The 134,483-nt window shown below is 40.0% G+C and overlaps 1 protein-coding gene and 1 pseudogene across 7 annotated transcripts; both read right to left on the minus strand.

Annotated features, from left to right (window-relative positions):
• Positions 1-28,074: 28,074 nt before the first annotated feature.
• Positions 28,075-119,334, minus strand: TAB3 (TGF-beta activated kinase 1 (MAP3K7) binding protein 3). Of its 7 annotated transcripts, none has more exons than XM_041741303.1 (12): positions 119,122-119,334; positions 85,378-85,480; positions 80,244-80,285; positions 78,830-78,906; positions 78,469-78,588; positions 57,684-57,875; positions 51,712-53,173; positions 50,696-50,856; positions 45,099-45,192; positions 42,201-42,284; positions 35,862-35,963; positions 28,075-32,292 (listed from the first exon to the last, which is right to left on the minus strand). In XM_041741303.1, the coding sequence occupies exons 6-12, from the start codon at positions 57,783-57,785 to the stop codon at positions 32,144-32,146; spliced, it is 2,154 nt and encodes a 717-aa protein (XP_041597237.1). In that variant the 5' UTR covers positions 57,786-57,875; positions 78,469-78,588; positions 78,830-78,906; positions 80,244-80,285; positions 85,378-85,480; positions 119,122-119,334; the 3' UTR covers positions 28,075-32,143. The 7 variants fall into 7 exon arrangements, with proteins under 7 accessions (XP_041597237.1, XP_041597240.1, XP_041597235.1 ...); XM_041741306.1 differs by lacking the exon at positions 119,122-119,334 and adding an exon at positions 118,734-119,103; XM_041741301.1 differs by lacking the exon at positions 80,244-80,285.
• Positions 81,140-81,736, minus strand: LOC121483079 (annotated as a pseudogene).
• Positions 119,335-134,483: the final 15,149 nt, after the last annotated feature.

Genomic DNA, 134,483 nt, shown 5'->3' on the forward strand with positions numbered 1-134,483 from the left:
TGGGTAGATAGTAGCAGAATTGAGTTGAATTGTAAGATACCTGGTTATTTTTTGTGTAGAATTGGATTGATGCTATAAAAAGCATGCGTGTAAACACACACACACACACACACACACACACACACACACACTGGTCTATTTTTGTAGAGTTTTTTTTTCTTGATCTTATGTTTCCTTACAGTGTGGGTTTATTTTCAAATGAAGAGTCCTATCAAAACTCTCCTTTAGGGTCACCTGGGTGACTCAGTTCCTTAAGTGTCCAATTCTTGGTTTTGGCTCAGGTTATGATCTCAGGGTCCTGGGATCAGGCCCAGCAGGGGGCTCTGCGTTCAGTGGGGAGTCTGCTAGAGATTTGTTCTCCCTTTCCCTCTGCCCCTCACCCTGCTTGCATGCACTGTCTCTCTCTCTCAAATAAATTAATTAATTAAAACTCTTCCTTTAGCTTTGCATTATAGAATATCAGTAAAATCCCTGGTATGGCAATATGGTAGGGATTCTGGAGTAGATTGGAATAGCATGGAGAATAAAAATTATCTGTTAAGTCACCAAAAAAAAAAAAAAACCTCATATATTACCACAAACAGAAGCCAATGGTGGATCTTTTTTTTTCCCCCCATAAACTTGAACTCAGTTATAGAACTGAGGAAGAGGTATAAAGTGACTCCTGTGGGATAGTTAGGGAGCTCTATCAGACCCACATGGTCTTGAGAATCCTCAAGACCCTTCACAAGTGTCCACAGTGGTGGCAGAGAAGGCTGTCATGGCTAGAGAAGCGGAGATTCCACTGCTGAACATCCACAAGAGCTTGCATCTTCATGCCCATTTCTGATAACTTAAAAATTTATCCTGCCATTAATCCTCCAGAAAAAAGAGGCATTGGACACTCTATCCCTCTGTGTTTTTCTCAATAAAAGAGTGATCCTATACAAAAGTGCTGGCACCTGAAAAATAATGCAGTTAGCTTAGTTCTCAGGGCATAACATACCTCCTTTGGTGGCTTGGGCCAGGACTGCCCTGGCACTGCTGTAGAGTTCTATTACGACAGTTATGTTACTCTCATCGGGGTCAGAACCATCACTTCCTTTCAACCCTCGCCTGCATCTGGCTTGGTGTACCAAGCTTCTATTTCCCTTAGGACAGAATCTCTCTCAGTGGTCTTGATGCTCATTCATAAAATAGAATTATTGTTGGTTCCCTGTCCCCACTCCCATTAACACTCATTAACCCAAGTATAGTAGACATTCATTCGATCAAGTCTTGATTAAGTATCTTATATTTTCCAGGTAATGAGCATCGTGCAGATGTGTTATAAAACACCTCTGGGGACACTGGTTGAGTTTTTCACTAGTCCGACATTGCCCCTTGTGCAGTGTATAATTCAGGGGATAAAATTAAGGAGTAGAGATATGTGCTTAGGGGGGAACCTGGGGAGTGCAGTGGGTGGGGTGTCCGACTATTGGTTCCGGCTCAGACCCTGATCTCAGGGTCATCAGATTATACTCCACCTTGGGCTCTTGCTCAGCACAGTCTGCTTAAGACTCTCTTTGCCCCCCTCCCCCACTCCTGAGTTCATTCTTCCTCTCAATAAATCTTAAAAAAAAAAAATTGATTTACTCCACCTACCAGAAGAAGACTGAAGTCCCAGCTCCAAGTTAGCCAAAACACTGAGTTATATTTTCTTATAAGAAAGGGAAAACCTCAAATATTCCACTTGGGAAGCTGGTTCATTGCCCAAAGGTAATGTGTTTATAGCAGTCCCAATCACTGGTGAGCAAAAAATAAGGCAGGATTCTGAAGCTAAAACTTAAAAGTGTGTGTGTGTGTGTCTATCTGTGTGTGTACATGAGACAAGGGGGAGAAAGAGGGAGCACTCTTCGACTTTTTCTGGTGCCAAAAACAGCACAAAATTTGTCAGAGTTGGAAAAGAAAGTTAATAATTCAAGGGTACTTCAAGCCAAATATATATATATATATATATATATATATATATATATATATATATTTTTTTTTTTTAAGATTTTATTTATTTTATTCATGAGAGACACACAGAGGCAGAGACACAGGCAGAGGGAGAAGCAGGCTCCATGCAGGAAGCCTGATAGGGGACTCGATCCTGGGACACCAGGATCACACCCTGGGCCGAAGGCAGGCACTAAACCACTGAGCCACCCAGGCTGCCAAGCCAAATATATTTTGATGAGCATGTGATTCAAATGGATCTAAGACTCCTTTCCAATGAAGATACACTTAAAAGTCTCATAACGAATAAGCCCCACTTCCAAAAAACTGGCAAAGCCAAATTATCAAGACAGTTGCTTCATGCACACGGGATCTCGGGTACTTCTCTGGATCGCAGGTGTTAAATAGGTGATGTGTCCACGAGGACAAAATCCTGGTACTTGGACATTTCACAGTAAACAGACTAGCCTAGTCTAGGGTTCTCATCCTTGGCCGGAAATGAGAACATCCTTGGTCGTTAAAATGCTGACTCCTGGGTCCCACCATCCATAAATTCGGATTCATATAGACCACAGAGATCCTGTAGAACAAGTAGTGTGCCTTAGAAGATGGGGGAATAAATCTCTGTTGTCCGCATTACTTTAAAAAGATAATAAAAGGAATAAAACAACAATCCGTTCATCAACTGAAATTCTGTAATTCAGGCAATATTAAGGGACCTGATCATTAGGTATCACGCTCCAGTCAAACATCCTTATGGACCACATTAAGGGCAAAGGTCATCTGTTCAAAGCAGATGGGGCAAAAAAATCTCATCAGGTTTCTAGAAGATAATTGAGCAAGTCCCATCCCATTGCTGGGGGCAGATATGGGGGTCCCTCAGAGGAGACTTTGAGATCAGAAATGAAATCTGTAGGTACTTTTGTCAAAATACCCCCGTGTGAGAGTTAGATCGAACTTAGGAACATGAAAAAGCAGTCCATTGAGTAGTCCTCTAACTTCACACAGTTGTGAAGTCATCTCCTGCCAAACCTTCCCAAATCCTCCTCTTGTGAACAATTATAATCATTTTTAGCCTGGTTTTAAAACCATAGACTTCAGCCATGGTTTAGAATTCTAAACTTTCTTGGGGTGGTAAAACGATTCAAAAGACCCTAAAAATTAGAGACATTTTAAATGAGGCTAGCATTTGATATCCACACATCTATATGCTTGGCATCTGTCATGTGCATTGCTTCATTCATTTGACTTCACTTCCCTGGGAGGGGAGTATATGAAGGAATTAGTTTCCAGTTGGGAAAGTCAGGCACGATCTGTAAGAAATTTTATCAAGGCACACACATTGATCCTGGAAAACAGATAACTAAGCAGACATAGTCCATCTTTCTTGTGTCCTATATTTCTCTATGAATGAACAAATATTTGTGTCTTCATAAGCACAAATACATATAATTTTTATTGAGGTATGATTGATATACATTATATTTTAGGTATATAATTTGATGTTTGTATACATTGTGAAATAATCTCTATAAGTCATTAACATTTGTCACCATTCATAATTATAGAACTTTTTTTTTTTCCTGTGAGGACAATTAAGATCTACTCTTAGCAATTTCAAATATGCAATACAGTGTTAACTACAGTTGCCATTCTGTACATTATATCCTCATGACTGACTTTATAAGTGGAAGTTTGTACCTTTTTACTGTCCTCACCCATTTGCTCCCCTCCCCTGTGACAACCACCAATCTGTTCTCTGTATGAGGTTTTTTTTTATTTAATGATTTATTTATTTATTTATATATATTATAATTATTATTTAATGATTCCACATGAAAGTGAGATCATGTAGTATTTGTCTTTCTCTGACTTCTTTTAGCATAATGACTTCAAGGTTCATACATGCTGTTACAAATGGGAAGATTTCCTTCTTTTTTTATGGCTTAATGTTTCATTGTGTGTGTATATATATATATATATATATATATATATATATATATATATCGCATTTTCCTTATGGATGCTAAGATTATTTCCATGTTTTGCCTCTTGTAAATAATGCTGTAATGAACATGCAGGTGTAGATAGCTCTTAAAATTAGTGTTTTCATTTTCTTTGCATAAATATCCAGAAGTAGAATTGCATAAATATCCAGAAGTAGAATTGGTAGTTCTTTTTTTTTTTTTTAATTTTTGAGGAAGCTCCATACGTTGTCCATAGTAGTTATATCCATTTTACATTTCTACCAGCAGCACACTAGGGTTGCCTTTTCTCCACATCCTCACCAACACTTAGTATTTCTTGTCTTTTTTATCTTAGCCATTCTGACAGGTGTCAGGTGATGTCTCATTGTGGTTTTGATTTGCATTTCCCTGATAACAAGTGATGGTGAGCATCTTTTCATGCACTGTGGTCATTTGTTTTCTTCAGAACTTCTGCCCATTTTTAGGTTGGATTATTTATTTGCTATTGAGTTGTAGTTCTTTATTTTGGTCTATGATTTGCAAATATTTTCTTCCATTCAGTAGATTGCCTTTTCGTTTTGTTGAAAAGGCAGGGGGAGAGGGAGAGAGAATCTTAAGCAGACTTCATGCCCAGTGTGGGGTCCAACATGGGGCTCCATCTCACAAAACTGAGATCATGACCTGAGCCAAAATCAAAGTTAGATGTTTGACTGAGCCACCCAGGTGCCCCAATGATTCCCCCTTTTTTTCTTTTTTAAAGATTTTATTGATTTATTCATGAGAGACCTAGAGAGCGAGAGGCAGAGACACAGGCAGAGGCAGAAGCAGGCTCCATGCAGGGGGCCCGAGGTGGGACTTGATCCTGAGTCTCCAGGACCACACCCTGGGCTGAAGGCGGCGCCAAACTGCTGAGCCACCTGGGCTGCCCTTTTTTTTGTTTGATGTAGTCCCACTTGTTTTGTTTTGTGTTGTTGCCTATGCTTTTGATGTCAGATCCAAAAAATTCATCACCAAGACCAGTGTCCAGGAGCTTACTCCCTATTTTCATCTACTAGTTTTATGGTTAAGGATTTTACATTCATGTCTTGAATTGATCATGAATTAATATCTGTGGTGTAAGATAGTGGTCCAGTTTCATTTTTGGCATGTAGCTGTCCAGTTATCCCAGCACTATTTATTAAAGAGGCTCTCCTTTTCCCATTGTTTATTATTGGCTCCCCTGTCATGTGTTAACCCATATATGCATGGGTTTATTTCTGGGTGTTCCATTCTGTTGCATTAATCTGTGTGTCTGTATTTATGTCAATACCATACCATTTATGTCAATACCAATCACTTGTGATTACTACAGGCTTTATAATATAGTTTGAAATTAGGATGTGACAGGGGTGCCTGGGTGGCTTAGTCAGTTAAGTGTCTGCCTTCATTCAGCTCAGGTCATGGTCTCAGGGTCCCTCAGGATCGCATCCTGCATCAAGCTCCCTGCTCTGTGGGGAGCCTGCTTCTCCCTCTCCCTCTGCCTGCCAATCCCCCTGCTTGTGCTCTCTGTCAAATAAATAAAATCTAGAAGGAAAAATAGGATGTGACAAAGATTCGTATCCCCAGGAGCGCAAATATATGCAAATATTAATGCTGTAATTTAAGAAGTAAACTGTTTCTAAATTATTTTTTTAATTGTATATATTTGAAATATGAAATTCTAAATTGAAGGCATACGACATGTTACTTTGATACATTTGTATATGGTAATATGATTGCTCTTGTAGTGACAATTAACACCTCTATCATGTTACATAATGATCCTTTTTAGTGGTTGGATTGGCACTGTAGTTTTCAAAAACTCTCAGGACTGACAAAAGACTAATGAAATAGTACTTTTGGTATGTTGCTGAGGAAATTTCCATAATTAGGTTTAAGAGTTGGAGTGAAAATTTCTATGATTCCACTTTATTAGCATGATGTTCACTTGGGTCTAACTCAGATTTTTGAAAGTCAGCATTGTGGACCATTCTTTTCAAACTGAGTGTTTGTAGCCACATTGTGCAAACTAGAAGACCTAGTCTGCCGGCAGCATTCAGTGAATCACTTTGGCTTCAGGGGGCAGGGTTATGGTTTGGGGAACCAAGATAAACTGATGTCTTTACAAACCTCTGGGACCTTGTTTGTTTGTTTCCTTGGAAAAAGAGCATGGGCAAGGGGACAAGGGAGAAGCAGGCTCCCTGCTGAGTTGGGAGCCCTACGTGGGGCTCCATCTAGGAGCCCAAGATCATGACCTGAGCCGAAGGCAGACACTTTACCAACTGAGCCACCACCAGGCACCCCAGGACCATTTTTTGAAACATTTTTATTTTGGACTAACTGTAGAGTCACAGGAAGTAGCAAACAGTAGTACATAGAGTCCCATGCAATCTTGTAGAGTCCCTTCGCCCAACTTTTCCCTACAATGAGGACATCTTCTAGAACTATAGTTTAATGCCACGGTAACATGTTATGTTGATAATGGTGTTGAGTTCAGTCATGATGTGCAGTAGAGCAAACTGGTCAAATAATTTCATCTCTAAGACAATGTCTCGTTCTATGGAAGAAGATTGGGTAGAACAAGAGTCTTGAACTGCTCTTTTAAGACAAATTTCAATCATACACACGGTGGTGATTCTTTTGTGCAAGGGAACCCTTCCATAGTTAGAACAGGTCTTGCTAAAGCTTCATCAGCTTTAAATTTAACCAAGAGCATAATTATCAGTTGACCGACCTTTGATCCTTTCTAAATTCATATATCCTCAAAATTTTAGTTGAATGAGTTCTACATTCAGTTGCCTATAATTAATGTGACAATCCTTAAGGCACTGCCTAAGACATTGAGTTCTGTAGAATAAATTGTGCTATTCTAAGAGATGATGTGGCAGTTTAAAACCTAATGATAATCCTACAGATTAATATCTCAATACAAATAATCATTACACTCACTATTTGATATCTGCTGAATCGAAGTATATATAAATATTTTGGCAAAGCAGCCCATCCACATGGATGGATGAGAAGAGCTAAGATTCCCAGTATCTCACTTTAAGTTCAAAATCTATTCTGTAGACCTCTTAAATTTGCCTTCCAGGCTTGCTGAGACCTCAATGACAGGGACCAGCAAAGTCAAAGAGGAGCTGAGAACCACCAAGACCAAGAGCACTAATTTGATTACACACCTGATCCTAGGGAAGCATATTTACATTTTTTTTTGCATAGTTACATTTTTAAAGAGAATCTTTTCTGTGACTGAATCTTGAAACGTGTTGGTGTGATCTGTGCATTTATTTTTCAAGAGGAGGAAGAAAAACCTAGTAATTCACAGAAAAGAGTTTCCCAACTTAGAACCCATCATTTGCCTTACCTTTTTATTAACAGACCAGGTTAGATGTAATTCCACCGTGGGTTTTGTTTTTTTTTCCAGTAGGCTCCATGTCCAATGTGGGGCTTGAACTCAAATCCCTGAGGTTGAGAGTCTCACTTCTGACCCCCTGGGCCAGCCAGGTGTCCCCCAACCATATTTTAAAGCACTATGCTTTACAATGGGGATTTTCACTGAGCTGATCTCAGCATTTTATGGATGGTGATATGCCAACTCATCTGGCTGAGACTTGGGACATTGGATCAAGACAAAAATGGTTTTTAAAGGGCAGAGGAAATCTTTTTGTGTTGTAAATAAATCATGATGTCAATTTATTTTGGGCTATAGCAAAGCTTGATTATACATATATTTTGCTTTTCTTAGCATTTTTTTAAAGATTTTATTTATTCATGAGACACACACACACACACACACACACACACGCAGAGACACAGGCAGAGGGAGAAGCAGGCTCCACACAGGGAGCCCGATGGTGGGACTCGATCCCGGGACTCCAGGATCACGCCCTGGGCCAAAGGCAGGCGCTACACCGCTGAGCCACCCAGGCGTCCTTTCTTAGCATTTTGAAATGTATCACCTGAAGTAGTTTTTGTTGGACATCATAACCTGAATTTGCCAGGAAAGAAAGAAATGCTGGATAATCAAAGTTGAAATCATCTGAAATGGGTGTTTCAGAAATAGTACCAGTGCAACCAAAAATGGGAACCACCGTAGTTAAGCCAACAACAAGTTATTTTGTATAGATAATTAGATGCTCACACGATCATTGGAAGGGCCGCAGGAGTAGAAGTCTGGGGAGGCTGCCATAATCTTCCAGATCAACTGAGATCCAGAAATTATAGGGAAGTACAGGACACTCCAAATAAGCATCTAGATTTCATATCTTTCTCCCCACACAGGCGGTATATAAATGGTGATGTGTGGAATCTGGCCCCTGCAGGAATTCATAAAGTTAGAAACTATCAGACGCCCCTGCTGCAAGATTTTTCTCTTCTCAGTCGTCCAAATCTCCCATGAAATGATTGAAATTGAATCACGTTCAGTACTTTAATGGAAGGCTGTTAAATAAAAATTTCAAGTTCTTGTAATAGAAGAAGGCATAGAGGAGGGACTGAAGAGATGCCAAGTGCAGTTTGACGATATCTGGGACAGAAGTAATCTATATGCACTTGGAAATCCCATATGTGTGTATGTTACGTGGTTCAGCATGGTTCAAAGGGTAATTCATGGAACACTGATTCTGCAGGTACCAATCTGGAGGAAATAGGACTCAGGCTCAAAAGGGTTTAGAGATCCCTGCCTCCCTGCGTTTTGGAAAGTCTTGCTGCAAATTAGCACATTAAAGACTCTAAGAAGCCTTGCAGCAGAGCAGTCTCCTTTTCTGGAGAGGGCACTTTATACTGCACCGGTGGTTTCTGGGAAGAGGCAAAGGGCCTCAAAAGACTGTTAATTGCCACCTTCTTCTCTTTTGAACAAATAGAATTCAATAAGACATTAAGAAAGGATTATCTTTTATAAAAATAAAGTTTGTTTTCCCTTTTTTTTTTTTTAAAGGTTCAAATGAGCAGTTTAGGTTTGAGAGCTGAAGATGTGAACCCCAAGGAGGAAGGGGCCCACGTGTTATGTGCAACAGGGGAACAAGACCAGTGTTTCTCAGGGGGAGATCTTTGGGCTCCCTGTATCAGAATCATTTGAGGGAAGAGTGGCTTATGAAAATGAAAATTGTGGGCCCCCCTTGAGATCTACTCAATCAGAATCCTTGAGGGTGAGACATGGTTATTTGCATTTTTAAAACGATGTCCCATAATTGGAATTTTTTTGTTTTCTTGTGATAAAATAGAATAAAATTTGCCTTGTTAACCGTTTTTTTTTTTTTTTTTTTTTGGATTGTTAACCGTTTTTAAGTGTACAATTAAGTGGCCTTCATTACATCGACAGTGCTGGGCAATAATCACCACTGTTCCCCAAAATTTTCATCACTTCACACACACATTCTGGCTGGCTTCTTAGTAGAGCCGTGACTCCTGATCTCAGGGTCGTGAATTCAAGCCCCACTTTGGGCATGGAGCCTACCTAAAATAATAAGAAACCAGAAACTCTGTAACCGATAAGGAGTCATTCCCATTTCCCCCTTTTCCCCAGCCCCGTGTAACTTGCCATCAACATTGTCTCTACTTATTTGCCTATTCCAGATATTGTATGTAAGTGGGACCATACCATATTTGACCTTTGGTTAATTTCAATTAGCCAAATGGTTTCAAGGTTCATCAATGTTGTAGCAGGTATCAGAACTTGATGCCTTTAAAAAAAAATGTTGAGGTGTCCATTGTATGTATATATCACATTTTATTTATCCATTCCTTTGCTGCTGGACACTTGTGTTGTTTCCATCTTTTGGCTATTGTGAATAATGCTGCAGTGAGCATTGGTGTGCAAGTAACTGAGTCTCTTCAATTCTTTTTTTTAAAAGAAGATTTTATTGAGAGAGAGCACATGCATGAGCAGGAAGGGGAGCAGAGAGAAAATCTTCAAGCAGACTCCCCACTAAGCACAGAGCCCCACACAGGGCTCCATCGCAGGACCCTGAGATCATGATGGAAGCTGAAGTTGGAGGCTTAATTGAGCCACCCAGGTGCCCCTCTTTTCAATTATTTTGAGTATATACCCAGGACTAGAATTGGTGGGTCAAATGGTAATTTTATGTTTGGCTTTGAGGAACAACCAAACTATCCTCCAGAGCAGCTGCATCAGTTTACATTCCCACCAGCAAAGCACAAGTATTCCAATTATTCTGTATTCTTGCCAGTACTTGTTTTTTCCATTTGTTTTTTTTTTTTCTTTAAATAGCCATCTTGATAGATTTGAAGGTTGTATCTGCACTGTGGTTTAATTTGCATTTCCCTGATGATCAGTGATGTTGAATGTCTTTTCATGTGCTTATTGGCCATTTGTATATATATTTTTTAAAGATTTTATTTATTTAAGAGAGAGAAAAACACAAGCGGGGTGGAAGGGAGAGAAGGGCAGAGGGAAAAGCAGACTCCCCGCTGAGCCGCCCCCACAGATGCTGGGGCCTTGATCCCAGACTCATGACTCAGAGCCCAAGGCAGACAGACACCCAACTGGCTGAGCCACGCAGGTGTCCCCCATTTTGAGTTTTTAAATATGGTGTAGGGTGAGGGTCTAAATGCATTCTTTTACCTGTGTAAATCCAATCATCCCAGCACCAAATGGTGAAGAGACCATTCTTTTCCCCATGTAATAGACACAGCACCATGGTTAAAAATCAATTAGCTACCGATGCACAGGTTTATTTCTGGATTCTCCATTCTTTTGCATTGGTCTACTTGGTTGTCCTTATGCAGATACCAGGGTGTTTTGATTACTGTAGTTTTGTACCAAGTTTTAAAATCGGGAAGTTGAGTCTTCCAACTTTGTTTATCAAGATTGCTGTTCAGCCTTCTTGAAATGCAATACGAATTTTAAGATCTTCTTTTCTATTTCTTTAAAAAAAAAAAAGCTGTTTGAATTTTAGCAGGAATTGCGATAAATCCGTAGATGATTTTGGGTTGTGTTGACATGAGTTTCAAGATCAGCTTTTCCATTTCTGTGAAAAAAGCTGTTGGAAATTTGACAGGGTCTCCGTTGAATCTGGATCACCTTGGGTAATATTAACAAGATTGCTTCTCCCAGAACACAAGACGTCTTCCCATTTATTTATATAATCTTTAATTTCTTTCAGCAGTGTTGTGTAATTTTTAGTGTATAAATCTTTCGCTTCCTTGGTTTAATTTATTCATAGGTATATTATTCTTTTAGATGCTATTGTAAATGGAATTGCTTTCTTAATTTCCTTTCTTTAAAATTTTTTTTTAAGATTTATTTTTTTAAAGATTTATTTGAGAGTGAGCAAGTTGGGAGGAGGGGCAAAGGGAGAGAATCTGCAAGCATTAAATTAAAAGATTTCACTTTTTTTTTTAAGATTTTATTTATTTATTCATGAGACACACACAGAGAGAGAGGCAGAGGGAGAAGCAGGCTCCATGCAGGGAGCCCGATGCGGGACTCAATCCTGGGTCCCCAGGATCACTCACTCCCTGGACTGAAGGCGATGCTAAACTGCTGAGCCACCTGGGCTGCCCAAGATTTCACTTTTAAGTAATTTCTAGAACTTGGCGCTCGAACTCAACCCTAAGGTCACGAGTCACATGTTCTACCAATTGAGCCAGCTAGGCCCCCTGCTTACTTTCCTTTTTAGATTGTTCATGGCTGGGGTATAGAGACACAACTGATTTCTGTGTGCTGTTCTTGTACTCAGCAATTTTTCTAAATGTGTTTACTAGCTTTAGTAGCTGTCATGTGAATTCTTTCTATATTTTTGCAAAGGCTTGAAAAGGATTGGTGTTAATTCTTTAAATACTTGATAGAATTCACCAGTGAAGCCATCTGGTCCTGGACTTTTCTTTTTTGGGACATTTTTGCTAACAGACCTAAACAAGCAAAGACATTGATTTAGTAAATATTTTCTATTTCTTCTGGAAACAAGTAATTTGTATGTTTCTACAAATTTGCTCATTTGATTTATGTTATTTTTTAAAATTATTTTATTTATTTATTCATTAGAGAGAGAGAGGCAGAGACATAGGCAGAGGGAGAAGCAAGCTCCATGCAGGGAGCCCGATGTGGGACCCGATCCCAGGACTCCAGGAATCACGCCCTGAGCCAAAGGCAGACACTTAACTGCTGAGCCACCCGGGCGCCCCCTGATTTACGTTATCTAATTTGTTGACATGTAGTCATTCATAGTACTGTATTTCTAGAACATCAGTAATGTCTCCTCTTTCGTTTTTATTTTAGGTGGGTTTTTGTTTTTTGGGGGGGTTCTTTGGAGGGTTCCTTTTACTATATACTGCCTTCCATCTTTATAAAATATTATTTTCACTATGCAATACTAAGTTTTTTTAATTGAAATCTAACAGTGTTATATTAGTATCAGGTGTACAATTCTCTACGTTACTCAGTGCTCATCACTGTAAGTGTATACTTTTTTTTTTAAGATTTTATTTATTCACAAGAAAGAGAGAGAGAGAGAGAGAGGCAGAGATATAGGCAGAGGGAGAAGCAGGCTCCATTCAGGGAGCCTGATGTGGGACTCGATCCCGGGTCTCTAGGATCACGCCCTGGGCTGAAGGCGGCGCTAAACCCCTGAGCCACCCAGGGATCCCTGTAAGTATACTCTTAATCTGCTTTATTTCCCTCAATTTCTCAACCACCTCCCCTCTGGCAACCAGCAGTTTCTTACCTGTATTTTATAGTCTGGTTTTTTTTTTTTTTTTGTCTCCTTTTTTTTTTTTGTTTCTTTAATTCTACATAAGAGTGAAATCATAAGGTACTTGCCTTTCTCTGACATCTCTCAGCGTTGTACATCTAGGTCCATCCATGTTGTAGCAGATGTCAAGCTCTCTTTCTTATGGCTAAGTGATGTTCTAGAGTGTGTGTGTGTAGGTATGTATTGTGTATGTGTGTGTGTATACACATACCACATCTTTATCCATTCATCTGTCAATGGACATTTGGGTACTTCCATACCTTGACTACAGTAAATAACAATGAACTAAACATAGGTATGCATGTATCTTTTCAAATTAGTGGTTTCATTTTCTTCAACAAATACTAATAGTGGAATAACTGGATCATTTGCTAATACTACTTTTAATTTTTTTGAGGAATATCCATACTGTTTTCTATAGTCCATGGACACATAAACATTCCCACCAACAGTGAATGAAGGGTTTGGTTTTTTTTTATTCAACAACACGTGTTATTTTTTGTATTGTGGATTTTAGCCATTCTGACAGGTGTGAGGTGATACCTCATTGTGATTTTGATTTGCATTTCCCTGATGATGAGTGATGTTGACCATCTTTTCATGTGTCTGTTGGCCATCTGTATATCTTCCTTGGAAAAATATCTGTTCACTTTCTCTGACCATTTTTTACCTGATTATTTGCTTTTTTTGTTGTTGTTGAGTTGTATGAGTTCTTTATATATTTTGTATATTAACCCCTTATCAGATAAATCATAGGCAAATGTCTTCTCTCCCTTCAGTAAGTTGCCTTTTCATTTTGTTGATGGTTTCCACCACTGTGCAAAAGATTTTTATTTTGGTGTAGACCCAATAGATTTTGTTTTTGTTTCCCTTTCCTGAGGAGATATATCTAGAAAAATGTTTCTTCAGTGTCAAAGAAATTACTGCCTAGGGTTTCTTCTCAGAGCTTTATGGTTTCAAGTGTCACGTTTAGGTCTTAAACTCAGAATGGACTAATTATTGTGTATGTGTAAGAAAGTGGTCCGTTTCCATTGTTTTGTGTGTAGCTGTCTGCTTTTCCCAACATCATTTATTAAAAAGTCTCCTTTCCCCATTGTATATTCTTGCCTCCCTTGCTGATGAATAATTGATCATATAAGCATGGATTTATTTCTGGCCTTTCTATTCTATTCCATTGATCTATATGTCCTTTTGTGCCAGTACGACATACTGTTCTGATGACTGCAGCTTTGTAGTATATTATGAAATCAGGGATTGTAAGGCTTCCAGCTTTGTTCTTTCTCAAGATTGCTTTGACTACTCAGGATCCTGTGTGGTCCCAGACAAATTTTAGGATTATTTCTTCTAGTTCTTTGAAAAATGTTGGTATTTTGATAGGGATTGCATCGAATGTGTAGTATGGACATTTTTTAAAAAGAGTTTATTTATTTATTTAAGAGAGAGTGAGCACAAGCAGGAGGGAAGGGCAGAGGGAGAGAGAGAAGCAGGCTCCCCACTGAGCAGGGAGCCTGACTTGGGGCTCGAACCCAGGGCCCTGGGACCATGACCTGAGCCAAAGGCAGACACTTAACCGAGCCACTCAGGCACCCCTAGTATGGACATTTTAATGATATTAATTCTTCTTTTTTTTTTAATTAATTTATTTGTGATAGTCACAGAGAGAGAGAGAGAGAGAGAGAGGCAGAGACACAGGCAGAGGGAGAAGCAGGCTCCATGCAAGGAGCCCAACATGGGACTTGATCTTGGGACTCCGGGATCACACCCTGGGCCGAAGGCAGGCGCTAAACCACTGAGCCACCCAGGGATCCCCTGCTCTTCTTTTTCTAGTTCCTCAAAGTGTAAGTTTAGGTTATTGATTGGAGATCCTTTGTGGGGTTTTTTTTAACACAGGAATTTATAGCTATAACTTTGCCCCTAAGCACCGCCCTCACTATGTCCCAAAAGCCTTGGTAGTTGTATTTTCTTTTTTGACTCATTCTAAATATTTTCTATTTTCCTTTGCAATTTCTTCTTTAATGGACTGGTTGTTTACGAATGTGTCGTTTCATTTCCACATACTTGTAAAATTTCCAGTTTTCCATTTTTTATGAAGTGATTTGTAACTTTATTCCCTTATGGTAGGAGAAGATACTTTGTACAATTTCAGCCCTTTAAAACTTACTCACAGGCAGCCCCGGTGGCTCAGTGGTTTAGTGCTGCCTTCAGCCCAAGGCGTGATCCTGGAGACCTGGGATCGAGTCCCACGTCGGGCTCCCTGCATGGAGCCTGCTTCTCTCTCTGTCTGTGTCTCTGCCTCCCTCTCTGTGCCTCTCATGAATAAATAAATAAAATCTTTAAAAATAAAAAATAAAACTTACTGAGTCTTCTTGTTTGGCCTAACATGATCTCTCCTGGAGAAGAAGGCTCCATGTGTACTTGTGAAGACTGATTTCTGGCGTTGTTGGATGGAGTCTTCTTTGTGTCTGCTAAGTATAGATGGTTTATAGTGTTGTTCCAGTTCTGGTTCTTTATTGATTTTCTGTCTAGATGTTTTATCCATAACTTAACGTGTCCTATTGAAGTCTTTAACTGTTTGCAGAACTATTTCTCCCTACAGTTCTGAAAGTTTGCTTCCTTTGTTTTGTAATATTAATTTAAAAAAATAGCTAACAGTTTTTGGGTATTTAGAGTATACTAAGAACCATTCTCTGCGCCTCAAATATAATAAATCATTTAATCTTCACAACAACCCAATGAGGTAGAGTGCTATTGTTGTTCACATTTCACAAATTAGGTGATTGAGTTTGAATGAAATAAAGCCGTTTGTAGACGATCACACAGCAAATAGATAGTCCACCTCCACAGACAGAACCCTTAACCATTAATACTCCAGGCACTTCTTCCTACTAAAACACAGAACACGGTCATAACAATTTGTGTGGCACTATACATACATGTGCACACACACACACACAGTGTGTGTGCTTATAATTAGAAGAATATTATTATTTTAGAGAATGAACACAAAAGGAGGAGTTAATGTAGTGCTTCAATCATTGTGGGTCTTCAGAAGTTAAACTTGTATTCTTTGTACTTAAACATTAATCCTAAGACTAATTCCTATTTTCTCTTGGAAACTAGCATATTGATGGGATAGGAAGACAGATTTGTTCATTTATTAAATGCTTACTCCTTAAAAAAAAATGTTTTTACGGCTTCGTGCAAATTCTCCTTCTAAAATGGAAATGTTCCTTGATACAACATCAAAGACTCTAACTTTCTGGTCCCCACATAACTTCTTTATCATGTTTTTAAAAAATGAATAAAATCGACAAAACTTGGTAAGTAAGAAAGGTACAATTTTCTTGATTCTCTGTGTAGATTGTGTCTCACACATTTGAAGTCCAGATATTTCCCATCCCACATCACCTCTTTATTCTTCCTTAGACTTCTTGATGGTTGTAGATTATGAAATTATTACATGCCTATTATAAATTACAGTTCCAATATGGACTTCATCATATTTAAGTCATGTTCTCTCTAAACCCATTTTCGTGAGAGTTTTTGTCATGAATACATGTATTTCATCAAATGCTTTTTCTGCATCTATTGAAATGATTATATGGTATCTAGCCTTCCTCTTGTTAAGGTGATCTATCACATTCATTGGTTGATGAATTTTGAACCACTTTCATATCCCTGGAATCAACCCCACCTGATCTCGGTGATGATTTTGTAATGTACTGTTGAATTAAGTTTGCTAATACCTCATTGAGGATTTTTCCATCTAACTGGTCTGCAGTTTTCCTTTTTGTCACATTTCTGGTTTTAGTATCAGAGTAATGGTGGCCTCGTAGAATGAATTTGGAAGTTTCCCTTCCTCTTTTATTTTTTGGAATAGTTTGAGAAGAATAGGTTTTTGTTGTTGTTGTTTACGTGTTTTCTAGACTTCACCTGTGAAGCCATCTGGTCCTCAACTTTTGTTTGTTGGGGGAGTTGTTGGATTACTGATTCAATTTCATTACTAGTAATTGGTCTGTTCAGTTTTTCTATTTCTCCCTGATTCACTTTTGGGTTTTGTTTTGTTTGTAAAGATTTTGTTTGTGAGTATGAGAGAGAGCATGAACAGGGGGCAGACGGAGAAGCAGGGGGTCCAATATGGGGCTCAATACCAGGACCCCGAAATCATGATCTGAGCTGAAGGCAGATGCTTCACCGACTGAGCCACCCAGGTGCCCTTCACCTGCTAATAATTTAAAGTGTTATCCAAATTTGAAATCTACACATAGTATTTTTTAAAGATTTTATTTATTTATTCATGAGAGACACACACAGAGAGAGAGAGAGAGGCAGAGACACAGGAGGAGGGAGAAGCAGGCTTCATGCAGGGAACCCCATGTGGGACTCAATCCCAGGTCTCCAGGGTCACGCTCTGGGCTGAAGGCAGGCGCTAAACTGCCGCTGAGTCACTCAGGGATTCCCCCTACACCCAGTATTTTGAAGTAAAATATGTAAGATTACAATTAAAAATCCAGAAGTCGTCATTTATTTTGGCAGTTTCCCTTTCACTGTACATAATTCTGTCATTTTTTTCTGCTGGTATAAAGGCATATTTTTCTATTTTTATTTTATTTTTTAAAATATTTTTTAAGATTTTGTTTATTCATGAGAGATACAGAGAGAGAGAGAGAGAGAGAGGCAGAGACACAGGCAGAGGGAGAAGCAGGCTCCATGAAGGGAGCCCAACGTGGGACTCGATCCTGGGACTCCAGGATCACACCCTGAGCTGATGGCAGGTGCTCAACCACAGAGGCACCCAGGCATCCCAAAAGCAAATTTTTCTTAAAAATGCCAAGTTATGTAGCATTATTTACAATAGCCAATGTATGGAAGCAAATCAAGTGTCCATTGACAGATGAATGGATAAAGACATGGCGTATACATAATGGAGTATTAGACATAAAAATATGAAGTCTTGCCATTTGCACCTAATTCACTTTTGAAAGGTTGTATAATCTGGGAATTTATGCATTTCTTCTAGGTTGTCTATTTTGTTGGCACATATTTTTCATTGCATTCTCTTACAATCCTTTGTATTTCTTGATGTCCATTGTTATTTTTTTCACCTTTATTTCTTTTTCCAGGCCTCTCTCTCTTTTTTTTTTCTTGATGAGCCTGGCTAAAGGTTTATCAATTGTTGATCCATTCAGAGTTGCAGCTCTTGGCTTCATTGGTCTTTTCTATTGTTTTAGTCTGTGTTGCATTTACTTCCACTCAGTCATTTTTATTTCCTTCCTTAGAATAGTTCTGGGCTTTATAAGTTCTTTTTCTAGGTCCTTTAGGTGTAAGGTTAGGTTATTGGAGATTTTTCTTGTTACTTAAGGTAGACCTGTTTTGCTCTAAAGTTCCATCTTAGAACAGCTTTTGCTACATCCCACAGATTTTGGACAGTTGTGGGTTGTTTGTTTGTTTTTAAGATTTTATTTATTCATAAGAGACACAGAGAGAGAGAGAGAGGCAGAGACACAGGCAGAGGGAGAAGCAGGCTCCATGCAGGGAACCCGACGTGGGACTCGATCCCAGGTCTCCAGGATCACGCCCTGGGCCAAAGGCAGACACTCAACCGCTGAGCCACCCAGGAGTCTCTGGATAGTTGTGTTTTTATTATCATTTGTCTTCATGTATTTTTTAAATTTCCTTTTTGATTTACGTTTGGCCCATTTGTTGTTTAGTGCCTGTTGTTCAGCCTGCATGTATTTATGTTTTCCCCAGATTTGGTTTCTAGTTTCATGCTGTAGAAATTGATTTTTTTCCCCCCATAGTTGATTTCTAGTTTAAGACTGTTGTGGTTGCTGGGTCGCCTGGGTGGCTCAGCAGTTGAGTGTCTGCCTTGGGCTCAGGTCCTGATTCCAGGATCTGGGATCCAGTCCCGCATCTTACTCCTTGTGGGGAGCCTGCTCCTTCCTCTGCCTCTGTCTCTGGGGAGCCTACTCCTTCCTCTGCCTCTGTCTCTGCCTCTCTCTGTCTCTGTCTCTCATGAATAAATAAATAAAATCTTAAAAAAAAAAAAAAGACTGTTGTGGTTGCAAACGATGCCTGATATAATTGCAGGCTTCTTAAATTTATTGAGCCTTGTTTTGTGTCCTAACATACGATCTGTCCTGGAGAATGTTCTTTGTGCATTTGAATGTGTTTTCTGCTGTTTTCGATGGAATATACATCTGTTAAATTCATCTGGTCTAATGTGTCATTCAATGCCACTGTTTCCTTGATGTTCTGTTGGGATGATCTACTCATTGACGTAAGTGGGGTATTAGTCTCCTGCTGTTCTTCTACTACTTTCACTCTCTCCTTTTATGTCTGTTAAAAGTTACTTTATGTATTTAGATGCTCTTTGGGTATATGGATTAATATTTCTGTCATTACATAATGGCCGCCTTTTTCTTTTACTAGCCTTTTATTTTTTTCAAAAGATTATTTATTTGAGGGACACCTGGGGGGCTCAGTAGTTTAAGCTTCTGCCTTCAGCCCAGGGCGTGATCTTGGAATCCAGGGATCGAGTCCTGCATCAGGCTCCCTGCATGGAGTCTCCTTCTCCCTCTGCCTGTGTCTCTGCCTCTCTCTGTGTCTCTCATGAATTGATGAATAGTATCTTAAAAAAAAAAAAAAAAAGATTATTTGAGAATGTGTGAGTAGGGGGAGGGGCAGAAGGAGAGAAAGGATTCTGAAGCAGACTCCCTGCTGAGCATAGAGCCCATCGTGGGGCTCAGTATCAAGACCCTGAGATCATGACCTGAACTGAAATCAAGAGTCTGCTGCTTAACTGACTGAACCACCTTGACTTGTTTTGTTTTAAAGCCTTTTTTTCCCCCAAGTAAGCATTGTTACCCCTACTTTTTTTTTTCATTTCCATTTCTGTGGTATATGTTTTTCCAACCTTGTACTACCAGTCTGTGTGTCTTTAGGTATGTAGTGAGTCTCTTGTAGCCAGCATATACATGGGTTTTGTTGTTTATTACCTATTCAGTTTTTTGATTGGAGTATTTAGTCCCTTTACATTTAAAGTAATTATTGCGGGGCTTGGGTGGTTCAGTCAAGTTAAGCCTCTGAATCTTGATTTCGACTCAGATCATGATCTCAGGGTTGTGACATTGAGCCCTGCATCAGGAGTGGAGTCTGCTTAAGAGTGTTTCTCTACAGGGCACCTGGCTGGCTCAGTGGTTGGGCATCCGCCTTCAGGTCATGTCCTGATCCTGGAGTCCTGAGATTGGTTCCTGGGATCAAGTTCCACGTCGGCCTCCCTGCATGGAACCTGCTTCTCCCTCTGCCTGTGTCTCTGCCTCTCTCTCTGTGTCTCTCATGAATAAATAAAATCTTTAAAAAACAAAACAAAAAAAGTCTGTCTCTCCCTCTGTGCCTCTCCTCCCTCTGGCTTGCTTGCTTTCTCTGTGTGTCTCAATAAATAGTAGACTTGTTAAAATATATTTTTATTTTAAAAAATATTTATTTATTCATGGGAGACACAGAGAGGCAGAGGGAGAAGCAGCCTCCATGTTGGAAGCCTGATGTGGGACTTGATCCCAGGACTCTGGGATCACGTCCTGAGCCAAAAGTAGGTGCTCAACTGCTGACCCACCCAGGTGTCCCTAAAAAGTAATCATTTTTTTAAAGATTTTATTTATTCATGAGAGACACAGAGGCAGAGACATAGGCAGAGGGAGAAACAGGCTCCCTGCAGGGAGCCCAGGGCGGGACCCCATTGCAGGTCCCTGGGATCACACCTTGAGCCAAAGGCATTACATTTTTTTTTAATTACCCAAAAAAGTAATTATTGATAGGTTTCATTTGCTGCTGTTTCATACATTTTTTCTGGTGCATGTGAATGAGTTCTATACCCAGTGTGGGGCTTTGAACTCATGGCCCCCTAGATCCAGAGTCATATACTCTACAAACTGAGCCCGCCAGGTGCATCTTTCTGGTTGTTTTTGTAGTTCTTTTCTGTTTCTTTTTTCCTCTCTTGGTCTCTTCCCTTGTAGTTTGATGGCTTTTATTAGTCTTACATTTTGATTCCTTTCTCTTTTTTTTTTTTCCTTTTTTTTTTTTTTTTCCTTTCTCTTTTTTTGTATGTATTAAAGGTTTTTGATTGTGGTTGCCATTAGGTTCACATATAACATCTTAAATGTATAGCAACCTGTACTAAGTTGATGGTTGCTTACGTTTGAACATGTTCTAAAAACACTACATTTTGGGAGCACCGGTCTTCTGCTCAGATCATGATCCTGGAGATGCCCCGGGGGGCTCAGAGGTTTAGCCCCTGCCTTCGGCCCAGGGCGTGACCCTGGAGTCCTGGGATCAAGTCCCACATCGGGCTCCCTGCATGGAGCCTGCTTCTCCCTCTGCCTGTGTCTCTGCCTCTCTCTCTCTCTCTCTGTGTCTCTCATAAATAAATAAATAAATAAATAAATAAATAAATAAATAAATAAAATCTTAAAAAAAAAAATCATGATCCTGGGTTTCTGGGATGGAGCCCTGCATCAGTCTCCCTGCTCAGCGGGGAGCCTGCTTCTCCCTCTCCATCTCTCTCTGCCCCTGTTGGTGCTCTCTCTCTTGCTCACTCTCCAATAAATAAATCTTAACAAACAATAAATAAAAACACTACGTTTTTTACTCTCCTCTCCACATTTTATGTAGATGATGTCATATTTTATATCTTTTTCTTTTGTGTATTCCTTGACTACATTTTCTAGATACAACTGATTTTGCTACCTTTGTGTTTTATCCTCCATATTAGCTTTATACGTGATTAGTCTACTACGTTTACTGTATATTTGCTTTTACCTGTGAATTTTTTTTTCCCTTTTGCTATTTTCTTTTTTACAGACTTTACACTTAAAGAATTTCCTTTCCTATTTCTTGTAAGGCTGGCTTAGTGGTGATAAACTACTTCAACTTTTGTTTGGGGAAACTTTTTTTTTAAGATTTTTATTTATGTGAGAGAGAGAGAGAGAGAGAGAGAGAGAGAGAGAGAGAGAGGAGTGGGAGCAGGAGCCGGGGGGGGGGGGCAGGAGAAGTAGATTCCCCCACCCCCACCCCCCAGCAGGGAGCCCAATGCAAGGCTTCATCCCAGGCCCCTGGGATTGTGATCTGAGCCACTCAGGTGCCCTTTATCTCTCCTTCAATTGGGAATGACCACCTTGCTGGGAAGAGTATTCTTGGTTATAGGGATTTTCCTTGCAGCACTCTGAGTATATCCGGTGACTCCCTTCTGGCCTGCAAAGTTTGTGCTGAAAAATCAGCTTATACAGCCTTATGGGATTTCCCTTAGATGTAACTGAGTTTTCCTTTTCTCTTGCTATTTGTAAAGTTCTCTCTTTATCATTTCTTTTTGCCGGTTTAAGTATTATGTGTCTTGGCATGAACCACCTTGGATTGATGTTGTTGAGGGCTCTCCCTGCCTCTTGGATCTGGTTGTGCTTTTTTCCTTCCTCAGTGGTTAGGAAAGTTTTCAGCTATTTTTTTTTCCCAAATAAGTTTTCTGCCCTCTTCTCTTTTCTTTCTTTGACTTCTGTATTGCAAATGTTATATACTTGATGATGTTGCTGAGTTCATTCAGCCTGTTCCCATTTTTTAAATTTTTTTCCCATGTACTCTTTAGCTTGGTGGTTTTCCATTATGCTGTCTTCGAGATTGTTGATCTGTTTTTCTGCATCCTCTAATTTGCTATTAATTCCTTTCAGTGTATTTATTTCATTTATTGAATTCTTCATCTCTGAAGGTTTTTTTAAAAAAAGATTTTATTTATTTATTTGACAGAGCGCAAGCAGGAAGAGTAGCAGAGAAAGAGGGAGAAGCAGACTCCCCACTGAGCAGGTAGCCCGATGTGGGGTTCGATCTCAGGACCTTGATTATCTTTATGACTATTAATCTGAATTTTTTTGAGCATATTTTTTATCTCCATTTCATATGGTTCTTCTCTGATTTTGTCTTCCACAGATAACCACCTATTTATGGTTTTCTCCTGTATGTTTCCTTAATTGTGTTTGATAGGAAAACAAGACACAGCAAATGCTTGTTCACAGGTATGACACATGTTAGACTTTGCTCCAGTGTTCCTATGACCAGGATGGGTCAGTATGCTGACTTTCTGCTCCATGTCCCTGCATGAATTTAGAGATTACCAGAAGTTGTAAATGCTAAATCACCTACATCGCATTGATAGTGTTTTTCTCCCCAGAATACTTGTGATTATGGGTGATTATGCAATTTTGAATGAAGACTTGATCACATAATTCACTTTTGTATGGCTTCTCACCTGTATGACTCATTACATAACTTCTCAGCTGGTTACAAGGGTGAATATCTTTCCACTTATGTGGCCGCCATAGAGTCTGACAAACCTTCTCAAGCTCTTGGTTTGATAAACACTGTTCCATATATATTACACATCAGCCTGGCCTTGGAATACGGGTATCTCTGGCCTTTCTAAAGTTTGGGATAGAACACTTCACTTTTATGAAAGACCTACATTCATACGTGTTTTTGCTAACCGAAAGAAATCAGAAGAGGACTTTCACTTTTACCAAAAAGGCAGGGAGTGAAAGGTGTTGAGCAGCATGCAACCCAAGTGGGGAGAGTGGCCCCACCAAGCTCCCTCCCTGGGACCTACACTGAGCATCTCAGCATTAAGCTGCCATTGCTTTAAACTCACTTTGTGAGCATCCGTGCTTGATCCTGATTTGTGTGTGTGTGTGCATTTATTAGCAAGATGTGTCCTAAGGTAACAGGAAAACCATTAAAGAGGGTTTTTTTGCGGGGAGGGGAATCTATGAGTGTTCAAATGTTTTATATAAATTAATGGTAACTGCTTCTTTATGCCATTTCTGCTTACAGAACTTTTTATGGGAATGCTTTACTTCTGGATAGCTGGGAAACCTGTGTCTCTGGTCCAGCTTTTCCCTGGAGCTCACCATGTCATCAGGATTCTGACACTGGCCATATTCCATACAGCAGGTTCTTTCAGAGTATAGTCGAGCTGCGATTTTCCACATTTCTCTTTCATTGTTTGAGTTGGCACAAAGACATCTTGTACTAGAAATGTATTTCTTTGAGTTCTGACTTCCCATTTCTTTGTGCAACTTGTTCTTTTACAGGTGTAGACAATTTATTTGCATGTAGAGATTTTTCAACAGATGCATTCTCTAAAACACAGATACTGTACTGTTTTATTCTGCCGTTTTCTGGGAGTTGAAAGCTGCCTTTTTAGTATCAGATAACATCTTTGCTAACGCCCCTTGTTAAGGATTTGCCCGAACTAAATCTGATTTTAGTCTTAATTCCAATTTTGAATCAGAGGTTATTTAGAAGGGTTTTTAGTTTCTGGGGGCTTGATTTTTTTAGATTTAATGTCCCTCAGAAAAATGTGGCCTGTATAATAATGTTTTCTTGATATATATATTTTTGTAAATGTTTGGTAAACATTTCAAAGAACATTTAGTTCACGTGAGATATCTAATGTTATTACGTGGAGACTCCGCTAAGCTGATTCTAATACTATTTATTTTGTCTGTTTTGCATTTCACAGAGTTCTGTTCAAGTTTGACAGAAATGCAGAATTCTGATGTCACTCTTATCTTTGTGCGTAGTATTTTTTTGAACATCTCCCCATGTCTCTCTTTGTTGCTTCTCCCCTATTTATGTTCATTCCTTCTTGTATTCCTAATTTTTGCTCCTCCTAGATCTAGATTTCACATTTGTTGTATCAGAAACTCAGGTTTCTTGAGTATCACTACTTGTATTTGTAGTTGAGGATTTTGTAAAACTTAGTTTTCATTTGAAGGAAACCATTTCTGATCTAATGCTGAGAGATACCAAGTTGCTGTAAATTTTGGGATTAAGATTAAAATTTTTTTTTAATTTTTATTTATTTATGATAGTCACACAGGGAGAGAGAGAGAGAGGAAGAGACACAGGCAGAGGGAGAAGCAGGCTCCATGCACCGGGAGCCCGACGTGGGATTCGATCCCGGGTCTCCAGGATCGCGCCCTGGGCCAAAGGCAGGCGCCAAACCACTGCGCCACCCAGGGATCCCCGGGATTAAGATTAGAAATTAAAATTTTCTGCTCTGATTCTGTAGGATAAGGTCCTTCTTTTTAGAGTGTGAAACCTTTTCATATATTTACTGATATTTAAGGACTTTTACAAAAAAGATTATGTGGGTGACAATGCTCAAATATTTTTATCCTTAAGGAAAAGGAAAGCTGAATGAAGCCTTCTACTTTTTTTCTGTGCATGTTTCTTAGTGAGAAAATGCCTGATGACAGAACATAGGAAAGTCAGGGCTGTTTCACGTTCTGCTAAGCAAGCACCAGTGGGTTCTGCTTTATATATTTCCTGGGGAGTTGAAGATTGTTCCCTGGAATCTTCAGCTAGGCCAAGCAAAGTTTTTCCTCTGCTTGTTGTGGTAGCTTGAAGTTACTCGGGGCATCATGCCCCTTTATCTCAGTGGACAAACCACTCCCTACAGGGCTTTGCTTATTTAATGAAACCATAGTGCACAGTGAGACAAAGACAAAAGTCCCAGTCGCAGTGCTTCCTATCTAGCACATTTACCCTTGCATTTGTCTTCTGCTCAGAGTTGGGGAGTCCCATAGGCATGCTTGCAGGTTTTCCTTGATGGCCTTCATGGGTGACTAGAACTGTGGGCTGACTGATCCTGGTTGCTACTGCCTTCAGTATGTCCCCATCTGCACCTTGTCATTTCTGACCCCCAGAACAGTTTCCCGTTCTCCAACCATTAAAGATGTTTTCGTTATTTTAGAACTTGGAAAAAGAAAGTCAAATCATAATCTTAAAATAGGAGTTCCCCTGCCACGTGTGACCATTTGATTCCTTGCTGAAGTATACAGGGAATGCAAGCAATTTCAGGATGCTTTAAAACCCAATTGTCTCTTTCCCTGGCTCCCTAACCCCAAATGCCATTCAAATAAAGATTTTTTTTTTTTAATTAAACCTACCCAACCAAGGCAGACTAGTGATTTAAGAGAAATCAAAATTGGAGGATGGGATTTTATTTATTTATTTTTTATTTTTGGAGGATGGGATTTTAAAAAGGCTACAAATGTTAGTGCTTCCTGACTAATACAACAGTACTCCCTGAAAAGCACCTGGGTCCCCAAGAGAGCAAATGCACAAATAAGTCAAAAACCAAGCGAAGTAACATACAATGATCACTTTGCTCCCAATCACAACACAAAACTTGAAACCAGGCTGTGTAAAAAGCACCTGATTTTTTTTGGCACCCTGTATTTCTTAACCACCAGAAAGTCAAGAAAGGGTGGTCAGAAGCATCCCCATCACATTTCACGAGACAAGAAAAGTGAGGCGGTTAGCCTGATAGGAGAATCTGGAACTCGTGAACCATAATATCACCCACATACTATATATCCCATTAAAACCTTTGAAACCACCATCACAAAACACGGCCTGGGCAGTGTCCTAAGCAAAGGCCAGCAGACCAAAGTTAAGTAGGGAGTCTTTGAAGAACGCAGGTAGGAGACAAACACCAGATGCCCTGCACCCAGCAGTGCTCCAGACTTCTCTGTGGAAAACTGAGCTACTCAATACCTAGGGAGAAATTATGATCAAGATTGCAGGATTATAGGCAGATATGTAGTTCCCACAGATGCCTCTCTTGATTACAAAAATGAGCACCATAATCAGTATTGTGTTAACAGATTTGAAGTCATTTTTTTCTTTTTCTTTCTTTCTTTTTCCTTCTTTATGAATGATAGAGAGAAGCAGAGACACAGGAGGAGGGAGAAGCAGGCTCCATGCAGGGAGCCCGATGTGGGACTCGATCCAGGGACTCCAGGATCATGCCCTGGGCCAAAGGCAGGCGATAAACCGCTGAGCCACCCAGGGATCCCTGAAGTCCTTTTCTATTTAAAAATACATTAATGAGGGGATCCCTGGGTGGTGCAGCGGTTTGGCGCCTGCCTTTGGCCCAGGGCGCGATCCTGGAGACTCGGGATCGAATCCCACGTCAGGCTCCCAGTGCATGGAGCCTGCTTCTCCCTCTGCCTGTGTATCTGCCTCTCTCTCTCTCTCACTGTGTGCCTATCATAAATAAATAAAATAAAATTTAAAAAAAAAATTAAAAAAAAATACATTAATGAAAAGGGACAACTTAGGATGTGAGAAGAAGAGAAACAGGGGAATAAGAAAAATAGTCCACCTGTTTTTAAAGTTGTCTTGGATTTTCTTGCAGTGCGTTACTTACTGTAAGATGTGGTGGGGAGGTAGCCAGATATTAATAAGGGAAAGGTTTATGGTTTCAGATATGGAGAGAAAGTACATGTAGATTGAAGATGTAAGAACAATTTTCAAGTATTCTACTCAGACTCGAATTGAGACATGCTTGTTAAAAAAAAAAGTTACATGGAAAATGTAACCCTGGATATTTGCTAATATTTCACAAGCTGTGATAGGAATATATGGTGCTTATGGTAAAAAGTTTATTGCTATGATGCCTAGGATCTGTCTTGTTTCAAAATAACCGGGTGGGGGGAACGAGAATGTACATGAAATACAATTGCTTCTGTAAGGATAATTTTGGAAGTTTGGTAATGAGCAAAGGATCATTCTACAATTCTTCTGTATTTAGGTAGGTTTATAAATTTTCACGTATTAAAGTAGAAATTCTTTTGACTTCAAATATGCTCACTTGCTGAAAAGTCAATCTGTTCTGATTGCTGTGCAAATTTGGAACACTGACTACAGACTCTAGCAAGATGAGGGTCAAGTCCTCTGATAATCTGCCTTGGAAGGATAGGTGACCCTCGAACAACATGGGGTTAGGGCACTGATGCCCTGCATAGGTGTAAATCCACGTGTAACTTTTGGGTTCCCAAAACTTAAGTCTAACGTTGACTAGAAACGCTACAGATAACATAGTCATTTATCGTGTATTTTGTATGTTCTATGTATTACATACTATATTATTACCATAAAGCAGGCTAGAGAAAAGGAAATATGAAGAAAATCCTGAGGACAAAACAGATTTGTAGTACTGTACTGTATTGCAAAAATCCACACATAAGTGGACCTATGCAGTTCAAGCCCATATTGTTCAAGCTATAAACAACAAAAAGATGAAGAAAATCACTCATTATCTAAGTTCTTAACACATTCCACCATTTTCATAAAATTTCCTTATATATACTTCTACCCAATTTGTAGAATTAATGTACCCTTAATACCCCAAATTTCATATTATGACATGTTCTACAAGGGGCACAAAAATACTATGAAAGAAAGACTAGGTTTCTGAGGCAGCGTATTTCAGTCTAGAAATCTATCTGTTGGAACTGGGACTAGTTTGATACTATAAATTATTTCTAACTACACAGAAAAGATGCAGAATGTAGTGTTTGCTTTTAGTTTATTAATTTATTTTGCAGGAATCTTTGACTTTCCGAATATGTACTGTTTGGAAGTACGATGCATGCATAGCCTTTTAAAATGCCTTTGTACAATTTCACCTCAAAATAATGATTCACAGCATACACAGAAATCTAAAAGAAACATGGTATTTACAAGATTTAATAGGTTCTTGCTGTTTTAATGAAGAAACTGATCAATTCTTTTACAGTAGGGAAACATGGACATTGGGTGTCATTATAAATAATAACTCAGAATTGTTCAGTCTCAAAGCAACTTTTCATGGCTTTAGAAACTAAGATTGAATCGTCATCCTATTAATCTCTGAATGCCCAAGCCATGCAAAATCTACTTGTATTAAATACTTGGGGATGCAAATAGTAAAGAAAAAAAATGCAGGTCTAGTGAATGTGAAAATGTGATCAGATTTAACTTTTACAATACGAAAATACTGTTAATTCTTTCAAAAAGATACAGTAGTGGTGCAACAGACAGTGCCCAATTTATTCTGATTTTTTTATAGTAACATTTCAATGGTCATTTTTCTTACTCGACCAATATACAGACACACAACTGTAACATGGATTCATTCAAAGTCTGAACAGTGGTTACAATATTAAAATAAATCAATTTTAACTATGAAGGAACATCTTCACATTCCAGGATATGTCACTGATATTTTCAAAGGACAATTTTTCTATGCCTTATACCTTTGCTTTTTGCTTATACTGTCAAAGACATTACAATTACCTTTTAAAATACTATATAAAATGGAGTTGCCACAAAGTTGGATATGAACCCTAGATAACTGGGACAAAACAATGACAAAATTTACGGAAACGATAATTTCTTTTAATAATTAAAAAGTACTAAAATTGAGACCAGCTCCTTAAAAATTAAACTGCTCATCACACTTTCCATTTCGTTCAGGGAAATAAACAAATTAGCAACACTTTCCCCACCATCCTTTCTCTAAAACTACCTTTCCTACAATGCAGTTCTTTAGTTTCTTTAAAACCCCCTGCCTCTTTGCTCTCCCATACAAGGTCATTGTCAATTCCAAACATTTTACAATGCTTAGAAAGCTGCTGGCTCTATTCCCACTTTAAACTCTTCTGACCCACTCCAAAAGTTAAGGGGTAATGTACTTTTAACAAAACGGCAAATGTGCTTTCTAAACCCCAGTTTACAAAACCATGAAATAGTGTAACATGTATAGTCAGGCCTATGTGTTACCAGATACGTCAAACTAGTCATGTTTTAAGAAAAAAAATCTTTTTACTAAAAACACCAAGTGCACCAACTGACCCAAAGAGCATAAGTACCTCAGCAGACAGGCACCACCCGATTTCTATCCTCCCACTTCTATGCCAACTGTGCCCACACATCAATCTGACCAGGAGATCCTTTTGAAAAGGCACCTTGAAAGTTGACTGTATTCTTATTCAAAGTGGTTATGGGCAAGAAGTCTATATTGGGGACACAGTTAAACATACCAAATTTGTCAGTGTAAAACAATTTTTCTTATTTTAAAAACTGAATACAGCCTATGTTGGCATATGAAACTCGTGTACAACCAGAAATGAACACCTAGGAAACTTCTTTAAAACCCAGCTCTGATGTTTCCTACTCCACCCTCTACACCTATCAAAGAGACTGGTTTCTTCTTTTTCCTGGCAGGTGAAAATAATGATTTACTAGATAGATCACCAATGGACTGGAACCATGCATCTACTGTATGTTAACAGCTTATTAACCTGGATGTATGTTCATGCAATAGTTGTAAAGTCATCTACATGGTTTTAATAAAGCATCCAACTGTTTCCATACATGCTACTTTCATTCTCAACTGACAAGTGCCAAGTTAACTGCTGCCATTTCAGCATATCTAAGAATACTGGTAAACCTTTAGCTAGAACACCAAGCAGTATATATATATTTTCCCCCTAAATTGTTATTTAATACCAAGTGGGGTTGATCATCACGAAAGAGATACGAAACCATACAAAGGCGAAGGCATTGGCGTATTACACAACAGCAGGACTGAGAGACGGCTACTGGAGAGACATACCAGTGTCACAGAAACCTTTAAAGGCGGCTGTTTTCAGGTCAATGCTTTTAAGCCCATCTGTTTTCTCACCATTATTTTCACAGTTATATGAGATGTTTTATCAGTGTCATCACATAGCCACGCATACTTTTGTGAAACAAGTGGATGGGGGGGGGGGTGTGGCGTGGATTTTCCACATTGGAAAAAACATTTTCAAAGCTGTAGGTCGAGTGTGAAATTAGATGCTTTTGATGGAAAATGATGATGAGTTATTATGCCTTTGGTTTCATTATACTATTAAGTGCAGCTTGTTTTTCCAGGTCTGCCAGATATCACTTCTAAAGTAGAATAATACAACGACAGCTTCAAGAGTGTGTGAGTGTGTGTGTGGGTGGGGGGAGGTGGGGGGAGAACACGGCATGTGAGAATGGATATTCCTCAAATTAAAACCTCTGGTAAAATCCGTTAGGATCAGAAACCTTGATTCTACTGCTGTTTATATTCACCCAAGTAATGGGAAGATTCCAAAATCCAATTCTGAGCTAGGACGGAAATTCAACAGTGATAGAGACCTTAAATAAATGTCCTATTAATAATTTTCTAGTGGTACACCTTTAGGAGTCACAGGACTTTCTATCTCTTCATTATTTATACCCTAAAGTTGGGGTTTCATAAACAAGGAGTGCTTTAGTATCACCTGAACAAACTCAGTAATTATCTCTGAATACAGTATGTTAAATTTAAACAGTTCTTAGTTTTAAAGTCCTTTGTATTCACCTTTCTCTTAATCCTATCCCTTGACTAGCCTTCTCTTCTTCCCAAGTAACAACGCAGTGTACTATTTTATGATATATTTATTTTATGATGTCCAACTGTAATTTCCCTTATACTGGTTTATTAACGTGTACAAATCGATCTGTATTAAACAGCTAATGTTGGGTTTTTTTTGTTTTGTTTTGTTTGTTTTTTCAGCTAAGTTAGGATTCTGGCACAAAACACTGTGCTGTAAACATCGTGAACTCATCACAAAACTGGAAGGAGGTGAAAAAAGGGCCCTATGGACTGCAAACATTTCTTACAGAACCACAGCTGAGCTCAAGATTTCCGAATGGATTTTGGAATGGATTTACATTTGGCATACATTCACTGTGCTATTGGCAAAGCGCAGTTTTACGAGAAGGTCATTCATAAAATCGTACTTGGTAAGGACTTGTTATTTTTAAAGCCAATGGCCTAATAAAAGCATGCAGTAACTTAAAAATTATATCTATTAATGTGGCATAATTAGGTCTTAGTTACCAGTGTTGATTTAGCTCGATGAATTACTGTACAAGTAAAATGATTTTATCACCTCTGATTGTACTTTTGAATGAAGGGCATGATATGCCTAATTCCTGACTGCTACAAATCACATTTTAAGCCATTGTGTGTTTGAAATTACCTCTGAAAAAAGCAGCAATTACAAAGACCCTTATTATTTTGCGCCCCCCCCCCAAAAAAAAATTAAGGTCCTATTCTGGGTGCTTTTTCCTGTCCTCCTTCAGTAGGAAACAACGGGAAGAAGCATGGGGAACCTTGGTTTTCCAGAGAGCTATGACCAGGTAAGTCTGCTCTAGGAATTCACAGTTTGTCTGTATAAGCTGTCACATGTCACACCACGATTTAAAGTTCTAGTTTATAAAGTAAGGGCCACTCAGCAGTAACTTTAACAACTGGGATTCCACAGAAGAGCTTTTGACTTCTATGTGTACATTCTTTCAGGAGTGAATCCTTTCCCAGTTTCAAGTATCCCTTTCTATCTCACTCTGCAATGAGTTAAGAAAGGAAAAAACAAAAACACTAAACACAGAGAACTCCCCATTTTTCTTGAATGAGCACAAGCCCTCCAGGGGCACTGCTCCTCCCCAGGTGGAATTGGAAATGAAAAGGCTGGGCAGATGCACAGACTCCCAAGGCTTCCTTTTCTTCTTGTGGGTGCTCCCAGTTTCGCTCTCAAGTCGATGCAGACTCTTCGAAGTTCAAGTGTACCGTGGCATCTCGCACTGCTCGCAACGGTTCAGTGCGGGGTGGTTCAGGAAGGTGCAGCTATCACAATTCCATGGGGCCCCCTCATAGTCTTCATCGCGGGGTTGTGTCCGGGGACTCTGTTTGGAGCCAGTTAGATGCTCTGGGGGAAGTGAGGATCAAGAGAGAAAAAAAAAGATTGAATTCTTCCAACTATAATCCAAACTGGAAAATTACATTAAAAAAAAAAAAAAAAAAAAAAAGCTTCCTACTTGACTTAATGTCCAATGAATGTCCATAGCTACTACAACAGGAAGTTTGATTAAAATTCTACTTTAAGATAAATAGAAGTTCAGGAAAGATTACCTTACTCATTCATTATCCATAGGTAGTGGTTATGCTATATTCTAGACAAATGAACAGGAGAAATGTCACACTGCAAGTGAAGTTCTGCCTCCTTCCTGTGTTTTCCCTGACAACTTCAGCCCCCTCCCCAACACACCCCCTTGTAGTATGAGCTGTACTGTATTCAACACCTGCTGGAATGTCTGCCTCCTTCCAGGAGCCCTGCAGCTTCACAATATGCATGTGTTATTTTAATAATAATGGTTCAAAATGACAGCGACTGTTCCTAACACAGCTGTTCCCAGAACGGTAAAAAGAGAGACATTCTATGGTTTTTCATAAAAGCTAAACTCATTCAGTATGAAAGATTTTTTATTCTCAGATTCTTTCCCACCTTTTTGGGGTTACGAGATCCTTCAGATTTTTTTTTTTCCTTCAGATTTTTAAAATGTCTGTATCTGGCAATACAAAATGCTGGCATCCTTAGGTCAATCCTTAGGATTTTCTTTAAAAATCCTTAAAATTTAGATTCCTCCTAGATCCTCATCCCCCTCACCTTGAGCTCAAAAAGACTCTGCTTAAGGGAGTTAATTTGTAAATCCTGCTTTCTAGGAACAGTCCCTACTGAAATTGGCAGCAGTGATTTGGAGGCTCAAGATGGTTAGATGGAATTGCCCCTGGAATCCGGAGCGTGGCCAGGAGGCTGGGAAAATCTGTGTGTAAAACTGGAAATCATCACTGTGAACTGGAAATGAGATTAAGATAGAAAGTAAGCAGCCTACCTCAGCGGGTAACGACAAAAACTAAGATGAAAGGCTTTAAGCAGTTATCATTTGGGGTTAAGTCTATCTTCCATTGGAAATTAATGAGCTGACTTGGGGTTAGCAATTCATCTTTCATGACAGATGGCTGATGTGAACATTCCCCAAAAAGCAGAGAGAGCGGAGTTTGAGACCTTGAAACTTAGGACAGCATATAGACAGTAAGGCTCAGGCTGAAACAGGAAGGAGATGTAAAGCTAACAACACAACAGAAAACCACTGTGTTAGCCAACCTGTTCCTCCAACTATAAAAAGGGGGGAATGGGCTTGTTTCTCTGGCCTTCAATGGTGATCTGAGTGACCATTATCACCTACCCTGTATCTTTTAGCTCATGACTCCAAAACACAGAGACTTGATAGTTTTTTGTACGGTATGGAATAATAAAAAGCATATTTAACTGATACAGCCTTCTCTTAGAGGAAAAACATTCTGCATGCCATTTCTGGAAAAGGTGGAAAAGGTTCTCTCTCATACAATACTCTTTAGGTTCTCCTAAATAGGTGCTAAAAACTCATTTTTATACTTTCCTAGAGCAGGTGAGTTTTTACTTTATTTCTTAAACTCTGTTAGTAACTGCACAACCTCTTAAAACCTAATACAGAAAACTTGGGGCTCCTCTTCATTGTCTAATACTGTAGGCAAAGTTAAAATTTTCCCTCTATCCTTCATAGTTCTTACCTGAGACCCCCCTGTAATAAAAGTATAAACAAGAGAAGAAACAAAGTTCACTAACATATGTATCTCACATAGGGCAGAGGCCTAGGAAAATTAACTCCCCAAAGGGGGCCAAACCGCAACCTAAAATACCCTCTACAGCTACAGACAAAAGAAGGATGTTGGCTGGGGGGCAGGGGAAACAACTTAGGGGAGGTTACCTGACAGCACAGTAAAATATGAGTAAGGTTTGATACTTAGATTTGAGTCCCTTCCCTTATCCATTTTAGTCACAAGGCTCTCAGCTAGGTGGAGATTGCCTTTTATAATTGTAGATGTTCCTTTCAAAGGGTAATTTCTGCTCTGTTATCAGAGCTTCTCCTGCCTCTGCAGTTTCTCAGAATATTCCTTATGCCAAAGAGGCATATTTATTTGCTCCTTCAGCACCGTAATGATTTCATCTGGAATAAAATCACTGAAGTAACTTATCAAAAAAATTTTGAAGGCACCTAATAGAATTATTGCTTAAGACCCTGCTCATTTCATCACAGAGAGTACTGTTTAAATAGAAGCATCTAAAACTCGAAAGACATTTTAGATGTCCATTTTCATTTGATTTACAGTTGTAAAATCTTGCCTTTTTATGGACTGATTTAAAAGCAGTATTTCAGGCCTCACAGAAAAAAAGAACCTTAAAATATGCATATTTATACACAAATGAAAATAGGAGTCAGTATGTTTTTCCTTTAAGACTATTTTTGGGGGCAGCCTGGGTGGCTCAGCGGTTTAGTGCCACCTTCCGCCCAGGGTGTGATACTGGAGACCTGGCATTGGCATCAAGTCCCACGTCAGGCTCCCTGCGTGGAACTGGCTTCTCCCTCTGCCTGTGTCTCTGCCTCTCTTTCTCACTCTGTCTCTCTCATGAATGGATAAATAAAATCTTTTTTAGAAAAAATGGACTATTTTTGGGACACTTGGGTGGCTCAGTTAAGGTCATGATCCCAGAGTCCTGCGTATCAGGCTCCTCACATGTAGTCTGCTTCTCCCTCTGCCTATGTCTCTGCCTCTCTCTGATGAATAAAACCTATTTTTAAGGAGCCTGGGTGGTTCGGTCAGAAGAACATGCGACTTTTGATCTTGGGGTCATGAGTTTGAGCCCCACCTTGGGTGTAGAGATTCCTTAAAAACAAAAGAAAACCTTAAAAAAGGGCTACTTTTAAATGGGTTAGTAGGCCAGATTTCCCTAAAACTAACCATCCTCATACATATCAGACATCAATAATTTCACCAATATTGTTTATATTACATAAACTCAAACATACACGGTATCTTTAGAACCTCTACTTCAAATGAATCCCAAGGTAAAATTCAAGAAAACTGCAGTGAAAAGTTATAAAGTCCAGAACTTTCAAGTTATTTAATCACTTAGCCTTACTTTCTAGATGCTATTATTAGAGCCATCTGACCAATATGGTGACTACTGCCACTTGAAATGGAACTAGTATGAACTGAAATGTGCTCTTAAGTGTAAAATGTACACCAGATTTCAAAGATGTAGTATGAACTAATGTAAAATATCTCACTAGTTTATAATGACTTCATATCGAAATAATACTTTGCATATATACTAGATTAAATATTTTATGTATCTGGCTTGTATTATATTTCTATTGGTTATTTTTATAGAGGTCACGTTAAAAATAACCAATAGAAAAGTAATCTCTACCTCCCACGTGGGGCTCAAACTCAGAGTCACATGTTCCACTGACTGAGCCAGCCAGGCACTTGGAGAAAGTAATCTTTTAAGGGGGGGTGGCGGGGAAGGAGTCGGCCTTAACTTGTGGTAATGCCACATGGGCAAACACGTGTCTTTGGACTTTGTGCACAAAATCCGGACACACAAGTACAAACCCTCAGCAGCTGCTGCCTGGGTGTCATGGACGTCTGCCTGTACTTTGGAGGTCACGCTAATTCTTCGGGCTTTCCTCTCAATTGTGCAAGGGTCTGACGAATCTGCATGAAAAGAAGCAAAGCCAGGAGAAAAGGGATTAAAGCCATCCATGAGAAGAGTGGACAGGCTCCCAAGGATCTCTCATGGGACATGCATGGTTGCGTGTTTACCCTTTCTATTACTTCATGTTACCTTTAGTTCTCCTGTGAGGGTAAGTGCCATATTTAATATTGCTTTTACAACCTATATAGAACATTGCTCTTATGACTTTTTCCATCCTCTACAATTACTTGGAATCAATGCCTAATTTCACCAGCCCACCTTCCTAGTGCAAACTCACAGTAATTAAATATCAATGTAAAGGCAAAATTGGAAGATTATACTTGAGCAATTGCCTTAAGCAACAGTTATTAGAAAATCATGGGTTGAAAACATGTAAGGCTAGCCAAAGAATGCATTACAATAATAACATTAAACTGTAGTACTGGGACACTTGGGTGGCTCAGCATTTGAGCATCTGCCTTCGGCTTAGGGCGTGATCCCACGGTCCTGGGATCGAGTCCCACATCGGGCTCCCTGCATGGAGCCTGCTTCTCCCTCTGCCTATGTCTCTGCCTGCCTCTCTGTGTCTCATGAATGAATAAACAAAGTCTTTAAAAAAAATAAAATAAAATAAACTGTAGTACTTAAAGAGTAAGAGTAGCAGTAATTGAAAAATCAGAACTAAAAAATAGTAGGGACCCAATTTCTTGCTAGAATTTTATTTCTATTCATTTATGTTATTAGGTAGTTCTTTCTTTGTATTAAGATTTGGTACATCTGCCGTTAAGAACCCTTCCCATGGGATCCCTGGGTGGCGCAGCGGTTTAGCGCCTGCCTTTGGCCCAGGGCACGATCCTGGAGACCCGGGATTGAACCCCACATCGGGCTCCCGGTGCATGGAGCCTGCTTCTCCCTCTGCCTGTGTCTCTGCCTCTCTCTCTCTCTCTCTCTGTGACTATCATACATAAATAAATAAAAAATTTTAAAAAAAAAGAACCCTTCCCCCCACCCCAAAAGAAATCTTGTATTTTCTGATTAGTTCTGAGCCCATATATGCAACCCCCTAGTACAATCCACCTTTGGAAATCACTGCTCCAGAATTCTAAGTGTGGTGCCTAGGTACTTAAACACTCCAGTGTCAGAGTAAACAAAAGCAGAGTAAATGGTCTCCTTAGGCTCCAAAGAACAGTGTAAAAGTTCTATTTCTTAAATTTGTAAAGCACTTTTGTAGTGTCACATACTTACTCTCACAGATCCTTACAACAGCCCTGTTGAACAGAAACAATCAAGTATTTGGACTTATCACCTTCCTGGTACACAGACTAGATGTGCTGAACAAGGTCAGGTGGCCAAAACAACCAAAACCCACACTCCAGTAGTGGGATACCAAGGTCGATGCTCTCCCTGCTTTGTTACCAATGACAGCTGGGGGAGGACTTGCCAACTCAGCTGAAGCACTTACATGCACATGGCATGCAGAGTTTAGTCCAAGAAAGTTTCTTGGGTCTCCCTCTTTTTCCTTTTTCTTATATGTCTGTAATAACTCTAATGTAGATTTTCTTGCAGTATCAGTTAAACTACATAAACTTTTTTAGAAGAGGCCAATTTAGTTAAAAACTCTGTAAATTCTTAGAACAAATTTGACTTCATAGAGAAAATCAAATAGCTTTTAGAAATGTAATGAAAGGGCTTCCCAAGGAATTACAGGATTAAGTTCTATTCACAAATTTTAAGAGGTGAAAGGTTTAAAAATTCTAAAGGAGTACATAATTTATACTCTTCACCAACAAGATATGTAATGAAAGCTCAATTGGATTTGTATAGTAGAAATTCATTTACAGTGAAGATGTTAGTTCTCTAGTCTCTGTATTAAAACTGTATAGGTAGAAGACGAGCTGCTTGGGGTAGGAGTCCTGTCTTACCTTTGTAGCATCAAGCATCTACATACTGAGCAATTGATACATAATTTAGAAGTCGATTGCAACTGGAATTTAATTATAGCTAACTCTGAGGGACTATCCAATTATCAGCTTTAGCAAAATTTGTTTAAATTCAAAGTCCCACAGAATAGAGCTTTTTTAGTATAAAGGTACTTGTAGAGAGCCCGATGAAGCTTTAACAGCATCCTAATAACACACCATTCCTAGCTGAGCCAAATACACATAGGTGTTGGTCTCAAAGACAGCAGGCAGAATGACCTGTCAATCATGCCAATATCACCACTGCTAAAACACTTTGTCTACGGGCTCCTGGCTTTTATTTGTGAGTTTTCAAGGTAAAACTTATACAATGAAATACACAAACCATATGTGTGCCATTTGAGGAGTTATACACCTGAATAATCCAAATCCCTATCCAGACATTATCATTAGCTCATAAAATCCTCCCATGCCCTTTCCCAAGTTAATCTTAATCCCCAAACTCTACTCCAAGACATAACAACTGTTCTGTTTTTTAAGAAATTTAGTTTTGAAATGCATACAAACATACAGTATGCATTCTTTTGTATTTTCTTTCTTTTAGCATTGAGGTTCATCCATGTTGTGTTTAATAGTTGATTTGTGTTGCGGAGTAACATTCCATGATTTGAAAATATCGGTTCATCTGTTGATGGCTTCTTGGTGTGTTCCAATACAAACCATTTTGTGGACATAGGCTTTAAATTCTGTTGGCTAAATCTTAAGATTTGATGGGCTACAGGGCAGGTGAATGAATGCTTGGTTATATAAGAAATGGTCACACCATCTTAAACTTTTAAGAATCTGAGTGCTCTACATCCTCATTAATGTTTCGTTATCATTGCTCCTCAGGAATCTCAGGATTTTAATTTGCATTTTCTTAATGTCTACTCAAGTTGAACACACTTCCATGTGTGCTTATTGGCCATTTATATGTATTTCTTTGTGAAGTGTCAACTCAAATGTTTTGAACTTTTTTAAATTGGATTGTCATTTTATCACTGTGTTATAGAAGGTCCTTTTATATTTTAGATAGCAGAATTTTTTTTAACCAGATATGTTTTTTTTTTAAATTTTTTAAATGACTTTATTGCACTGGATTTCCATGAACCAGATATGTTTTTTTTTTTTTTTTTTTTTTTTCTTTTTTTTTTCCAGATATGTTTTTAAATATTTTCTCCCGGGATCCCTGGGTGGCGCAGCGGTTTGGCGCCTGCCTTTGGCCCAGGGCGCGATCCTGGAGACCCGGGATCGAGTCCCACGTCGGGCTCCCGGTGCATGGAGCCTGCTTCTCCCTCTGCCTGTGTCTCTGCCTCTCTTTCTCTCTCTCTGTGTGACTATCATAAATAAATAAAAATTAAAAAAAAATTTAAAAAAAAAAAATATTTTCTCCCAGCCCCTGGCTTGCCTTTTCACTTTCTTAAAGTGTTGAATTTTAATGAAGGCTAATGTACCAAGTGTTCTGTGTCCTAAAAATTCTAAGCTAAACCCAAGTTGCAAGGATATTTAAATGCGTATGACCTATCTCAGATTTTGTGTACAGTAAGAGGTAAGGATCAAAACTGGTTTTTTATAAAAATATGGTTCTTATATACTGACCTTCCATCCCAAGATCTTGTTAAATTCACTTATTAGTACTAATAGTTGTTTTTTAGTATCGTTAAAGGTTTCTTTGCAAATAATGTTGGAATGTTTCCTTACATCCAGTAAAATGGTCATGAGCTTTTTCTCCTTTTCCTAAGCTAAAATAAACCTAGTCATGATAATATTCACATATTAAGGATTTTTTTGCTTTAAGTGCAGGAGTTGTATTGATCTGCTCTGTAATTTTCTTTTGGGGGTTCTGCTGACTCCATAAGACAAAAAAAAAACGGGAGTTTGCTTTGTGGGGAAAAATGTTAATATAATGGATTCAATGTTTTTAAAAGATACATAGCTATTATTAGGTCCTATATCCTGTCGTTTTCAGTTTGAGTAGATGTGTCCATTTCAAATACAGTGCTGAGTTCATAATGTTCATCACATTCTCTTATTATTTTTTTTAAATCTTTTTTTTTTAAAGTTTTATTTATTTTTATTTATTTATTTATTTATTATTTATGATAGTTACAGAGAGAGAGAGAGAGAGAGAGGCAGAGACACAGGCAGAGGGAGAAGCAGGCTCCATGCACCGGGAGCCTGACGTGGGATTCGATCCCGGGTCTCCAGGATCGTGCCCTGGGCCAAAGACAGGCGCTAACCCGCTGCGCCACCCAGGGATCCCTCTCTTATTATTTTAATGGATAACCCATCTTTCATTTCTGATTTTGATAATCTGTGTTCTTTCTAGATAAAATCAAACTCTTAAGCTTTACTTATCTTTTAATCTCCTTGACTTTGTTCTTTCCTAGCTTAAGGTAGAATTTTAGGTCACTGATTATTAATCTTTAGGTCTTGTGTTTTGCAAGTTTCTTCATAACCACTGCTATGTGTAAACTATGTGTAAGTAAATAATTTAACCTTGCCTAAAAGACAGGTCTAGCTTTAATCCCTAGTTCCTGGGAGATAACCACTAAAATCTTGAAATTTCCCAAGTGATAGGAATGTCTTTGTTATTTCCGGTGAGTCCTCGTGACCGTACCTCAGAGTTTTATGCTAATAAGATGGCTCAGCTCATCAACTTTATCCTCTATTTCCAGGTTAACAACTCTTCAACATATGGTCTTAAATAGGGTTGATTCTTTTATAACAGCCCTTGAATCAATTATCTGTTGGATTATTAATAGATAATGTTTCTTTGGAAGACACTCAGGCAACATCAAGTTCAAAGACTCATGTGTTGCGGCAGCCTGGGTGGCTCAGCGGTTTAGCGCCCACATTGGGCTCCCTTGCATGGAGCCTGTCTCTGCCTCTCTCATGAATGAATAAATAAAATCTTTAAAAAAAAAATGATTTGTGTTGTTGTTAACCCAAATGGTTAAAGTGATCAGTAATATATGTAATTCAGTGATTTTCAGCTTGAAACTGCATATAATGTTGCCATAGTGCCAAATCAGATGAAACATCTATGGTAGTAGTAATACTGCACTGCAACCTGTCACTCAAATACTTTAAAACACTAGTAGAGGGCAGCCGGGGTGGCTCAGCAGTTCAGCACCTGCCTTAGGCCCAGGGTGTGATCCTAGAGACCCCGGATCGAGTCCCATGTCGGGCTCCCTGCATGGAGCCTGCCTCTCCCTCTGCCCGTGTCTCTGCCTCTCTGTCTCTCATGAATAAATAAAATCTTTAAAAAATAAAATAAAATACTGTACTGACCTCAACTAAAATTCAGGTGCTAAAATTTACACATTACCTGATGAATAGTAACTCTGACAAGATTTTAGTATGTTTCACCCTTAAGCTGCTTTCAGCTCAGTCCTGAAAAGAACAAGAGCCTTCAATAATTCAAATTAATTTTTTAAGACACTGAAATGCCAATTAAACACTAGTACATAAAACAAAGAGAAGAGATACAAAAATGATTCCTCCAAATCTTGGTTACAAAGGATTTATTTTGACTTTCATGGAAAAAAAAAAAAACACGTAGTCCCTATCTAATTATGATGTTCACCTGTTGGGCACACAAGGATTCTTCCATGACGTAATTTAACAGTCTCAGATCTACTGCAGATCAAACATTTTAAAGACCTTAAAGAGGGATCCCTGGGTGGCGCAGCGGTTTGGCGCCTGCCTTTGGCCCAGGGCGCGATCCTGGAGACCCGGGATCGAATCCCACATCAGGCTCCCGGTGCATGGAGCCTGCTTCTCCCTCTGTCTGTGTCTCTGCCTCTCTCTCTCTCTCTGTGACTATCATAAAATAAAATAAAAATTTAAAAAAAAAATTATAAAGACCTTAAAGAATATGTTGCATAGCCAACATTATAAATTTAAGTTCTTATTCAAAAAATTAAATTGTGGGCAGCCCAGGTGGCTCAGTGGTTTAGGGCCGCCTCCGGCCCAGGGTCTGATCCTGGAGACCCTGGATCGAGTCCCATGTCGGGCTCCCTGCGTGGAGCCTGCTTCTCCCTTTACCTGTGTCTCTCATGAATAAATAAATTAAAAATTAAATTGTATCTCTCATTTAATTGACTTTGATAATTCCAGAAGTTACTAATTTTAGTGCTTTTTAAAGTATGGGGACATGTGGCACAGTAATGTCAATATGGTTAAATGTTTTTATGCTGAACAAGTTAATCTCATGGAAATTTATCCAGCTAAAGAGGTGACCTCTCCAAGAATTCTCACTTATTTCTATGATGTTTATGTCATTTCCCTACTCACCTTTTTTAGATGGCTTGGGTGGTACAACTGGGCCAGGTTCTATGTTGTCATAAAAATTATTCATGGCTTTTGGATCAAAGTTTCCTATAAAGAAAAAATCACCATGCATTTAAGATTCTTTCTCCTATTTGACTTTTTTTGTTAAAGAATATATAGAAATAAAATATGTAAGAAAGGAAACTGTCTGCAGGGTTTCAAAACTCCTATTCTACCACCTTCCCACTGAAAATGTTTTATCACCATGAGAAAAGACGCAAGCAAACTACCACATTAGCGTTAGTTTATATCACTTGAAGGAATAGTTTTCCAACTGCAAAGCTAGTCTCCTTCAGCAGGATTACGTACGTGGTACACTTAGGGAGATAAATGAAGAAGAGAAATTAAAGGATGGCTTGACTATTTGCTAAGATTTCTTTCATGTCCTGCATAATTGACCTTAAAAAGTTAGCCACTATAAATCCAACGGTGGAAGAAGTAAAACGTATAAATTTACAAGGATGAATCAGGTTATAATAGCAGCAACTCAGATTCCTATCTTCACGAAAAGGAGAATATGGAATGTTGCCTACAGATTTAACAAAGATAAGGTGCCAATTTCAGAATAATAAATAAAATTATCTCTGAGAATTTTGTCTTGCCACAAAATTTTCATCTCTTAAAAAGTTCACCTCCTGGCTTAGTGTCAATTTCAGTCCCAACTGCTGCCATGACTCCTACAAGGTGGGTTCTGATACAGTGTCAGCCTCACTATCTACCTCAACTTCTGTGACCCTATCACTGTAAGCTGCTTGTTCTGCATTAATTCCAATTAAACATTGGGACTACTCATGCTTACAGAGAATGCTATCGGGTACTAATAGTTCAAAAATACTGGATGTCTTGATTTCTACATGTTATTCCCCCATGCCCACCCCCCGCCCAGTTTTCCTCTTCAAAACCAACAATACAGCTGTGCTTTTCAACAAATCAAATGATGATCTGCAGCTAGATCCGAGTTTACATTGGATTTCAGTATAAAACTGTTTGAGTGTGGAAGAGTAGAATTCAGTATAAAATTGATATATCTGGACCCCTTATGAAAGATTTAGAAATCCTTAAGCACCAAAAAGAGCTCTTTGTTGCCCAATGGAGACCAAAAAACACAGCTCTTTTCTTATAGAACCTTAATAGTGGTTTCCCTTGCAGGTCCTATTACAAATGCTTTTATCCATTTGGAAGATAAGATAAAGCCACAATGCTATAAGATGCTGCATATGTATTTCTTCAATTACTGAAGTTACGGCTGATGTTTTAATTTCTAGATCTCTGAAGGATTACTATAAATACCCTAACCAAATGTTTTAAGTGTGTCTTTTGCTTTAAAGAACACCCTGGCAAAACCTGATGCAGTCTTCTAATATATGAACAATAATTTGTTATGACCTCCATACTATGTAGAGCAGGTGTTCCATGGCTTAAATCTAGCAGACTCTAGAGGGACTCCATTCTGAAAAAGTGAAGGGTACGTGACCAGACTGCTCAACTTTCACATTCAAATTTGCTTCTATTCAGATTGTTGCATATCTTTTAGGTTCCCCCGCTTCTACTGTTAAAGTTACCCCATTGCCATTTTTAGTCAAGATTTATTATATACTCTGAAAATAGAGGAGAAGCTCTCTTAGCTGCCATCATCAAGAACAGTGTTAAGTAATGGGAGAGGCTGACTGAAAGACCTTTGGGAAAAATTACTTGTCAACTTCAATGTTGGACCAAGACTTTTTTTTTTTTTTTTTAATGTGTGTTCACTGAAGTTTTATACTGTCTTTCTTACATAAACTACACCTGTGATGACCTACAGGGGGAGAGGGCAAACTCCCCTCCACCCAAACTTTTTCTTATGTAAAGGTCCAGAAAATAAACAGTTTACACTTTGTGGGCCTGAAATAGTCTGTTGCAAGCCCTCAATTGTGCCAGTGAAGCATAAAAGTGGCCCCAGACAATATGTAAACAAATGGGCGGGACTATTTGAAAAAAAACTAGGTGGACAGAATCCTTTTAAATTTTTACAGTTTTCACCCGTATCTAAATCACAGACCATCCCTGAACCCCAGCACCTTTTTTTTTTTTTTAAAGTGATTTGCCTTTGGTTTTTTGTTTTTTGTTTTGGTAGGAAGAACAGCTCCTTCCTGCATTCTTGTCAGCTTAAAAAACATCAAATTACAGGAGAGTAACTGGCATATACAGGTTAGGGAACAGGTACAATTAACTCTCTCTGAGCAGACAATGCAATTGCTAGGAGCAATAGTACATAAACATGCCAGCATGTGGGCCCCCTCCTAGTCACAAGTGTGCAGCAGTTGCGGACAGGGTCACAATATTTTACAGGGGAAATAAAGAACATCTCCAACTGATGAGCTGGGTAAAATGAAAGTTAAGAGAGCTTCTACCATAATACAATTATATAAGAAAGCCAAAACCCAAAAACAAAAACCAAAAAACCCCATAATCTGAAAAGTCTAAGATGTAGGTGGATGTTTTCATATAATAGATACATAAAAATGACATGGAATTTATTTCAAAAGTGAGAAATCTGGTATTCTGATACCCTGTTTTTACAGATACTTTTGGTGATTATCACATCATCAATATAAGTTTTATAATTAAGACCCATCAATATAAAAATATTCACAGTAAATAGAACAGGATAAATGCAGAGTAACAACACAGAGCAGTCTAAATGGTAAGAACTTAATTTTTGATCCCCCAAATCTATGACCATGGGGTGGAGGGATCTCTTTAAGTAGGATTATAATGTATAAAAAACTATCTCTTAAATCTATAAAAGCAAAATGATTGCTACTTAAGCAGCTTAAAACACCACACTATTACTTATGGTTTACCAAATAATCGAGTCTATACCTCTAGATTGAAGGAGGTCAACTTCTTTCAGTGTACAGTCAACATTTATCTGGAGTTGTCTGTTCATGCTTCTCAATCTTGTCATTTCCTCAGGCTAGTAAGAAAGGACCCAAAATAGCAATTGTGGGAAAGTCATTATCAAGCCCAACATTTAAGAACTGCTATTCATGTTAATCGTTCTGATTGGTTATTACCAACAATATGGCCTTAGTCCATAAGAGGGTATGTTTAAGAAATCTTAAACATTTAAAGGAACAGTCAGGTAAAATGGGGACATCAATATGGCCACATGAAGACAAAATCTGCATAAAACGTGGCAAACTACAGTACTAGACTATGTTCTATCATACAAAATACCATTTTAATCAGTACTAAAAATATTTTCATGGTAAGGGAAACTATGAAAATCAATCTATAAAACAGGCAATGTCCATGATTTTAGTGTTGTCCAGGCTTGAAATAAATTACAACAGTACTAAGTGTCAAGCACTGTATTCACCAGAGGTCTCTTACTCTTTCCTCTAAACCATCTTTCAAAGCAAGTACTAATATCATTGCCAATGTATACATGAGGAAGCTGATGTACCCAGAATTCATATAACTTTCCCAAGGTTAGAAAACAGTAATTAGCAGAACCAGAATTTAGAGCAAAGGAAACAATCTATTACACAACAATTCCATTCTTCCTCCAACTTTGTTTCCTTCTTTCTTGACTTTGAGCCCAGCCTACCTATCCCTTAGGCCTTTTAGGCGCATACAGGAGACACTGAAACGTAAAGAAGGCCCTAATTCTTCAGTTAAAGTTTTTTGGAAGCCTTGACTTCCCCGGACCTTCTAGGTTTATTATTTTTATACACACACACACACACACACACACACACACACACTCAAAAAGTTAAGAGTTGAATTCCAAAGGCATGGGTACTAAAGCTTTCAGCACAGCCCTGATATTCAGTTACTAATGTGCTTTCAACCATATAAAGATAAATATCTGCTATGACAAAATACAATTCTGTTAAAAATCTGTATTTTTCTACAAATTATGTTAATTTTAAGAGCAAAGAAAAAGGAGCCAAAAGGTTCTTAATTCATAATAATGCAAACTCTTACACTGTTAGGACATGTTATTAGAATAACTGAGACTGCCCCTTCCGTTAAGCAAATATAAAACAAAATTATAGTAAGAGCTACAATCCTTTAGAATGCTATGGGAACACAAAAGTCATTTAGAAATATTTATTAGGGATTGCTCTCCTTTTTCCTATTTGCAAAAATATGGGACACTGCCATGTAAAATGCTTACACCTTGCCTACCAGGCACTATTAAAAAGGTTTAAAATATATCTGAGCATTTATATTAAAAATAAAGCACTTGTCCAGGGGTTTCAAAGATCAGTGTTGCCTTCCAAGGAATATGTAAAAGAACCCATATTCTTTGTAGAATCATAATGGGAAAGTCCCTAAAGGAGTTGATTCTTCCTATGTTTGGGGGAGGGGCGTGGAGTTTAGCCACAATGGTCCTGAATAATGATGTTCTCTAGAAGTATGGAAGTACTATAATACACTTTATAGTCTAGAAACTACAGCACATTTGCTTATAACAGATCTAGGCAACAGGATCATTTCCAAAGACAGTAGAACCACTGGAATTCACCAAAGGATTAGTTTACCTGTAAGATCAATATGTCCTTTTTCAGTTTCTGGTAATTTAATTTTACCAAGGTAAAAAAAAATTCTGAAAAGTCAGTACCATTTGCCAAAAAGTATTTTCAGAGAAGAGGGTTTTCAAGATTGGCTGTGTATAATTTAGAGTTGTTTGTAAAAGATCTGACATTTCAAAGTGAAAAATTCTAAGCTTTTTTTCCAAAAGGTGGCAAAACAACCTAACGCAATTGAGAACTTAAAGAAGTTGCATCACAGAGACCCAAGTCGAATACTACTATCGCTGTTTGGTGGCTTGGCCCTAATTATGCACCTGAGACTAAAAAATGCAGGGTAGTCCAAAAACCCAATTAGAACAAGACAAATGACAGGAAAAACTTGGCTGAGGGGGGTAATCCACGGCTTCATCTAACCGTATTTATCTTTTAAGGTATAACGTAAATTTCCCCTCCAGTATGAAACTGTCTCATCTTTGAACCCTATAAGCAAAAAGCTAACATTTCTATCTCAAAACTCTGAAAGTACTTAATATCCTTACCATTTAGCTGGCCAACACTTCTAATTGAATATCAATTTACCTGATTTTTTTTCTCTCACAAATACAGATAGGTTCATAGACACACACACCTATCCTTTCACATACAGATCTCTTTATAAGATGACCTCTTCGACAGCACTTAACACAGTGCTTTGTGAACAGCAGATTATGGCCATCTTGCACTTCTGCCCTCCCTAGATTAGCTGTTGCTCTAAGTTTATACAGTTGCTAACAAATGCACATTTCAGTCTCACGAGGTGCACACATTTTTTAATACACTGCCTGATAAGAAATTTGAAAACTTGAAGGTAGAAATACGTGCTTAATAGCAAGGAAAAAAAAAAAAAACCCATCCTCTATCATGTAATCCTACATGTAATTGGGACAAAGATAAAGACAGCCATTTTACTGAGCACCTAACTCCACGCCAGGCACTTGACTTACACTGTCTATATCTTGACAACAGTATTAAAATATACTTATTATAATTCCCTTTTATAGAGAAAATCAAATGCAGATAAATTAGGCACAGCCAGTGATTGCCACAACTATTCTGCCTCCAGAGCCTATACGAGCACTTTTTTTTTTAATATTTATTTATTTTAGAGACAGAGCAAGTGAGGGAGAGGGACAGAAGGAGATGGAAAGCAATAATCTCCAGCAGACTCCCCACTGAGCATGGAGCCCAATGTGGGGCTTGATCCTATGACCCTGAGATCATGATCTAAGCTGAAATCAAGAGTTGGCTACTTAATCGACTGAACCACCCAGGTAACCCCTATGTAGGTGTTCTTTAAAAAGATGTCATGGTGCCTCGAATGAGCCTTTATCAACAAAAGGGAATTCTGACAAAATGTTTTACTTCTTGATTAATTTCCTACATAATATACCCATATGTTATACATGTTCCTAAAGTTAAATAGAAATTTTGCAAGATGGTTTAGGGGTGTTTGTATCGAGCAGGTTTTACCAGTGTTCAACCAACATTACTATTTACTATTTGGTGGGGATTGCGTAAGTTGATTATGGATATTATCTTATTTAATCTCACAAGATGAGTACTCACAAATTTTACAGGTAAGAAAACAAGCAGAGAAAGTTACTTCTCCAAGAATATATGAGTAACAGGTAAGTAGCAAAAGGACAATTCAAATTCACGCCCGAATAGAGGCACTGATTCTCCATGTATAATTGTCCCTCAGCCACACATTGCTAATAGTTCTTCATTTTACTCCAGGCAGAAACACAAAGGAATCAAACACTTATATTTCTCATCTCTCAAATATTGTCACCCATATGCGCTATCAATTTCTGAAGCTGGCAGACGGCTACATAGCAGGTTCCTTATACTCTTCTGCTTATTTTGTTTCTTTTTAAAAGTAACTCGCATCAATAAAAGCACTCCTTTAAAATCTAGATGTTTTTGAAGCACTAACTTATGTTACATTTAACAGTTCTCTACTTTCCAACACAACAAAAATCAAAAGGGCCTATTTTAGCAGAAATTATCACACAGCAAGAGGTTACTAAACAAAACTTAGATGGTTAGGTTAGGGGAAATGACTTTTATGCTAAGAAAATCTGTTTCTGCTCCATAAGTACCTAAAAGACTCCAAACTGCCCAACCACCAGGGTAGATTCCTATGTGGGTTATGTTCTTCAATACTTCCCCCATCAGAGAATTAATAAGATTTCAACTGGAGAAAACAAAGAGAAAATTATAAAGCTATCTTTACCTGAAAGGCAATACATTTCTAAGTGTTTTAAGTAAAACCCTCCCTTCTTACTTCTAATATAGGCTATACTTAGGAATTTAGTCAATATTAGAAAAAAATTTCATTAAATTATTATATGTCTGTTTATCAATAATTTCCTTTTGAAAAATTCCACTGGTTCCCCACTATCAGCAGAGTAAAGTTGAAATACTTCACCCTTAAGGTCTAAGCTCCAATTGACAGATGCACATTAACCTGTTAAGACACCAGAAATCTCAGCTGAAATGTGAAACCTGTATTTGCTGCCTCCTGAGAGTCTGTCTCCATCCTAACTTCATGCCTTTGTTCCCTCAATGTTCTTTCCCCTTTGCCCTTCTAAAATGTCCTCCCCTTTCCCCTCTGCCTGTACAGCAACACTATACTGTTTAGAGCAGTGGGTCTTCACATTCTTCCCCTTCACTCTATCAACCTGATGAAAATCAGATGAAAACTATATATCTGCTTCCATATAAACACACATGAAACTGCACATAATTTCAGGAGTTCACAGATTTCCTTTGAAGCCACAACCCTCCTTTAAAAAATTATCTATGAAGGCAGAGCTGCAGACAGGCTGCCTTTAAGGGGCCTGACATACATGGTCACTTCTCTAAATCTATAAACGCTGAGAAATCACCCTCAGTTTAGAGAGGTCAGGAAAATAAGGAATAGCTCCATGGACATAGTAAAGATTAAGGTGAAGCCCTGAAGAATACACAGGACTTACCCATGTAGAGCTGCAGAAGGGCATCCCAGCAGAAGTGCACTGAGTACATACAAAGACTAGTTGAAGTATGAGTTCTCTCATTACTCATGAGCATTAATAGCACTTAGCACCCTGAATTATAATTATCTGTTGATAAGTCTATTTCTCTCACTAGCAGGTATGCACTAAGCACCTAGCACAGGACCACATTCATAAACTAAACAATGCCTGTTGCACCAATGAATGTTGAAAGGTGAAGTGATAGGTCAGATCACAGGAAGCTTGTACTGTCACAAGGTTTTAGGAGAATGGTCTCAAAACATTCTGAATTGTTAAACTTTTTTAGCACGCATTAGTAGTACTTAAAGTGTTAAGAATATATCATCCACATCTTTTCATTAGGGCAGTTTCTATGAGGACCACTATCAATACTGTTACCTTAGTTTCTACAATTATTTATACTTAACAAAATTGCTGTGCCTTAAAATACTTTATAGTGCACACTTTCCCAGATTCAAATGAGTTAGAACAGTATCAATATGAATCAATATACTTAAGAAAATAACTTTTAAATCTTTGGAATTTATATGTGTATTATATGCTTAAAAGAAAAAACATGAGAGAAAATTATAAAAGATGTTTGGCCAGGGTGCACTTTTCTATTCTCACAGAAAGCAATTCATAGTAAATGAGATGCCATACCTTCATTATAACTACCAGTTATTTGAAAATACTGGTAAACCTATGGAATTCGTACATGTGAGAAGAAATAAAAGCATCGAATTATTCTTATGAGAACTACTGAAGATCAAAGTCTCTCATTCATTGTTTAAAAAACGAAATCACCCTGCCAGAAACAGAACCTAAAAGGAAAACACATGACCTGGACAGCCATCATCTCCACCCTCCTGTTCACACAGGCCAACAGAGGACTTACCGTGGGGATTGCAGTGGTGCAGCTGACCCTTCTGAGCCGTCTCTGCATCAGGTCATGCTCCATACCGTTAACTTCAGCCTTCAACCGCTCTAGCTCCTCTTTCTCAAGTTTCAACTGCTTTGCTAACCTCTCCATCCTTGCTCGCTGATGTAACAGCAAGGCTATAGTGTTACAGACAAAGTCATTGCAGAAGGTAACAGTGAAATGACTGGGAAATTTCTATATGCATTGCTAATGCACAAAATACTCAAAAGAAACCCTGTCCTCCAATTTGAGTTGGCATTTACTCTTGTGTCTTGCTAAGGCTGTTTTTAATTTGGCTCTTGTAACTGCTGCCAAAATAATACCATCTGTACATCCTTCATTTCCCCTAAGATTATCTTTTTAACTATACCTGCGTGGGTTTTAAACAGGCTCAATACTAGGCATACCAAATTACAATCATTATTACTATTCTTCTTATATACTGAAAGAATATTAAAATCTCAAATACTTTGAAATCTGAATAGACTTTTAAAAAATTCTGTCCTCCTTTTAGTTAGGTCCATCATTAACTAATCCAACATTAGTCTTAGTCACCAATCCCACTTATAACTATATACCACTTATAAATATTACACCCTCCAGGCCAATCTCTTTAGAAAAGATTCCAATTCTTTAACCTTGATGAACTTTGGCCTACCCTCTGTGAATGAATGTCCTTTTCCCACTCTGTAGTTTGTTTTTTGACAATATCAATTTCACCTGTTTTTATCCTAATGAATGTTCCCCCTAATGAATGACCCCTATTAGGGTCACTATTATCCTGCCTATATTTTCATATTTTAAAACAAAGCCTATGGAGAACTCTGAAGCACTAACCTTATTTTCCTAACCCTATCCTTGATAGCAATGCTACTGCCCAATATTTAATAAATACTAATCATTTAACTAAACCAAGCAGCTAATATAAATTTATTTTGAACAGACTGCCACCTCACCACAAAGATTAAATTTCATAAAAAGGCTAAAATTACCTTGCGTATAGGCATAGTCATCTGATCCAGAACTAGAACTCCTCTGGTATTTATGGCTTCCCTTTTCTCCCCCAGAGCCTGGTACCACTGAAATAGGCTGAATAGGTTCTGGGGCTGCAGAACGTTCTTCTTGGTCCACTAAATTTAAAAGATTTTCAGTCGTTGCTCGACCTACAGTGATTTTAAAAACGGTAGTTGGGTTTGGTATCACTCGAGGAGATGGTGATGGAGCACATGAAGGTCCAGTTGGCTGTGTATATGTAATATACACAGGATTAACACTAAATGGAGGTTTTGGTTGACTGGATATTCCTCTTGAAGGAGAACTTGAAGGTGGTGTGGTGGCTGTGTACAGTGAGTGCTGATTTCGTGGAGACGGCTGATTACTGATAGGTGAAGGACTCCTATTAATTGCTGTCCCAGGTCTTTGAGAGGGTTCAACTGTAATTTCTATCTTCTTCATGGATCCTTTGGGTAAGCTAGATGTTGTATATGGAAGATAGGCTACTGAATGGCTTCCCTGTTTCTGATAGCTAGGAGGTCCTTGTTGATATGGATGGGGTGGAGTAGTTGAAGGACTGGGTGGCATAAAGACGTGGGAACTTGGGTGGCCCAACTGGGAAGGTTGCACTTGATGCTGTGGAGAGCTGAAGGGTGAAGGACACTGAGAAGGGGGTGGTGAATGGTAAGCAGGTTGAGGAATCTGCTGCTGTTTAGGAGAATACTGAGAAGGTTGATAGTTCTGTTGATGTGGATAAACAGGTAAAGGACGTTGGCTATAATGAGGCACTGGGCCCTGTGGTGAGGACTGCCAAGGTGTACTCTGAGGAGTTTGTCTTCCTGATGAACTCTGAGATGTCTGTCTAATATAAATAGAACCAGGAGACCCATAGAGATTGCTTGGAATTTGTGGAAGAATTTGTAAAGCTCTTGGTACAGTCTGTCCAGAAGGGAGGTTTTGGGATACTGTAACAGTAATCGGATTTGTACTATACCGAGGTATGTGCATGTATGAAGGAGGTGGTGGCGGCGGTGGTGAAGGCCCTTGCATAGCAGATGGAGTCATTCCTGTTTGCAGGGAAGATGGCTGTTGAGGTGGCTGTGAAGGAGGAGTAGCTGCACTTCTAGTCTGTTCATTCATAAAAAATGGATTGTAGTTCGGAGTAGCAGCCACAACAGCTGGAGCTGAGTGTGGTTCCTGAACTAAACATATCAGCTGTTTACTTGCTGCATGCTGTGGATCAATATGTCCATCACTTGAGCTATGTACCAGTGTTCGACCACCATTAAGTTGTGCTCCATCTCCTGGATGGTAGCTACTAGGAGAATGGATACCTAGATTAATATGCAAAAGGCGATTTCTGTTCATCCTGTTGTCATCTGGACTATGGTATTCCATATATAAGTATTTGCTACTCTCCTGGGAAAGGGCTCGGCAACAGGCTTCAAGATTGTTGTTGTTCTAGGGGAGAAAGATGGTAAAAGCAACATTGACAAGATGAACAAATCCTAATAGTAGGTCAGGTGTTGCAGGTTACACAAATACGACTGTCAAAAGTAGAGGATGGTATTTTAAGCAAGAACATAGTCATCTACCCTGATAAGGAGATCCCCAACAATTCATACTGTTTCACAGACATTTAGTTCCTATGACTAGTACTACCACTACTGCTACAGAAATGGAAAGAACCCATTAACAAACACTGTGACTCAACTCCAAGTTTTCTCAGTCCAAATCCAGGATTCATTTTAGGTCTGCTGAATGTCAACAAATTAAAATGTTGAGCCAATCTTGGATTCACCACAACTGCTCCAACATACAAATTAAGGCAATATTCATTATTAATATTTAAATTAAAAAACATGAAAATAACCATGCTTTAATTTTCAAAAGGTACTGAAACCACAAAAGGAGAAAAATTTTAATTCCTAGAGTCAAAACAATAAAAATTCTAAAGCAGCCCTTTCTTTTAACCAAATTTATCCCTATATAACTTCAGCTATCATTAAGAGAGATTAAGCTAAACAAAGAAATCAGTAAAAACAAGTATACTTTTTGAACAATGGTTCCACAACTTTGGTAAAGTTAAGGTTATTTAACAGAAAAACAGGTCTTGACTGCCTTAATGAAATTCATTCACACTCTCACAGTCAAAATTTTTTTTTACCCACTGAAAGGTAATTTGGTCAATGTAGGATTTAAATTTTTTGAGTTTACACACAAAGATGGTAATACCAAAGTGACATTTTAGACACTCCAACAATAATCAAATAAAGGAGGTTCTTTTTAAATTTGAAAATATTTTAAGATAGTTTTCCATTAAATTACAAAATCCTGAACTACCTTATTAACCTAAAGCACTATTATCCACTGCCTTTGAAATAATAAAATTTCTCACCCAGCAATTGCACTGCTGGGGATTTACCCCAAAGATACAGATGCAGTGAAACACCAGGACACCTGCACCCCGATGTTTATAGCAGCAATGTCCACAATAGCCAAACTGTGGAAGAAGCCTCGGTGTCCATTGAAAGATGAATGGATAAAGAAGATATGGTCTATGTATACAATGGAATATTCCTCAGCCATTAGAAATGACAAATACCCACCATTTGCTTCGACGTGGATGGAACTGGAGGGTATTATGCTGAGTAAAATATGTCCATCAGAGAAGAACAAACATTATATGGTCTCATTCACTTGGGGAATATAAAAAATAGTGAAAAGGAATAAAGGGGAAAGGAGAAAAAATGAGTGGGAAATATCAGAAAGGGAGACAGAACATGAGAGACTCCTAACTCTGGGAAACGAACTAGGAGTGGTAGAAAGGGAGGTGGGAGGGGGGGTGGGGGTGACTGGGTGATGGGCACTGAGGGGGGCACTTGATGGGATGAGCACTGGGTGTTATTCTATATGCTGGCAAATGGAACACCAATAAAAAATAAATCTATAAAAAATAATAAAAATAAAATAAAATTTCTCAATTACTGTGACTTTCTCTATAGTTCATAAATACACAGATATGCACATACATACCTACTACTACATACTGATTTTAGGAAAAAGCACATTTTATATAAAAATGAAACACTTTCACTTCTGCTGAGAGACAAATAAGGTGAAACCTAAAAGAGAACATATACTGCTGTAATTTTAGAGCAGGAATAACTTTTAGGGTTCATCTATTTGAACTCAAACTCATCTACAGATGAAGAAAGAGGTGCCCGCAGAGTTACATGGCTTGACAATAAGCATTTAACTAGTTAAGAGGAGAGCCAGTTCTAGATTCTCAGTCTCCCAACTCTCACTGCCGTTTCAACTATAACACAGTAATTTCAAGGGAGAGGATGTTAGGCCAAGAGTAAATTACTATTCGAAAGCTTTAGGAAGTAAACAAAGATTCAGTTAGGGAAATCTTTGCAAAATGAATTCCCAGAAACTTAAAGAATTGGCTTTATCAAAACTCCATACATAACTTGTATCTCTTTCCTTATATAAAGCTTTGACACTAAAATTCTGAGCCATGGAGACAAGTATTTGTTGAAATTTAAGAAGAAAATTATTAGAACTCAAAGTTTGGCCTTTTTAAAAATCCTGCTTAAAAATCATTCTGATCAAGGAAGAGAAGCTAGATATTAAGCAAATTTGGATCCAAAGGATTCAAACTGATCACCAACTAGAAAATGTCACTGACAGATATCTGAAAGAAAAGAACTGAAAAATGAAAATAAAGTATCTCTGGAATTAGACTAAAAGGAGAACAAAAATTAGCCAGTTTTACATGAAACCTAAAGCACTCATGGAAACTTCACTTTTTGACATTTGTATTAACACTGCTGAAATTTCATGTTTTCTACAGTGCATTAGATAGCCTAAATAGTATTCTCACAAGAGGACCCAAATTCACAATGTTACAAAGTTAACTGGTAAGCCTATTCAAATGCATGTCTACAGTGATAAGGTAAGTAAATTTTCCTTTGAAGAAAAAATTTAAACCAGTAATATAAGATATTTAAGTATTATCTTTATGAAAGCATGTTTATTTTTTAAAAAGATTTTATTTATTCATGAGAGACAGAGAGGGAGAGAGGCAGAGACACAGGCAGAGGGAGAAGCAGGCTCCGTGCAAGGAGCCCGACATGGGACTCGATCCCGGGACTCCAGGATCACACCCTGGGCTGAAGGTGGTGCTAAACTGCTGAGCCACCAGGGCTGCCCTTTATGAAAGCATTTTTAAAAGAGTATCACCAAAATAAATTCTAATATCATCTTTAGCCTGCACAATGCCTTCAAAAGAAAAAAAATGCAGAATTTATCAAACAGTAAATATGAATGAAGAAATAAAAATTTAGTTGGATAAAGAGGTCAGAATTTTTTTTTAAGTAGGCTCCACACCCAATGTGGGGCTTGAACTCATGACCCTGAGATCAAGAATTGTTCTGCTGACTGAGCCAGCCAGGTACCCCAAGAGGTCAGATTTAAAAAAAAAAAATATATATATATATATATAATATACACATACATACACATAGACACATACTCTTGAAAAGACTGAGGAAGAAAAGCATTATGGTCTAGACCCAATGGTCTAGACCTAGTAGAAGGGCCAGGAAGCACCTTTTACCACAATTGTTCTGTGAGTCTCTATTTGCAATTAACCTCAACTGTATATAGGCTTAGGTGATAACCTGAGCTACTGACACTGCAGTAAAGTAGAGTTTGCATATTATGCAGTATGGTATAATCTGAACTGTGTGAGGAAGTCCAGTGGACAAAAATACTGTACCCAAAAGTGAACCAAACAGGAAAATGCTATAACCCAAAACATGAGATCCTGCGGAGGATGATGCAAAATTCAACAAAAGGAACATTAGGCCGGTTTCTCTGTTGTCCCTTGAATGGGAAAAAAACACATTATACTGAATATTAAAGATTTATTTCACTACAAGACAACAAAACCAAAGGAATATGATTAAACTAGAGAAAGTGGCCTTACACTTAAAATTACAGATTAGTAAGCATTTATCAACTAGAAAACCAGTAAGAAACAAACTGGACTCTCTAGACTTTAAAAAATTGGCTCAAAAGTATATAGCCTACAAACTTATAATGATAATTTTGAGATTCAAAATTCAAATCTAAGGCAGCTCTGGTGGCTCAGCGGTTTAGCGCCGCCTTCAGCCCACAGCGTGATCCTGGAGACCCGGGATCCAGTCCCACGTCAGGCTCCCTGCATGGAGCTTGCTTCTCCCTCTGCCTGTGTTTCTGCCTGCCCTCCTCCCACCCCGTGTGTCTCTCATGAATAAAATAAATAAAATCTTTTAAAAAATTTTCAAATCTAGGGTGGCCTGGGTGGCTCAGAGGTTTAGCGCTGCCTTCAGCCCAGGGCATGATCCTGGAGACCTGGGATCGAGTCCTATCTCAGGCTCCCTACATGGAGCCTGCTTCTCCCTCTGCCTGTGTCTCTACCTCTCTCTCGGTTTCTCATGAATAAATAAATAAAATCTTCTAAAAAAGAAATTCAAATCTAAGGATTTGGGACTGATCACACAACTCCAAATATGTAAAAACTAAAATGTAAACAAAACCAGTTTTTTTCTTTTGCTACATGCCTTTACTTTTTTCTTTAAATCACTGGTTCTCAATGGGGTAGATTTACCTCCCATAAGATATCTAGCAAAGTGTGGAGACAGTTTTGGTTGTCACAACTGCAAGAGTGCTATTGGCATCTAGTGGTAGAGATCAGGAATGCTGCTAAACAGTCTACAAAGTACAAGGCAGGGCCCCACAACAAAGATAACCCAGCCCAAAATGTCGACAGCACCAAGGCTGAGAAATCCTGCCCTAGATATCTCCCACTGCCCTCCACAAAGACAAGGAAACTTAACTGACTTCTAGTCACTACAAAGCAAAGCCAGATCTAAGAAGGAAAACCGTAGCTTAATATCACTATCATTGCTGGGTAATCTACCTGTAACATGCATTGAGACACAACACCCTCTGGAATTTCCGGGAAACGTTGTCGGAGGTCATGGAGAACCTGCATATCAAGCTGCGGACTGCTTTGCGCCATGCCAGAACAAATGGTGGTCAAGTATCTGTTAGGAAATCGATGCTAACCAGCCTTCCAATAGTAGTGATCTTCTAACACCGCATTCATTTTCTATTAAAAGAAATCAAAGTTAATCATTGTGTTGTACACCTAAAACTCATGTAACATTGTAAGACAATACTTCAATAAAGTATAGTTTAATTACATATTTCACTTTATTCAAATACAAATGATCACTATGTTAAAATGGAGAAACCTAAAATAAGTATACTTAATTCCAAAGTTGTAAAATTGACAAATTCAACTTAGCCAGACTTTTCTGATGTAATACAGACAATCACTGGTTTAGAAACAAGCCAAAAAATTCCTAAAACCTCAATTTCATTTTAATGCTTAAAAAAATAAAGCAGCAGCTAGATTAGAACTACAGAGTATTACTATTTGGCAACTGTATTTTGCTAGCCTTGAGAAATGCTACTTAAGTATAATCATTCATGTTCTCCCAAGGGCTATCATATCATTCTAAAGCAGAGTAATCATTTTGATGTCTGAAAAAAAACAAACAAACAAAAAAAACAAGGACTTAATGATCACACCACAAAGCATATTACTTGTCCTTTCGGTCTTACGTTGAGGCCAAAACGTTTGAATTTGAAGTACGAGTAAAGGAAACCCAACGTCTGAAGGAAGTAACTAGCAAATAAAAATGGAAATGTAGAATCCTTTGTTTTTGATGATGCATTGCTGGAGGTGAGGTGAGTGGGGGATGGGCTAAATGAGTAATGGGCATTTTGCTGAGTGAACTTGTGATGAGTACTGGGTGTTGTAAGTAAGTGATGGATCACTAAATTTTACTCCTGAAACCAATAGTACACAATATTTTAACTGACTTGAATTTAAATAAAATCTTAGAAGAAAAATAAACTAATTAAAAAGATGATGCTCATGGTCCATCATTAGCCAGACCTAAATAGCTAGGCTTTCATGTATTTCTGATGCCACTGGCAGAGGTGCTAAGATGGCAGGATTTGAGGTTATGGTTTGAGTAGAGAACATTAACATCCAATCTCACTGGCACTACTCAAGTTAACCATGCCTATATAAATAAGGCAACTAGTGAAATAATGATGAAATCATAAATTAACTGGCAGCATCAAGGATCAATAAATTGATAAACATTTTAACACATACGACCTTTGAAAGACACGGTGGTTTGGAGCACCAACCCCAGTGTAGTAAAAAATCCATATTTAACTTTTGACTCCCCCAAAACTTAACTACTAACAGCCTACTGTTGACCTTACCAATAACATAAACAGTAGATCAATATGTATTTTGTCATGTTAAATGATTATATACTGTGCTCTTACAATAGAGTAAACTAGAGAAAAAATATTAAGAAAATCGTAAGAAAGAAAAAACACATTTAGGGCACTGTATGTATTTTTAAAAATCTGCATATAAGTAGACCCATACAGTTCCAACCTATGTTGTTCAAGGGTTCAACTGCATATATTTCCCATTTTTAAATTTTTTAAAAAGATTTTATTTATTTATTCATGAGAGACAAAGAGAGAGGGAGGCAGAGGAAGGGCACGCTCCCCGCAGAGTAGGGAGCCTGTGGCAGGACTCCATCCCAGGACCCCAGGATCACAACCCTGGCCAAAGGCCGACACTCAACCACTGAATCACCCAGGTGCCTCCACAATCAGTATTTTAAAAATAAAAATGGATGGGTACACAGAAGGCAGGAGAGGAAGACCCTAAACTCCTCTCCTGCCAGGGACTCACATTTATGCCTACGTATAAATCATTTCCTCCTGAAGAACAGAGGGTTGACAACACCTTGTACACAGTACAAGGCTAGAGGGACCTCAATCAGTATGGCAAGAGAAAGAGAAGCCCAGTAGTAAGGGCAACGCCACCTTGACACCACAAACTCCAATAGTGGAAGGTATCACTGACAGACGTGTGTACAGATTCACCTGCCCGGGGCAAAGAAAATAAACTGCAGTTTAAAGGGTAACTAGACAATGAGTGAAGGAAAACCATTTATTAACCCCAGAACATCCGCCAAACAGTGGAGTCAGAGGTGCTGGTGAGTGCCAATGTTTACCTTCCCTCTCCCACCTTGAAAGTTCACACAGGAACAAGGACCAGGTGTTCTAGACACCCCACCACTTCAGCTAGTCCTGGGCCCCAAGCACACACCAGCTCCAGCCTTCCAAGCAGGGAAGCCCCAGTGGGGGCACACACCAGGCCTACATCCACTATGGCTCCAGTAATCTCACCAAGGGGGCACAGTGCAAACCACCCTGAGACACCTCCATCCGCACCAGGTTCTGCTCCCGGGACCCAGAGCCCACACCCATTACAACTCGAGCCAGCCAGCTACCCAAACCCAAGAAGAACACAGTCCACACGGGCAATGTGCCTATGTAAGGCCACTCCTCTAAGACTGGGAGAGGTAGTTCTTTCACCTAATTCATAGAAACAAACACAAAATCAAATTTAAAAAGGGGGCAGAGGAATAGACAAAGATAAAATTTCAAGAAAATAACTAAACCAAAATGAGATAAGCCATCAACCTGACAAAGATTTCAAAGTAACGATCATAAAGTTGCTCACCAGACTTGAGAGTGAATGAACTAAGAATAAGAACTTCAACAAAAGGAAACTATTTTTTTTAATCTGAGGTAATAACTAAAATAGCTAAAATAAAAAATACACCAGAGGTAATTAACAGGAAATTAGAGGATGCAGAAGAACAGATGAGCAATCCAGAAAACAGGGTGACAAAAAACATTTAAGCTGAACACCAAAAAGAAATTTTTAAAAATGAAGATTGTTAAGGGGCCTGTGACAACATCAAGCAAGTCAACATTCACATCATGCAGCTGTTAGAAGGAGCTAAGAGAGAAAGGGGCAGAAAACTCATATGAAAAAATAATAGCTGAAAACTTCCCTAATCTAGGGAAGAAAAGAGACATCCAGATCCAGGAAGCAGAGAACCCCAGATAAGATGAACCAAAAAAGGACCATACCAAAACAAGTAATAATTAAAATGTCAAAGATTAAAGATGAGAAAATCTTACAAGCAGCAAGAGGAAACCAAACAGTTATGTACAACAACAACAACAAAAAACCCATGAGGGTATCACCTGATTTTTCAGCAGAAACTTTGCAGGCCAAGAGAGAGTGGTAAGACATATTCAAAGTGCTGAAAGGAAAAAACTTAGAACCAAGAATACTCTGCACTACAAGGTTATCACTCAAAATCAAAGGAGACAGTTTCCCAGACAAACAAGTTAAAGGAGTTCATCACCGCTGAACCAGTCTTACAAGAAATGCTAAAGGGACTTCTTTAAGTGGAAAAGAAAAAGCCATGACGAAAGGTAAGAAAACTATGACAGGAAAAAAACTTCAAGGGTAAGGGCAAACACACAGTACATCAATCATTTACACTGCTAGTAAGAAGGTAAAAAGGCAACAGTAGTAATAATCATTTGTACCTAAAAAATTAAGGGATTCACAAAATAAAAATATGTAAAACATATAAAAGATGGATGGGGAAAGTAAAAATCCAGTCCTTTGTTGTTGTTTTTTTAAAGATTTTATTTATTTATTCACGAGAGACACAGAAAGAGAGGCAGAGACACAGGCAGAGGGAGCAGCAGGCTCCATGCAGGGAGTCTGATGTGGGACTCGATCCCAGGTCTCCAGGATCACACTCTGGGCTGAAGGCGGCGCTAAACTGCTGAACCACCCAGGCATCCCAAAATCCAGTGTTTGAAAGTGTGTTAGAACTTAAGCAACCATCAACTTAATACAGACTGCTATATACTTAGAATGTTATATATGAACCTCATGGTAACTGCAACACAAAAACCTGTAATAGACCACAAAAAAATAAAAAGGAATTCAAGCATAAAACTAAATGTCCCCAATCATGAGGGAAAAGAACAAGAGAACAAAGAAAGATACCGAACTCCAAAAGCTATCAGAAAAAATTAACAAAATTACAAAAGGTACATACCTATTAATAATTAAATGTGAATGGTCTAAACATTATGATCAAAAGCCACAGGGTGACCGAATGCATTAAAAAAAAAAAAGACACATCTACATGCTGCCTACAAGAGACTTAACTTCAGACAAAAAGACACAGACTGAAAGTGAGAGATGGAAAACTATTCCATGCAAATGAAATAAAAACAAAAAAGGCTGGGGAGCAATACTTCTATCAGACAAAACAGACTCTAAAAGACTGCAACAAAAGACAAAGAAGGGCATTACGTAATGATAAAGGGATCAATCCAACAAGAGAATAAATATTACAACTGTAAACACACACCCAACATTAGGGCATCTAAATACATAAAACAAATGTTAATAAACAAAAGGGGAGGGCAGCCCAGGCGGCTCAGGGGTTTAGCACCGCCTGCAGCCCAGGGTGTGATCCTGGAGACCCGGGATGGAGTCCTATGTCAGGCTCCCTGCACGGAGCCTGCTTCTCCCTCTGCCTGTGTCTTTGCCTCTGTGTCTCTCATGAATAAATAAAATCTTTTTAAAAAGTGGGGGAGAAACAGAGTAATACAATCATTATAAGCCACTTTAACATTCCACTTATATCAATGGATAGATCAATGACACAGAAAATCAATCAAGATACACTGGCTTTGAATGGCACATTAGACCAAAGAACCAAATATATACAGAACATTCCATCCCAAAACAGAAGAATACATAATTCATTTCAAGTGGACGTGCAACATTCTCCAAGATAAACCACATGTTATGTCATAAATCAAGTCGCAATAAATTTAAGAAGATTGAAATCATATCAAACATGTTTTCTAATGACAATGATATGGAACTAGACATCAGTAACCACAGCAACAACAAAAACTGGAAAAACACAACCATGCAGAAACTAAAAAAAATGTGTTACTAACCAACCAATATGTCAACAAGGACGGGAAAGAGGAAATTTAAAAATACCTGGAGACTAATAAAAATGAAAACACAACAGTTCAAAATCTTTGCAGCACAGCAGAAGCGCTTTTTTTTGTTTTAAATGATTTTACTTATTTAGGGGGGGGGGGGCAGAGAGACACACAGGCAGAGGGAGAAGCAGGCTCCTCACAGGGAACTTGATGGGGGACTCGATCCCCAGACCAGGATCATGCCCTGAGCTGAAGGCAGACACTCAACCACTGAGCCACCCAGGTGTCCCAGCAGAAGTGTTCTAAGAGGGAAGTTTATAGGGATACAGGCTGATCTCGAAAAGAAAAGAAAAGAAAAGAAAAGAAAAGAAAAGAAAAGAAAAGAAAAGAAAAGAAAAGAAAAGAAAAGAAAAGAAAAGAAAAGAAAAGAAAAGAAAAGAAAAGAAAAATCTCTACACTCAAAAGAACTAGAAAAAGGACAAACAAAGCCCAGAGTTACTAGAAGAAAGAAAAAAAGTAAGAATCAGAATGAAAGTAAATGAAATAGAGGCTGAAAAGATCAGTGAACCAGGAGCTGGTCCTTTGAAAATATTAAAACAAAACAAAACAAAACAAAAAAACCTGACAGACTTTTAGCCAGACTCATCATGAAAAAAAGAAGACTCAAATAAATAAAATCAGAAATGAAAGAGGACAGGAGTGCCCGGATGGCTCAGTCAGTTAAACATCCAAATCTTGATTTCCGCTTAGATCATGATCTCATGGGCAGCCCTGGTGGCTCAGCAGTTTAGCGCCGCCTTCAGCCCAGGGCCTGATCCTGGAGACCCTGGATCGAATCCCACGTCAGGCTCCCTGCATGGAGCCTGCTTCTCCTTCTGCCTGTGTCTCTGCCCCCCTCTCTCTCTCTCCTCTCTATGTGTTCTCATGAATAAATAAATAAAATCTTTAAAAAAAAAAAGATCATGATCTCATGGTTATGGGATAGAGCTGACACTGGGAATGGAGCCTACTTTAAGATTCTCTCTCCCTCTCCCTCTGCCCCTCCACGCCACTTCCCTGCGTGCTCTAGAAGGGAAGAAAAGGGAAGGAAGAAAGGGAAGGATGGGAAGGAAGGAAGGACAAAAAAGAAAAGAAAGAAAGAAAGGCAGTCCAGGTGGCTCAGTGGTTTAGTGCTGCCTTCAGCCCAGGGTGTGATCCTGGAGACCCGGGATCAAGTCCCACATCGGGCTCCCTGCATGGAGCCTGCTTCTTCCTCTGCCTGTGTCTCCGCCTCTCTCTCTCTCTATCTCTCTCTCTCTCTGTGTCTATGTGTGTGTCTCGTGAATAAAAGAAATCTTAAAAAAAAAAAAAAAAGAAATGAAAGAGGCAAAATAACAACTGATGTCACAAAAATACAAAGGATTATAAGAGACTAGTACCATAAATTCTATGCCGAAACACTGGACATCACAGAAGAGATGTGGCTAAATTCCTAGAAATATACAATCTCCCAAGACTGGATCAGAAAGAATATGACACTTGAACAGAGTGATTAGTTCTAGTAACAAAACTGAATCAATAATCAAAAAACAAAAGTCCAGGACCAGATGGCTACACAGGTAAATTCTACCAAATTAAAGAGCTAATACTTAACCTTTTCAAAGTATTCAAAAAAAAAAAAAAAAGAAGGAAAGTTGCCACATTCTATGAGACAAGTATTACCCTGATATCAAAACTAGATGAAGACACTACAATAAAAGGAAATTACAAAGGTGCCTGGGCTGCCTCAGTCAGTTAAGCATCATCTGACTCTTGGTTTCAGATCAGCTCATGATCTCAAGTTGGTGATATCAAGCCCCACATCAGGCTCCACACGGAAGTCTCTTTAAGATTCTCTCCTCTTCCACTACCCCTCCCACCTCAGCTCACACACTCTCTCTTAAAAAAATAATGATCTTAAAAAATTACAGAGTAATATCCCTGAATACAGATTCAAAAATCCTCAACAAAATATGAGCTAACTAAATGGTGTACACTGAAAGTCATTCACCACAATCAGGTGGGGTTGATTCCAAGACTGTGAAGATGGTTCAATATCTAAGAATCAATGAATGTGATATTCCACATTAACAAAAGAAAGGATAAAAAGTATATGATCATCTCAATAAATGGAGAAAAAAGATCTGACAAAATTGAACATGCATTCATGATAAAAACTCTCAACAAAGTGGGTTCAGCGGGAGGGTAACGTAATATAGGCTACAGATGAAAATCCCACAGCTAACAGTACACTCAACAGAGAACAAGTAAGAGTTTTTCCTCTAAAATCAGGAACAAGACAAGGATGTCCACTCTCATCTGTTTTATTCAACGTACTACTGTAAGTCCTAGTCACAGCAATCAAACAATAGAAATAAAAGGCATCGAAAGTGGTGAGGAAGAAATAAAACTTTCAGTATTCACAAATGACACGACTCTATATAGAAAAAAACCCAAAGATGCCACCAAAAACCTATTAGAACCAATAAATAAATTCAGTAAAGTTACAGAATACAAAATATACAAAAATCCGTTGTATTTCTATACACTAATAACAAAGGAGAAAGAAAAAGTGAGATAATCCCATTTACAAGTGCATCAAAACAAAATAAGATACGTAGAAATAAACTTAACCAAGATGAAAGGCCTGTACTTGGAAAACTATAAGGCACTAATGAAAGAAACTGAAGATGACACAAATGGAAAGATACATCAGGTTCATGGAACGGTATAATTATCATTAAAATGTCATACCACCCAAAACGATCTACAGACTCAATGCAATCCCTATCAAAATACCCACAGCATTTTCAGAACTAGAACAAATAATCCTGGGATCCCTGGGTGGCTCAGTGGTTGAGCGTCTGCCTTCAGCTTAGGGTGTGATCCTGGGGTCCTGGGATCAAGACCCACATTGGGCTCCCTGCATAGAGCCTGCTTCTCCCTCTGCCTGTGTCTCTGCCTCTCTTTCTCTGTGTCTCTCATGAATAAATAATAAAATAATGCCAAGATTTGTATGGAACCACAAAAGATCCCAAATAGCCAAAGCACACTTGAGAAAGAACAAAACTCAAAGTATCATGATCCCAGATGTCAAGCTATACTAAAAAGGTATAGTAATCAAAACAGTATGGTACTGGTACAAAAATAGACACATAGCTCAATAAAACAGAACATACAGCCCAGAAAGAAACGAGGCTCACAAGGTCAATTAATCTACAATAAAGGAAGCAAGCATATACAATGGGGAAAAATAGTTTCTTCAATGGACGGTGCTAATAAAAAACCTGGAGAGCTACATGCCAAAGAATCAAACTGTACCACTTTTTTATAACATACATAAAAATAAGCTCAAAATGGATTCAAGACCTAAATGTGAGACCTGCAAACATAAAACTCCTAAAAGAAAACAGGCAGTAATGTCTTGGACATCAGCCTTAGCAACATTTTTTTTTTTTTTTGGTATGTCTCCTTAGATAGTGAAACAGAAGAAAATATAAACCATGTGGACTGTATCAAACTAAAAAGCTTTAATACAGTGAAAGAAACCATCAAAAAGAACAAAAAGACAACGTATTGAAGGGGGAGAAGATATCTGCAAATGATAATGATATATCCTATAAAGGGCTAATATGCAAAGTATATAAAGAATGCGTATAACACTAAAAAAAAAAAAAGAAAGAAACAATGAAACACCAAACATTCTGATTAAAACATTGCCAGAAGACTTGAATAGGCATTTTTCCAAAGAAGACATCCAGATGGCCAAGAGACACATGAGAAGTCACTCAACATTACTCATCATCAGGAAAGTGCAAATCAAAATCACAATGAATTAGCACTTCACTCTGGTCAAAATGTCTAATATCCAAAAAGACCAAAGTAAGTGTTGGCAAAACTGTGGAGAAAAATAAACCCTCATGCACTCATGATGAGAATGTAAACTGGTGCAGCTACTATGGAAAACAGTATGGCAGTTCCTCAAAAAATTAAAAATAGAAATACCATATGATCCAGTGATTCAACTGCTAGGTATTTACCTGAAGAAAATGAAAACCCTAATTTGAAAAGCTACATGCACCCCCATTTCTAACACAGCATTATTTACAATAGCCAAGTTATAGATACAACCAAAGTGGGCAGCCCCAGTGGCCCAGTGGTTTAGCGCCACCTTCAACCTGGGGTGTGATCCTGGAGACCTGGGATCAAGTCCCATGTCAGGCTCCCTGCATGCAGCCTGCTTCTCCCTCTGCCTGTGTCTCTGCTTCTCTCTCTCTCTGTGTCTCTCATGAATAAATAAGATCTTAAAAAATATCTTAAAAAATTTTTAAGATCTTAAAAAATAAATAAGATCTTAAAAAAACCCGAGTGACTCAGTGGTTGAGCATCTGCCTTCAGCTCAGGACATGATCTGGGGGTTCCTGGATCGAGTCCCATATCGGGCTCCTGCATGGAGTCTGCTTCTCCCCCTGCCTGTGTCTCTGCCTCTCTCTCTGTGTCTCTCATGAATACATAAATAAATAAAATCTAAAAAGAAAAGAAAGAAAGAAACAACCAAAGCGTCCACTGGTAGCTAAATGGTAAAGAACATGTAGTATATATACACAATGGAGTATTACTCAACCACAAATTACATCTTGTCATTCACAACATTAATCTACAGGGTAGGGGATCCCTGGGTGGCGCAGCGGTTTGGCGCCTGCCTTTGGCCCAGGGCGCGGTCCTGGAGACCCGGGATCGAATCCCACATCGGGCTCCCGGTGCATGGAGCCTGCTTCTCCGTCTGCCTGTGTCTCTGCCTCTCTCTCTCTCTCTCTGTGACTATCATAAATAAAAATTAAAAAAAAAATCTACAGGGTATTATGCTAAGTGAAATAAACCAATCATAGAAAGACTTATACCATTAAATTTCTCTTACATGTAGAATCTAAAAAAAACAAAACAGATGAATAAGAAAACAGAAACAGACTCAAAAACACAGAGAACAAACTGGTGGTTGCCAGAGGGAAGGAGGGATGGGCAAAATACATAAAGGGGATGAAGAGGTACAGGTACCATCATCCAGTTATAAAATAGGTCATGGGGATAAAAAGTACAGCATAGGAAATACAGTCAATAATATTGTAATAATGTTGTGTCATGACAAATGGTAGCTACATTTATTGTAGTGAGCACTCGTAATGTCTAGAATTATTGAATTACTCTGTTGTCTGTTGTATACCTCTAATATGACCCTGTAAGACTACTATCCTTCAATAAAAAAGATTTAAAAAAAAAAAACTAAATGAATCTTTGAAAAAAATGAACTAAAAATGTTTAAGGAAAATAATGAATTACTTTTGCTGGTTTATAATTAAGGAGATACTTAAAAAACAATCCTCATGGAATCTCAAACTTGCTACTGATTATGGGCAGGGCATGTCGTTTTGCATGCAAACTGTTGGCTTCTACTGGGCATTTGGCTTGTTCTCTTCTTCCTTCCAAGCCAAGACTGCCAAGAATTATGCACACTCTAACAAAGTGGCCACAAAGCCCATAGCTATGAGATAAGCTAACCACAGGTAAAAAGAGCTATTAGCAACTGTTTTAATGACTTCCAATCACCACACAAAAGCCGTCTAATAAACATGAAGAAAAATTAATGGGGTAACTGGGTGATGGGCACCAAGGAGGGCACCTAATGGAATGAGCGCTGGGGGTTATACTATATGTTGGCAAATTGAATTTAAATATTTTTTAAAAGAAAAATTAAAATGTGGGGGAATATGACTGGCATATATGCGGACTTTCTATCTACCCTATACACTTCTGCTCCCTGCAATTCATTCCTTAGTTTGCTTTAATCTGGCTCTTATCACTGTTCCACTGACATACTTAACCATCTCTCTGGTGCTAAATCCAGAGGATATATTTTCTGGTCCCTATGCCCCCCTTAACCTCTGCAGCATTTGACAATACTCATTGCTACTTCTTTTTTTAGCCTCGTTGCTACTAGTCTGGTTTCTTCCCACCTCTTTTTTTTTTTTTTTTTTTAAGATTTTACTTATCCATTCATGAGAGACACAGAGAGAAGAGAGGCAGAGACACAGGCAGAGGGAGCAGGCTCCATGCAGGAAGCCCAATGTGGAAACTGACCCCAGGTCTCCAGGATCAGGCCCTGGGCTGAAGGTGGCGCTAAACCGCTGAGCCACCTGGGCTGCCCTTTCCCACTTTTGTCCCATTAACATTTGTCTGGTTTTTGCCCTAAGCTGCTTCCTCTTTTCATTCTACAACCTTGTAACCAGCGATCCTATCCACTAGTAAGCATTCAATAACATTTAAAGGCTGATGATTCCCAAACTGGGATCTTAAACATCATGCTCTAAGGCTCCAGACACATATAACCACCTGCCTACTACAGAGCACCATCTGGATATGCCCAAAGATAATTGTCAATATATTCAAAAAGGAAATCCTCACCACAACCCTTCCCCAAATGCTCTGTTCTCTCCATGAATGTTACCACTATTTACTCAACGATACTAGAAACCAAGGTGTAATCCTGGACTTCGACTCTTGCACAACCAACTAGAGAGTGAAATGAAGTGCTCATGCTTTCCACCCCAGTTCTGCCATTTGTGAGTGTCTGAGAAATATATTCAATCCTTATGCCTTTGAAATTTCATCTATAAAATGGAAATAATAGTAGGGTTGTAGCAAAATTTTTTTAAAAGATTGTATATATTTATTCATGAGAGACAGAGAGAGAGAGAGGCAGAGACATAGGAAGAGGGAGAAGCAGGTTCCATGTAGGGAGCCCGATGAGGGACTCGATCCCGGAACCGCAGGATCATGCCCTGAACTGAAGGCAGACGCCCAACTGCTGAGCCACCCAAGGGCTAAGCCACCCAGGCATCCTGAGTTGTAGCAAAATTTAAATGGTAAACATTAATAAGTCAGAAAGCATTTGTTACTATTACTTAGGGCATTTCTGAATATTGTCATCAACATTACAGCTCCAACTTCCTGCTGCTCTCTCACCTCTGGTCTTGCCTTCCTCCACATCAGTTCCAGAGTGTTTGTGTTCTAAGATGCAGATCTGATCGGTCCCCTCAACTCAATGCATCCCAACAGAACACAGCCAGGTGTGATCCTGTGCTACCTCCTCTTAGGGTATTAGACCATGATCATCCATCTGTCTGAGATGCTTTTTTTCCTCCCTCACCACTGCTTCTCTAAGCCACACTGATCCTACACATGTTGGTACTGATGGCGCTTCCTCAAAGGAAGCTTCCACTGACAACCCCATTTCTTGAGTCCTACTGCCATGCTTCTCCTCCACCCACACCATGCTAGAGGACCCTCCACTATGCTGTCACAGCAAGTTGTGCTTATCCTCATAGGTACACCAAACACACTATGCTTAGCCACTTGTGTATCTAAAGGTCTCTCAGAGGGGCACCTGCGTGGCTCAGTGGGTTAGGCAACTGCCTTCAGCTTAAGTCATGATCCCAGGGTCCTGGGATCAAGCCCCTCATTGGGCTCCCTGCTCAGTGGGGAGTCTGCTTCTCTACCCCTACCCTGACTTGTGCACACTCTTTAATAAATAAATAAAATCTTTAAAAAAAAATAAAAAATAAAGGTCTTTCAGATAAAACTGTAGCTTTACCTGGAACAAGTTGTTACACCACGAAGTGGGGGAAGTACTCAAAAATGATGGGAGCTTGTCATAAGGACCTGGGAGCCAGCTTGAAGAGGCTTCCAATGGCCAAATCTGTGATAATTTGAGTACCAAAATAATTAAGGACACTAATGAATTACAGGCCTGTAGAAAAGAGGAACCCATGAGTTGCTATTAGTATGAAATAAATACATACATACATAAATGGAGAAGGGTGGGCTTTTATTTACAGTAGAATCCAACTGGTAAACATGCAAGGAGTGCTGAAACCTAAAAAATCATCACTGTGCAGATATCACAGTACAGATTGCTTCAAGCAAAAATCATCAAGTGATGCTAAATCTAGGAGTAGATTTGGATGAAGAGTAGTATGTATGAATGGTCTTCAAGTATCTCTCCAAAGAACTGCTTATCAGTTGCAACGGGGCAAAATTACACAGTAGATAAATCAAGCAATATTGTGATTGGCTAATCAAAATTAACATCAATGTGGGAAAGATGGAGAACGTACACCTCCAGATGTGACACCCTGAGAAAACATATTACTTTATAGTATTCCAGTCAGGAACGCAGAATCTGAAATGTCTTATAAGAGACAAAGCAAAAATGACAAAAAATTCTACTGAAAAAAGAAGGGGGGGGAGGACAGGGTAAAACTGTCATTTTAAAAATGCTAAAGTCATACAAGAAAAAGGCAAAAAAAAATATCACAGATTAAGGGAGACAGAGTACATGAAACTAAAGCTAATAACTGATCCTAGACTGGGTCCCATACTAAGTGGGGAAAGTGTTATAAAAGAATGGATCAACTGACAAAATAGAAACACAGATGCTAGATTATGAAAAGTACTCCATTATGTTTAATTTATTGAATTTACTAAGTATACTGAATTGATAACTGTACTATGCCTATATATGAGACTACGTTAGTTTTAGGAAGTTAGGCAATGAAATATTTAGGAGTAAAGGTCATGACAACTTACTCTCAAATGATTCAGGAAAGAACATATATGACATATGTGTACGTGTACATGTGCATGCACACACACAGTGCATGTGCAAACACACGGAGGGAGAGGAACAAATAAAGCAAAAAGGGCAAATGTTAACAAGAGAGGAATATGGATAAAGCATATAAGATGCTCTTTTTTTTTTTTTAAAGATTTTATTTATTTATGAGCGACACAGAGAGAGAGAGAGGCAGAGACACAGGTAGAGGGAGAAGCAGGCTCCACGCAGGGAGCTCAACATGGGACTGGATCCCGGGTCTCCAGGATCATGCCCCGGGCTGCAGGCGGCGCCAAACCGCTGCGCCACAGGGGCTGCCCTAAGGTGCTCTTTGTATGTAGTTTTTACCTTGCAACTTCTGTACTTGCGGAATTATTTCCAAATAAAAAGTCAAAACAAAATGAAACAAAAAGCCTGTAGTTCTATTCAGGTGCTATGCTTTGTTCACCTTTGCATTGCCAGAGCCTGATCTTATACTTGCTCAAATGTCTGTTCCATAATGAAGAGTCACTTTTACTACTAAACCAACCTACCAGGACACAGTGGTTGGGCGTGTGCCTTCGGCTCAGGATCCAAGGCTCAGGATCCTCAGGATCCTCGGCTCAGGATCCAAGGTCCGGGATAGAGTCCCACATTGGGCTCCCTGCGGGGAGCCCACTTCTCCCTCTATGTCTCTGCCTCTCTCTCTCTCTCTATCTCTCATGAGTAAATAAGTAAGTCTTTAAAAAATAATAATCTACCAGGATCCCTGGGTGGCGCAGCGGTTTGGCGCCTGCCTTTGGCCCGGGGCAGGATCCTGGAGACCGGGGATCGAATCCCACGTAGGGCTCCCAGTGCATGGAGTCTGCTTCTCCCTCTGCCTGTGTCTCTGCCTCTCTCTCTCTCTCTCTCTCTCTGTGTGTGTGACTATCGTAGATAAATTTAAAAAAAAAATCTACCTAATAAGGAAAAAAAAAACAACAGAGATGAATTTTGCCCCCCACCTCTTGCACACACCTCCAATAAAATTTTGGGGGATCAGGGATCACCTATGTAGAGCAAGTGATGAATGCTTAGGAAAAAGGAAAAACAGGTTTAAGCTACTCAGTTTGTATATTTTTCCAGTTTTCCACTTTTAAAATCTCTCAATCTGAAAAACTAAAATATTCTACCAGATTAACATTCCAGGCTTAATTTAAAATGTATATTATTTCGAAGTGTTAACTTTAGTCCTTAGAGTCAATTCAAAGCTGTGTAGGGGTGCCTGGGTGGTTCAGCCGGTCAAGCAGCCAACTCTTGTTTTTGGCTCAGGTCATGACCTCCTGGTCATGAGATCAGGGCCCCACATCAGGCTCTACACTCAGTTGAGGAGTCCACTTCAGATTCTCTCTCTCTCTCTCTCTCTCTCTCTCTCTCCCCCCCTCCAGCTTGCATGCTGTCTCTCAAGTAAAATAAAATCTTTTAGGGGCATTTGGGTGGCTCAGCAGATTAGGCATCTGCCTTCAGCTCAGTTCATGACCACAGGGTCCTGAGATGGAACTCCACATTGGGCTCCCTGCTCTGCGGGGGGCCTGCTACTCTCCTGCTTGTGCTCTCGTTCTGTCAATAAAATATTTTAAAAATAATAATAATAAATAAAATATTTAAACCCGTTTGAATTACTCACGATTTTCATCAAAACAAACATTATCTGCCATTTTCACAGTAAGGTGACCTATAATTTGCAAAAGCCACAGGAGTCCCAACTAGATGAATAACCCTGCCAAGTCACTGAAGATCTAAGACAGCACTGTTTAATAAAAATATAACCCAAGTCCTTTTAAATGTTCTAGTAGCCACGTGAAGAAAAAAGCAACAGGTGACATTTTAATATATTTTATTTAATTTGGTATTTCAAAAACAGTATTATTTTAATATATGATCAATAAAAAAAAAATCAATGAGCTATCTTACCTATTTCTCTCAAATTAACTCCTCAAAATCCAGTGTGTATTTTATACTAACAGCACATCACAATTCAGACAGGCCACATTTCAAGCGGTCAGCAGCTATCTGCAGTTAGCAATGGCTACCTTACTGGACAGCACAGCTCTAATGCTTTGGTATTTTCATTCAATTAAAAGGATAAGACCACGGGCAGCCCTGGTGACGCAGCGGCTTAGTGCTGCCTTCAGCCTGGGGTGTCGATCCTGGAGACCCAGGATCGAGTCCCACATCGGGCTCCCTGCATGGAGCCTGCTTCTCCCTCTGCCTGTATTTCCGCCTCTCTTTCGCTCTCTCTGAATAAATAAATAAATATTTAAAAATAAAAAATAAAAAAAAAATAAAAGGATAAGACCAGGCAGCCCAAGTGGCTCAGCGGTTTAGCACCGCCCAGGATGTGATCCTGGGGACCCGGGATTGAGTCCCATGTCGGGCTCCCTGCATGGAGCCTGCTTCTCCCTCTGCTTGTGTCTCTGCCTCTCTCTCTCTCTCTCTCTCTCTCTCTCTGTGTGTGTGTGTGTGTCTCATGAATAAATAAAGTCTTTAAAAAATAAAAAAAATAAAAGGCTAAGACCTACAACTCTTAGATTCTGTAATTCAATTTCTCCTGTGAGGGTATACAACTGATTAGGCACAGGGCCTGGCACAGACTAGGTATTCAATGAATATTTGCTGGATGAAATAAGAAAAGAAAAATGGAATTCACTGAATTTAATGGTAAGAATGACCTTAGTCATCAAATCTTGTATTTACAGAAATGAAGACAACTTTCCCACCAAGAAATGATACTTCCATACTTGAGAGGCTAACCAAATTCAGAACACTCGATGGCTATTTAATTGTTGTCAACAAAGAGCTTCTAAAGCACCCAAAAGCTTAACTCAAGCTTCCCTACTGGTTCTAAAGAAGTTTTATTCACTTCTGAACCCTAGTTTCAAGTCTTTAAAATATAAGGATAATACAGCTGCCTTTTTATGAGAAAGAAGAAAAGGCAACAAGGTAAACAAAACCAAAGATGCTGCAGGTGTCAAGAGGTTGGGTTCCTGAGGATCCCTGGGTGGCTCAGCGGTTTAGTGCTGCCTTCAGTCCAGGGCATGATCCTGGAGTCCCGGGCTCAAATCCTGCGTCAGGCTCCTTTCAGGGAGCCTGCTTCTCCCTCTGCCTCTCTCTCTGTGTGACTATCATTAAATAAATAAATAAATAAATAAATAAATAAATAAATAAATAAAGTAAATAAATAAAATAAAATAAAGTAAATAAAAATAAAAATAAAAATAGCACTCCTCCTCCCAAGTAAGTATCTGCTAGCCAGATGCCACCTATACAGAAACTATCAGACACACCACTCTGGGGTGCCTGGGTGGTTCAGTCAGTTGGGCATCTGGCTTCAGCTCGGGTCATGATCCCAGGGTTCTGAGATCAAGTGGTCCTAGGATAGAACCCCACAACCCTAGGATAGCTTCCTGCACTGAGCGGGGAGCCTGCTTCTCCCTCTCCCTCTCCCTCTGCCCTTCCTCCTGACTCATGCTCGCACTCTGTCTCTTTCTCAAATAAATAAATAAAATCTTGGGAAAAAAAAAAAAAGACACGCCACTCCTGCCTCTTCCCATTAACCTCCCCAATGAAAATAAAAATGAAGGTACTTGGAATCTTCTCCCAATTCTGAGTATGTTACCAAGAAAGTAGGGTATTATTACCTTTTATTTTTTAAAAAATATTTCTTTATAGGGCACCTAGGTGGCTCATTTGGTTAAGTGTCTGCCTTTGGCTCAGGTCATGATCCTGGAGTTCTGGGATCTAGTGCCATGTCTGGCTCCCTGCTCAAGGGAGTCTGCTTCTCCCTCTGCCCCTTCCCTGCTTATGCATGCACGCACACTCTCTCTCTCAAATAAATAAATGAAATTTTTTTTAAAAAATTTCTTTAGGGGATCCCTGGGTGGCTCAGTGGTTTAGCACCTGCCTTTGGCCCAGGGCGTGATCCTGGAGTCCCGGGATCGGGTCCCACGTCAGGCTCCCGGCATGGAGCCTGCTTCTCCCTCTGCCTGCGTCTCTGCCTCTCTCTCTCTCTCTATCATGAATAAATAAATAAAATCTTTTTTAAAAAATTTCTTTATTTGAGAGAAAGAGAGAGGGAGGGAAGGAGCTCGAGCCAGTGGGGGTAGGGGCAGAGGGAGAGAATCCTGAAGCAGACTCCCAGCCAAGCCAGGAGCCTGACTTGGGGCTCAATCTCATGACCCATGAGATCATGACCTGAGCCGAAACCAGGAGCCAGACCCCCAAATGACTGAGCCACCCAGATGCCCCAATTATTAGTTTTTTAAGTAAGCTTTATGCCCTATGTGGGGCTCTAACTCATGACCCCAAGATCAGGAGCTGCATCCTCCATAGACTGAGCCACCCAAGTGCCCCCAAAGAAGTAGAATATTAAAAAATAAAGCAAAATGACCTTATACAGCGGAATATGAAGAAAGAAATGGGAAAGCCTTGACTCTTATTAGAAATATTTTGTGGGGGATCCCTGGGTGGCGCAGCGGTTCGGCGCCTGCCTTTGGCCCAGGGCGCGATCCTGGAGACCCGGGATCGAATCCCACATCGGGCTCCCGGTGCATGGAGCCTGCTTCTCCCTCTGCCTGTGTCTCTGCCTCTCTCTCTCTCTCTCTGTGACTATCATAAATAAATAATAAAAAAAAAAATTTAAAAAAAAGAAATATTTTGTTTATTTAAGAATACTGAGTTGGTGGTAGGGAAAAATGGTATCTAGGTTAGAAGAACCAAAGATTTCCTTTATAAAGTGACCTTAAATATTTCAATAACAATCTGAAAAAGGCAAAACTAGAGAATGAGTAAAAAGATCAGTTGTTTCCAGGGGTTTGTAGGGAGGCTTTATAGGTGAAGCACAGGCAATTTTAAGGGTGGTGAAATTGTTCTGTACAATATTCTAATAGTAGATACATGACATCATGCACCTGTCAAAACCCACAGAACTTTATAACACAAAGAGTGAACCTTTTGTTTTTGAGGGGAAGAGGGGAGAAGGAGGGAGAGAATCTTAAGAAGGTTCCCTGCCCAGCCTGGCATCTGACACAGGGCTCAAACTCACCACCCTGAGATCATGATCTGGGCTAAAATCAAGAGTCTGACACTTAACCAACTGAGCCACCCAAGCGCCCCAAGAGTGAACCTTCAAGTATGCAAATTTAAAAACATCATTTAGGGACACCTAGATGGCTCAGTGGTTGAGCATCTGCCTTCGGCTCAGGGCGTGATCCCAGAGTCCCGGGACTGGGTCCTGCATTGGGCTCCCTGCATGGAGCCTGCTTCTCCTCCCACTGCCTATGTCTCTGCCCCTGTGTCTGTCAGTCTGTCTCTCTCTGTCTCTCATAAATAAATAAAATCTTTAAAAGAAAATAAAAACAGGGGATCCCTGGGTGGCGCAGTGGTTTAGCGCCTGCCTTTGGCCCAGGGCACGATCCTGGAGACCCGGGATCGAATCCCACATCGGGCTCCCGGTGCATGGAGCCTGCTTCTCCCTCTGCCTGTGTCTCTGCCTCTCTCTCTCTCTCTCTGTGACTATCATAAATAAATAAATTTAAAAATTAAAAAAAAATAAAAACATCATTCAGGTCAGGGGATCCCAGGAAGGAACAGACACCATTTATGATATAATCTAACTATTCCAAACATATGAAACAATATAACGGGGGGGGGGGGGGGGACACGGACGGATGGTGCTGACCTAAATTAACTCTGGAAATGAGTAGCATCTGTATGACTAAAGTAAAAGCAAAAAGAAATGTATATAAGCACTGTACTCTAGTTGGTAAAGTTGTTTCCCATGAGTGTAGAAGTCAACAAAACTGTTATACATCTATCTATCCATACACTGGGAGTGAACAATTAAGTACATGGACAGTGAATGGTGAAAGCCAGATGTCTCACTGTTGGGAGTCAGAGGTTACAGACAAGCAAGGGGAGAAGGCTAGAATGATCTGTGTGTTAATGGATTAGGTTGGAGTCATCAGTTAAAACTCACATTTAGTTTAATATTGATACAGATACATAAAAACAGATACAGAGAAACATTCATACAGATGCATAAACATACAGATAGCACATACATGGGATTTCAGCTAACAGAGCCTTTAGAAGCAATACTACCTCAAAGGAACAGTGAGCCTACTTGTACTCAGATCTTGATTTCTAATGTAATTCTCTAATAAAAGGAATTAGGGCTTTGGGGAGAAATGGCTGATTATAGAACTAAAACAGAGGATACACAGGATAAGTCTGGAGTATCTTATAATACTAGGAAGGAAGTGCTCAAAAGGAACCCCCCTTATGACGATGGGTGCATGTTAAAGTAACATGGGGGGGCAACCCCGGTGGCTCAGTGGTTTAGTGCCACCTTCGGCCCAGGGTGTGATCCTGGAGACCGGGGATCGAATCCCACATCCGGCTCCCTGCATGGAGCCTGCTTTTCCCTCTGCCTGTGTCTCTGCCTCTTTCCCTCTGTGGGTCTCTCATGAATAAATAAATAAAATCTTTAAAAAATAATAAAATAAAATAAAATAAAGTAACATAGGGGCCAACCAAAAGAGATCATCAATGGTCAAGGCTAGAAAAATTTAAGCAACAAATAAAGTAGTAATAGATTATGACTCAAAGTATAAAATAAGTATCCATGAATCCATAATGATACAAAGAAATGACTAAGTAAATAAGCAAATAGAGGAGGAAAGATAATCTTCCATTCAAAACTCCCAATAAGTTATGTAGAACACACTCCAGGAGATGGAGTGCAACATCTCACTCCTTAAGTGATGACTACACAGTGCCTTCAATCTAATACTACGACAGAGTGTTAAAAAAAAAAAAAAAAGTAACATTAGAGTGGAGAATGAAGAAAGCAGACATAAACCTTCTCAGCCAGGTGACCAAAGCCAACACTAACCATGATAAATTATGTTGATACTACATACTCTTGATGTGATATGACAAGAATATGGGAATGGAACTTTACCTCTGTGGTCTTCCTCCCCAAAACCCAGATTAGTCTACCAACAAGAAAAACATCAGACAAATCCTAATTCAGCGACATTCTACAAAATACCTGATCAGTTCTCCTCAAAACTGACAAGGTCATCAAAACAATGAGTCTGAGAAACTGTCACAGCAAGAAGAGCCTAAGGAGACATGATGACTAAATGTAATGTGGTATCCTGGCGGGATCCTGAAACATAAAAAATACATTAAGTAAAAACTAAGGAAATGTGAGTGAACTATGGACCTTTAGTTAATAACAATGTTTCACTCTGCTTAATTAACTGTAACAAATGTACCAAGCTAAGGTCATCTACCAATAATAGAAGAAACCGGGTGCCAGGTCTATGGGAACTCTCTGTATCATCCTCTCAACTTTTCTGTAAAATTAAAACTATACAAAACCATCTATTTAATTAAAAAAAATTTACCTCAAGATGATTAATGATCTCTGGCACAGGAGTCGTATTCACATCTCCAGCTCTAAAAGCACCTTCTTTTCAGTAGTCTGGAAATGTGACAAAATGAGGAGTTATCCTTTTGCTTAACTTCCTAACTCAGTATGTAAACATGACAAAAACTCAGACTTCTGATGCTTTTAGTAACAGCACACAGAATGTTAGACCACACTTTTCGGACAGGTGGTTCTTTCCCAAGTTTCATCACAAGCTGAATCATCTTCTTTTCTTTTAGGTCACACATTTTTTTTTTTTAGGTCACACATATTTTCTACATTAATTAAATTCTACATTATCCCAAGAAAAGAGCAGTAGTTCAGAAAAACTAAAAAATAATCCACCATTTATTTTCTTAACGCTTTTGTAGCACACCTGGTTGTGACATACCATCCTGAACCTCTCCATTCATTTACAGAAGAAAGGATGAAGCCCGGGTCCCGAAAGCATGTAGGAAACTTTAAATTGTATGGCCAAGGGACGCCTGGGTGGCTCAGCGGTTGAACACCTTCCTTCAACCCAGGGCATAATCCTGGAGCCCTGGGATCGAGTCCCACATCGGGCTCCCTGCATGGAGCCTGCTTCTCCCTCTGCCTGTGCCTCTACCTGTGTGTGTGTGTGTCTCTCATGAATAAATAAATAAATAAAATCTTTTAAAAAAATAAAAAATAAATAAATTGTATGACCAAAATAATAACTTTTTTTAAAATGTTGACTATAATATAATCCATTTCTGTTCCATGAAGAGCAATTTATATAAAGAACAGTAACCTTACTGGCTTATTTTGACAGATGAGCATTCTCTCTCCCCTTCCTTCAGAAAGTACATAGTTCCCTCTTTTTTTTTTTTTTTTTTTTTATGATAGTCACACAAAGAGAGAGAGAGAGGCAGAGACACAGGCAGAGGGAGAAGCAGGCTCCATGCACCGGGAGCCCGACGTGGGATTCGATCCCCGGTCTCCAGGAACGCGCCCTGGGCCAAAGGCAGGCGCTAAACCGCTGCGCCACCCACGGATCCCACACAGTTCCCTCTTAACATGGTTTTGCCTCCTGCAGTTTCAGTTACCTGTGGTCAACTGCAGTCCTGAAGCAGATGATCCACCTTCCAACATATCATCAGAAGGTCAATAGTAGCCTAACACTATGTCACAATGTCTACGTCATTTATGTCACTGTAGATCATGTAAGCATTTTGTCATCTCGCATCACCATAAGGATGAGTACAGTAAAATAAGCTATTTCAAGAGAGATACCACATTCACCTAACTTTCATTACAGTATATCGTCATAAACGTTCTATTATTAACCTCTTCCTGTCCCTACTTTATAAACGTTATCATAAATATCTCTATACAGAAAAAAACGTAGTGTATATAGGGATTGGTATTACCTGCAGTTTGGAGGATCCACTGGGTGTCTTGGAATGTATTCCCTGTGGATAAAGGGGGGGGAATACTGTATCTTTATCCCAGTGAACCTAATAATCCAATGTTAACTTTGGGGGCAAATAATGGCTTATATCATGGATACAAGTCTCTAATTAATCTCCTGACTGAACCTCATTTTATAACCACATGGAAGTTAACATATCCTGTTTATACTGTATATTTTCAGCACTTTACCATATTTTAAATTTCTCAATTACTTTATCTTAAACATTACCCAAAAAATGAGCAAAAATCCTGGGCACCTACACAAATGCTGTTTTCTACCATGTAGAAATCTCTGATGTCAACGCAAAATCCACTCCACATTCATGCTTTCTCCCAGTGACCTAAATCACCACAGCTTTCCTCCCTCTCCCAAATGCCCAAAAAGTCATGCATTTGTCACCACTATGAGCCCCTGAAATAGTTTACTAATCTTTTGTTCTCCCCTAGGTTTTATCATTGTAAATGTTGAGTACAAAAACCAACAGTGCCTTGTATATAGATACTTACTATAAATGACAAAATATGGGATTTTAAATTAATTGATTTCCAATTAATTAATCTGGTTGAGGTGTTCCAAGGTCTTTTTTTTTTTTTTTTAACAAAAGAGTGGGTGTTTTTTTTTTTAAGATTTTATTTTTATTTATTCACGAAAGACACATAGAGAGAGGCAGAGGGAGAAGCAGGCTCCATGCAGGGAGCTCGATATGGGACTCAATGGGGTCACGCCCTGAGCCAAAGGCAGACACTCAACCGCTGAGCCACCCAGGTGTCCCAAGGGCATTTATTTGTAAAAAACCAAAAGGGCTCCTGGGGCAACAGGACAGGCAAGCAGGCAGGCCAGCTTCTCAGGAGTCACAGGCTTGTGGGCAGATGTGCTTGAATAGAGAGAGGGGGTACTCTCTAAGTACTTTGTGTCACCCTGGGCTGCCTTCGGGATGGGTAGCACTGGCTCAAAGACCATAAACTTTGAGGGTCTCAGCCTCCAGCAATTCTGGAACAGGATCGTCTTTGGTCAGCATTGGGGGTTCATCAGTGCTGCCTGCAGTTATACCCCCAGAATCTCTCTCTTTACTGAGACCCCTTCTGGTGTCTAGCAGGTGACACAGGGCAGCTGGGCTAGCAGGTGCCCCCAGGGCTGGGCTCAGGCACCTTCTGCAGAGAGCCTTCCGAATGGAAACTGATTATTGTTCTCATCGTGATCCAGCAAGAGAGACATCCCCCACCCTCAAGGACTGGCACCCCTGTCCTGCCACTCTGGGCCTGAGAATCTCTCTGCGTGCGTCCTGTCATTCTTCCTCCTAGGAGTCCACCATAGGCACCCACTGGAAGATACGAATAAGTGTCGCCCACACTTCCCCCACCTCCAGACCTTCTTGATGGTTGTCATCACTTTCTTGATGTCATCGTTACCCCAGCTCTGGGTCTCAGTCCACATGGTCCAGCCAGCCATGGCGGTGGAGCCAAAGTTGAGGCTGTGGCTGGGCCACCTCCTGTCCAGCGGTCTCAGGCTCGGCGAAGGACCCAGGTACCACTCTCTTGGCTGGCTGTCCCTCCCCACAAGGTCTTAATTAGGTCAATTCTTAAATGGTATCATTTAAAAAGAAAGACAGGACAACTGACTGGTAACACATGCTAGAGGCAGATCATCTCTACATTTTATTTTATTTTTTTAAAGATTTTATTTATTTATGCATGAGAGACATAGAGACAGACAGAAAGAAAGAGAGGCAGAGACACAGGCAGAGGGAGAAGCAGGCTCCATGCAGGGAGCCCGACGTGGGACTTGATCCTGGGTCTTCAGGATCACAACCTGGGCTGAAGGCAGCGCTAAACTGCTGGGCCACCGGGGCTGCCCTCTACATTTTATTAAAGAGATTACTTAGAACAGTGTTTTTCAAATGGTAAGTTGTGGCTTATTAGTGGAGTGTGTAATAAATTTATTGGGTAATGACAAGTATTTAAGAAAAAAAAGAAATGTCACAGAAAACATAAGAGTGCTTTATACATAGTAATGGTAAACAGTAGTTCAAATAACTTGTTTGAGGTGTGGATATGTATTAGATCAAGACTAAAATGTGTTTGGTTTTTTCCGTTTTTTGTTTTTTGTTTTTGTTTTTTTGTTTGTTTGTTTGTTTTTACTGTGGGTTGCTATGAGAAATAGTGACTTAGAATATAGTGAGGTTGGGATGCCTGGGATGGCTCAGTGGTTGGACATCTGCCTTTGGTTCAGGGCGTGATCCCGCGGTCCTGGGATCCGGTCTCACATCAGGCTCCCTGCATGGAGCCTACTTCTCCCTCTGCCTAGGTCTCTGCCTCTCCCTGTGTCTCTCATGAATAAATAAATAAAAATCTTCAAAAAAAAAAAAAGAATATGATTAGGTATTATAGGTAATGTAAGAAAAAATATTTACCACCTTCCATTTTACTTGTATCTGAATAGATGGCAGGTTTCCAATTAACCAAGTGGGGACACCTGGGTGGCTCAGTAGTTGAGTGCCTTCAGCTCAGGGTGTGATGCCAGGATCAAGTCCCACATCCGGCTCCCGGTGGGGGGGGCCTGCTTCTCCCTCTGCCCATGTCTCTGCCTCTGTCTTTCATGAATAAATAAATAAAATCTTTATTTTTTTTTTATTTTTTTTTAAATAAAATCTTTAAAAAAATAATTAACCAAGTGGATTTGAGAAACATCTGGATTAAAAGCTAAAACAACCTTTTATGTTATGAATTTCTGTGTGACTTTATCTTTCTCAAATGTTGTCTGTTTTCTGTGGCTTCCTCACGAACTACCAGAGGTTCCTGCCTTCTAAAACGATTTTTTTAAAAGTAATCAGTTTCCTAAACCCAGAAATTCAAGATCACAAACCATGGAAATTTCCTACTGGAAATGTATGAAAGATGAACAAAAATATCATTTATAATTATTTATTTAACAATGTCAAACCTGACAATCCTCCCACACCCACTGTTGACTATTTAACAAAATCTGAGCACGCAGCTAAGAGGTACAGAAGATCCATGCCCTCAAAGAAACACACTGACAATTGTAGTAGAATGCATTAAGTCCTATAATAAGCTGTCAGATACAGAAATAAAGTAAGACAAGGAAAAAATACAAAGGAAAGCTTCACAGAAGAGATGACATTTAAGCTAGGTTGCAAAGAATAGGATTTTTTGAAATAAAAATGAAAGAAAAAAAGGAAAAAAAAAACAAAAGAAATATAAAGTTGGTAGGAATTCTACACATCATGTAACCAAGTAGCTCCCAAGTGGGGATGACATTGCCCAAAAAGGCACACTTGAAGTGTCTAGAGACAATTTTAGTTGTCATACTGAAGAGGGATGCTACTGGCATTGGTAGGCAGAGGCCAACGACACTGCTTAACATTGTACAGGGCACAGGACGGCCCCAGACAACAAAGAATTATCTGGCTCCAAATGTCAATAGTGCCAAGGCAGAGAAACCCTGAATACAACCTCAGTACAATCCTCTTATTTTACACAGGAGGTAACTGAAAGTTACAGGGATTTTTAAAACTTGCTAAAAAGCTAGTAAGTTCATAAAACAGGCCTCATAACACCTTGTCCAGTGTTTAATTCACAACACACACCCACACATGTTATTATACTCGGAAACAGATGTTTAAAAGAGTCGGAACATTTGTATAAAGTGGAAAAACAAACTATCTAGATAAAAATCAAAGGTGATATTATTATATAATCTTTCTTGAAACAGATCTACCAATGGCTCAGAGCAAGAATTATGCTACATTTTAAAAATTATACCCATATTTGTTTATAATACTAGATTTATCATCTTTACAACTTGGTTATTTAACATGGACCTGTAAGAAAAATTACAATAGGGATGCCTGGGTAGCTTAGAGGTTGAGCTTCTGCCTTCAGCTCAGGGTGTGATCCCGGAGTTCCGGGATCGAGTCCCACATCGGGCTCCTTGCAGGGAGCCTGCTTCTCCCTCTGCCTATGTCTCTGCCTCTCTCTCTCTGATGAATGACTGAATGAATTAATGAATTTTTTTAAAAAAAAGAAAGAAAAATTACAATAAAAACTAGGAAGTTGGGGGCATCTGGGTAACTCAGTGGCTGAGCATCTGCCTTTGGCTCAGGTTGCAATCCCCGGGTTCTGGGATCAAATCCTGCATCAGGCTCCCTGCGGGAAGCCTGTTTCTTCCTCTGCCTATGTCTCTCCCTCTCTCTCTGTCTCTTTCATGAATAAATAAAATATTTTTTAAAAAAAATAGGAAGTTGGAAGACCAGCATATGCACACACCATACTCAGTTACTCCTTAGGGCAGATCTTTGAAGCTCTACCAGCTCCAGCCACAATCACTGGGCACTGGGAGCCTGGATGGGATTCGCCCCTTTAATTCAAAACCAAATGCTAAGTTACCCTTCTATTGGTTGGTGAGGTTTCTTTTTGTTTTTTAAAGATTTTATTTATTTATTCATGAGAGAAACACACACAGAGAGAGAGAGAGAGAGAGAGAGAGAGAGAGAGGCAGAGACATAGGCCAAGGGAGAAGCAGGCTCCATTCCATACAGGGAGCCCGACATGGGACTCGATCCCAGGTTTCCAGGACCACACCCTGGGCTGAAGGTGACGCTAAACCACTGAGCTACCCGCTGCCCGTTTGGGGAGGTTTCTAATAACAAGTGAAATGTACAAAGACCTTCTTAGGTCCTGATATAGGGCTTAAATCTAAACACATGAAGTGGGCAGCCCTGGTGGCTCGGCGGTTTAGCACCGCCTTCAGCCCAGGGCGTGATCCTGGATCTCCAGGATCAAGTCCCATGTCAGGCTCCCCACAGGGAGCCTGCTTCTCCCTCTGCCTGTGTCTCTGCCTCTCTATGTGTCTCTCATGAATAAACAAATAAAGTCTTTAAATAAATAAACACATGAAGCTACCTGGACATCTTTTTTTTCATCCTTGCTCTTCCAATGCACAAAAGGTATGGGAGTAAGGGGATGGCATAAACAAACATGTTAACAGTAATACAGATAAGATTTCAAAAAGGTTTTTTTGCTGTAAAAACTACAGAAATAAAGACATATACATAGATACACACTCCTTACCTTGAATTTTTCAAAAAATGAAGCCTCAACTAAGATACCTTGTCCAGTCTGACACACAACAAATTCACGGTGAAGAACTTGAGCAAAGGTTGCAAGCGCTATCCTAAAAAAAAATGAGAGAGCAAACAGGTAAGATTTCAATTATGAAAGGTTTAAAGAAAACTGCGTGAGCAAGTTATACAGTATATAAATACAAGCTCATGAAACAGAAAGCAGCTGCTTGTATACCTTTCACTACCTGAAATTTCAGTGAATAAAGTTTATGCTCGATCAATATAATGGAAAGGTCACCTGACTTTATCAGCCGCCCTGCTTCTCTTGCCACTAAGTCACTGCTAGTAGCTAAGGGAGAGCTAGCAACAGCAGAGGGTGAGGGTTAGGGCCAAGTTGTTCTGAGGTTTCATCTTCACTGAGGCTAGTTGGAGGACCTTTAGTTGCATCCCTGGCACACCACCAGTGATTCCTGCAGCTCCCCATTTATCCTAGTCATTAAGCATAATGGGTTTCAGGCTCTTTAAGAGCCAAAGGTCTTAAAATTTAAATAACTCCATACACTGGCTAAGTTATTCTCTAGTAAAGGAATTTTTAAATTTCCACACTCCAAATGAGCACTACACCCTCATGCAAAACCCAACAACAAAGAGGATATATAGTTCTTTGTCACTTACTATACCCTCTCAGCAGAATTACAATTGTTCACTAAAGACTGGGAGGCCCTCCCCATAACCCAACTCACAAAATCACTCATCACTCAAAAATATGAAAAAAGAAAAATACTTGTTCATAAGCCTCAGTGAAATAATAGTCTTACATACAGAGGAAAGCAGAAATAAGTATATATCTATCAATAATTAATTTAAATGTAAATGGACTAAAGGTCCAATAAAAAGATACAGGGAAAGGGTTGCCTGACTGGCTGGCTCAGTCAGTGGAGCATACAACTCTTGATCTCAGGGCCATGAGTTCAAGCCCCATGCTGGGTGTGGGCCCTACTTAATTAAAAAAAAAAAAGAAAAGAAAAGAAAAGATACAGAGAACTCAATGAATAAGAAAACAATATTCATCTATATGCAGCTTACAAGAGACTGACTTTAGAACTAAAGACACTTGCAGACTGAAAGTGAAGGGATGGAAGATCATTTATCATACAAATCAAGTGGGGGGGAAAAAGCCAGGGTAGTGGGGCACCTGGGTGGCTCAGTCAGTTAAGCATCTGAGTTCTTGACCTCAGCTCAGGTCTTGATCTCAGGGACAATGGATTCAGACCCCATGTTGGGCTCCACATTGAGTGTGGAGCCTATTTTTTAAAAATAATTAATTTAAAAAGCTTATTGTGTACAAAAGCCCGGGTAGCATTACTTGTATCAGACAAAATAGACTTTAAAACAAAGACTGTAGCAAGAGACAAAGAAAAGCACTACACAAAGATAAAGGGAACAACGCACTAAGAGGATATAACAATTATACACATCTATGCACCCAACATAGGAACACCAAAATACATAAACCAATTATTAAAGACAGAAAGGGAGAAACAGACAGTAATACAGTAGCAGTAGTGAACTTTAACATCCCATTTACATCAATGGATAGATCATTCAGACAGAAAATGAAAAGGAAAGAATGGCTGTAAATGGCACATTAGACCAGATGGACCTAACAGATATACACAGAACATTCCATCCAAAAACAACAGAATACACGTTCTTTTCAAGTGCACATGGAACATTCTCCAGAATAGATCATGTAAGGCCACAAAACAAGTCTCAATAATTTCAAGAAGACTGAAAACACATCAACCATCCTTTCCAACTTAAACAGTATGAAACTACAAATTATAATAAAATTTGGAATAAAACACAAATATATGAAGGCTAAACAACATGCTACTAAACAGGGGCAGCCAGGGTGGCTCAGAGGTTTAGCGCCACCTTCAGCCCAGAGCCTGACCCTGGAGACCCGGGGATGGAGTCCCACATCAGGGAGCCTGCTTCTCCCTCTGCCTGTGTCTCTGCCTCTCTGTGTGTCTCTCATGAATAAATAAATAAAATCTTAAAAAAAAATGCTACTAAACAATGGAACTGGGAAACCAAAAACATGGAGACATATGAAAATGAAAATATGCTGGTCCAAAATCTTTGGAATGCAGCAAAAGCACTTCTAAGAGGGAAGTGTATAGTAATACAGGCCTACCTCAAGAAACAAGAAAAATATCAAATAAACAACCTAATCTTACTTTTAAGGAAGAAAAAACAAGGCCCAAAACTAGTAGGAAGAAGGAAATTATAAAGATTACTGTAAAAATCAATGACACAAAGACTAAAAAAAATACAATAACAAAAAGATCAAATAAACCAGCAGCTGGTTCTTCAAAAAGATAAAATTGATAAATATTTAGCCCGATTCATCAGGGAAAAAAAAGAGAAGTCAAATAAGTAAAACTGGAAATGAAAGAGAAGTAACAACTGACACCACAAAAACACAAAGGATTTTAAAAGACTATTACCAAAAATTTTACAGCATGAGGGACGCCTGGGTGGCTCAGCAGTTAAGTGCCTGCCTTCAGCTCAAGGCGTGATCCTGGAGTCCCGGGATGGAGTCCCACATCAGGTTCCCTGTATGGAGTCTGCTTCTCCCTCTGCCTATGTCTCTACCTCTGTGTCTCATGAATAAATAAATAAAATATTTTTTAAAAAATTATACAGCATGAAAATAGACCACCCAGAAGATATGGTTAAATTCCTAGAAACAGATCATCTTCCAAAACTGAATCAGGAAGAAATAGAATATTTGAACAGAATTATTAATATAGGTGCAATAAAATTGAATCAGTAATCAGGATGCCTGGGTAGCTCAGCGGTTGGCCGTCTGCCTTTGGCTCCAGTCATGATCCCGGGATCTGGGATCAAGTTCTGCATCGGGCTCCCTGAGGGGAGCCTGCTTCTCCCTCTGCCTGTGTCTCTGCCTCTGTCTCTCATGAACAAATAAATCTTTTTTAAAAACTGAATCAGTAATAAAAAAAACTCCCAATAGCACATGATGAAATGAGCACTGGGTATTATACTATATGTTGGCAAATTGAATTTAAAAAACAAATTCCCAACAAACAAAAGGTCTATGACCAAGACAGTTTTGAAGGTGAAGTCTACCAAATTTTTAAAGAGTTAATTCCTATCCTGCACAAAGAATTACAAAAAAGAGAAGGAAAACTTCCATAATCATTCTATGAGAGCAGCATTACCCGGGTACCAAAACCAGACAAAGATACTATAATAAAAGGAAATTAGAGAACTATATCCCTGATGAATATAGATGCAAAAATCGTCAACAAAGTAAGAGCAAAGCAAATTCATACTATATTAAAAGAATCATTCAGGAGCACCTGGGTGGCTCAGGCAGTTAAATGTCTGCCTTTGGATCAGGTCACGATCCCGGAGTCCTGGGATATAGACTCAAGTCGGGCTCCCTGTTCAGCAGAAAACCTCCTCCTCCCTCTCCACATGCCACTATCCCTGCTTGTGCATACACTCTCTATCGAAAAAAATAAATAAAATCTTAAAAAAAAAAATCATTCACTGTGATCAATTAGGATTGATTCCAAGGATACAAGGGTGGTACAATATTCACAAATCAGTGAGATACATTAAATAATCAAGAGAAAGGATAAAAACCTTATGATTGGGGCACCGGGGTGGCTCAGTTGGTTAAGTGTCTGTCTTCAGCTTAAGTCAAGATCCCTGGGTCCTGGGATTAAGCCCCACATCAGGCTCCCTGCTTAGCACAGAGTCAGCTTCTCCCTCTCTCTCTCTCTCTTCCCCTCCTCCAATCTGTGTGCACACATTCTCAAATAAATAAAAATCTTAAAAAAAAAAAAACCTTATGATTATCTCAACAGATGCAGAAAAAGTACATGACAGAGTACAACAGCCACTCATGATAAAAACTCCCAACAAAGCAGGATGAGAGAGAACATATCTCAACCCAATAAAAGCCATACACAGGGCAGCCCGGGTGGCTCAGCGGTTTAGCGCCGCCTTCAGCCCAGGGCATGATCCTGGAGACCTATTGAGTCTCACGTCGGGCTCCCTGCATGGAGCCTGCTTCTCCCTCTGCCTGTGTCTCTCCCTCTCTCTCTCCTCTCTGTGTATTTATTCTCATGAATAAATAAACAAAATCTTAAAAAAAAGTCATACATAAATACTCCACAACCAACAGCATACTCAATGATGAAAAGTGAGAGTTTTTCCTCTAAGATCAGGAACACGACAAGGATGTCCACACTCACCACTTTTGCTCAACATAGAACTGGAAGTCCTAATCAGAGCAATCAGACAAGAAAAACAAAAGGCACCAAATTACTAGGGATAAAGTAAAACTCACTATTTGCAAATGACATGATCCTATATAGAGAAAACCCTAAAGGCTCCACCAAAACATTATTAGAATTGATAAATGAATTCAGTAAATTGCAGGATATAAAATTAACATGTAGCAATCTGTTGCATTTCTATACACTGACGATGTAGTAGAAAGAGAAATTAAAACAATTCCATTTACAACTGCACGAAAGAGAATAAAATATCTAGTAATAGGGGATCCCTAGGTGGCTCAGTGGTTTAGTGCCTGCCTTTGGCCCAGGGCATGATCCTGGAGACCAGGGATGGAGTCCCGCGTCGGGCTCCCTGCATGGAGCCTGCTTCTTCCTCTGCCTGTGTCTCTGCCTCTCTCTCTCTCTCTTTCTCTCTCTGTCTCATGAATAAATAAATAAAATCTTTAAAAAAAAATGCCTAGTGGGATCCCTGGGTGGCTCAGCGGTTTAGCCCCTGCCTTCGGCCCAGGGCGTGATCCTGGAGTCCCGGGATCAAGTCCCACATCGGGCTCCCTGCATGGAGCCTGCTTCTCCCTCTGCCGGTGTCTCTGCCTCTCTCACACACATCTCTGTGTTTCTCATGAATAAATAAATAAAATCTTTAAAAAAAACACAAACCTAGTAATATATTTAACCAAGAAGGTGAGAGACCTATACTCTGAAAATGGTAAAATATCAATGAAAGATGGGACACCTGGATGGCTCAGTGGTTGAGCATCTGCCTTAGGCTCAGGGCATGATTCCAGGGTCATGGGATCGAGTCCCACATCAGGCTCCCTCTGGGGAGTGTGCTTCTCCCTCTGCCTATATCTCTGCGTCTCTCATGAATAAATAAAATCTTAAAAAGAAAATCAATGAAAGAAACTGAAGAAAAAAAACAAATGGAAGGATACTTCATGCTCATGGATTAGGATAATATTTTTTAAATATCCATACTACCCAAAGAAATCTATACATTCAATATAATCCCTATTAAAATACCAAGAACGTTTTTCACAGAACTAGAACAAATAATACTACAATCTACATGGAACCACAAAAGATCTGGAATAGCCAGAGCAATCTTAAAAAAGAATAAAGCTGGAGGTATTACAATCCTAGGTATCAGGACATACTATAAAGTTGTAATAATCAACCCTATGGTACTGGCACAAAAACAGACACAAAGATCAAAGAAACAAAAGAGCACAGAAATAAACCTAAACTTAGTCAATTAATCTATGACAAAGGAGGCAAGAGTACACAATAGGGTTAGGGTTAGAGTCTCTTTAATAAATGATGCGAGAAAACTGGACAGCTGCATGCTGAATGGACCACTTTATTACACCATACACACACAAAAAAAACTAAAAATGGATTGAAGACCTAAATGTAAAACCTGAAAATATAAAACTCCTAGAAGAAAACATAGCTAGTAATTTGTTTGACATGAGCTTTAGCAACATTTTTCTAGATATCCCCCTTGCAGGCAAGGGAAACAAAAGCAAAATTAAACTATTAGAACTACACCAAAATAAAAAGCTTTTAGGCAACAAAGAAAAGCATCAACAAAATGAAAAGGCAACCCACTGAATAGAAAAGATATTTGCAAATGATACTAAATAATAATAAGGAACCAATATTCAAAATATTAGAAAAACTTCTAAAAACTCAATGCCAAAATACACAAATAATCTGATTAAAGAATGAGAATATTTGGGCACTTTTCCAAAGACATAAAAATGGCCAAGAGACACATAAAAAGATGCTTAGTCATCAGGAAAATGCAAATAAAAATAACAAGGAGATACCACCTTAAACTTATTAGAATGGCTATTATCCAAAAGACAAGCAATAACAAGTGTTGGCAAGGACATGGAGAAAAAGGAATCTGCTTGCAATGTAATGGGTATAGCCATTGTGGGAAACAGTATGTAAGTTTCCCAAAAAATTTAAAAAAGAGATATTACACAATAATTTCACTACTGGGTACTCACCAAGAAAATGAAAACATTAATTCAAAAAAATATATGTGCCCTCATGTTTACTGAAGCATTATTTACAATAGCCAAGATATGGAAGCAATCCATATGTCCATCCATAGATGAATGGATGAATGAAGATATGGCAGGTATGTATATGTGTGCAGGTGCATATATAATGGAGTATTACCCATAAACAAAGATAGCTTGCCATTTGAGACAATATAGATGGGGACCAAGAAGATATTATGCTGGGACACCTGGGTGGCTCAGCGGTTGAGCATCTGCCTTCGGCTCAGGAAGTGATCCCAGAGTTCTGGGATCGAATCCGCATCAGGTTCCTGGAGGGAGCCTGCTTCTCCTCCCTCTGCCTGTGTCTCTGCTTCTGTGTCTCTCATGAGTAAATAAATAAAATCTTTAAAAAAAAAAAAAAGGAAGGTATTATGCTAAGTGAAGTCAGAGAAAGACAAATACTACTATGATTTCATTTAATGTAGAATCTAAAAAGCAAAACAAACAGACTCAAAAATGCAGAGAACAAACTGATGGTTGCCATAAGGGAGACAGGTGCAGGACTGGGTGAAACAAAGAGTAAGACCTGCAAACTTTTTTTTTTTAATGATTTTTATTTATTTATTCATGAGAGAGACAGAGACACAGGCAGAGGGAGAAGCAGGCTCCATGCAGAGAGCCCGAAGTGGGACTCTATCCTGGGATTCCAGGATCACGCCCTGAGCCAAAGGCAGACACTTAACCGCTGAGCCACCCAGGCATCCCAAGACCTGCAAACTTCTAGTTATAAAATAAGTCATTGAGGGCAGCCCCAGTGGCCCAGCAGTTTGGCGCCACCTGTGGCCTGGGGTGTGATCCTGGAGACCCGGGATCGAGTCCCAAGTCAGACTCCCTGCATGGAGCCTGCTTCTCTCCCTCTCCCTCTGTCTATGCCTCTCTCTGTGTCTGTCACGAATAAATAAATAAAATCTTTAAAAAAAATAAATACCAATGTAATATTATATGCTACTTATACTTCAATTTAAAAAAGAAAACGAATGCAGTCTTCAGTTCCCCAAGAGGCTATGTTAACAATACAAGAACTGACTAGATATTTCAGATCAACCAAGTAGCCCCACTGAATGAGGAAAAATTATTTTACAAAGAAAGATTACAGCTAATAATGGCAGAAGTGACCAAATTAGAACAATAACTACACTGTAGCATGCATGCATGTATGTATATATTTTTAGGTAAACTCCACCCCCAATGTGGGGCTTAAACTCAAACCCCCAAGATCAAGAGTTGCATGCTCTATCAACTCAGCCAGTCAGCCCACTCAATTTTATATCTTTTAATTAAAATAACTAATCCATGCATTGGTAATCAATGGATGGTAAAAGAATCAGGTAGAAAGTGGGGTTTCATGAAGGGATCAGGACGTTATCACCTGAGCCCTCTGACAAATCAAACTATGAAAAATTTTTCTAGAGAACCAGGAAAACTTCAACATGGACTAAATATCATATAAGCTATTAAGAAATCATTATCAGGGCAGCCCCAGTGGCCCAGCAGTTTAGCGCCGCCTTCAACCCAGGATGTGATCCTGGAGACCCCAGATCGAGTCCCACGTGGGCCTCTCTGCATGGAGCCTGCTTCTTCCTCTCCCTCTGCTTTTGTCTCTGCCTCTCTCTCTCTGTCTCTCATGAATAAATTAAAAAAATCTTTAAAAAAAAAGAAATCATTATCAGGTGTGTTGTATATGATAATGCATTACAGTAATATAAGAAAATGTGTTTTAGAGACATATTTAGAAATAAAATGTCTTGGGTATGCTATAAACTCTCAGCAAAATAGTAGGGTGGAGGAAGAGGAAACAAGAATGGTGAAATGTCGATGACTACAGCACAGAGGTTCACTTACTTTGTGTACATCTCAAAATATTCACAAATAAAAAAGGTGAAAATAAAAGTAATCAACTAGGAGTCACTACTGAGTCCTTTAAGAAGAAAACATCAATGAATTCATTTTTTTAATATTTTATTTATTTATTCATGAGAGACAGAGAGAGAGGGGCAGAGACACAGACAGAGGGAAAGGCAGACTCCCCGCAGAGAGCCCGATGCAGGACTCAATCCCAGGACTGGGATCACAACCGGAGCCAAAGGCAGATGCTCAACCGCTGAGCCACCCAGGCAGGCATCCCCATCAATGAATTCAGATGAATGGATAAAGAAGCTGTGGTCTATATATAAAATAGAATATTACTTAGCCATTAGAAACGACGAATACCCGCCATTTGCTTCAATGCGGATACAACTAGAGGGTATTATGCTGAGTGAAGTAAATCAATCGGAGAAGGACAAACATTATATGCTTTCATTCATACGGGGAATATAAAAGAGTGAAAAGGATTATAGGGGAAAGAAAATGAGTAGGAAATATCAGAGAGGGAGACAAAGCATGAGAGACTCCTAACTGGGAAACAAATAAGGGGTAGGGAAAGGGGACATGGGCGAGGGGATGGGGTGACTGGGTGACAGGCACTGAAGAGGGCACTTGATAGGATGAGCACTGGGTGTTATATGTTGGCAAATCGAACTCCAGTAAAAAAAAATATGTCAAAATAATTTTTTAAATAAATAAAAGTTGACCGTTTTCATTATTTTGTACAGAGACTGCAGAAAAAGAAGCTGGGGATATAAAACTAATGCAAAGGTTCTTAAGGAGACAGTCCAGAGATAAAATCCTTAAAAAGCCAACACTATTCTATTTAACTATCAATTTAATATTAGCATTAAAATTAGCAACCCTATTAATTATAATTATCACAGTATCACTTACAAATGATAATATTACATATATTAAGTATTTATTGAAAAGTTACCATATGCAAGGCTCTGCAATAAGTGATACAGAAAGATTGTGAATCCCATGCCCTGTTTTAAAGCTTCCACCTGAGCTGGTGAAAAAAAACATACTCCATACCCTAGTAACAAACAACAAACAGTTCACAGAAGGGAGAGATGGGTTCAGGTAAGCAAGTTTACTGAAGAAAAATAATCAAAATAAACAATAGAAAAGATAGAGGATTAAAAAAAAGGGGGGCAGCCCAGGTGGCTCAGTGGTTTATTGCCGCCTTTGGCCCAGGGCATGATCCTGGACTCCCGGGATCAAGTCCCGCATTGGGCTCCCTGTGCACTGGCTCCCTGCGTGGAGGCTGCTTCTTCCTCTGCCTGTGTCTCTGCCTCTCTCTCTGTGTGTCTCTCTCATGAATAAATAAATAAATCTGTCTCTGCCTCTGTGTCTCTCATGAATAATTTATTAATAATGTGTTTATTCATGAGAGAGAGAGAGAGAGAGAGAGAGAGAGGGGCAAAGACATACGCAGAGGAAGAAGCAGGCTCTTTGTAGGGAGCCCAACATGGGACTCGATCCCGAGTCCTGGGATCATGTCCTGAGCCGAAGGCAGATGCTCAACCACTGAGCCACCCAGGCATCCCAACATTTGTTTTTCTAAAAAAGATTTACTTGAGAGGGGCACTTGGGTGGCTCAGTAAGTTGAGCATCTGCCTTCGGCTAGGGCCCTGACCCCGGTGTCCTGGGATCGAGCCCCACAGTGGGCTCCCTGCTCAATGGGGAGCCTGCTTCTCCCTCTCCCTCTACTTACTGCTCCCACGCGTGTGCGTGCACGCTCTGCCAAATAAATAAAACCTTAAAAAATTTACTAGAGAGAGATCATGTGTGCACATGCACACATATGCACAAACAGGGACAGAGGGGGAGAGGGTAAGGGAGAGGAGGAAACTCCCCATAGAGTGCAGAGCCCCACACAAGGCTTGATCTCAGGACTCTGAGACCATGAACTGTTGAAATCAAGAGTCAGATGCCTAACCAACTGAGCCACCCAGACGTCCCTCTATCAACATTTCAAAGTATGATAGATCTGTCAGTGGGACAGGAGGCAAAACTAATAAATGAACTTCCAAGAAAAGAATCCTTAGACAGGGATCAAAAAAATATAGTCCTTGAAAAAAAATGGAGTAATACTGAATTTGAGGGCACATTCTTATACCCTTAAATACGTAGTAACTAAACGCTATGTGACTGAATATACTTCCAAGTAAAAAGGCCATCTGACATTCACAGACCTATGAGATAACTGTTCAAGGTTACCAAAACAAGAGCATTGAAAATGAAATGTGAGTACCATTTAGAAGCAGAAGCACCACCATACTTCTGGTGAAACACCAACTCTACTGCTGCAAAAAGGGTCCAAGGCAGAAAAGTTTTTTGTTCTCCTTAAGATCCAGATGATCAGAGCAAACAAGATTTTGGCTAGGATCTTAATTAAGAGTGACCGAAGTAGCAAGAAAAAAAAGCCTTACAGAAGATATCCAGTAAGGGAGTTAGAGAATTTGACTTTTTAAAATTTATTTTATTTTTTAAAAAGATTTTATTTATTCATTCATGAGAGATACAGAGAGAGAGAGAGAGGGAGGCAGAGACACAGGCAGAGGGAGAAACAGGCTCCATGCAGGGAGCCCAAAGTGGGACTCGATCCTGGGACTCCAGGATCATACCCCGGGCTGAAGGTGGCACTAAACCGCTGAGCCATGGGGGCTGCCCAGACTTTTTTTTTTTTTAAAGACTTTATTTATTTGACAGACAACACCAAGAGAGCACAAGCAAGGGGAATGGCAAAGGGAGAAAAAGCAGCAAGCTCCCCAATGAGCAGGGAACCCAATATGGGGGATCATGACCTGAGCCAAAGGCAGACACTTAACCAAATGAGCCACCCAGGTGCCCCGAGTGTTTGATTTTAATCATAAGAATGACACGGATGGCAAATGTGTTGGAAAGAAAAGAGTTATCTTTCAAAACTGGAAAAACTGAAGCATGTCTAAAGACAGGGAAAGGGACTGACTATACATGTGCAGATGAGAAAGGACTGGTAACAAAACAAGCTTTCCAACAGCGCAGAGGAGTTGGCAAATTCCAGAGCTACTGGACCCATGTTCTAGAAATGGCAGGGGGTAGAGGGGTGGCAATGAGCATGGGATATGAAGGAGTCATTTCCCAACTGTCTCATTCCTTAGGACATGAAACATGAAGTCATTATATCATTTACTTTATAGACAAAAAAGCATAACATGACAAAACTAAGCAATCAGTATCCATAGGCAAGCATTAACAGGTCATAAAAGATGAAAAAACACTCTAATGGGCACAAAGGACATATGCCTTTAACCAGGTGTAGGGCCACAGACAAGTCACTTAACTTCTCTCAGGCCCTGTTTCCTCATCCTTTATGTAATACCACATAACTATCGCACCACCTCACAAGGCTGTTGTGGAAATTACACAAAGAAGGAAAATGGTTCTCACTTATTAATTCATGAGGCTGTTTGAGAGCTCTCATAGGACAGTAAAAAGGAATCTCTGCAGAACAGCATCCTTTTTTCTATTTCAAAAGAACAGATATATATTTTATCTACAAACAGATAAACCTAAGACCAATGTAATTATGGTAAAAGTGTAGCTAGGAAAGCACTCTTTTCTATGACAGGAAAAAAAATTTACCTGATATTGTACATCCCAATTTCAATAGCAATTAAGAGGGATTTCATGTTCTGAGAGTCATTCCAGACACTATTTTTAGCTGAAACTTAAATACAACAAATCTGTCCATTGTCAAGGTCTAGAAACTGCCTAAAGTTGAAGAGACTTAAAATGCTGAGTATCCTGGTAAAATTTTATTTTGATCTACATACACACATACACACACAAACATAACCTTTTGATACAAACGTACAAAATTATCCAAGCATGCACAATTACATAAGACAAAACTTAAAGAGAACTAGGCGCTGAGTCTGAAGTCTTAAAGAAACATGACAAAAATAAAATTCTGCCATAAAGAGCCAACAGGAGGACTTCTCTTGGGTATGTCACTTTAAGTGATTTGAACCAATCTTCCTGCAGAAGACAAGTAAATAGAGCTGCACAGAATTTAAGAAATGACTTTTTTAAAAAGATTTTATTTATTTATTCGTGAGAGACACAGAGTGAGAAGGAGAGACATAGGCAGAGGGAGAAGCAGGATTCCCACAGGGAGCCTGATGTGGGACTCGATCTCAAGACCCTGGGATCACGCCCTGAGCCCAAGGCAGACATTCAACCACTGAGCCACCGAGGCATCCAAAAAATAACTTTGTTAATGGATTGAAGAACCAACAGGATAGTGCTTTTGGATTGATTAGAGGACAATCCAGAAGAAACTAGAAGTTAAACTATATCTGACAGCCTGACAGGCTGAGAGACAAAAGGAAAATCCTCTTCTCCCACATTCAGGTTAGGAACCTGAAGAGCAGCACCTTATTAGTAAGGCTGAAACAGAAATGAATCAGTCCATACACTGAATGCAATTTAGCCTTGAGTCATCTGGTTGGCCCAGAAAAATCTTGAAAGTTGAAATGAGACTAAGCAATTCTGGATTCTCTCAAGCAGATACACAAAAATATGGAATACCTGGATAGCTCAAGCGGTTAAGTGCCCCACTCTTCATTTTCGCTCAGTTCATGATCTCAGGGTTGTGAGAATGAGCACTCTGTCAGGATCTACACTGGACATAGAACCTGCCTTAAGATTTTCTCCCTCTCCCTCTGCCCTCTCTCATAAATAAATAAACAAACAAACAAACAAATGCCACAAAAATAAATCCCTTCTGGAAGATATCCTTGGCCTCAAATAATTTGTCAAGTACTTTTTGAAATCCAATGCCCAGCATACAATTAAAGACAACTGGGCACTTGAGGAGACAAGAGAACAAGATCAAAACCCACAGAAATAATAAACAAAACAAAAAGTGACTCATAGGGACTCCAAATATTGGAATTATAACCAGAGATTTTTAAATTACAACTTGATCTTTGCAATGAAAAAAAAAAAAACCATAAAAAGTGAAATAGCACATTTTTACAAGAAACAAAAAGTAATTCTGTTAACTGAGAAATACAAAAACTGAAATTAAGAATTCAACAAACAAATTTAACAGCCAGTGAGATAGTAAATCAGACCAACAGTTGAGACAGTAAACTAAGATCAGGAGGGAAAAAAGCTTGGAATGCAGTAGAAGATATACCATACAACACAGTTAATTGGAATCGTAGAAGAGAAGACAGTATGGGGCAGAACCAGTATCTGAGTAGCTGAAATTTTCCAAAAATGATATATGGTGTCAAACCACAAACAAGATTCTCAATGGGGGTGCCTGGGTGGTTCAGTCGGTTAAGCATCTGTCATCAGCTAAGGTCATGATCCCAGGGTCCTGGGATCCAGCCCATGTCAAGATCCCTTAGGCAGGGAGTCTGCTTTTCCCTCTCCCTCTGTACCTCCCCCTGCTAGAGCAGTCTATCTCAAATAAATAAAATCTTAAAAACAAATGCTCCGTGAATTCTAAGCTCACAATCAACAAAGAAAAACTGAACAGCACGGGGTTAGGGGGATAACTTTCATTTTTTTTTAAGATTTTGTTTATTTATTCATAGAGACACACAGACAGAGGGGCAGAGACACAGACAGAGGGAGAAGCAGGCTCCATACAGGAAGCCCGACATGGGACTCGATCCTGGGTCTCCAGGATCACACCCCAGGCTGCAGGCGGCGCTAAACCACTACACCACTGGGGCTGCCCAGGGAAATGACTTTCAAAGAAGCAACACTTCAGATAGCTTAATTTGCAACAACAAACATGGAAGCTAAAACAATCTCTAAGGAGCAGAAAAACAACTGCCAATCTAGTATTCCATTGCAGAGAAAATATCCATCAAGAATGGAAATGAGGGGGGGGGTACCTGGGTGGCTCAGTTGTTGAGTGTCTGCCTTCAGCTCAGGTCATGATCCTGGGGTCCTGGGATCAAGTCCCACATCAGGCTCCCCCTGGGGAGCCTGCTTCTCCCTCTGCCTATGTCTCTGCCTCTCTGTGTGTGTCTCTCATGAACAAATAAATAAAATCTTTTTCAAAAAAAGTTTTTATTTAAATTCCAGTTAATCTAGTGTAATATTAGTTTCAGGTGTACACTACAGTGATTTAACACTTCCATACATCACCTGGTGCTCATCATAAATGCACTCCTTAATCCCCTTCACTTATTTCATCCATCCCTCCTCCACACCTCTCCTCTCTGACAACCCAACAGTTCTCAAGAATCTCTTTCTTGGTTTGCTTCTCTCTCTCCTTTTTCCGTTGCTCGTTTGTTTTGCTTCTTAAATTCCACATGAGTGAAATCCTATTGTATTTGTCTTTCCCTGACTTATTTCGCTTAGCATAATATTCTCTAGCTTCATCCACATCGTTGCAAATGGCAATATTTTATTCTTTTTTATGGCTGAGTTATATTTCATTATGTATTCAGAAACCTCCATACTGTTTTCCAGAGTGGCTGCACCAGTATGCCTTCCCACCAAAGTGCAAGATTGTTCCCCTTTCCTTACAGCCTCACCAACACTTGTTTCCTGTGTTGCTGATTTTAGCCATTCTAGCAGGTGTGAGGTGATAGCTCATTGTAGTTTTGATTTGCATTTCCCTGATGGTGAGTGATGTTGAGCATCTTTTCATGTGTTTGTTGGCCATCTGCATGTCTTCTTTGGAGAATGGTCTATTCATGTCTTCTGCCCACTTTTTAACTCGATTATTCATTTGGGGGGGTTGAGTTTGGTAAGTTCTTTATATATTTTGAATACTAACCCTTTATCAGACAAATCATTTGCAGGTATCTTTTTCCATTCCATAGGTTACCCTTCTGTTTTGTTGATTGTTTCCTTCCCTTTTTTTTTTTTTTAAGATTTTTATTTATTTATTCAGGAGAGACAGAGGCAGAGGGAGAAGCAGGCTCCCTATGGGGAGCCCGATGCGAGACTTGATCCCAGGACCCCGGGATCAGGCCCTGAGCTGAAGACAGATGCTCAACTGCTGAGCTATCCAGGCGCCCCACAGCTTTTTATTATTTTTTTAAATTTATTTTTCCCCACAAGCTTTTTATTTTGATGTAGTCCCAGTAGTATACTTTTTGCTTCTGTTTCCTTTGCCTTAGGAGACAAATCTAGAAAGAAGTTGCTATGGCTGATGACAAACAAGTTACTGCTTGTGTCCTTTTCTAGGATTTTTATGGTTTCAGGTCTTACATTTAAGTCTTTCATACATTTTGAATTTGTGTATGGTGTAAAAACGTGGTCCTGTTTCCTTCTTTTGCATGTCTCTGTCCACTTTTCCCAACAGCATTTGTTGAAGAGACATTTCCCCATCAGATATTCTTTCTTACTTTGTTGAACGTTAATTGACCATATAATTGGGAGTTCATTTCTGGATTTTCTGTTGTTCCATTCCATGGATCTAAGTGTCTATTTTTGTGCCAGTACCATACTGTTTTGATTACTGTAGCTTTGTAATATAACCTGAAGTCTGGAATTGTGACACTTCCAGCTTTGTTTTGCTTTTCCATTGCTTTGGCTATTTGAGGTCCTTGGTGGTTCCATACAAATTTTAGAATTGTTCTAGCTTTGTGGAAAAAACCTGTTGGTATTTTAATAGGGATTGCATTAAATGCGTAGATTGCTATTTCTGTGTATTTTTTTAAAGATTTTATTTATTTACTTATGAGAAATATAGAGAGAGAAACAGAGACACAGGTAGAGGGAGAAGCAGGCTCCATGCAGGGAGCCTGATGTGGGACTTGATCCCGGGTCTCCAGGATCACGCCCTGGCTGAAGGCAGTGCTAAACCGCTGAGCCACCCAGGGATCCCCTGTTTCTGTGTATTTTTTAAATTTCTGTTTGACCCATTAGTGTTCAGTAGCATGTTTAATCTCCACATATTTGTGAATTTTCTATTTTTCTTCTTGTAATTGATTTTAGTTCCATACTATTGTAGTTGGGAAAAGATGCTTAAAATGGCTTTATTTCTTAGAACCATTTGGTAAATCATACATTTATAGAAATTTGTCTATTTTGTCTGAAGCTCCAAATGCATTGGCATTACAATTACACTTTTGTTTAATGTGTTCAGGTTCCTTAGTGATAGGCCTCCCTTTTATTCTATTTTTTTTATTAAAAAATAGCTTTGAGTGTACAATTTAGTGGGGTTTTTTTTTTAAGATTTTATTTATGAGAGAGAGAGACTGAGAGAGGGAGGCAGAGACACAGGCAGAGGGAGAAGCAGGCTTGCATGCAAGGAGCCTGATGTGGAATTCAATCCCGGAATCCGGGAGCACGCCCTGAGCCAAGGCAGGTGTTCAACTGCTGAGCCACCCAGGCGTCCCCAATTTAGTGGTTTTTAATACATTCACAGAGTTGTCCACCATCATCATAATCAATTTTAGAACAGTTTCATCCCCCAAAAAGAAATCCTGCTTTCATTAGCAGTCACTCTTCATTATCCCCCAGCCCTTTCCCTCTTCATCAGCCCTAGGTAATCACAAGTCTTTTTTCTCCTTATAGATTCATTTATTCTGAAATTTTCACATAAATGGGGTCAGGATATTTGGTCTTTTCTGACTGACTTCTTTCACTTTGCATGATGTTAAGGTTTACCTATATTGTAACATGTATCAGTTTTACATTATATTTTTATTGCCAGAAAGTATTATATTGATGTATCATTTTATTTATTCATTTATCAGTTGATGGACATTTGTGTGATTTTTACTTTCTGGCTATCACGAATACTACCATAAACATTCATGTACAAGTTTTCATACAAATATATTTTTTTATTTCTCTTAGGCCTTTTTCATTCTTTACTGGGTATATGGATCTTTTTTTTCCCCTCTGTTTAAAAATAATTTCCGTGGAGGTTTAGCAATTACAGTACTTTTTCCAAAAAGCCATTTTGGATATTTCTCTATTTTGTTAATGTTCATTATTTCCTTTTAGTTATTTAGGGTTTATTTTGCTTTTCTTATTCTGACCTCTTAACAGGGATAGTTAGGTATGAGTTCACAACCTTATTTCCTTCCTAACACATGGATTTAAAACTATCATTTCACTTTCAAGTATTGCTTTACCTGAATCCTGTAATTTTGGGAAGTAATATTTTCATTATTTTGAATTATTTTCTAATTTCTATTGTTATGTCTTCTTTGATCAGTGGGTTATTTAAAATAGTATATAAGTTCTAGTAATATGAGAATTTTCTAAGTGTGCAAATTTTGTAATTGGCTTCTGGCTTTATCACATTTTTCTTAGAGAACTTCCTTTGAGTGATTTTAGTCTAAAATCTCTTCAGATTCACTTTATGGTCAACCTGTGGTCATTTTCTGTAAATACTTAAGTGCTTAACAAGTATATATTCTATAGCTCTTGGATTCAGTGTTCTATGTGTGCCCATTGGTGAAGTTTGTTAACTGTGTTGTATCTGTATCATTACAGATTTCTTATCATCTTATTCTTTTAACTACTGAAACAGATCTTTAAATCTGCCACTGTGATATTGACTTGTTTGTTTCTCCTAGTAATTCTATCCACTTTACCTATATATATAATTTGAGGCCATGTTATCAAGTGCATGCAAATTTAATTATATTGTTCTGGTGCATTAAACATTTTATTGTATTTGAAGTGACTCTTTTAACTGTAGTGATGATTTTTCTTTGATGCCTATTTTGTCTGAAACTAGCTCTTCCATCTTTATTTTGGCTAATGTTTGCATGATGTATTTTTCTGTCCTTTTACTTTTAATCTTTTTGTATTAGGTTTTATATGGGTCTTTTGAAAGGAATATCTGTAGGTTTTTTTAAAATCCAGTCTGATAATCTTTCATTTTTGTGGGGACATTTGATTGATTCACATTTAATATGATTACTGGTATTCTGGGATAACTTACAGCACCATATTTCTGTTTCGCTTGTTACGTATTTCTTTGTTTCTTCCTTTAGTTTATTTTTTGTATCAGTTTTTCCACTATTGGTTCAAATACCACATACTCACTTTAATTCTTTTTGTGATTATCCCAGCACTTACAGCACGTATATTTCACTTATCACAGTCTAGTGTTAAGCGATACTTTTACTTTCCTCTTGGTTGAAAGCAAGAACATTAAAATTCCTTAGTTCCATTTAACCACCTGCTGATGTACATACTATTGTCCTGGAATTTCATTTTCTTTTTTTTCCCTTTATTTTTTTTTTCATTTTCATTTATATGTTTTTTTCTTATAAAAGGTGTACATGGGCAGCCCGGGTGGCTCAGTGGTTTAGCGCCGCCTTCAGCCCAGGGCCTAATCCTGGAGACCTGGGATCGAGTCCCACATCGGGCTTCCTGCATGGAGCCTGCTTCTCCCTCTGCCTGTGTGTCTCTCTGTCTTTCATGAATAAAAAAATAAAATCTTAAAAAAAAAAAAGAAGTGCAATAGAGATTAAAAGGACAAGAAGATCAATAAAACTAAGATCTGGTTCTTCGAAAAGATAACAAAATTGTGAACCTTTAGCTAGACTCAACACAAAAAGGGCTCAAATACATAGAAAACAGAAATCAAAAAGAAAACAGATACCACATAAATTTTTAAAAAATCGTAAGAAACTACAATAAACAATTATATGCAAACTGAAAAACCTGGAAGAAATGTATAAATTCCTAGAAACATACAACCTTCCAAGACTGAATCATGAAGGAAGAGAATATGTGAATAGAACAATTACTAGTAAGGAGACTGTGTCAATAATCAAATACCTCCCAAAGAGCAAAACACCAGGACAATGACACTAATGAATTCTACCAAACATTCAAAGAATACTAATTATTCTCAAACTCTTCCAAAAAACGGAAGAGAAGGGACCACTTCCCAACTTGTTTTATAAGGCCAGCATTACTCTGATACCAAAACTAAACAAGGGTACCACAAGAAAATTAAAGGCCAGTATCACTGATGAACACAGATGCAAAATCCTCAACAAAATATTAACAAGGCAGCCCGGGTGGCTCAGCGGTTTAGCGATGCCTTCGGCCCAGGGCGTGATCCTGGGGACCCGGGATCGAGTCCCATGTCAGGCTCCCTGGTGGAGCCTGCTTCTCCCTCAGTCTGTGTCTCTGCCTCTCTCTATCCCTCTGTCACTCATGAATAAATAAATAAATAAATAAATAAATAACATTAAAAAAAAAATTAACAAACTGGGACGCCTGGGTGGCGCAGTGGTTGAGTGCCTGCTTTTGGCCCAGAGCATGACCCTAGAGTCCTAGGATCGAGTCCCACATCGGGCTCCCTCCATGGAGGCTGCTTCTCTCTCTGCCTGAGGCTGCTTCTCTCTCTGCCTATGTCTCTGCCCCTCTCTCTTTCTCTCTCTCATGAATAAAATCTTTAAAAAAAATTAACAAACCAAGTTTAACAATACATTAAAAGTATCACACACTAGAATCAAGTGAGATTTATTCCAGGGATACAAGCACACAAATCAATGTTGCACACCACATTAACAAAATAAAGGATAAAAATCATATGATCATCTCAATAGATGCAAAAAAATTGAACATCTTTTTATGGTAAAAAGTCTGAACAAAGTGGGAATAGAGGAAACATACCTCAAAATAATAAAGGCTATATATAACAGCCTCTCCGTTAACATCATACTCCTACAGTAAAAAGCTGAAAGCTTTTCCTCTAAGATCAGGAACAACACAAGGATGACCACTCTCACCATTTTGATTCAACATAGTATTGGAAATCTTAGAAGACCAATTGGGCAATAAAAAGAAATAAAAAGCATTCAAACTGATAACAGAAAAGAAAAACTGTTCATACTTGTAGATGACCTGATATTATGTAGAGAAAATGCTAAAGACTCCACCAAAAAACTGTTAGAACTAAAAGATGCAGTAGTTGCAGGAAACAAAATCAAAACACGGAAATGTGTTGCACTTCGATTAACTAATAACAAACTATCAGAGAAATTAGGGGCGCCTGGGTGGCTCAGCTGGTTAAGCATCTGCCTTAAGCATAGGTCATGATCCTGGGGTCCTGGGATTAAGCCTGGGATCCCTGCTCAGCAGGGAGCCTACTTCTCTTTCTTCCTCTGCTGCTCCCCCTGCTTGTGCTCTCTTCCCTCTCAAAAAAACTCTTTTTAAAAAGACAGAAAGAAATTAAGGAAACAATCCTATTTACAATTATATAAAAAAGAATAAAATAGGTAAAAATTTTAACCAAAGAGGTCAAAGATCTGTCTGTACACTGAAAATTGTTAAGATACTGATGAAAGAAACTGAAGACACATATAAATGGCAAGATATTATGTGCTCATGGATCGGAAGAACTAATATTGTTAAAATGTCCATAACCACTCAAAGCAATCCATAGAGTCAATGCAATCCCTATCAAAATACCAAAGGCAGTTTAGTATTCTGAACAAACAATACTAAAAATGTGTAGAACTGGGCAGCCCCGGTGGTGCAGTTTAGCGCCACCTGCAGCCCGGGGTGTGATCCTGGAGACCCAGGATCGAGTCCCGCGTGGAGCTCCGTGTGTGGAGCCTGCTTCTTCCTCTGCCTGTGTCTGCCTCTCTCTCTCTCTCGAATAAATAAAATCTTTAATATTTTTAAAATAAATAAATAAAATACATTATAAATGTGCAAAGGGCCAAGAATACCCAAGGTGCTCTAAAAGGACAAGCAAGTGGAAGATTCTGTTCTACTGAACATCAAGATTTATGATAAAGTTTCAGTGAAGAAGACAGTGTGGAATCAATGCAGGAAGCAATGGAAAAGAACAGGCAGCTATGAAACAGAACCACAAACATAGGAATATTTGATTCCCGACAAAAGTAGAGAGAAGACTGCTGGGACAATTAACTAGCCATGTAGAAAACAATGATAACATTCCCTTTCTCACACAATGCACAAAAATCAATTTCAAGTACAAGCTAGACCTATATGTGAAAGCCAAAATAATAAAGCTTCTTGGAAGATGAGAGTATCTTCAAGACCTTTAGATAGGGAAGGATATTTTATTTTTTTTAGATTTTATTTATTTATTCATGACACACACACACACACACACACACAGGCAGAGGGAGAAGCAGGCTCCATTCCATGCTGGGAGCCTGACTCAATCCCGCATCTCCGGGACCACACCCTGGGCGGAAGGCGGCGCTAAACCGCTGAGCTACTCGGGCTGCCCAGGGAAGAATATTTATTTTTATTTATTCTTTTAATAAAAGGCGAAAGATTTATACGATCCGAAGAGAAACCAGAGTATCTTTTTTTTAAGATTTTTTAATTTATTTATTCATGAGAGACACAGGGAGGCTGAGACACGAGCAGAGGAAGAAGGAAGCCCCATGCAGGGAGCCTGACATGGGACTCGATCCCAGGACTCCAGGACCACACCCTGGGCTGAAGGCGGCGCTAAACCGCTGAGCCACCCGAGCTACCCGAGCTACCCAGGGAAGGATATTTTAAACTGAATCTGAGGGCAGCCCGCATGGCTCAGCGGTTTAGCGCCGCCTTCAGCCCACGGCCTGATCCTGGAGACTCGGGACTCCCTGGGTGGAGCCTGCTTCTCCCTCTGCCTGTGTCTCTGTCTCTTTCTCTGTGTCACTCATGAATAAATAAATAATAATCTTTTTTAAAAATTAAAAAAATAAACTGAATCTGATATCTAAGTTAAATACAAAGGAAAATATTCCTAAGTAAGATGACATTAAGGGCAGCCCAGGTGGCTCAGCGGTTTAGTGCTGCCTTTTAACCCAGGGCCTGATCCTAGAGACCTGGAATCGAGTCCTACCTCAGGCTCCCCGCATGGAGCCTGCTTCTCCCTCCACCTGTGTCTCTGCCTCTCTCTCTGTGTCTCTCATGAATAAATAAATAAAATCTTAAATGAATGAATGAATGAATGAGATGACACTAAAAGAATTTTGGAGGGCAGCCTGGGTGGCTCAGCAGTTTACCACCACCGCCGCCTTCCGCCCAGGGCGTGATCCTGGGGTCCCAAGATCCAGTCCTGCATCAGGCCCCCTGCATGGAGCCTGCTTCTCCTCCCTCTGCCTATGTCTGTCTGTCTGTCTATCTGTCTCTCTCTCTCTGTGTGTCTCTTGTGAATAAATAAAATCTTTTAAAAAATAATAATAAAATAAAATTTAAAAAAACAAAGAATTTTGGTTACGGACGCCTGGGTGGCTCAGTGGTTGCACCTGCCTTTGGCTCAGGTCATGATCCCTGGGTCTCAGGATCAAGTCCCACATCAGGTTCCCCGCATTGGAGACTGCTTCTCTCTGTAGGTCTATCATGAATAAATAAACAAAACCTTTAAAAAAAAGGATTTTGGTTATCAAAAGACATCAGAAATGAAAAAAACAAGCTCATGCAACCAGCAAGGGCTCATTTCTAGACTATAATAAAGAACTTCTACAAATCAGCAAATCAAAATAGTCAACAAAGTACATGACACATTCTTGAAGGAATTCAGCCCAAAATAGTTATAAAAGCACAAACCTCAGTCACCTAGAAAATTTAGTTGTAAATACTGACACTTTACCAGAGATTTAAAGCAAAAGATTTTACTATATATTAACATTTTAAAAAATGTTTCAGGTGTCCATATTAAAATAAACCAGTTCTCTCTTCTCCAGTGAACTCCAAAAGAAATACTTATCGTTGAAAAAATCTTTTTTAAATTATTTATTTATTTATTTATTTTTAGATTTTTTGTTTATTTCTTAGAGACAGAGACAGAGAGAGAGACACAGGCAGAGGGAGAAGCAGGCCCCATGCAGGGAGCCGGACGTGGGTCTCCATCCCGGGTCTCCAGGATCACGCCCTGGGCTGAAGGCGGCGCTAAACTGCTGAGCCACCAGGGCTGCCCAAATCTTTTTTTTTTTTAAATATTTTATTTATTTATTCATGAAAGATAGAGAGAGAGGCAGAGACACAAGGCGAGGGAGACGAAGGCTCCATGTAGGGAGCCTGATGTGGGACTTGATCCAGGTACTCCAGGATCACACCCTGAGCCGAAGGTAGACGCTCAACCACTGAGCCACCCAGGCCGTCCCTGAAAAAATCTTGTTTAAGAAATCTTTGCTTAAAAAAAAAAATCTTTGCTTACTCCAAGTTCACAAAGACATTCTCCAAAAACTGAAACCTACCTACATATTCCATCAACAACTGAATAATAGTGATACAGCCACACAATGGAATATACCCTAATGAGAAGAAACATCTACAACCATACACAAGGATATAAATGAATCTCACATTCATAACGTTGCCCAAGAGTACAGTAGGATTCAATTTACATAAAGCACATAAATAGGCAAAACTATGTTATGTTAAATGTCAGGGAAATGGTGAAGGAGATGAAGAGGTACAAACTTCCAGTTTAAAAAAAAAAGTCAGGGAAATGGGGGGCAGTGGGTGGGTAGGGTAGTAAACAATCAGAAAAGTGGCTTCTAAGTGGCTGGTAATGTTCACTTTCTTGATCTGGGTGCTGGTACAAAAGTGTGCTCAGTTGGTGAAAATTAACTGAGCTGTTTACTACTGATGTATGCTTTCTGCATATTTAATAAACTTAATAAATTATTTCTTAGTATGAAAGAATATTTATTTTTCAAAATTTGTTAGGGGATAGGAGAGCAAAAAAGTTTGAAGTCTATTGCTTTAGGTCAAATCACACAAATCCAATAACTTATCAAAACTTATGGGACGCCTGGGTGGCTCAGTGGTTGAGTGCCTTCAGCTCAGGACGTGATCCCAGGGTCCGGATCGAGTCCCTCATCGGGCTCCGTTAGGGGAGCCTGCTTCTCCCTTTGCCTGCATCTCTCACGAATAAATAAATAAAATCTTTTAAAAACAGAACTTAAAAAGTAGGTATTAGGGATCCCTGGGTGGCGCAGCGGTTTGGCGCCTGCCTTTGGCCCAGGGCGCGATCCTGGAGACCCGGGATCGAATCCCACGTCGGGCTCCCGGTGCATGGAGCCTGCTTCTCCCTCTGCCTGTGTCTCTGCCTCTCTCTCTCTCTCTGTGACTATCATAAATAAATAAAGATTAAAAAAAAAAAAAAAGTAGGTATTAGATAACATGCTAACTACCAAAAAAATACTCATAGGGGTGCCAAACTAACTAGAAACTCACAGTAAAATTGGTTTGAAACTATTCAAACCAAAAAAGAAAAAAAAAGAAAAAAAGAAACTATTCAAACCCAAAAAGATAAACTGATTTATATCCAGATTTAGTGACATAACAATTCATAAAGCTCCAACACAAGCCACGTAATCTTAGGGTTTTATTAAAGAGGGTCTTTCAAATCTAAGAAATGAACTAATAGATTCACACATCTAATCAAATCTCCAAATTTTTTAAAGATTTTACTTATTTGAGAGAGAGCGAGCGCACGCACATGCACAAGTAGGGGGAAGGGTAGAAGAAGAGGGAGAAGCAGACTCCTCGCCAAGCAGAGAGCCCACTGGGAGCCCAACATGGGCCAATCCCAGGACCATGACCTGAGCCAAAGGCAGACACTTAACTGACTGAGCCACCCAGGCGCCCCAAATCTCCTAATCTTATAAATGAAGAAACCAGGGTCCTTTGTGTTGGTTTTTTTTTTTTTTTTAAGATTTATTTATTCACGAGAGACACAGAGAAAGGCAGAGGGAGAGGCAGGTTCCCCACAGGGAACCTGACGTGGGACTCTGGGATCACAAGCTGAACCAAAGGCAGACGCTTAACCACTAAGACACTGAGGCTCCCATAACTTTAACATTTTTAAAAGAAAGAATGACTTGTCATTCTGAAGCTAACTCCATCAAAAGTGTACAGTACATAAAACAACCCATTTTTAGTCCTGTGAAACATATTTTTAAATTATAAAAATGCTTTACTCTCCACTCCATCCCCACAGCATTCTTTCCATGTCAAAGGACTTTTTTATTATTATTATTTTTAAGATTTTGTTTATTTGAAAGAGAGAGAGAGCAGAGGGAGAAGAATAAGCAGACTTCCCACTGAGCAGGGAGCCTGATGCAGGGCTTGATCCCAGGACCTTGGTATTATGACCTGAGCAGAAGGCAGTCACTTAACTGACTGAGCCACCCAGGTGTCCCTCTCCTTTTATTTCAAACTATAAAGTTCAACGCCAAGAGGAATCCTTGGACTTGCCATCTCCAGGGGAAACACCTGGCCTTCTAAGGATCTGCAGAAAATTCAAATCAGAGAATGGTTTTAGGGACTCTTGGGTGGCTCAGCAGTTTAGCACCTGCCTTTGGCTCAGGGCATGATGATCCTGGAGTCCCAGGATCAGTCCCACATCTGGCTCCCTGCATGCAGCCTGCTTCTCCTTCTGCCTGTGTCTCTGCCTCTCTCTCTCCCTGTCTCTCATGAATAAATAAATAAAATCTTAAGAAAAACAGAAAACAGTTTTATGGCCACAGATACTTATTCCTTAAAGAAATGGGAGGCCTCAATGATATAAATACAAACAATTAAAAATTACTTAACAACTAAATACAACATGGTATCCTGGATTGGATCCTGGCATAGAAAAAGGACATTATCTGGAAAACTAGTGAAATCAAATAAAATTGGAGTTTAGCTGGTAGAAATGTACCAATGTTAATGTCTTAGTTTTGAAAAATATACTATGGTTATGTATATCCAAGTGAAGGGTATATGAGCAATGTGTACTTTCTTCACAACTCTGTAAATCAAAAGTTATTCCAAAATAAAAAGCTTATTGAAAAAGAAATGACACCAAGAACTATCAAAAGTTGGTAGCTTAATTCTAACACAATCAAAATGTCTTCATTCTGTATCTTCACATGACTTAAATAGGTGATGGGGGCAGGTTCACAAAAAGGATTCTTTAAATGCCATTTCTCCAATATTACTAAATAAAATAAACCCCAAAAAAGCTTCAGAAATGCTAACTTTAGGTAGGAATGAGAATGAAAAGCTATGAAGCCATTTCTCATTAGAAAAGAACAAAAAAACAAAACAAAACAAAAGAACAATACTGTTTAAGAACAAGAGACACAGACAGTGGACAGCCTAGTAGAGAGGAGTATTCTAGTTTTTTGTTTTTTTTTTTTTTTAAGATTTTATGTATTTGAGAGGGGAGAGACAGAGAGAACGAGTGCACACAAGCAGGGGAAGCAGCAGAGGGAGAGGGAGAAGCAGGCTCCCAGCTGAGCAGGGAGCCTGAAGCGGGCTCAATCCCAGGATCATGACCTGAGCTGAAGGCAAACATTTAACTGACTAAGCCACCTAGGCACCTCAGAGAGAGGGGTATTCTAAAGGTCCTAAAACAGTAACACTTAATAATAAATATATGTATGTTATTTATGCACTTGCCTCTGAGTTAGCTGTTTTAATTGCTTTATATATATATTTTTTTTATATATACATAATTGCTTTACATATATATTAAGACACTGAACCCTCCCAAGAACCAATACGGTTAGCAGTACAGGGATGCCTCGGTAGCTCAGTGGTTGTGTTTGCCTTTGGCTCAGGGCGTGATCCTAGGTCCTGGAATCAAGTCCTGCATCGGGCTTCCTGCATGGAGCCTGCTTCTCTCTCTCTCTCTCTCTCTCTCTCTCTCTCTCTCTCATGAATGAATAAATAAAATCCTTTTTTAAAAAAATAAGAAGCACAGTACTAATACCTACATTTTACAGATGAGAAGTTCTGTAAGTGATGGAATAGAGGTTTGAGGGCAACCACCATACTATAAAAAAGCCTTTTGAGGAGCCACACCGGGAAAAAACTTGTGCCTTCTAGAGATCAGGTCCCACTACTCACCCTGTCCTCAGCATCCAGTAGAGCAAGCCCTCTGCCCAAGACTTGGGAATTCTTCTGAGGACTGTGAAGGAATGTGACTCCCCCATCCCTTCTCCAAGATTGTGCTCATAACCTTGCAGTACCTGATGCACTCAGTGCATATTCTTGTTGAGATACTGTGACACATGCAAGTTAGCTTTTGTAGCACTTCCAGTCTTCAAATTCAAATATGTGGGACTGGTCTGGGAATCTGAAGGCCATATGTGACATTATTTCTATGGGAAAATTGTGGTGAATTCCAAAAAGAAAATCTTACAAATGGACCATTTAAAAACTGAGGCTCCCTCTACACAGAATTTGGCCTTATAGATGCCAAGATAATTAAGCAAATTTTAATAAAAGACACTGCAGTTACTCACATAATCCAGTTTTGCTCATATATCAAAGTGGCACAATTTCTTAACATAATAGGAATGGTGCTACTGAAAAAAAAAAAATAGCTTAATATTTTATGTATTTCCTGCACTACAGCAAATTTTTGTTTTTTTTTTAAGATTTTATTTATTTATTCATGATAGTCAGAGAGAGAGAGAGAGAGAGAGAGAGAGAGAGAGGCAGAGACACAGGCAGAGGGAGAAGCAGGCTCCATATAGGAAGCCTGACGTGGGATTCGATCCCGGGTCTCCAGGATTGTGCCCTGGGCCAAAGGCAGGTGCCAAACCGCTGTGCCACCCAGGGATCCCTACAGCAAATTTTTGATGTATCCAGCAGTTATACTGCTTTCCCTGGCCCCCCATAAGCTTTGCATGAAAAATTACTACCGAATAAATAAATGCTTTTACTTAGTGTCTTTCATACACACATACATACACCCAGAACAGAAGGGGTGTCATCTCAGAATGTAGTAATAGCAGCAGTAACAATGATGATGACAACATAATAAGAAAAACTAACTCTTCCTGCATATTTATCATTGCTAGTTATGTTCTAAATATATACTATACATCCTCTGGCTCATTTAATCCTTACAAAAATCCTGTGAGGTAAGTATTACACTACCCCAATTTCAAAAATGAGGAAACAGGTCAGTGATTAAGCAACTTGCCCACAATCACAGAGCTTGTGTCAAAAGTAAGATTTGAACATGTAAGCATTTTACCCCTACAAATGTTTTTAACCACTGCACTCTGGGTGTTATTAAATCAACCTGGCAAACTCTTAAGTAAAGGGTGCTTACTCCATTTTAAAAACAAGAGTGGCTTGGAGACGAAAAGAAAGAAAAAGAAGAAAAAGAAAAAGAAAAAGAAAAAAAGAACCTATCTTGCCTTTTATTGGGAGTATGTCTCTTGACCAAGCTAAGACTGAACACACTTAGAACAAATCTAAAATGTATTTTGCTTGAAATCCCTCATTTAATTTGTGTGAACACTACAAACAGTGGTAAAAAGTCATGTAGCTTCAACAACAGACTAATAAAGCTTTATTTTAAAATCATCAAGGTAAAACAAACACATCGTCTCTGTTTACCACTAAGCAAACTAGGATAAAATAACTGCTAGAGTTCAAATACCCTTGAAAAGTTTCAAAACAGCAACAAGAAACAGTGGGAACACGATATTCTTTTTCTTTTTATGACAAAGCAAAACTCTGTTCTTTCCACAACACTGTAACAACTGCTTTAAGGACAAATATTAACTTGGGATGGACTGAACAACTATATTTCAAAACATGTGCCTAAATTCAAAAATTCTTCACTGACAATCTAAAAAGGCTATCAGTTTATCTCCCAGAAGAGCCACCTGATCCACATAACATACCTAATTTTGGACAGCTGAAAGGTGTGCTCCATACCATCCCACTGAGTAATTAACAAAAAGCATGCAACCCCCAACAACTTCTGGAGCACACACTGATTTTTTTAAATCATCTATTTGAATCTCAGAACTTGCCTTCCCAGCAAACAAAGGTCTATGTGGCAGGATTCCAAACGAGTCCACAAAAGCTAAAACACCAATAAGAGTACAGAAGTACAATAAAATGCTAAACCTGCATGGGCAATGTTTCTATGGGAAAACTCATTTAGCAATCAACTTAGAATAAAACCAAGCACCCCTGCCCCACTCAGCCCTTGAGTAGAATTATTCCCTCCCCTAGGACCACAGGCCTAGGCTTCCATGATGGAGGCAGAACAGGAGAAAAGGCAGGAAAGACAGCAATTGGCACTGCATGAGGCTTCAGAGTTAGAAGGACAAAAGGCAGAGCTGCAGTGAGAGGAGATCCTGGGATAAAGAAGGCAAGACCTACTTGGGAGAGAAGGATGAAGAGCAGGATGGCACCTGAAAGGAGCAGGGGAAAGTGTGGGGGTCAGAGTGGGCTGCACAAGAGGACAAGGGAGCAGGACCTGCTCCTGGAGCAGATGGGCTTTTACAAACTTTCCTCCTGAATACTTAGGAGAGGGGAGGAAAAAGAAAAAGAAACCACGGCAAGGATCTTGATGCTGCTGCCTCTCTCACTCTGGCCACTCTCATTCTCCTTTTCAACAAAGAAAGGAGTGGGTTAAGAGGTCTGGTCTGGATCCTTCTTGATCTCCTAGAGCACAGGGACTCAAGAGAAGGGGAATGGACTTCAGCGGAGTTTTGTTGCCCTCCTCACCAGCATCCGCCCTGCCAAAGACTTCCGTGTCAATAGAATGAATTAAGAAAAGTAAGGGCTCCAGGTACTTGCAGGAACAACTAGTAGTAGAAAGAGAGGGAGGAACCTAGGGAAATTTGAAGCAGGAAGTGGGATAGCAGAGGATCAGATAAATAAGTTAATAGAACTGCCAACGAATTAAACCATAACTGCTCTTAAATATTTAGGATTGATTCATTTTGACAGTTTCCAGTTACTTCAGCAGGTCCATTTCACTTTTAAACAAACGAGTACTTATGGCCATGGTAATATATTGAGGTTTATTATGTGGAAGATAGGAAAATATACATCTAAATACATGTGAGATAATTTCCTGGTGCCTTTTCTTTATACAGTGGCAATAGAAATCATTTCAGAAAGGCTTTTTTTTTATTTTTTTTATTTTTTTAATTTATGATAGTCACAGAGAGAGAGAGAGAGAGAGGCAGAGACACAGGCAGAGGGAGAAGCAGGCTCCATGCACCGGGAGCCTGATGTGGGATTCGATCCCAGGTCTCCAGGATCGCACCCTGGGCCAAAGGCAGGCGCCAAACCGCTGCGCCACCCAGGGATCCCAGAAAGGCTTTTTTATTTATAGTGAGCACTCCGTTACATTATCATTTGTCAATGTTTTCTTTTTTTTAAGTTTTGTTGGTTTGTTGGTTTTTGTTTTTTTTTTTTTAGATTTTATTTATTTATTCATGAGAGACAGAGACACAGGCAGAGGGAGAAGCAGGCTCCACGCAGGGAGCCCAACGTGGGACTCAATCCCGGGTCTCCAGGATCAGGCCCTGGGCTGAAGGCAGCACTAAACCGCTGAGCCACCCGGGGTGCCCTTGTCAATGTTTTCACCCCAATAGCCCAAATATCATAAGTAATCACCTTCACAAATAGGGAAGGATATTTAACTCTTTTTTGGGGGCATAATGAAAAACTTGCTCGTTCAAACCACACACATACACACACACAAATGCACCCAGAGGAGCACAGGACTTCTTTTACATACAGCCCCTAAAGCCCATGTTTACTAAGACGTGGCTACTTAACTGAGCCCCCCCGCCCAAACAATTTACTCTTTTTTTTAAAGACTTTATTTATTAATTCATGAGAGACACAGAGAGAGCAGCAGATACATAGGCAAGAGGGAGAAGCAGGTTCCATTCAGGGAGCCTAACGTGCGACTGGATCCTGGGTCTCCAGGATCACATCCTGGGCTGAAGGCGGCGCTAAACCGCTGAGCCACCCGGGCTGCCCCCAACAATTTACTTCTTAATGGATGGCGCAGTAAATTGCAAATTCCATAATTATATTTCCAGAACTCTCAGCCAGGGATGAGTCAACAGGTAAACCTAACCAAATGACCAGCTGGATGATGAGTGCCAGACACTTAGCACTCGTTTTTCTTCCCTATTATTTTAGCTGCTCCTCTTCCAGGTGAATGCTCTCCTGAACAGAGATAATGGCCAGGAGGCAAGCTCAGCAGTACATCAAAGATGCAAGAGCAGAGACCATTAGGGGACGACGTTCCTGCTGTTTCACTGACATATCCGATACTGCCTGGGAACCTGGAAGATCTTTCACTCCCTAGCCCCATAGAAGATTATGCTGGATCCCAGAATAGCTGCTGTATTTTCTGCAAACGACAAAGTGGATCCAAAACCTCTGTACTAAATTAAAGAGAAGAAAAACAACGTCTGTTATCAAGTACTCCACTTGTTGGAGAAAGTAGGTGGGTGGGTGAGTAGGTGGGTGGGGGTGTGTGTGTATACCTCCAAGCTATGATAAAGCAAATTCAGATGCCTAGAAATAGCTGGTATATTATTTTAGTAACGTAATTTGAAAAACTATTCAGGACCAAAATAAACAAAATATTTGATCTTTGAATTATCCTGAGCATGCTGAAACTGGAGGCAAAGTTACTGAAAACATCTGAATTTCACATAGGTCACTATCAGCTACTAGGAATTCTTACTCATCAGCAGACTTCTGTTAAAATGTTACCTCTGGCTAGAAAATGAACACACCAGAAAAGAAGAAAAGAGAAAAGAAAAAAAAAGAAAGAAAAAGAAAAGAAAAAAATCTTAAGATTATCTTCAACGAAGAACACTGAAATCTTTCAAAATTACCAACAGAATTGAAAGGTTTCTTTGTATAAAAAATTTCCTTTTTCGTGAAATTTTTTTTATCAACACACACAATTATGCAAAGTATAGTAGAAAACGCACATATTGTAAAATCAGACACACATGAGTTTGGGTCCTAGCTCTGCAATTTTCCAGCTTAATCTCCTCAGGAAAATTACTTAAGAATCATGGAGGTTAGTGTGGTTATCTGTACAGCAGAAATAAAATTACCTGCACAGAGTAGCTATGAGGATTAAATGCAAACGTACATAACCTAACAAACCCAGTGCCTGAACATACTCAGCATTAGCTCCCTTAGCTCCAACACAAATTGTACAGAATTTGCTAATGAAAAATCTAGATAATTGAAAAGACTCAAATCAACACATGGAAGAAAACTCAGTGACAGAACAAAGATTATGTTTTGACCAATGTAAAGATCAAAGTCATATATTTAATATTTATCTTCACTAAAGTCTTTCCTTTGATTAAGCCAGTTCCAGGCAAACGGGGGGAGAGGGGACTAAAACTGAAAAACTTCGTATGACACTGCTTTAAAAAATATATATGGGGGCGCCTGAGTGGTTCAAGTCGGTTAAGCGTCTGTCTTCAGCTCAGGTCAGGATCCCCGGGGTCCGAAACAAGCCCAGCATGGGGCTCCCTGCTCAAAGGAGAGCCGGCTTCTGCGGCTCCCTCTGCCTGCCGCTCCCCACCCCCACCTACCCGCTTGTGCTGTGTCAAATAAATAATCTTTAAGAAAAATATGTATGTGTATTTGTTTGCACTCTTGACACCGTCACAAAATTTACCGTGGGTGATGATGCCCTTTAAAACACTGAAAAACTAAACTCTCATCTCAAAAATCTTTTCTTGATCGAAATATTTCTTCTTACAAATGTTCTGATACATGACTGCAAAACATTTACAAAGCAAAAAAATTCTTTCATTCTTCCAAAATGAAAAAGTGAGCAAAAGGAAGCTACGTTTGTTAAATTGTTCTTTTCCATTCATTCTTGTTCTTTTACAAACCAGAATACATCAGATACCGAAATTACTGTCGGACTGACAAACGTCACTGAAGAACACATGGAATTGACAAGTCCTGTCTGGACCAAAGGTGACAAGTGTCCATAACAATTTAAATAAATTACGTTACAGTAAGGACAAAAACGCTTTTCATCAACGCTATGAGCTTTTGGCTTTGTATGCACCCTACTTTATAACGCATCTTGCCCCCATCCTATCCCCCCAAATCCTGTTTTTATGCACTTTAACGAGCTGGCACACAGGACTAAACTACACAACTCCAACTGGGAATAACTCTGTCGTTGGACCTCAGAGGGCTCCTTGGGTGATCTTTGTTAAAAGAAAGAAAACAATATTTTCGCCTTACTCCACACCTGCCACCAATTTACAAAACCCGTATAAAACAATTACTATTACTACTAATCTTCCTCCACATCTCTCAACACCCTCAACAGACCCAACCTTGATGCTGATTAGTCCTCATCCCCAACGCCTTGCTGGGGGGCTTGAAGCCTGTCCACAGAGGTTCAGTCTCCGCAATGTCCAGGGTGCGGCGAGAAAAGACATCATCCCCCGCGTTCGAGGGGCGAAGGCCAACCGAGGCCCCCGGCCACTCCCTCTCTCCTCGGCCTCCCGGGGCGTCTGGGGCGGGCGCGCCAGGCCCTGCGCAAACCTTCGGCAGCCCCGCAGTTCCCGGTGTCCACCGCAACCCCAGGCCGAGCCGAGCCCCCGGGACTCCCGCAGTTGCGTGCACGCCCACCGCCTGGACACTGGGTCACCAAGACGACTCCAGAGCCACCTCCGACGCCCAAGCTCGGGCAGGTGCCGGGCCCTCCTCGGGGACACTCACCCGGCAGCCGCTGCTCCCTGTGTGCTGCTGCCTCGCCTTCTCACCCGCCGCCTGCTCCCGCGGGGGGGTCCGGGCTGGCGCCGCTTCCCCGCCCGACCCCCCTCGGGTGCGCGCTGCACGGGGCCCGGATCCGGTGAGAGGAGCCGGAGCCGCCGCCGCTACCGCCGCCGCTGCTGCCGCTGCCGCTGCCGCCGCTGCCGCCGCCGCCGCCCCCTTTCCTTTCCTCCCTCCTCCCTCAGTGCGTCCCTCCCACCGAGGCCCGCCTCGTATTTCCTGGATCCGGTCTCGGCTAGAGCTCGGCAAGAGAACCGCCAGCTTCAGGACTCCTGTCGGGCGCCGTCGCTCGCCAGGCACAAAGATGGCGCCGCCGGGGACCGCCGAAGGCAATGTCGCGAGACTTCCCCACCCCACCCTCTAGAAACTAGGGGGCGGGGGCCTAGAGGAAAAGTGGTCAATTAGGGCAGCCTGAGCTGGCCTGGGAGAAAACGCTCCCCCAAAGCGAAAATGGGTGGTACCAGTTACCGCGGAAGTTACTGCGCCTGCGCGGAGGCTGGGATTGACGCATGCCTAGAACAGCTCCTGAAGTAAGACCCAGTTCTCCGTGTTTTACCCGTTTCCTTCTAGAGGCGCGGGGCGGAGACGGAGTGGGCGGAGAAACCAGAACTGAAACCCGGGAAAGGGTTGGGCAGGGCTGCTTGAGAAGAAGGGGCGTCCCCCAAGGCTGGGTCATCCCACTGGAGCCCGAACGGCCAATTTGGCGTCCCTGGGAGTCCGCTAACCCTTTCCTCCTCCCGGCTCTCCCCGAGCCTTCTTTGCAAAGTCTCAGCTCCCATTGTCGATTCGCGTTTTTTATTGAGAGCTCGCCGGGCGCTCGGAGCCGGGCTTGCTGCTGGAAGCCACAGCCCTCCTGTTTCTCACATCACCATCTAACTTTCTCTTTTCGTTTTGGCGCTATGTGAGCCTCCCAGATCGCATAGTATTAACTGCTTCCGTTCCTGTTTGATTTTTCCTCGCCGGAAAAATAAAATGAATTCATTCATTCATTCACATGTGTGTTGTTCAGAGTTTCCTGTGTACCAGGTGCTGAAGAAAGGGACATGTGCTCTGACCTCAAGTAATTTTTAGCCTGGGATGGCGATGGATGAGAAAAAAAGCAACGATGACAGTTCAGCAGAGTAAATTCTACAACAAAAATGAGTGGAGAGAGGAGGAACGGGTACTGAGAGCAGCTATCTTGAAATATGTCAAAGAGAAAATTCTTGAGGGTAGTCTTCACAGGCAGAGGATTTAGTTCATTGAATCAGTCGGGAATGTCGGGAAACAAACCACCTGATTATTCTAACAGAATTTAGTATAAAGAAGTGATAATTAGATAACCGAAAATGCAAGAAGACAACTCAATATGGGGCAGAGGTAGCGACTGTGCTATACTGGCATAGTAGCTGCTATGCCCAGAGCTAGGGGGACCAAGGGAAGAGGTTGGGATTATTAAAATTTATTTATTTCTTTTTTTAAGGTTTTATTTGTTCATCAGACACATAGAGAAAGAGGCAGAGACATAGGCAGGGGGAGAAGCAGGCTCCCCTCGGGGAGCCCAATGTAGGACTCGATCCCAGGACCTCAGGATCATGACCTGAGCCAAAGGCAGCGGCTCAACCGCTGAGCCACCCAGGTGTCCCTGGATTATTAAAATTTAGATACTCGGGATCCCTGGGTGGCTCAGGGGTTGAGCGCCTGCCTATGGCCCAGGGCGTGATTCTGGAGTCCTGGGACTGAGTCCCACGTCGGGCTCCCTGCAGGGAACCTGCTTCTCCCTCTGCCTGTGTCTCTGCCTCTCTCTCTCTCTCTCTCTCTCTCTAATGAATAAATAAATCTTTTAAAAAAATTAGATACTCTAGAGGAGCTGTATGGAGCTGAAACTCAGACCTGTGAGGAGGGAACAGCCCCTACGGCTGTTGGTGTCTCTGATGGATCAGGGCTCAAGATGCTGGGTTTGCAAATTTGGAAAAAACTGCAACCTGGATCCAACTGCTGCTATGGGAAGGAGCTTTTGCACTGTCCTGAGAGCTGCACTCTCCCTCTGACCTAGGAATGAAAAAGAGACACTACAGTGGAGCTGAATTTGACCAGAGCAGCTCCGGTGTTGAGAGCCACTCATTTTAGAAACTGGATGTGATCAGAAAGGGGTCCATTCACTCCTGTAACCCACCCCACATAGCTGGCACAGTCGTGTTAAAGCACCGGTAAATAACCTGTTTTGTTGGGCCACCTGGTGTCTCAGTGGATGAGCATCTGCCTTCAGCTCAGGGGGTCATCCTGAGGTCCTGGAATCGAGTCCCACATGGGGCTCCTGCTTCTCCCTCTACTTATGTCTCTGCCTCTCTGTGTATCTTTCATGAATAAATAAAATCTTTTTAAAAAATAAAAATAAAAAACCTGTTTTGAATTGAGAGTTCCATACCAAACAGAGCTGGCCAGCCCACTCCCAAACCTATGAGTGAGAAATAAATGTGCCTTGTAGTATGTCCCTGAGATTTTGCTTATTACGAGGCAAAAGTGGACTAATAAGAGCAGCTCTGTTCCACAGAGTGAGCTGTAGTTTGTCTCTTTCTGTGCTCCACAATCCCTAGAGTGCTGTCCCCGAATGGCTCAGTACCACATCACATTCCAGTCATTGGAAAGGGGAAAGATCTACCCATTTCCTTTAAGGGTACAACCCAGAAGTTGTTAACATCGTTTATATTCACATGTTGGCTAGAACATATTCACATTAATCTATTTTACTTATGAGAGAGACTGACAAATGTGTTCTTATTCTCCGAAGTCTTGTACCTAGCTAAAAATTCCATGACTTTAGGGATCCCTGGGTGGCTCAGTGGTTTAGCACCTGCCTTTGACCCAGGGTGTGATCCTGGAGTCCCGGGATCGAGTCACAGGATCAAGTCCCTCATTGGGCTCCCTCCATGGAGCCAGCTTCTCCCTCTGCTCTGCCTCTCTGTGTCTCTCATAAATAAATAAATAAAATCTTTTAAAAAAAGATTGGGGGACAAGGAGGAGCCAGCAGCCGGATAAAATAATCAAAACTCAGAACTTGGTTTAAAGTTATTTCTGGTCCTCTCTCTCAGTTGGGTTCTGCCACCAGTGAAGGGCTTAAAGTCAAAGTGAGTATAATCCTCTTTCTGTTCCTTAGGCTTCTCCATCCCCATTTTTCTAACCACAGTTTCTTCTCCTCTAAGGATAAAGAGGGTGGGAATGGAGGTAGATGATGTCCTGCCTTACAGGTTACAGTCAAAAGATGGTTTTGTACTCTCTGGACACAGCAGATGCCTAAAATGGGCTCTTTCTCTCTTGGTTGCTTTTGGAGGTTCTTCTTAGGCTTCCACTGGGAAGATCTGATAGCACATCCTAGGACACATATGATGCTGCTTCCTCTGTTGGGCCTCTGTCTCCTCAACCCCTGGACTCTTATTGTCTGATGTTGCTGAAAGTCCTCTCTTGGTTGTCCATGCCTTCTGTGTGACTGGCATCCAAAAGCTTGCTCTCTTATGAGGTGTGATTCTTCAACACCCTCCTCATGGTGTAGTTTTTTTATATAGACCACCTTGTGGAATACCCACTGCTTCTTACTGCCAGGCTCCTCTTAACCATTAGCAGGGCCTTTGGGCAGGGCACAAGCAAGAGGCTCAAACTTTTTTGCTTTCTGTGACCATCACTCGATCCATAGGAAACAGATATACCGTTGCCATGCTGAGTAACAGTTATGCTGCCCTGTCATCACTGCTCCGGCAAGATTCCTGTCTTCAGAATTCTTCTGGCAAGAGGCAGGCAGCAGTGTCTGTGCTGCTTCTGCTCTCCAAACTCCAAAAATATGTGGCCAGCCCTCCCTAAAATTCTCTGGGTCTCCCCTAAAATTCTCAGATAGCTACAGTTCAGTCAAGCAGCAGGAGTGTAATACATCCTTAAGACACTCCTAACTCAGCTCAGCTCTCAGAGGTCCCCTCACTTTGGCTTTGCCTTCTCCAGTGGAAGAAAAAATCTATGGTAATCTCCGAGAGATAATAACTAATCAAAATCTCCCTTCTTCTCTTCTCTTATTTCAGCTGGAAGGAATGTTTGGGTTATAGTTCTAGATCCTGTTTTTACTGCATCTTGGTGAGCCTTTAGGGAAGGGCCAAAGCTGTCACTGAAATGTGACAGAACTGAGCATGTATTTTCTTCAGCTGCATTCGATCCATCTATGTACCACTTCAGATATTTTTGGCCTCATTTGTATCAATAATCTATTGCCACATAACAAACCATTCCAAAACATAATAGTCTAAACTAATAACCATTTTATTTGCTTATTTTACAGTAAGCCAGCAATTTAAGGATTTTTTGTTGTTGTTGTTTGGTAATCTCTACACCCATTGTGGGGTTTGAATTTATAGGAGTTGCATGCTCCACCGACTGAGTCAGCCAGGCACCCCAGTAGGTCAGTAATTTAGATTGGTCTCTGCTGGACTGCTGTTCTTCTGATATCACCCAGGGTAACGCATAGTGATAAGAATAGTGGCTCTTCATGGGACTAACAAGGGCCCCCTCAGGACACCTGTGTGGCTCAGTGGTTAAGCGTCTGCCTTTGGCTCAGGGCATTGATCCCAGAGTCCCAGGATCAAGTCCCATATCGGCCTCCCTGCATGAAGCCTCCTTCTCCCTCTGCCTATGTCTCTGCCTCTCTGTCTCTGTCTCTCATGAATAAATAAAAATCTTTAAAAACAAAACAAACAAACAAAAAAAAACAAGGGCCCCTCTCACCAAGTCACCCCAGCTCCACAGGGTACATCTAAGAGCTAAAAAGGTATACTCCGGCAGCCCCGGTGGCTCAGTGGTTTGGTGCCGCCTTCAGCCCGGGCGTGATCCTGGAGACGCAGGATCGAGTCCCATGTCGGGCTCCCTACATGGAGCCTGCTTCTCTCTATGCCTGTCTCTGCCTCTTTCTCTCTGTGTGTGTATGTCTCATGAATAAATAAATAAATCTTTTTAAAAAATTTAAAAAGTGTACTCACTTTGGCAGCACATATACCAAGTGCTAAAAAGTTAGCTGGGCCTTTATTTTATTTTTTTAATTGATGATAGTCACACAGAGAGAGACAGAGAGGCAGAGACACAGGCAGAGGGAGAAGCAGGCTCCATGCACCGGGAGCCCGACGTGAGGATTCGATCCCGGGTCTTCAGGATCGAGCCCTGGGCCAAAGGCAGGCGCCAAACCGCTGCGCCACCCAGGGATCCCTAGCTGGGTCTTTAATGGGGCCATTTCATTAAGCTGGCTGCTTCTGAATGATGAAGCATATAATGAGACCTTTGGTTCTAAATGTCATGTGCAGCTCCTTTGCAGTAACACAATCGTTGATTTTAGCCAACACTGTATGGGATACCTTGTCAATGCATGACCATTTTGTAAATTCTTGAATGGTAGTCCTGCTGGGGGAACTGTAGATAGGAAAGGCAAACTCATAACTAGAGTATGAATCAGTCCTGGAAAGAATGAATTGCTGCCCCACAGTCACACACACCCCATGTGGAAGAGATCCAAAGTAATCATTTTGCCCAAGTGGCTGGCTGGTCTCCTTGAGAAATGGTGCCATACTGTGGCTCAGTGTTGGTTTCTGCAGGTGGTGGGTTGGGTCAGTAGCCACTAATTGAGCCTTCTAGAGAGGGAACTCTTGTTGGACCTGAAGGGTGAGCCTGGCTTCCATTGGCAGGATCCCTTCTTATGGAGCAAGCCCGTGATGAACCTTATTGGTGATGGACTACTTGGCCTGCTTGGTACCAGGCAATTTTGGATTTGGTCTCCAAAATATAAGTATTTTCTAGGATCTTAAAGCTGATGGGATGTTATGGTCCTCTTGTGAGAGGAGGAGGTCCCACGGGAGACTAAGCTGGAGTACAACCCATCTGTCTGGGAGAAAGGCAGATCTCTGGTTCTAGTTAGCTTTTGACCTGCAAACCAGCATAATTTCTCAGAATGACTTTCAGACTCTTTGTACGAAAATACCCTCTTTAAATTATGTTAATGTTCTATGTAGACCCCCTGATTGATTTTTTACCTTGTGATTTGGTGATTCTCAGTGGGAAAGAAGTTCCTCATAACCTAAACTGTTCCCTACATTCTACCTCCTGTTTTGCTTCCCTCCTAGCCTTCATGTAGCACTTGTCTCTGTGCTGGCCAGTACTTTAAATAACAAGAATGTCAAAGTGCTTTCTGAGCTTGCTGGAAAAAGTAAAGGCAGCCGAATCTAATTGTCCTGATAATAACCACAAGGGACAATAAGATTTAGCCCTCTTATACCAAGACATTTAAAAAAGAAAAATAAAATTATGAATTAAGTGCAAAGGTCCAAGAAGGTAAAGACACCAGTTGCCCAGCACCAGCACCCTTTCACCCCTGGTTCCAGGGCAGGACACACTCACTGTCTCATGTTTCAGCATTCTCTGACTTGGGAGTTGTGATCTGGTGATGGATAATGGGCTAGTGCCCTTTCTGGAACATGACTCATCTACACTCACGAGCACTCTTTTTAGAACAAGCCAGAGAAATAAGATTGGTCTCAGGCCATCACCTGAACTGGATAGATATAGTACACCAATCTCAGCAAGTCCAGCTGGTGACCAGGATCAACCCTTTCACATCCTCCCTCTCCTTGCTAGTCTTCATTCCTAACCACCAATGCCCCCATCTAGTCTCTCTGCTAGTTCATCTCTACCAAGGTTTTCATCCCAGGAATAGAAACCTCTCTCTTAATACAACTTAATCAAAATTGGTTCAATGTATTTTTCTTGTTAAAAGTGAAAAGTTGGGGATCCCTGGGTGGCTGAGCGGTTTAGCTCCTGCCTTCGGCCCAGGGCGTGATCGTGGAGTCCCGGGATCACGTCCCACATCAGGCTCCCTGCATGGAGCCCACTTCTCCCTCTGCCTGTGTCTCTACCTCTCTCTCTCTCTCTCTTTTTCTGTGTGTGTGTGTGTGTGTGTGTGCCTCTATGAATAAATAAATAAAATCTTTAAAAAATTATTTAATTCTTTTTCTCAAAAAAAGTAAATTTCAAATAGAAAACATGTTCAGTATCTACTCCTAAACAAATTCACAACAACCCTCCTTATATCTTTCTTTAATGCTAGATAAGCTTGACAGTGCTCTGAGGGAATCCTAATGCACAGGCTGCCAGTTGCCCACCTTCCTCAACCCTCAAGTTGAGAGACTTGCAAATAGATTTCTTTTTAAAATCTCTTCTTGGGGGATCCCTGGGTGGCGCAGCGGTTTGGCGCCTGCCTTTGGCCCAGGGCGCGATCCTGGACGACCCGGGATCGAATCCCACGTCGGGCTCCCCGGTGCATGGAGCCTGCTTCTCCCTCTGCCTGTGTCTCTGCCTCTCTCTCTCTGTGTGTGTGTGTGACTATCATAAATAAATAAAAATTTTAAAAAAAAAATCTCTTCTTGGGCAGCCCCAGTGGCTCAACGGTTTAGTTTAGCGCCGCCTTCAGCCCAGGGCTTGATCCTGGAGTCCCGGGATTGGGTCCCACATCAGACTCCCTGCCTGTAGCCTGCTTCTCCCTCTGCCTGTGTCTCTGCCTCTCTCTCTGTCTCATGAATAAATAAATAAAATCTTTAAAAAAATAAAATCTCCTCTTTAGAGATGCTTTGGCTGGCTCAGTCATTAGAGCATGCAACTCTTGATCTCAGGGATTGTGAGTTCGAGCCCTGTGTTGGTCATAGAAATTACTAAAAAAATAGTATTTTAAAATAAGTGAGTAGGGGGCAGCCCAGGTGGCTCAGCGGTTTAGCGCCACCTTCAGCCCAGGGTGTGATCCTGGGGACCCGGGATTGACTCCTACATGGGGCTCTCTGCATAGAGCCTGCTTCTCCCTCTGCCTGTGTCTCTGCCTCTCTCTCTCTGTTTCTCAGAATAAATAAAATCTTTAAAAATAAAATAAAATAAAGTGAGTAAATAAATAAAAATCTCTTCTCTAATGAGCCAGTAAGGTAGATTTACACAGATACAGTGGGTAGGTAACAGTGCTTGGGGAGAACAGGAGAGATAAACACCATGTTTGGCGAGGTAGGTAGAAGAGAATGAATGGGTAGGTAAATTAGGAAAAGTTCTTATGGAGTGACCTCACTAATATTACAGCAATGGGGACACCTGGGTGGCTCAGGGGTTGGGCATCTGACTTTGGCTCAGGGTGTGATCCTGGAGTCCTGGGATCGAGTCCCACATCGAGCTCCCTACATGGAGCCTACTTCTCCTCCCTCTGCCTGTGTCTCTGCCTCTCTCTCTGTGTCTCTTGTGAATAAATAAATAAAATATATTTTTTTAAATAGAATCTTAAAAAGAAAAAAAGATTACAGCAATGGTAGAGAGTATTTGTCGTGGATGCTCTGGTAATCCACTGAGATTCCCTGTTCAGACCAATGCACCTATCTCCTAGTTACTGGGGCTATTGATTCCTGACAGTGGACATCTATGTATCTCACTAGGAATTGCCTTTGCTTAAGGGATCTGCCTCAAAAAGGTTATGCACTTGCCTAGTGGGTAATACACAGCTAATGACTGGCTGATGTGGAAATACAAAGACTCAACATCCTTTTACTAATTTGGAATACTTCAGATCTCCAGATGAGATAGGCCGAAGTCTTGGTTGCATTGTCATCATGGATCATTGTTTCCCTCTGTCCCATTTTGTTTTTCTTCCTTACTGGTGTGTTTCCCAAGAGAATTTCTCAATGAACCTCCTGCACTCACTTATTTGTCTCGAAATCTCTTTCAAAAGACAAGCCAACCTAAGTCCTCTATATAGTAAGCCTATGTGTATTTCACTGAGTTGTTTTTTATAGTATCTAACCCTTCTAACAATTGTCCCAGATTTCCCTTGGTGATGGATAAAGGAGACTACTCCCCTTTTTTTAGTTTATGTGCCTCTAATGAAATTCCTCCACTTCCAGTTCCAAAGGTGATCAATATTATTCAGTCCGGCTAATCAAAGCCTCATAATCCCTAGGCCACAGTAGTTGGTTCAGGAGTGAGCAAGTGACTTATGCAGAGCAACTCAGATGCAATAAGACTTTTGAGAGACATCCAGGGAAGACATTCTCATTTTTTTCTAGAGGATGGAAAATCTGGAGTTATAGTAGCCATTTCATGACTACAGAGGGAACTTCTGTCTAAAGAATGGTAACAACCCCAAGGAAGTGAATTGAGAGATGAAGAGAGAAAAAAAGGAAGGTCTGAGGATATCATTTGAACTCCTGTATCACACAATACTTAAAGCCAGCCCAGGGGCACCAGGGTGGCTCACTCTGAGGAGTGTCTGACTCTTGATTTGGCTCAGGTCACGATTCTAGGGTTGTGGCATTGTGCTCTGTGCTCAGTGTGGAGTCTGCTGGAGATTCTCTTTCTCCCTCTCCCTTAGCTCCTCCCCCTGCTCAGGCCAACTCTCTAAATAATAAATAAATAAAGAAATAAATAAATAAATAGATAGATAAATAAATAAATAAATAAAATCTTTCAATTTTTTTAAGAACTTAAACAAAAAAAAAGCCAGCCCTATGTCCTATACCATTCAGTTACATGAAGTAATACATTTTCTTTCCTGAGTAAGCCTGTTTTTTTTTGTTTGTTTTTTAATTTTTTATTATTATTTATGATAGTCACACATAGAGAGAGAGAGAGAGGCAGAGACACAGGCAGAGGGAGAAGCAGGCTCCATGCACCGGGAGCCCGACGTGGGATTCGATCCCGGGTCTCCAGGATGGGGCCCTGGGCCAAAGGCAGGCGCTAAACCGCTGCACCACCCAGGGATCCCAGTAAGCCTGTTTAACGTAAATTTTCTGTTGCTTGCAAACAAAAGATTCTAAACTGATATACCGTGAATGAATGAGTATAAGAAATGAATGGTTGAAACACTCAAGACCATGATTGAGATGGGGAAGCAAATTAACCAAAAATATTTATATTCTGTGTTAATAAAATGAATCCTATCTTTTCCTAGTACTTTCAGGTCTCAATATACAACTGCTTAAGACATAAGTGCTCCATAAGCATCTGTTAAATTAAATGTAATTCTACAGGGATGCCTGGGTGGCTCAGCAGTTGAGCACCTGCCTTCGGCCTAGGGCATGATCCTGGGGTCCAGGGATCGAGTCCCACATCAGGCTCCCTGCATGGAACCTGCTTCTTTCTCTGGCCTATGTCTCTGCCTCTCTCTTTCTGTGTCTCTCATGAATAAATAAATAAAATCTTTTATAAAAAATACGGGGGTCCCTAGATGGCTCAGTGGTTTAGCACCTGCCTTTGGCCCAGGGCGTGATCCTGGAGTCCCGGGATCGAGTTCCACGTCGGACTCCTTGCATGGAGCCCACTTCTCCCTCTGCCTGTGTCTCTACCTCTCTCTCTCTCTCTCTCTCTCTCTCTCTGTGTGTGTGTGTGTGCCTCTATGAATAAATAAATAAAATCTTAAAAAAAAGAATTAAATTGACATGACAAAGAGTAACAGGAGAAAAAATGAAGTTTAATTATGTGTCCATGGAGGACCAATAATAAAATTGAGACCTTAAAAGAATGACCAAAGCAGGCCATTTTCATACTTTCTTTTTAAAGCTTTATTTATTTAAGTAATTGCTACACTCCATTTGTGGCTTGAACTTACAACCCTGAGATCAGGAGTCACACGCTCTTCCAACTAAGCCAGCTAGACACCCCAGTTTTTATATTTTATACCCAGTTTTATACAAAGAGACAATAAATTTGGGAGAAATTGGCAGGACAAAGAAAACTTAATGTTTCAGAGTTTCAAATAAGGAATTCTTTATTTTTTTATTTTTATTATTTTTATTTTTATTTTTTTCAAATAAGGAATTCGAAACAGATTTTGGGCTGGGGTAGAAAATTAGTGAAAGTAATTAAGTTTGTTCAAACAGCCTTCTTGGACCTGAATTCCCTATCTCTGTTGATAAGAATGTCTCTTTACCTCCTGGTACAGGGAGGGTACCTTTCACATGGGAGATTTACTTTCTGTTTTCTGCCAACAAAGGTCCGGGTGTTCTTGCATTGGCTGTTTCTCAAGTCACTTTAATTCATAAATTAAAAAAAAAATATATATATATATTTTTTTAAAGGTTTGGTTTTTTTAAGATTTTATTTATTCATGATAGTCACACAGAGAGACAGAGAGGCAGAGACACAGGCAGAGGGAGAAGCAGGCTCCATGCAGGGAGCCTGACGTGGGAGTCGATCCTGGGTCTCCAGGATCGGGCCCCGGGCCAAAGGCAGGCGCCAAACCGCTGCGCCACCCAGGGATCCCAAAAATATATATTTTTAAGTAATCTGTACACCCAACATGGGGCTCAAACATGAGACACTGAGATCAAGAGACACATGCTCTAATAACTGAGCCAGTCAGTCATCCCTTAAGTAATGTTAATTCAAAATAATCAGAGATCCCTGGGTGCTTCAGTTTGGCGCCTGCCTTCAGCCCAGTTCATGATCCTGGAGTCCCGGGATCGAATCCCATGTCGGGCTCCCTGCATGGAGCCTGCTTCTCCCTCTGCCTGTGTGTCTGCCTCTCTTTCTCTCTGTGTCTCTCATGAATAAATAAGTAAAAATCTTAAAAAAAAAAACAAATCAATATGCCAAAGTAGCACATTTTGAGGCCAACTGCCCTTGATACCATAGATGGACTAGTACAAAGAAATACTTGACATGGGATCCCTGGGTGGCTCAGCAGTTTGGCACCTGCTTTTGGCCCAGGGCTGATTCTGGAGCCCCGGGGATCGAGTCCCACATCTGGCTCCTTGCCTGGAACCTGCTTCTCCCTCTGCCTGTGTCTCTGCCTCTCTCTCTCTGTGTGTCTCTCATGAATAGGTGAATAAAATCTGTAAAAAAAAAGAAAATGAGTGAACATATGTTCAGTTATTACAAAAATAAATAATAAACATTCAAAATAAAAGTTTATCATTATTTGAATTTTACCAGGGAAAAATTATATATAGTTTTTAAAAACGTCTTTTTTGGTATCGAAAATGGTCATTTGTTTATTCTCAAATCTCATCCTCCCAATCAGAGAGCAATGAGGTCACACGAATTCTTTTTAAACTTCTCATTCTGTAAGCTTTAGACCCACTGTCGTGAATCTAGAGATGTGGGAGAGAATAGCTGCGAGATGATAAATCAGGGTGCATGAGAATAGATCCTCGTTATATTGTGATTTTTAAAAAAGATTTTATTTATTTATTTTTGAGAGAGAGAGAGCACAGAGGGAGGGAGAAGCTGAGCAGGGACCCTGATGTGGGGCTTCATCCCAGGACCCTGAGATCACTACCTGAGCCAAAGGCAGATGCTCAACCCACTGAGCCACTCAGGCACCCCTATATTGTAATTTATAATAAGAAATATGTATTTGGTCTTTTTCCCCATTCCTGGCATAAAGATCCTAAAAGCCCTGGAATTCCCAGGTCAAAAGAACTGTGAACATGCCTTTGTTATTCATAACAAGCTCCTCTCAACCACACCTGAGTTTTTTTTTTGTTTTTTAAGATTTTATTTGTTTATTCATGATAGACACAGAGAGAGAGAGGCAGAGACACAAGCAGACACCATATAGGGAACCCAACGTGGGACTGGATCCTGGGTCTCCAGGATCACCCCCTGGGCCAAAGGCAGGCGCTAAACCGCTGAGCCACCACTTGAGTTTATGTCCACAAGGTAACTTTTGGAAAAACCCCTAAGGATGGGAGTTGGTTGCCAAGAGAACCAACCTGTAATTAAAGATTTGGAACTTTCAGCCCCAGCCGGAAACCTCTGGGAAGGGGAGGGGCCAAAGTTTGAATTAATCACCAAAAGCCAATGATTGAATCAACCATGTCTATTTACTTATTTATTTATTTATTTATTTATTTATTTATTTATTTATAAAAATCGTGTCTATTTAATGAACCCTCCAAAAAACACAAAAGGATAGGGCTTAGAGAGCTTCTGGGCTGGTGATTATGTGGAAGTGCCATGTGGGTTGCATTCCAGAGAGGGTACAGAAGCTCTACCTCCATACCACTCCCTACACATATCTTCTATCAGACTGTTCCTGAGTTATAGCCTTTTATAATCCAGTTAAGTAAACTGTTTTCCTAAATTCTGTGAGCTGTTCTAGCAAATTAATTGAACCTGAGAAGGGGAATCATGGAAACCTCTGATCTATAGCTGGCTGATGAGAATCACAGATGACAACCTGTACCTGTGATTGGTGTGTCAAGGGTGGAAGGAGTAGTCCTGCCAATTGAGCCCATAACCTGTGGGATCTGCTGCTATTTCCAGGTAGACAGTGTCATTGATTAGAGCTTTTTTTTCTTAAGATTTTATTTATTTATTTATTCATGAGAGACACAGAGAGAGAGAGAGAGAGGCAGAGACACAAGCAGAGGGAGAAGCAGTTTCCATGCAGGGAGCCCAACGTGGGACTCCATCCCAGGTCTCCAGGATCATGCCCTGGGCTGAAGGCGGCACTGAACTGCTGAGCCACTGGGGCTGCCCTTCCATATTTCTTCATAGCCTTTATTATTGCAGTAGATTTTATTATTGTTCAAAAATATTTGGTGCCCCTTTCCTGAGGGTACTTTTTCTACAGAGCAAGTTCCTGTGAGCCTCCCTATAGGAACAGGATCTGCCTCATTGATACCAAGTTTGGTCATATGACTTGCTTTTGCCAGTGGAATTTATGCAGAAATGATATATCCCACATCTGAGCTTAAGCTTTAAGAACTATTACATTATTCTGTCCTTGCTTTTTTTTCCTCTAATACCTTGAAAGCAACATGAGGCTAGTGACCTGGAATGAAACAGAGCTGCAGCTGTCCTGCAAGGGATAGGTAACTGAATGAGAAACCTGTGATAAGTCAGAGATTTGGGGATCATCTGTTACTGGGGCATAATCTAGCAAAAGCTGACTGGTGCAATGATTATAATGGCTGCAAATTATTCCATTGTGTTATATAGTCCAATTTTTTAGTTTGTTTCCGTTTGTTTGTTTGTTTGTTTTAAGATTTTATTTATTCATGAGAGGCACAGAGAGACAGAGACAGAGACATAGGCAGAGGGAGAAGCAGGCTCCATGCAAGAAGCCCGACCTGGCACTCCATCCCCGGACTCCGGGATCACGCCCTGAGCCAAAGGCAGACACTCAACTGCTGAGCCATCCAGGCGTCCCAGTCTGTTTTCCTAATATTGAACATTTAGGGGGTTTTCAACTTTTGGCCATTATAAATAATTCTGAAATGGACATCTGTGTGCATTTTTGTTATAATTTCATTTTTTTAAAGATTTTATTCTTTTATTCATGAGAGACAGAGAGAGAGAGGCAGAGACACAGGCAGAGGGAGAAGCAGGCTCCATGCAGGGAGCCCAATGTGGTACTCCATCCCAGGTCTCCAGGATCACACCCTGAGCCAAAGGCAGATGCTCAATCGCTGAGCCACCCAGGTGTCCCTGTTATCATTTCTATTAAATTATTTCTTTAGGCTACATTTTTGAGGGTAGAAAACTGGGTCAACATGTATGATCATCAAGATTGCTCTCATTCCCCAAAGGGGTCTATTGTCTGTAATTAAGCCAGGTTCCATCAAAAGCCCATAAAAACCACTCTAGTACCTTTGACCGAGGGAAAATAAAACAGGAAATTGATTTTACAAAAAAATGGAGAGGTTGAAAAGTCAATGATGAATTAACTCAAATATTCTGCAATAGCAGAAACATGCTGCCACCCCGAGGGATGAAGGGACATTTGGATAAGGCAGTATTTTTTTTTTTTTTTTTTGGATGAGGTAGTATTACCAAAGGTCAGAAACCAGCCATCTGAAGGGAACTAGAACCACAGCTAGGTAGGCCTGGTCAGAACTGTCCAGTAGTAGCTTGAACCATCTAGAGAGGTTTGGTCTAGCAAAGCTGGATCCATGAAAGAGATGCTACAAGAAGCAGAAAGAGGGAGAAAAGTACTTTGAACTCTTTGTTCTTGTTCTTATTTTTTTTATTTTTTTTGAACTCTTTGTTCTTGCTTTCCAATCTTCTGCAGATATTTACTGTCCACTGGGTAAAACTACCCAGAAGTCAGAGAACAAAGGAACCTGGGAAATTGGGTTTCCTATGATACAGAATAGAGCAAGAGGAAGGCAGTGAGAGCCAATTGAGCAGCAGTGAATGAGTCAACTACTTTACTAGTCTTTCTAGCATTGCATGTTTTCATTATCAGAAATGTTCTTTTGGCATGGGAGGCAATATTGTTTAGTAGTTGAAGTACTGACTAAAATCAGACATCCGGACGCCTGGGTGGCTCAGCAGTT

This window comes from Vulpes lagopus, chromosome X, assembly GCF_018345385.1.
Source record: "Vulpes lagopus strain Blue_001 chromosome X, ASM1834538v1, whole genome shotgun sequence".
Lineage (NCBI taxonomy): Eukaryota > Metazoa > Chordata > Mammalia > Carnivora > Canidae > Vulpes > Vulpes lagopus.

Bases quoted from the DNA above. Each gene is read 5' to 3' on its own strand.
- TAB3 (XM_041741305.1), bottom strand. From the start codon at position 57,785: ATGGCGCAAAGCAGTCCGCAGCTTGATATGCAGGTTCTCCATGACCTC. The intron at 45,193-50,695 runs GTAAGTCCTCTG...CTTTCTTACTAG, and splicing joins GCACCACTGCAATCCCCACG to CCTGAGGAAATGACAAGATT. The intron at 42,285-45,098 runs GTATAGACTCGA...TTTTCTTTATAG, and splicing joins TGACCTCCTTCAATCTAGAG to GAAACTTTGATCCAAAAGCC.